The following is a 144179-nucleotide window of genomic DNA, read 5'->3' as shown; positions in this document are numbered from 1 at the left end:
CATAACCAATCACTGTCTGAGTGCCTTGATGGGTTTTGCTTGCTAAAGAAGAATACTGTGTACTTTAAGTAGACTCAAAATCCTGTGAGAGAGCTATGCATGTGTGTGTGTGTGTGTGTGTGTGTGTGTGTGTGTGTGTGTGTGTGTGTACATTTTTAAGATCAAACTCAAATCCCTATCAACATGGGTATTTTTCAACATTTGTATCATTTTCATGTTACCATTCCATGAATTTAATTTGTTTATATAAGAAACATTTACTGCATGCTGATTATTTGCCTGGTTTTTTAAGGGGTATACAATAGTAAGCCTTTGACTTCCTAGAATTCACCTTATGGATCCTAGTTGATTAGACAAATATTGTAAACTTTGAAAATGACCAAAGAAATATATAGGGAATACAAGCAGAATAAACAGAGAAATAAATGAGTGAGGAACTCTTTTATCTGGTGTGATTTACGGAATGCTTCTCAGAAGTGGTGATATTTAAACTGATATAAACTATGAAGCAAGAGTAGACACTTCAGAGGGATAAATATATTCCAGATCTTTTAACTGGGAAAGACTGCTTATTTGTAGCATTCAAAGCAAGTGTGGTTGGATTATGATGAGGTAGGATAAGCAGGGCATGAGATGTTGAAAAAGAATACAAGAGTTAAATCATGAAGGCCACATACATAATTTTTCATTTTATTATTAGTGAAAAGGGAACACCGTGAGTGGGTTTTAAGAATGATAGTGACATTATCCAGCCACTTCTAAATCAACCATTCTGAGTGTTTCAGAGATGTTGGAAGATGGATGAGTAAAAAACAAAAGTCCAGAAAAACAAATACCTCAATATAAAAGGGCAACAAAAAAAGGAAAAAAAGGAAAATTACAGCCTATATTAAAAGCAATAATGATGACATTTTAAATATAGACATTGCTTTAGCAAACTAAAACCAGACTTGAAAAGATCTCCAGATATAAAGAGAAAGAGAATTTAAAATGCATATTTTTAAACAATAAAGGAAATGATAGACTTTGAGGAAAATAACAAAGTCAAGCCAAATAAAAGGCTATCTAATAAGGAATCAGATTAGTTTTTAAAAATGCTATGGAAAAAAAGGTCATTAACATTCTTCAGGTTCTTGACTAAACTATGTATGAGAAGCTTGTAGCAATTTGTATTCATGTCAATAACACTTTTTTTTTTTTTTTGCTAAACCTTAACTACTTTGAGAAGAAAAATGGAATATCATACGTAGGTATTTGATATTATGGTATTTAAAAATACTATAAACATATATTATGGTATTTGAAAATACCATAAATTTTTGTAATTATAGGATTAAAATTTATAGTATTTTAATGTAATAATAGAAATTGGGATAATATCAATATTAGCTGAATGTTTAACATATGCCAAGCACTGCTTTATTTTATCTTTTTTATAAAGCTAAGAATATGCTATGATTATACATATATTATACATGAGCTATTAATATTTCAGAGATTAAATAACTTTTCAGCGGTTAAATGGCAAACATGGAGTAAGTCTGAAATTCAAACTCACTCACTCTTAAATCATAGCTCTGAAATTGTACTTTATACTGTTTCTTGTATAAACTCTTTAAACATTAAGGACTCATCATTTTTCAGTCATGCCTATTAAGAGCTATTATTCAGATTGCGGTATAGAATTTTTGTTTGTTTTTAACTATATCAATTATTTTTTTTCTTGACTATCTACCTAGTATTTATGACTAGAATACCCCTTGCCATCTGATTATGGTAACATCCATGTCATGTTTTAAAAAATGTTTTAATATATTGAGCTCTAAGCTTATCTATGAAAAATCTGACATTTATTTCAATATGTGCTTTCAAGTTGAGATATAAATTATTAATAATGCATTAATTTTTCAGTGCTATTTATATTATCACATACCCATTCTCTATTCATTAGTAATTCTTGCACATAATTTATTAAAGTATTTTCAAAACACTATAATTTTATCTGGGAAACTATATATCATTGATCAAAACACCTATTTATGTACTCTGATAACTGTGTAATATATCTTTTAAATATATTTGAATATCTTGAAGAGCAGGTAGAAATTTATACTTTTTGAAATATTATAAGCTTACTGGCATGGTTTGTTTTTCCAAGATAAATCTGTATTAAATCCCAAAATAGACCCAAACTACAGAACAAGTGCTCGTAAGCACTTTATTATATTGCCATTTTTATGAGATAGATAGATGGATAGATACATAAAGATATATGGATGTAGATAATGTACAAATTTTTGTTGATATACCATGTATATACAGAAAAAATTACAAGCTAAACATATGGCTAAGTGAATTGTTGATCCTTTCCATGAAGCAAATATGAGAATGTATATTATGTATCCAACTCCAATCTTTAATAAATATGGTCTTGTATGTGTCAGACTCATCAAGTGAACTATCTAACCAGCAGATAGATTTTGAAATACTGACTTTTTTTCCTATATGTGTGTCCAGAAAATAAAGACTAGAATATTCTTCTCCTTGACATTGTAATGTAATTTTTATTACTGTACACATGTCTTTGAGAGTAGAAATTTGCATTATTTGTATTGATGCTAAGCCCTAAATAAAGAGATGAAAATATAGTGTAAATAGCATACCCTTATTTAATTTATTTTTAATAACAAGTGAAAACCCCATTAAAAATCAATTCCTTTGTTGTTTTTTTGGTTTTAGTTAGTTTCTACAGTCAGCATATCTGTCTGGATAAAATTTTTGGAATACTAACAAGTAATTTTTAATCTCCATAGTTATAGTTGTTCCTGCTAAGGCTAACATTCCCAATTCATTTAATCACATGTATCCATTTCTCCAAGAAGTTAGATACGGACTGGAACAAAGATACCTGTTGAGCTGTTGAAACTATGAATTGTAAATCTGCTCTAAACCTAAAAAGAAGAACCAGAAACAACTCATTCTTTTCTGCTCTAAGCATAATATATGTGAAAATATCCTTCAGCTTCTACACTGATACCTATTGTAAAACATGACTATTTCTCTTCAAACTGACTTTCAAATCAAAATATCCTCACCTAACCTCAGTGACACAAAGTTTTTTAGAAGTAATTTGTTTTGTTCTTTTTTCTCCAATATTGCAGAATATGATATAGTTATACAGAGCTGTCTGAAAATTATAGTCAGAATTTAACCTACCTTTTGTACCCTGTATTTCAATTGTATTTAAATTTTGGTTTTATATTCCTTGATTTAAAAAATCTATTAAACATGCTTATTAGATTTATTTAATTTGACTAAAAATCTTAAAAACTAAACATACACAGCCAATATACCAAACAATACAAATTTCTTTTCTGTTTTTAGAACTAAACAGTGAACACTGAATCAGCAGTATGCCATGGTCTCTTCGATCATTCTTCATCTTTGATTATATGTCATATTCTCTTTTCTGATTGCTGCAACTAAGATTTTACCATTTGCCTGTCTATTTCCCTCATTCATCATTATGATTTTTATTTTTTTATTCTTTCTAGTTTTGATTCAATTTTGTCCCATGCTAAATGACATTTAACGCTTGAAACAGAAATTGATCCTACAAAACATGTTTCATTTAATTTACTTTCAAATATCCCCAAACTAATGGCTCAAAACAAATTTACAATAAAAGTCACATGTGAAGACTAAGTGTCAAAATACACTCCTTCCTAAACCAATTAAGTTTTTTTAATAAAGTATAAATTTAAAAAATTTAAATTTTTGGAGTTCCCATCGTGGCCCAGTGGTTAACGAATCCGACTAGGAACCATGAGGTTGCAGGTTTGATCCCTGGCCTTGCTCAGTGGGTTGAGGATCCGGCATTGCAGTGCACTGTGGTGTAGGTTGCAGACAAGGCTCGGATTCCAAGTTGCTGTGGCTCTGGCGTAGGCTAGCAGCTATAGCTCCGATTCAACCCCTAGCCTGGAAACCTCCATATGCCACGGGAGCAGCTCAAGAAATGGCAAAAAGACCAAAAAAATAATAATAATAATTAAATAATTAAATTTTCCACACTGTCACTGGCTGGAGAAAATCATTAGCATTCTCTTCTATTTCATTCATTTCCTTTTCTGTATACTGTTCTAATGAATGCTTTCCACAATGTGTTCTCTTAGTTTATCATTTTTATTTGTGTTTTATAAATTCAAGAAGATTTTTAATGTAGCTGTTTCTTATATAGGTTCAAATAATAAAAATTCCATAGGAGCTAAGCTAATATCAAGTTATGAAATATTTTGCTAATCAGAAGTGTGATTAGCATATTGGTTTGCATATATGGAGTTGATAACACCCTTCCATTGGACTGTCTTTCTTAAACACAGCTTCAGCCAGTTGTGATTCCTTTTTCTTTTCTTTCTACTCTCATCCCTGTCTTTGAAATTAATAACAGCTACCTTGAAGCTGTCTGGAATAATATTTGGGAAGACCCTTAATCTGATCTTTCTGCTGAGTCATTTTCTTGCTTTATGCAGCCACTTGGTTTGCCTAGTTTTTGTTTCACAAAACCTTTGAAAACAACATTTCTGTATAATTAGGGTCTGGCAGATGTTGATTTTTCCAACCCTATGATGCTCAAAGTGGCTGTACTCTCTGTGTGTCTTTTGATATCCATTTGCAGACTGGCTAATCCTTTCCCAAGCTCAACTCTTGCCTTTATTAACTTGCCAAATGTAGCCAATAATCATCAACACACACTATTCTGTTTCTTTCTTACCAAGATCAGTACCCTTATAATCTGCCTCCCAAATTACCACAGGCAATAATTTTGCCAATATTTTTTACTGTTTTCTACAATAATAACTGAATACAAATAAAATACAAATTTAAAAAACTAATCTTCTATATTATTGTTTTTGACTGTTAAATGCATTGCCACTATTCTAGAATTATGATAGAGTTCTCAATGTTGTAGGACTATACTACTTCGAAGTGACATTTTTGTCACCAAAATGAATGCCTCCTAAAAATCTCAGTGACTTTCCATAAATACAAGTGTCTGTGCATACACACACCTGTATGTATGTATGTATGCATGGACACACTATACACAATTTTTCTTAACCAAGTCCAACTCCAATGTGATATTTCTGATTGGATAGCTATCTTTCAAAATGTAATTTCAGAGGTCTATGCCCTTTCATCTTTTCCTGCCACCATCCATTAAATAATCACACTCCTGAGCAGGATCCTTTGCATCTGGCCAGACCATGGACAGAGAAAAAGAAACACACAGAGAATTGTGCAGAGGTCTTAGAGACAGAAGAAATAATAATATACATCACTACTAATCACATTGTATTGACTAAAAATATTTTTGACTAGAAATTTTCACCTGATTCACCTGGTAAAATGCAGGAAATGTGGTCTCTATTTGGCTTCAGGAGAAAAATAAAAGAATGCATTAAATACAAAGCATTACATCTGATATATACATTTATATTTATGCAAATACATTTGATAAATCATTTAAACATCCCCTAGTTCTTGCCTCAATACTGTTTTATCTATTTCTGGCTAATTCTACTCCAAAGCTAATCTCTAATTACTACTTTGAATTAGTGTGAATTGCCTTCTGTGTGGGAAAATTGAAAGAAAAAGAGAACATAATCATGATTTCATTGATTTATATAAATTTTACTAGATATTTCAAAGAGCAATTAAAATGTGAAACAAGCAAAACATAAGATGAAATGATAGTTGGAAAATTAAAGTACATCATTTCAAGGACTTGTCCACTTTGAATTTACTCCTTTCTTCACATTTTGCTCTATCTTGATATTGAATCAACCAATTTGTCTCATCTCCTTTTACAGTTCAGTTCCTCCTGTTGATGTTGGTTTCATGAAAACTAATTAGTCTATCTCCATATCAACAGCAACTAATTACCGAAACCTTTGATACAAATAGCTTTCCATCTGTCCTGGGAATGACATAATGTTTTTACTCACATACATATTAGAGATAAGAGAGAGGCTTCAAGAATCCTGGATCATTTTGTTGGTTATATGGAATGAATGAAGCTGATTATTCTATCTGAATACCTTTGGTTCATAGGAAGGAAGGGGATTGTCAGGGAAGGAGCAGGCTATATTAGTTTCTAAAGACTTTATATATTTTTTTTAATTTTTTAAATTTACTTTTATTGTTATTTCCCCCAACACACTTTTTTTTTTCCACTGTACAGTATGGGGACCCAGTTGCACATACACGTATACATAATTTTTTCTCCCATTGTCGTGCTGCGTTGTAAGTATCTAGACATAGTTCTCAGTGATACACAGCAGGATCTCATTGTTCATCCATTCCAAAAGTAATAGTTTGCATCCATAAACCCCAAGCTCCCAATCCCTCCCACTCCCTCCCCCTCCCCCCGGGAAACCACAAGTCTATTCTCTAAGTCCATGATGTTCTTTTCTGTGGAAAGGTTCCTTTGTGCTGTATATTAGATATCAGATATGAGTGATATCTTCTGGTATTTGTCTTTCTCTTTCTGATTTACTTCACTCAGTATGAGAGTCTAGTTCCATCCATGTTGCTGCAAATGGCGTTATTTCATTCTTTTTATGGCTTTGTATTAAACACCTTTGCATGTACTTGCAAATACACTAAAATGTACTAGCAAGCTTCAAAGAGTGTAGAATCAACATGAAATGATATTAAATCAGAACATATGTAATTTTCTAACATTTTGATCTCTTCCATTCTGTCATGGAATAATAGATTCTTTCATGTTTGTGTCTCTTATTTCAAGAAATACCGAAGCCTTTTTAACAGGCTGCAGTGATTTGGTCAGGCTTACCCTTTTGATTAATTCAAAGTCCATCTGATTTGGGACCCTAGGAGGGTTTAGACTAGATTAACAGAGTTAGGACCAGATAGAGAATGAAGTAAAAGCAGAAGAGGAAAAATAGATATGGAAAAAAATGAGACTATCAAAGGATTATAATTACAGTAGATCAGAGGCAGTAGAAAAAATGATGTCCTTTTGAGATCATAAATTTTTTAGTTAGGAGAGAAGGAGGAAGTGGTCCGAAAAATTTATTCAACAATGCATTTATAATATAAATATTTGTTAAATATGACTATGCGACTGACAGTTATTGACACTGGGGAAATAGCAATGAATCGAATAGACCAAACTCCATAGCTATGGAGTTTACATTACAAATATAAGTAAAATATGGGATGCCAGAAGGTAACAATAATAAAGGGCAGAGGTAGAACAAGCTGGGATTTCCTGGTTATATTAAGTTTTCGGTGGGGAGAGGGATATTATAATCTTAAATAGAGTCATCAGGGCAAGTCTCTTTGAAAATATAATATTAGGAGTTCCCGTCATGGCGCAGTGGTTAACGAATCCGATAGGAACCATGAGGTTGCGGGTTCGGTCCCTGGCCTCGCTCAGTGGGTTAAGGATCCGGCGTTGCCTTGAGCTGTGGTGTAGGTTGCAGACGTGGCTCGGATCCCGCGTTGCTGTGGCTCTGGCGTAGGCCAGCGGCTACAGCTCCAATTCGACCCCTAGCCTGGGAACCTCCATATGCTGCGGAAGCGGCCCAAAGAAATAGCAAAAAGACAAAAAAAAAAAAGAAAGAAAGAAAATATAATATTAGATGAATGACTTGAAGAAGATGAAGTAACAAACCATGAGGACAAAATTGGTAAATTTACTCTCAAGATTTAAGCCATTCTAAATAAAATGGAAACCCATTGATGGGCTCTGAGCAAAGAAGTAACGTGGTTTCAATTTATTGTGAAAGGATCAATCAGGCTTCCTATGGAGAATGAGTTCTAAGGGTATTAAATATGTCATGTGTTAAACCAGTGGGAATCCTTTCTCATAATTCAGGCAAGACACAGTGGTTTGAATGAAGAATAATGAGGAAGATGAGCAGTGGTCAAATTTTGGGTGTAACTCAATGATGCATCCAACAGAATGTGTTACTCTTTTGCTCAAAGTCATCCAGGGACAGGCGGCTATAAAAATTGTTCCGAGGTCTCTGGTTAAACAATCAGAAAGATAGATATGTATTTACAGAGATGGGGAACCTGTAGGAGGAGCACATATGGAGAGCTGGGGTGCCACAAAAGGAAGAACTCATATTCGGACATGTTGACTTTAGATTTTTGGTAGACATCCATGTGAAAACATCATGTAGGAGTCCAGGAAGGGGGTTTAAGCTAAAGAAAAACATTTAGAGTCTTCAGCATATAGATGGTAATTGAAGGTAAAGAGGATGATGAAATCATCTAGTTAGAGGACATAGATAAGATAAAAGGGATCTAAGGTCTGGGCTCGGGGCATTTTACTGTTTAGAGATAAGGGATCGGGAGGTGAGGAAGCAGTATAGCAGTATTCTTGAGACTTCCTATAAAGGAGAACAGAAAAATGAACACCAGAAATGGCTGGAAGGTGAGGTTGTGTCAACTGAAGTGTTTCCTTTATTTAATTAGGAAAAAGTAGCATGTGTATGCTGATAGGAATGAACTAATAATGAGAGAAAATGGAGAAGGAAGAAGATAGAGGAAGTGAAGTGATATTTTTAGTAGGCAAGATAAGATTTAGAAGACAAATTAAGTGTTTGGCCTTAAATAATTTAGAAACATGAATATTTCAACATAATAATAGCAGGAGCATATGGAAATAATAATTAATAATATTGGTTGAGCATAGGGGCATCATTTCACCCAAGTGGATAAATCTGGTATAGAGGCTTGTAGAAGTGCCCTTCAGGAAGGTCATTTTTTAGACAAGATTTTCCTGAGGTGGCAAGTATCTAATTAAGGAAGTGCTTCCAGAAGAGGGCTGCTGGGAGTTGGGAAAGGAGGACATAGAAGCAGCAGCCAAACAAATGTGCAACATTAGCTGTGTTCCCAAGAGTAGCTTCAGGATGATTCCACAGGGAAATGCTGGAGGGTAAACTTTATTTCAGGATTCCTGATGGTGAAAGCCAAATGTATCTGCTATTTATACTGCTTTTTTGTTTCTGCTCTTTTCATTTTTCTTGGCAAGCAGTCACATGGACTTTTTAATTTTTTAGAGGTATTAGCAAAATCCAAGAGTTCAGTACTTAACAGCTCTATGGATGTCCAGAGGCAGAGTACAAGGCATCCTGGTGATTGGTGTGGAATACCAACTGTTACAGGAGCAATGCAGCACTGATCTGGTAGAAGCAATGGCAGCTTCCTGGTCACAAAGAAGCAATGGCTCTCATTGCTTCCTCCCTCCCACTTTGGAGCTTTGAGTACCAGTACCAATCCTGAAAGCTCAATCTAGACACTGCTTATCCAGGCCACCCAATGATTCGATAAGACTTTCAATTACTTATTGGGAAAGCTCTGTTGTCTTGGGTAAATTGGATTCAATACTCTAGCAGATACAGATATTTGTATATTAGGATCTGCTCTGGTAATTTTTAGTGGTACTTTTTTCATTCAAAAATATTTTAGTTTGGAGTGGAAATTATATCATTGGCAAAACCCATATTCCTCAGATTCTTCAGTCTATACTTAATTGATAGATTTTAAAAATATATTTTAATTAAATGAAAGCTTTAAATTCTACAGTGCAATTTTAGATAAATTTTATAGTATAATTTTCAAAAGTCTCTTACATAGGACTTCATATAACTCCATAATAACACTTTTTTGTCCTTTCCTCATATATTGTTCCTCCCCACCCCCTTTTCCCCACTGATAACCATTAGTTTGTTTCATCTGTGAGTCTGTTTCTTTTTTTTTTTTTATATTCACTAGTTTGTTGTATTTTTTTGGATTCCACATATAACTGATGTCACACAGTATTTGTCTTTCTCTGTCTGACTTATTTCACCTAGCATAATGCCCTCCAATCCTATTCATGTTGCTGCAAATGGCAAAATTTCATTCTTTTTATGACTGAGTAGTATTCCGTTGTATAGACAGATACCACATCTTCTTTATCCATTCATCTGTTGATGGGCACTTAGGTTGCTTCTGTACCTTGGCAATTATAAATAATGCTGCTATGAACATTGGGGTACATGTATCTTTTCAAAGTAGTGTTTTGAGGTTTTTTGATGCGTAGTCAAGAGTGGAATTGCTGGGTCATGTGATAGTTCTGTTTTTAATTTTTTTGAGAACTCTCCATTCTGTTTTCCACAGTGGCTACACCAATTTACATTCCCATCAAGAGTATACAAGGGTTCTCGGAGTTCCCGTCGTGGTGCAGTGGTTAACGAATCTGACCAGGAACCATGAGGTTGCGGGTTCGATCCCTGCCCTTGCTCAGTGGGTTAGGGATCCGGCGTTGTCATGAACTGTGGTGTAGATCGCAGACACAGCTCGGATCCCACGTTGCTGTGGCTCTGGGGTAGGCCAGTGTCTATAGCTCCGATTTGACCCCTAGCCTGGGAACCTCCATATGCTGCGGGAGTGGCCCAAGAAATGGCAAAAAGACAAAAAGACAAAAAAAAAAGAGTGTTCTCTTTTCTCCACATCCTTGCCAACATTTGTTATTTGTGTTGTGTTTGATGATAGCCATCCTAACAGGTGTGAGTTGTCATCTCATTGTGGTTTTGATTTGCATTTCCCTGATTATTAGCAATATTGAGCATCTTTTCATGTGCCTGTTGTCAATTCAGTACTTCCACCGATTTTTAAATCAAGGTTGTGTGTGGGGGGGTGATATTGAGTTGTATGAGCTATTTAAGTGTGTTGGATATTAACTCTTTATCAATCATATCATTTGCAAATATCTTCTCCCAATTGAAGTTTGTCTTTTCATTTTGTTGTGCAAAAGTTTTCCTTTGCTGTGCAAAAGTTTTTAAGGTTAATTAGTCCCTATTTGTTTTTGGTTTGTTTCCTTAGTTTTAGGTGACAGATCCAAAAAATACACTGTTGAAATTTATGTCAAAGAGTAACCGGTCTATGTTGTACTCTAGGAGTTTTATAGTAATTTTGGTCTTACATGTAGGTCTTTAATCCATTTTGATTTTATTTTTGTACATGGTATTAAAGGATGTTCTAATTTCATTCTTTTACATGTAGATGCCTGGTTTTCCCAGCATTACTCACTGCAGAGACTGTCTTTTCTTCATTGTATATTACTGTCTCCTTTACCATAGATTAATTGTCCATGACTGTGTAGGTTTATTTCTAGTCTCTATATTCTGTTCCATTGCTGTATGCATCTGTTATTGTGCTGGTACCATACATTTTGATTACTGTAACTTTGCATTATTGTCTGAAATCAAGGCATGTGATTCTTCCAGCTCTATTCTTTCTCAAGATTGTTTTGGCTGTTTGGATTAACTGAGTATCTTTATCTTTACTAAACAAATTTTGAGGATTATAACAGAGTAAGACTGGGATTTAGAGCATACTAGAACCTCACAATTTGGATTGGAAGAGCTATTAGATGGATGCTGGGACTTTAATATTAAACTGATAAAAAATCAAGATTAAATTTGAGGAAATGGCTACCCTATTAGAGCAAAATAAGAAGATCAGGGGCAGAGGTGGACACCTCCTCAACTAAATTTAATCTCACCTAAAAAAGGAACAAAATTATAGCACAGGTCACTGAGATGATAGACCAAGAAACCACATCATGAATGCAGCATTCATGCCAAAATGTTTAACTTGAGTCTAATAATGAGGAAACAATCAGATATTTAAATGGAAAGAAGTTTGGAGAAAAGAAAAGAAAAATCTGTCTTGGACCCTATGAAAATGTCCATTTCATGAAATGTTTAGAACAAGAAAAGCCTGGTGAAATCTAGATCAAAAAAACTAATGAAACACAGCAACTGAGAAGATATGGTGCTTATTAGATTCTTTATCATTAAAGACAGTAAAAATAATGCAGTTATAAAAGATATTATTAAGACAAATGCATAAATTTGAGTATGGACTCCTTATTATATAAAATATTGCGTCAGTGTTAAATTTATTGAATATAAAGAATGTATTGCAAGATATTTTCTTTTTAGGCAATATATGCCATAGTATTTAAGAGTGAAAACTCTTGATGTATGAAACTAACTTTCAAGTACATACACATACATACATACAGACACAGATGTACACCTACCCTACACACACACAGAGGAAGTGAGAATGCAAATGAGAGGAAAATTATTAAAAACTGATGGATATAAGAGAAGAGTATATGTCATTTATTATACAATCTATTACAAACTTCCTGAAGAATAAAATTTTTCAAAATAAATTGAAGGGAGTTCCCATTGTGGCTCAGTGGTTAATGAATCTGACTAGGAACCATGAGGTTGCAGGTTCAATCCCTGGCCTCACTCAGTGGGTTAAGGATCTGGTGTTTGCTGTGAGCTGTGGTGTAGTTTGCAGTCGTGGCTCGGATCCAGGGTTGCTGTGGCTGTGGCGTAGGCCAGCAGCTGCAGCTCCAATTAGAGCCCTAGCCTGGGAACCTCCATATGCCACTAATGCAGCCCTAGAAAAAGGCAAAAATATAAAATAAAATATAAAAATAAATTAATTAATTGAAGAGCACAGATAATGTAAAAAGACAGCAACTCTGAAAAAACTAATGTAACTCTAATTGTATTGACATTGGTAAATTAATGATTGGATTAGGAAGATGTGCTATATATACACAATGGAATACTACTCAGCCATAAAAAAGAATGACATAATGCCATTTGCAGCAACATGGATGGAACTAGAGACTCTCATACTGAGTGAAATAAGTCAGAAAGACAAGGACAAATACCATATGATACCACTTATAACCAGAATCTAATATACAGCATAAATAAACATTTCCACAGAAAAGAAGATCATGGTCCTGGAGAACAGACTTGTGGCCTCCAGGGCAGAGAGAGAGGGAGTGGGAGGGATTGGGAGCTTAGGGTTATTGGATACAACTTGGAATGGATTTACAATGAGATCCTGCTGAGTAGCATTGAGAACTCTGTCTAGATACTTATATTGCAACAGAACAAAGGGTGGGAAAAAAATGTATTCATGTAAGTGTACCTTGGCCCCCATGCTGTACAGTGGAAAAATAAATAAATTAAAAAATACACATATATAGAAGAGTCACAAATAATTAGACTATATGTCCACCAGGAAATACAGTCTATCACCTCGTGTTTTATGCAAAGTAACACCTAGAGACCACTGGATCTTTAGTTTTCAATTTTCAACCCAACTGATCAAAGTTATTGTAAGCAAAAGTGGTAATTTCAAAAGTAATTGCTTATATCAATGTTATACCAATGTGAGCTAAATAATAAAACCGAAACAACAAAAAAATTCCCCTGGCATAAATTTACTAAGTGGGTACTATTTCTGTTGATGTATGTAAGCAATGAGAATTCTCTTGTGCTTTGAAAGTTAATATTTTTCAGAAATTTTATTTAAAATCTCTGTGCTTATAACTTGGGTTTTGAGCACACAACTTTTAATATTAATTTTATTCTTAATATACTATGTAAACCCAAATATATTTTAAATAATGATAAATTATTAGTCTTAATAAATTTATATTAATATATAAATAATTAAATATATATTATTGTAATACCATTATGTGAATCATCTATCTTAAATTAGTATTATTTTCATTTTTTCTTAGATTGTAGACAAGGTATGAAAAAATTCAACTTGTTCTTATTCTAGTTTCTCTGAAATTATGTCCTAAATTTCACTATATTTGAAGTTCTTTATTTTTAACAATTACATGCACTTGAAAATCAATTTAAATTGAAGGTTAGACTTTATGAAAAGTTATATAATAGGAGGCACACTGTGCTTATATGTGATATTTTCATTAATTTGTTTAAAAGCTAAAAATGGTATTGGATCATTGCATGTAAAGGTCACTCGTATTTTTTCTTAAACTAAGAGCACAATAGGTTTAAAGTCCTTAAGAAAATCATAAGTCTATGAAGAAACTAGGGATATTTCTATGGAAACAAGCATTAGCTTCAGGGAAAGCTGTAAATCAGTTTCTTGTGTAGAAAGATAGATTTGAATTTTTACAACACACAGCTGTCAGGTTACCTAAGTTGCTGATTTTCTGAAATTTACCATTTGACGGTGTCAATTATTTTACACTTTCCACTTCTCTCAAACTTTTAACATTTTTATCCTTTTTAAAATCATTGTTTTTTTTTTTTTTTTTAACAGTGAACAATTCGATAACACTTTAAAAAGAACTGGCATCAATTGTGTAAAATTAACATTTTTCCTTCAATTTGCCACTGTCATTTATTCTGAATTGTTTCAAGAAAGAACAGTAGGACGTCCCCCTCATTTGAAATGGGTAAATTTTTGATAAGCTTCAGAATATTGGATGTTATAGCTGTTCAAAAAGAAGCAGGAAAAAAGTATTCTCAAAGCTACTTTATTAGTTTGCTTTGTGAAAGAAATGCACTAGTCTATATCAGGTTCACACTTTTGTTTTCAATTGCGCTTTCTATGGAAATGACATTGGTTTGGGGTTTTTGTTTTTGTTGTTTTTTAACTACATTGGATTTTTTTTTTGTCTTTTGTTGTTGTTGTTGTTGTTGTTGCTGTTGCTATTTCTTGGGCCGCTCCCGCGGCATATGGAGGTTCCCAGGCTAGGGGTTGAATCGGAGCTGTAGCCACCGGCCTACGCCAGAGCCACAGCAACGTGGGATCCGAGCCGCGTCTGCAACTACACCACAGCTCAGGGCAACGCCGGATCGTTAACCCACTGAGCAAGAGCAGGGACCGAACCCGCAACCTCATGGTTCCTAGTCGGATTTGTTAACCACTGCGCCACGACGGGAACTCCCTGGATTTTGAAGTAATAATACGGAACCCTCATATATGATTCACTGAATTACATTCTGCTTAAGATGGGGCCGATATTCTTCTGAATCGACCAAGGACTAAAAAAGATTTACACAAACCTAAAATCTGTTTAAAAGGTTTCAGAGAAGGTATAGGAAAGCTACAGTAAAACAAATACTAGGATCTATATTTTATAGTAGTGGGGAGACTACCATGGGTTATAACATAAAATCAGTCACTAGTTAAAACATCTAAAATGCTACATTATCCATATATCCATGCTCAATGATGATTTATATATCAAAAATGACCAAGTAATTATTAAATTTAGAGAATCTGTTTTCCTTATCTCTGAAAAATCTTTCCCATCAACTGATCTGCAGACCACCAAAGCTTTCTCAATTTTTTTTTTATTGTTGTCAACAGAGTAAAAAGAATAAAACAAATACGAAATATCATTAAGGAAAAAACTAGGACATAGAAACAAATTAAAACAATGAAAAAGATAGATAAGAGTAAGTATGAAATAAATGTTTGAGGAAGTTCCTGTTGTGGCTCAGTGGTAAGGAGTCCAACTAGTATCCATGAGAATGTGAGTTGAAACCCTGGTCTCATTCAATGGGTTAAGGATCTGGCATTGCCATGAGCTGTGGTGTAGGTCACAGATGAGGCTCAGATCTCATGTTGCTGTGGCTCTGGTGTAGGCTGGTAGCTATAGCTCCGATTTGACCCCTAAGCAGGGAACTTCCATATGCCGCGGGTGTGGCCTTAAAAAGCAATAGATAAATAAATTAAATAGATAAAAAATTAAAAAGATAAAATAAATGTTTGATTCAAAAATGAGCATTCAGCAGATAGTGATATGGAGGCTAGTGACAGGAAAAGCCAATTTAGGAAAGTATATTTAAATAAAACAACAACAGCAAAACTAAAAGAGCAAGATGGTTAAGGCAGAACAGAGCAAATCAAGACAAAAAGTAAAAGAAGCTCTTGGTCATTTTGCCCCAGTATGCTTGGAATAAATATACTCCCCATGACCCCTTTCCAATAATTACTTACCTGTAAAGCAACTCCTAAAACTACTACTCTTTTTCTTGTATTGTATAATACATACACAGGGACATGCCTTTCTTGATTTTTCTCTTCTCCATTGCTCTTAGAAAAGGACACAAATTATTAGGAAGACCACTATGACTATATGTCACCTAAACTTTACCTGGTCTCGTCTCTCTAGTCTCATCTTCACCCAGGTCCCCCTGTTTCCTGTGCTCTAATAATGATTTAACCTCACCTCCCAGAGCATATCACGTTCTTGTTGATGTATAGATGCTGACTCTGCTTGGCATTCCTTCTGCTCATTCCCTTATGCTCTCTAGTTAAAACCAAATTATGCCTTCATATCTGCTTAAGAATATTTATTCTAGGGAGTTCCCGTCGTGGCGCAGTGGTTAACGAATCCGACTAGGAACCACGAGGTTGCGGGTTCGGTCCCGTGGCGCAGTGGTTAACGAATCTGACTAGGAACCATGAGGTTGCGGGTTCGGTCCCTGCCCTTGCTCAGTGGGTTAACGATCCGGCGTTGCTGTGAGCTCTGGTGTAGGTTGCAGACGCGGCTCGGATCCGGCGTTGCTGTGGCTCTGGCCTAGGCCGGTGGCTACAGCTCTGATTTGACCCCTAGCCTGGGAACCTCCATATGCCGAGGGAGCGGCCCAAGAAATAGCAACAACAACAAAAGACACAAAAAAAAAGAATATTTATTCTAAAAGTACTAGTTTTTGGTCAAACCCATTCCATTAAACATTCTCAGAGCAAACTAAATTCCACTCATATGTTATCAATTGCAATTTTACACTTCATTACGTGATTTTCTATGATTAAAAATCCTCTAAGTTTGAATACATATGTGTGTATATATATATTATTTTATATGCATATGTATTCTTTTCTAAATGGAAGCATGACAACAATCAGGATCATGTCTGATTCTCCTCACCACCACTGTTTTCTTAAAGTCCAGCCCGGTGAGTGTCCACCTCTTGAATCTGATGAATGAATGTCTTCTCCACCAGCATCTCAGATTTTACTAAATAAAATTTGGTCCCTATGTTTAGATCGCTTTCAAATATACCTTCATTGTCTTTATATGAAATGTGCATATGAACTCTTTTATTGAAATATAGTTGAGGTACAATATTATGTTACAGGTGTATGATATAATGATTTATATTTTTAAAGGTTATATTACATTTATAGTTATTATAAAATATTGGCTGTATTTCCCTTGTTACGCAATATATCCTTGTAGCTTATTTTATACATAGTAATTTTACCTCTTAATTCCCTACCCCTATAGTGCCCCTCCCCACCCCCATCTCTCCATTGATAACCATTAGTTTGTTTTGTGAGTCTGCTTCTTTTTGTCATGTTCATTGGTTTCCTGTATTTTTTAGATTCCACACATAAGTGATACCAGGTGCTATTCATCTTTATCTGAGTTATTTCACTTAGCATAGTGCCCTCCAATTTCATTTATGTTGCTGTAAATGCCAAAATTTCATTTTTTAATGACTGAGTAGAGTTTCATTGTATATATCAACACCACATCTTCTTTATCCATTCATCTGTTGATGAACACTTAGGTTGCTTCCACACCACGGTGATTGTAAATAATGCTGCTATGAACATTGAGGTTCATGTATCTTTTGAAATTAGTGTGGGTTTTTTTTGTTTGTGGTTTTTTTTTTTTTTGATATATGCTCAACAGTAGAATTGCTGGGTAATATGGTAATCTATTTTTAATTTTTTGAGAAACCTCTATACTGCTTTCCACAGTGGCTGGACCAATTTACATTCCCACAAACAGTTTGTTATTTGTGTTCTTTTTGATGATAGCCATTCTAAGAGGTGTAAGGTGATACCTCATTATTGTTTTGATTTGCATTTCCCTGATAATTAACAATGTTGAGTACTTTGCATGTACCCTTTGGCCATCAGCAGCATCGGCATTGATGGCATGTTCCTTGGGGAAATGCCTATTCAGTTCCCTGCCCATTTTCTTAATTGGGTTGTTTGTGTTTTTTGTTTTGTTTTGTTTTGTTTTGCTGTTGAGTTGTATACTATGATATAGACATAATAATGTAAACGGATACTGTCCCAACAGGGTTCAGGATTCTGGGTAACAGAAAACACTAGCCATTTTAAGTCTAATCAATTTAGTTTAGGAATCTGGGGTATAAAAATGGCTTGTAGGGATGGAGCAGCAGGTTCCAGGTTTAACTTCCAGATCTTATTCCAGAAGAGGCTCAGATAGGGAACTGTTATCTCTACCAGAGTAAGAAAGGTGCTGACTCTATTTTTAATTCCAGGTTATAATAAATTACCTGATAATCAGATGTTAACCCAGCGACCTTGACTTGCAGTCACTTTGCAACTGCAAGATGGGCTAGATCTGCACCTCTATTCTCATTGAACTCAGATCCTGATTCAGATTTTGTGCAAGGCCTTGGAAGGCTATGACAAGGGATTCTGGGAAATACAGATGTAGCTGAGAATCTCCCAGCCTCTGCTGTACAGTAAAGGCAGCAGAAAATGAGATTTTTAGCAGATGCTGAGTGATCCAAGACATATCTGGCTTTGAGCTTTCTCGGACAGTAAAATAAAGAATTGTCAAATATAGCATTTCTTTTAAAAATAAAGATACAAATTTTAAAATCAGGCAAATTGTTTTATACATTCCAAGAAAATATGTATGTATATTTATCACTTAGTTAATACAGATATACACTTACATTTTCCACTTCAATCACAAACTTGGGCTTATCAAACACAGGAAAGATTACCCTTTTCCTCTGTCACTCACATGCATATGCCTTATCTCAATTATGTGATTGTTGAAAGGGAAGAAATTTTGAACTGAATTACATCAATTCAAATCCACTTTCATTAATATGACATATAATTGTTAGAATAAAATGAATTGTTAGAATTGTTAAATTCTAGAATAGAATTTCCTTCTTCCTTTCTTCTTTCCTCTTTTCTTTCATTCTTTATTTCTTTTTTTTCCTTTGACAAATATTATCTGAATTCTATAAGCCAGCATTCTTGCTAAGGACTGGAAACACAAAAAGGAACTAGACCAACACGATTCTATTTTTCTGCAATTTAGTCTAGCTGGGAGAACAGATTAAATAATTATGTAAAAGTGAGACTGGTATTATAGCTAAGTGCAATATAAATATCAGTCAGATTTTGGCTAGGAAAACAAATCCTTTGTATACCAATTCAAGAGTGGGTCTTCAAAATGGGGAATTAACACAAAGATATTACAAAGGCTAGAAAGACAAAATGGGACTGTGAATCAAAGATAAGTACAGCAGGAAGCTCCTATCACCCTAGAGTTGGAAGGACCAATGGAGCAAGAGCCCACAATTGGGGCCACCTGGTGAGAATTGTGATCTTATAGGAGGCATGCTCACTGGAAGAAACATTTCCCAGAGCAGAGAGAAAGAAGGGGAGAAATACCTCATCTCCTGCTCCAAGATTCCATTAGCAATTCTATCGGAGAAACCCAACTGGGAGATTTTTAAAAAAGGAAAATACATGTTTCAAGAGTGATCTCTTGAAATACACAAGAGAACAAGAGAAGGCCAGGAAGTAGATCTGAGAAGAAAGATACAACCTAATAAACACAGGAGATTATAAAAGCATAGAGTAGGGACTGACATTTAAATTAAGACTTACATTTTGTAATTTAAGTGTATCTAGGGAAGGCTTGCGGAAGAAGTATCTTTGGCAGAGAGAACTGTGTCTCCAGAAACTCAAGAGTAGAGAACTTGTTTTCTTTCTAATTTTTAAATCATATTTCAGAGAATCAAAATATACCTTGAATTAGAAAGCATAAAACAGGAGTTCCCATCGTGGCGCAGTGGTTAACGAATCCGACTAGGAACCATGAGGTTGTGGGTTCCATCCCTGGCCTTGCTCAGTGGGTTAAGGATCTGGCGTTGCCGTGAGCTGTGGTGTAGGTTGCAGACGTGGCTCAGATCCCACATTGCTGTGGCTCTGGTGTAGGCCAGCAGCTACAGCTCTGATTAGACCCCTAGCCTGGGAACCTCCATATGCCGCAGAAGTGGCCCAAGAAATAGCAAAAAGACAAAAAAAAAAAAGCATAAAACAAAACCAGTTAACTTTCTTGCCCATGCATATTTATATCATTTTTATTATTAATGACAAGTAATATTGAGATTATTTTTTAGCCTCTAGTCATTAAAGAGAAGTAAAAAGAGGAGGAAAAAAGAGGATAGAAAAATAAATGGAAAGTGAACCTCTTTTCAGATTTTTTTAGATATATATTTAGCATATATTGGGATATAGAACATACGGATTTCTTTGACCTCTTTTGTGATTTACTGATTCATGATAATCATTTCCAAGTAGTTTGTAATGTTTTCTATATGGCATTAAATTACTCTGAATTTTCATCATTTTTTTTTTATCATTTCTCTCAGGAAATAGAGAAAGACTAATTAAAATGTGATAACTTATTCTATTATTTTTACTACATTTCCTCTTCACATGCCATGACTGAGGCAGTGATAAATATAGGAAAGTGGCTTCCGTAATAAATAGTAAATCCCATCAGAGTAGACAATTTAGAACAGCACCCATGCTCTACTGAAGAACTATAAATCCGTTCCTATAGTTCTCAGGTTGACCGATATTTTAAATACTTGGCTTTATCATTATTCCCAAAGTTTTTCCAACTGTCATTCATGAATTTTATGTTTGCAAGTCCATAGCATAGTACTAAAAATAGGAAATATGCATTAATACGCCATTAGAGAATAAGAATATCTGCTTTATTTCAATATGAGTGTTTATTTTATATAAGCAGCACAAAATAGTTTCTAAACTGGATTCCCTTTAATTAGTCTTAATGTCAAACTTTGACTTCTTCAAAACTGGAACAAGAGATTCAGTAGCATCCACATGCATTTGGCTATGTAGGCAAAAATTGCTCTTTTCATGAACGATATTCTTGTTTGATGCTCAAAGAACAAGGCAATCAGTACATATTCCGAGAACTCTATCGAAGTCAGTTAATCACCCTTTCTCCTCAAAAGAGAAAGGTGCAAAAAGGCATTTAGCCTCTCTCCCACCATAAAAAAAAATGAGAATTTATCTAGATGTCACTTTTATCAGATTTAAAATATGTATCAGAATATAAGTGAATTGAACATCGTTCCCAATACCACTGAAGACGTATTTCTTGTTAGAAATATCCTTGTGACTGGAAAAAACCTATGTGCTAATAAACAGAAATCTTAAACTCCAACTGGAGTACACTAGCTAGAAAAACAGGCTATGTGACCTTTACATTAGGGGAAAACAATAGTATCTGTTGAAACGGATATATAAAAACTAGTATCTAGACATCACTGCTGTCAATTTAAATTAGAAGAAAATCTGTTCTTCTAGTTCAGTAAAAAAGCAAACAAACCAAACGAAAATTGTGGAGGGAACCATAAACATAATTAGTTATAGCCCTTTTCTAAGGAAATTATGAAATATCAAAACAAAATTCACAAAAAATAGCTGGTGTGTTTTTACTTATGTTGTTTTCCTGAAGTATAACAGGTCTACATAAAAATGCATAAATCTTTTTTTTTTTTTTTTGCTTTTTTAGGGCCGCACCTGTCGCATATGGAAGTTCCCAGGCTAGGGGTCAAATCGGAGCTGCAGCTGCCAGCCTATGTATGCCACAGCCACAGCAACACAGTATCTGAGCTGCATCTGCGACCTACACCTCAGCTTATGGCAATATCAGATCCTTAACCCATTGATCAAGGCCAAGGATCAAACAAACCTGCACCCTTATGGATAAAGATTGGGTTTGTTACTGCTGAGCCACAATAGGAACGCCAAAAATCCACAGATCTTAAGGTTACAACTTGATGACTTCTTGCTACATGCACACTTATGGCATCACACATTAAGAAAAAGAGCATTTCGGACACACCAAAGCATCCCTTTTACCAATCAGTAGTATGTCTTCAGAGTTAACTCTTTATCTGATTTTCATCATCAAAGATTAGTTCTTGAACTTCCTATAAATCTCCTTTTTATGTATTATTTCTTCCACTGAACATTATGTCCATCCTCTTCATTCATATTTTCTTTGAATGCAGCAGGTTTGTTCTTTTTTTTTAAATTTTTTATTTTCCCACTGTACAGCAAGGGGATCAAGTTATCCTTACATGTATACATTACAATTACATTTTTTTTTCCCCACCAGGTTTGTTCTTTTCAACTGTATTGAGTATTCCATTTGTGAACTCTACCAGAATTTATACATATCCTCTACTTCTTATGGAAATGTGGGTTTCTTTCCATTGGAGCATGCAGTTATTTGTAACAGATTACAAAATTAAAAATTTAAGTGTTTAAAAATAATCTAATTTTAACATGTGATACAATGAGTTATTGTGAAATTAGAAAAAGAGATAATTGTGAAAACTGTGTAGCAACATGGAAAATGTAAAAAAAAAAGCAATAAGCCAAGTGATAATTGAATCTAATTTATGATAATATATATAAAATTATAGGCTCAAATGAAAATAAACTGGAAGATTACATATCAAAATGAAACCATGTAAGTTGTTAGCATGGTTGGGTTAATGTTATGTCATTAAAGTCATTCTGGGAGTTCCCTGGTTGCACAGTGGGTTAAGGATTCAGCATTTTCACTGCTGTGACTCAGGCAGCTGCTGTGGCACTGGTTCAATCCCTGGCATGGGAACTTCTGCCTACTGTGGGTGTGGCCATTCTAGTAAGTCTAGTAATTTTTTGCAATGAATATGTTTTATATATAAAACATATATATATATAACATATATATATATATAGCCATTCTAGTAAGTCTAGTAATTTTTTGCAATAAATATGTTTTAAGATTTAATCAACTTAGTTGAAGTAAAATTTATGTATAATAAAATTCATCTATTTAGAGTATGTAGTTCAAGACATGTGAAGGGCATACAAACTGGTGTAACCACCACCACAATTAAGATATAAACGTTCCAATCAACTCACAAAGAAATTTCTTCTTTCCCCTTTGCAGCATATCTACCTAACCCCACTCTTGGATTACCTCAAACTCTAATCTGCTTTCTGTCACATTAACCAGCCTGTGTGCTTTAGAGTATCACATAATGTCTGATTTCTATCACTCAGTATGTTTTTGAGATTCACTCATGCTGTTGCCTGTGTTGTTGAAATGTTCCTTTTGTTGTTGACTAGTATCCAACTTCGGTAGATATGCAACAATTTGTCCATTATTTGTTGGTGGATTTTTTTTTAGTTTCAGACTTTTGACAAATAGGAATAAAGATAGTTTGGACAATCATTTAAAACACTTTGTTGAACACATTTTATTTCTCCAAGGAAATTCCTAAGAATGGAGTCTAGTTTAAAGGTAAATAAATAAATTTAAAATAACTTCCAAAATCTCTTCCAAAGTGGCTATAACATTTTATAAATCTGCCAACAATTCATGAGAGTTCTAGGTATTTTACATCCTTGCAAACATTTAGTATTGCTAAACTTTTTTTTTTTTTTTTTGTCTTCTTAGGGCCGTACCTGCAGCATATGGAAATTCCCAAGCTAGGGGTCCAGAGTTGTAGCTGCTTGCCTGCACCACAGCCAGAAGTATAGCTAATCTTTTAATATTAGCCATTTTCATGGGTTCACACCATAAGAAAAATCTCACTTGTGTTTTAATTTATACTTCCCATATTGCCTAATGATTGTAAGCATCTTTTACTGCCCACTTTAAAATTTATTATTTGTTTTATTATTGATTTGTAAAATTTCTTTATATATTCTGAATAAAACTTTGGGTCATATAAATGTGTGGGGAATATTTTCTCCTTCTCTGTAGTTTGCCTATTTATTTTCCTAATGGTGGTGTTTGAAATGCAAAAAAACAAACTTTGATAAAAAGCAGTTCATCATTTTTTTTCATTTGTATCCCAATTAGAAAATCCTTACCTATTCTAAATTTACAAAGATTTTCTTCTATGTATTCTCCTTACTTTTAAATTAATAATCCTACAAAATTCTATTTTATGAATTCATCAAATAAAGGAAAAAGTGTGTTTTAAAAATACAAATACTGGAGTTCCTGTCATGACGCAGCAGTTAACGAATCTGACTAGCATCCATGAGGACACAGGTTTGATCCCTGGCCTCACTCAGTGGATTAAGGATCTGGCATTGCCATGTGCTGTGGTGTGGGCTGCAGACACGGCTGGGATCCTGTGTAGCTGTGGCTTAGGCCAGCAGCTACAGCTCCAATTCAACCCCTAGCCTGGGAAACTCCATATGCTGCGGGTGTGGCCCTAAAAAGCAAAAACAAACAAACAAAAATACAAATATCTACTTAACCACATTTGTTGAAAAGAATCTTTCTATTGTAATATATTCACTTTGGCACCTTTTCAAAAATCAATCGACAATATATATATATGTAGTCTATACCAAACTCTGCCTTTGACACTGCTGCTATATATACCTACCTAAATGATTTTTAAATTACATACATGACTCTAAAAGTATAGAAGCTTTTAGAGAACCCTCAGAAACTTCAAGAAGTTCATGAAGTCTTTATAAAAAGAAGAAATTCCTGTAATATAAGAGCAGTGCTGAGTAAAAATGATCATGTCTTAGCTCACACTGAGAAATTATCATGAAACTGTAGCAATATTCATTGCATCTTCATCATCACACACTTCCAGGGGAAAAAATTAGCCATCTTGAACTAAAACTTTTTCTAATCTATGGCAGAAATGAGAAGTATTCACAAAATAATTTTGCTGCATAAAAAGATGTGATTATTATCTCAAGGAAAAGTACTTGTGTGACATGAAAATTTTTTTTTCCTGAAACATTATTTTTACTTGAGAAGATAATTGACAGACAAACTGAATATTTAGACTTGAATATTTGGTAACTTTTCTCTCCGAGGGCTTGCAAATTTTGTTGTTGTTGTTGTTTAGCTTTCAAAAGTTTAATTAGAGTCTGGCTGGGCATGGATTTCTTTGGGTTTATCTGTGATTTGCTCAGCTTATTGTATCTGTAGATTTATGTATTTCATCAAATTTGGAAAGATTTTAGCCATTATTACTTTGAATACGGTTGAAGCTCTCTTTCATCTGTGCCTGTAATGCTTCTATGATATGATTGTTGGATCTTTTGTATTTCTACCTGAGACTCTATTCTTTTTTTTCAATATATTTACTCTCCTTCATTCAGATTGGTAAATACTATTGATCTGTCCTCAAAGTCATGTAATCTATAACCTGTCATTCTTACTCTAATAATGAGACCATCCAGCAAGTTTTATTTCTTTTATTCTTTAAATGTTATAATCACCATTGTTTTCTTTTTATAATTTCTCTTTCTTTGTTGAGACTTTCAATTTTTTCATTTTCAGAGCATTTTTTTATTTTTATTGAAATATTTTTTTGATAATGGCTGCTTTTAAACTCTTGTCATATAATTCCAGGATCTGATTCTTCTGGTTTTGATGTCTCTTGATTGTCTTTTCTTACTGATATGTTCCTGGTTCTTCTCATGATGGGTGATTTTTGGTGGTTTTAATCATATCTTTAACATTCTATCTATTATGTGAAGAGACTTTGTGTCCTAGTCAAATCTTTTATTTTAGCAAGCTCATACTGGTTTAAATTTACTGTATGTGTCCTGGCCAAATGTTTAAGACTAATTGTTCCAATGTCTGTTTAATTCTCCGAGTCTTTGCAGTGTTATTTTGGTGTTTGGGTTATCTGATGCCGTTGGGGCTTCCACTTATCCCTTCTGGTGTTGCCAGTTGATCAGTTAATAATTATTGAGCAATCGTCCTGGTACAAGTTTATGTTCTAGGCAATAGACATACTGAAGAAAATAAGGCAGCAAGATTCTCCCCCTTTAGATACTTATGCTGAGGTGGAAAAGACAGAATACATATATAAATGAATGAATAAATGAGGCAGTAGTTGAGAGAGGAGGAGCCCATGTTAGAGGATGTTGAATGAATTGATGAAAGCAAATTTGAACTAAAATCTGAGTGAGAAGAAGCCAAATATCCGACAAATTTGGGAAAGAGCATTCTAGGCAGAGACAATAATGATGTGCAAATGCTTTGAGAATAGACAGAGCTTGCATGACTATTATCAGGTTATGGCTATGAACAGATGGGTCTTAATCCTACTGGAGAGCCTCTGAGAAAACATATGAAACTCAAAATTGTCCTTTTAGAGGATAAGGGAGAAGAAACATATGTTGACAAATTACAAATCCCATTGCCTAAGGGTAAGCCCCATTGCATGAACTGCTTGCCAATCTTTGTGTAACTATGGTCAGCTGAGCAAGAATCTATGTTACATAATCAGAAATACAACAAGGGAGGAGAAGGATTGAATTATCTCATGATTTTTCTAACTTTAAAACATTCTTTAATAGTATAAAGTAGAAACATATCATTAAAGAATATTCAGGGACATCTATAGATTCATCCATTTAGAATGGTTCTACTGGTTGAAATATTAAAGTTTCCTACTTTATTGCAAAAGACTTCCCAAAATATACAGAACACATACATTTTATTTCCTATTCATCAGCTAAGTATATAACTCCCAGTAGAGACAGATTTTTATTAAATTATTTTAATCATCTTTACATCAAACACATCTAAATTTTACATAGCATAATTCCAAAACTATTTTAATTATGACTTGACATTCAAATGAAATATGTATATAGCATGATAAATTCTCCTGGCTGCTTGTGGATTCAGTTTTCATAACATTTTTATCTCTTTACAACAGAATTTGTAAAAATATAAATATTTTATTGTTTATTTTTCTTTTTTAATGAAAATGAAAAACACAAGAAGTACCAAGATAAGTGTACATTTCATAAAATTAATGTAACACTGGCATATTATGCCCAAAGTAGCACATCTCTTCAAACTAAGTATTTGTATTTTTTAAAAAAATGCAAATACATAGAAGAGGTAGAGAATAGTGGTTATTGTACATTTCTGGAATTAGAATTTAGGAATTTCAATTCTGAGTGATTCACCAGCTGAGTAAACTTGAGCAAGGTATTTATTTATTTTTTAAATCTAAGTTATACCTCCTATAATAAGAGGACTAATTATATCTAATCATCCCAGTTATTTTAAGGATTAATATAATCCAATTTAAATTACAATGGCTGGTACCATGTAAGTATTAAAAGAATGTTAGCTTATTATTGTTGCTAATTTGGGCATATCATACTTCTTATGTTTCCTAAGTGTGGTTATATACACAGTGTTTGAACATTTTGATACTCAAAAATGTGTGCGATAATAATGGCGTCACCATTTCTAAAGGTTGCTGCCATAGGGGAAGAAAGCAAATATTGCTCTTGGTGTTTTTATGTCAACTAATAAACTTTATTCCTCTGAGGGTAACTGGGACATATAATCTGGTGTCTCAGTTGGTAAAGGTTTTCAGTGACTTTTCAGAAATTGTGCAAAGGTCTGCCATCTATTAGGAAAATTGATCTTTGATCTTAAAGGTCAACAAAGTAAAGACTTGACTTTGGTTCCTACAAATCCCACAAAATAAGCTGTGCGGGGGATAGTTTATCTACTTTATGAGTTAACCCCATCTGGATTTGCACCTGTCATTTCTGGGAGCCTGTACATTTAGAGCATGCACTTAAAATGCTAAGAACATCCCTTCAACTATGAAAAACAGAGTTTTAAAATTACAAATGTACTTGAAGGAAAATCTTCTTTAAGCCACTTCATTCAGCAATAGATGGTAAAATATGCTGCAAGCAGGTGGAAGTGTAGAATTTCCTGGTGCAGATCCATGGTACCATTCTCTTCAGTTAGAGAATACATAAATGTGTTCACATTCTGGCACCTAGCCAACATCAGCCAAAGAGCACTTTGCTGTCATATCCCACTCAGTTCAAGCACATTTCCTAATTCTTTACAAAAATAAAAATTTAATGCAGAGAGTTTCATGAAAGATAGAGTAAATACGTTTTCATAGCCTCCTTGTCTAAAAATCTATGGAAATTAAATAAAAATAATCAGAGATTAAAAAAACTGCCCGGTATGCCTAGGAAATATCACAAACACATACAAACTCTGAAAAAATATCAGTCAGTTAAAAAAAAATTGAATCAAGCTGAGAGACTCTAATTATCATAGACACATCCCCAGTTGAGAAGACTATGTAATGTAAGAAATAAGAAAAGGAGCTCCATGGGCATCTGCTATACACTGTACACTTCCATTCCTAGTTGGGGAGACAAGGCTGGGGAGTAAACATACATAGGAGGAACTAGAAAAGCATCTTGTGAAACTAATTCTACCACCATGAAGTGGCAGGTGGAAGCCAAATATATTTAGTGGGTAGACTTCCTAGGCAAGTCACCTTATTTTGCTTAAGCTGATTTCCTCCCTGCAAGGAAACCTGTGCACTGCAGTTTCTGACCTAAATAACATGAGGAAAGAGAAATGTTTACTTTCTCCACAGATCTAGACTTCTATTTGCATGTTGAACTCCCTACCAATCAAAGGAGTATGAAAAGTGAGAGTCCCCCTAGATCAGCATATTCAATAAACTTAAAGAGAAATTGATTACAAGAGCTACCAATAGCCGAGGCCTCATTTCCGTACTCCTTAATCAAAAAAGTGATGAAGAAGGTTCACTAGCCAACAATTTCTATGCCTAAAATTTGATTCCTAAAGGACTAAATGATAGCAATAATGGAAAAGGGGAATGGAGAAGAGAAATAGTGAAATATCAAGAGTAGAAAAAGTCCACTCACATCACTAACGGGTTTTTTTTTGTTTGTTTTTTGCTTTTGTTTTTGTTTTTGTTTTGCTTTTTAGGGCCACACTCGCAGCATATGGAGGAATTAACATTTTTTTAATTGAAGTATAGTTGGCTTACAAATTATATTAGTTTCAGGTATACAACATAGTGATTATATATTTTTGTAGATTACACACAATGCAAAGTTACAATATCATTGACTATATTTCCTGAGCTGTGTATTACAACTCTGTGATTTATTTTATAAGTGCTAGTTAGTCCCCTTTACCATTTTCACCACTCTTCCCAACCTCCTCCCCTTGGGCAAGCACTGGTTTGTTCTCTGTATCTGTGAGTCTGTCACTGTTTTGTTATTTTCTTTGTTTTGTTTTGTTTTGTTTTGTTTGATATCCACATATAAGAGAAGACATACAGAATTTGTCCTTCTCTGACTTATCTTGCTTACCATAATCCATTTTAAGTCCATCCATGTTGTCACAAATGGCAAGATTTCACTTTTTAATGACTGGGAAATATGTCATCATATATATATACCATATCTTCTTTATCCATTCATCTGTCAGTGGACATTTAAGTTGCTCCCATATCTAGCTATTGTAAATAATGTTGATATCAATATTGTGATGCATATATCTTTTTAATTATATATAATTTACATATAAATTAATATATGTAATTTATTATAATATATATAATACCTAGAAGTGGAATTGCTGGATCACATGGCAGTTCTATTTGTGATCTTTTGAGGAAGTTACATATGGTTTTCCAAAGCTGCTGCATCAATATACATTCCACCAATAGTATACAGGTGTTCCCTTTTCTCCACATCCTCAACAACACTTGTTCCTTCTGGTCTTTTTTTATAGTAGCCATTAACAAAGGTATGAGGTGATATCTCATTGTAGTTTTGATTTACATTTCTCTGATGATTAGCAATGTTGAACATCTTTTCATGGACCTATAACCTATCTGTATGCCTTCTTTGAAAAAATATTTATTCAGGCCCTTTGCCCATGTTTTCAATTAGATTGTTTGGGTTTATTCAAAATTAAGTTGCATGAATTCTTTATATATTATGGTGTTGTTGTTATTATTTTTCTTTTTACAGCCACAACTGCAGCGTATAGAAATTCCTGGGCAAGGAGTCAAATCGGAGATGCAGCCACTGGTGTACACAACAGCCATAGCAATACCAGATCAAAGCTACATCTGTGACCTACACCACAGCTTGTGGCAATGCCCAATCCTTAACCCATTAAATGAGGCAGGGGATGAAATCCAAACTCTCAGACACTATGTCAAGTTCTTAACCTGCTGAGCCACAATGGGAGCTCCTTTTATATATTTTGGATATTAGCTCTTTATTGGACATCATATCATTTGCAAATTTCTTCTCCAATTAAATAGGTTGTTTTTTTTTTTTTCATTTTTCTGATGGGCTTCTTTACTGTGAAAACAATTTTTCTTTGATTTGATCCCATTTTTTAAAATTTTTGCTCTTGTTCTTACTGAGAAGACATATTCAAAAAAATATGCTAAAACCAATGTCAAAGGGTGAGGTTCCTTTGTTTTCTTCTAGATATTTTATGGTTTCAGGCCTTACATTTGAGTCTTCATCTATTTTGTATTTATTTTTTGTGTAAAGTATAGGAAATGACCTGATTTCATTATTTTACATGTCACTGTCCAGCTTACCCCAATGTATATTTTTCTCCAGTGTATATTTTGGAAGGGGCTATCTTTCCCCAATGTATATTTCAGCCTACTTTCTTATAGATTAATTAACCATGGATTTATTTCTGGGCATTTTAGTCTCTTCTATTGCTCTATGTATCTATTTTTGTTCTAGTTAACATACTGTTTTTATTACTGTAGTTTTGTAGTACAGTTTGAAGTCAGAGAGAATGATATCTTCTGTTTTCTTCTGCATTTTCAAGATTGCTTTTGCTAGTTGGAGTCCTTTGTGGTTCCATAAAAAATTTAGGGTTATTTGGTCTAGTTCTATGAATAAAATACCACAGGTATTTTAATAGGGATTGCATTGAATCTGTAAATTGCTTTAGGTAATATGGTTATTTTAACAATATTAATTATTCTATTTTTTTTGTCTTTTTGCCTTTTCTAGGGCCGCTTCTGCAGCATTTGGAGGTTCCCAGGCTAGGGGTCCAATCAGAGCTGTAGCCACCGGCCTACACCAGAGCCACAGCAATGTGGGATCCAAGCCACATCTGCAACCTACACCACAGCTCATGGCAACGCTGGATCCTTAACCCACTGAGCAAGGCCAGGGACCAAACCCGCAACCTCATGGTTCCTAGTCAGATTCGTTAACTCGTTAACCGCTGAGCCACCACGGGAACTCCAATTATTCTAATTTTTGATCATGGAATATCTTTCTATATATATGTGTCATTTTTAAATTTTTCATCAACACTTTATAGTTTTCAGAAAACAAGTCCTTTACCTACTTGTTTATATTTATTCCTAGGCATATTATTCTTTTTAATGCAATTGCAAACCGAATTGTTTTCTCGATTTGCTCTTCTGATAGTTTCTATTAATATATAGAGGTACAATAGACTCTGTGTATTAATTTTACATCCTGAAGTTCACTGAATTCTTTTATTAGTCTAGTAGTTTTTTTTTTGTGTGTGTGTGTGTGTGTGTGTGTGTGTGGAGTCTTTGGGGTTTCTATGTATAGTATCAGGTCATCTGCAAATAGTGACAGTTCTGCTCCTTCCTTCCGATTGAATGCTTTTTTGTTGTTGTATGGGTGCTGCGGATAGGACTTTAATACTGTGTTGAATAAATGTGTCAAGAGTGGGCATCCTGCCTTATTATTGATCTTATTAGAGAAGCTTTCAGCTTTTCACTATTGAGTATGATGTTATCTGTGTGTTTCCCATAAATGACCTTTACAATATTGGGGTGTTTCCTCCACACCCACTTTGTTAAGTTTTTAACCATAAATGGGGTGCTGAATATTGTCAAATGTTTTTTCTGCATCTACTGAGATGATCAAATATTTTTATCTTTTTGAGAAACTGATATAAACTATAGACTTTTCTCCCCTGGAAACTTCAAACACCAAACTTACAGTGTTCTATGGACCCATGATTAAAAACCCATCGCACTAGTATATAACAGTTTGAGATCTAGAATCAGAATTTATGAGTTTGAATCCTGTAGCTCTGTCATTATAGTTCCCTTATCTGTAAAATGTGGACAATCCACCTCATGGGGTGGGTATGAGTGCTTTGTGAGTTAATACACACAAAATGATTAGTAGCCAAAATATAGTAAGTGTTCAATTGTATGTATGGAAATTTTTATTAGTACAGTACCTGGCACATAGTACAAAGTCTCAATAAGTATTTGTTAAAGGAATCAATAACCATTCTTGTCTATTTCTCAAGATGGTGAGCATTAAATTGTTGGCATTACTTTGGCAACAATAATGCAATATAGAAACAAGAGGTTTTCTGGCCTAATTTTGGAGAACCAGAGATGTTCATATGACGTGTATCAGAACTCTTCTGTAAACATAGTGCTTCCTTTGCAAGCTTCATCCTGGTCATTACTCTCATACAACAAAGCTCTCCAGTTATTTGACCTCTTGGTAAGCTCTGTTATGTTAAAGTTTTCATGTGTCCCTATCTCTTTATTCTTTAAGTATTATGTTATTGGGAGTTCTTGTCGTGGCTTAACTAGCAGGTTAAGAACCTGACTAGTAACCATGAGGATGCAATTCAATACCTTGCCTCGCACAGTGGGTTAAGGATCCGGTGTTGCTCCAAGCTGTGGCAAAGGTCATAGATGCAGCTCGGATCTGGCATTGCTGTGGCTGTGGCTTAGGCCTGCAACTGCAGTTCTGATTCAAACTCTAGCCCAGGAACTTTTATATGCCATGGTTGCAGCCATAAAAGGACCAAAAAAAAATCTTATTAATATAATATGCAAGTATTTGATTGCCAAAACTGAGTTGTATCTCAATGCTTTTGAGAATTCTGACATCTGTTTGGAAATTAAAGCAGGATTACATTTGTCCCTTTCTTTCAATATGCGAAGCCAAATAGCAGAACTTCATGTTACTTTCGTAAAATCTCTTCAAGATTTGTTAATTGGAATTCAAATATGAAAAACATTGATTTCTTTATATCATGATGAGTTTTTTTGACATTACAACAATGTGTCTCTAATAATTTCCTCATTAGTTTAAAAATTTTCAAGTATGCATAAGTTTTGAAAAAGTGATAAAGTGAGATCTATATACCTTCCATTTATAATAAACAGTCTGGTATTCTAGGATTTTCTTGTTTTAGGAAGTTGCAGTTTGGGTGAAATTACCCTAAATAATTCAGCATACATAGCCACAATGTTATAGCACATCTAAGAAAATTACAATAATTTCATAACATTATCTAATATCCTAAAACAAACTTTTCCAATTTGAGACCATTTGAGTATCTAAAAGGAAAATTAAAGAATTCATTACACCATGTTGAAAAATAAATAATTTCTTAGTGCACAGAGAGAGGAGGAGGGCTAAGTGTTTCTTTATCAGAATGCCAGGAATCATATGTAGAAACCCTAATAGTATTTTTTAATCAACATATTATAGTTCCTACAATTTAGCTTCCCAAATATGCTAGATCCTAATCACTGGAGTCTTGGAATAAGTTACCTTACAAGGCAAAAGAGACTTTACAGACGTAATTAAATGAAGAACCTAGTGATGGGAAGATTTTCCTGGATCATCTGGATGGGCACAATCTAATCACAAGGGCCCTTTAAAGCAGAGAAACTCTGCCATCTGTGGTTATTGGGAGATGTGACTATGAAGAGTGTCAGAAGGGTGTGATGTGAAAACACTCAGTCTTCGTCACTAGTTTTGAGGATGAAGCAAGAAGGCTATGAGCCACAGAATGAGATTAGTCTCTAGAATTTGGAAAAAAATTAGGAAAACATATTCTCCCATTAAACTTCCTGAAAAGAAAGTTGGCCCAGCTCGTGTATAGACTGTCACCCAGTGAGACCTGTGTCTGACTTCTGGGCTTCAGAAAAATATGATAATAAATTTGTGTTGTTTTATGGCACCAAATTTGTGGTGATTTGTGATAGCAGCAACAGAAAAGTAGTTAAATTCCAATATAGTAATTGATTCAGCAAAGCTCCGCAATAGATGTTAAAAGCTTTGGATAAAAATGTTGAGTAATTAGATGGTCACATGGTGCCAGAGCATCACCCTACCAGTCATTCACTAATTATAAACAAAAGGGTGCACCTTTACAATGGGAGTAGAATTGCATTTGCCATTAAAATAAAGAGCTCAAATTTAGTGTCTTTAGTCAGAGGATGTTCTCAGAGCAAGCGCCTCCTGATGTGATGTTCTAAGGAGTTCAAAACATCCATGTCCAGTGTTCTTGCTAAACGTTTTATCTATGTTTAAATAACACCTATCAACTAAATTCCTATATTAAAGGGAAATACAGAAAAACATTTAAAAAATACAAATAAACACATCTAGAATGTGAGATATACTGTAAAACTGGACTTCAGTCTTCAAAAGTGAATGTAATTGGAAAAAATATAGGAGGCCTGTTCTGAATTAAAAAGTCATACAGAGATATCACAGTCAAATGCAGAGTGTGAATATTGATTGAGTCCTGAAAAGTGAAAAATGAGAGAAAAGGGAAGTAAAAGAAAGAAGAAAGGAAGAATAACTCCAAGGTATTTTAGAGATATATTAACTATTAAAAAGAAAATATATTCCCAATTCCCACTAGCATCATTTTTTTTTCCTTTTCTAATCAAAAATAAGTATATTAGCTGCATACTGGAAAAGAATATTGATTTGGAATCATGGGGTCTGGGTTCCATTCCTGATTATGACTATGAATGATGTAGGAAAAAGGCATTTAATCTGACTGTCAGTTTCCTTAACTGGATTAGGTTAGATGATCTCTTTTGAATCTGAAACGTGTGTGTTCCTTGACATTTCTTGCAGAAAGACATTAGGGACACTTCTGACTCACAATTCTGGTAAACTTCAAATGGCAAATTTCCTGAGTTTTGTAAGTTTTCTATTGTTGTGTAACAAAATACCACAGACAGGGTGGCTTGAGTCAACACAAACGGATTACTTCAAGGTTCCATAGGTCCTACGTCTGATGACGGTGTGGCTGGATTCTCTGTTCAGTGTCTCGTGTGCTGAAATCAAGATATTGACTGGAGCTGCAGTTCTTGGCTCAGGATTCTCTTCCAAGTTCACTGATGTTGGCTGACTTCTTTTCCTTACAACTCTAGGACTGAAGCCCCCATTTATCCTGCTAGCTGCTGGCTGGGTCAGCACTCAGCTCCCAGATGCTGCCCACAGTTCTTTACCACGTGACTAGCATAAACAATTCACAACATGAATGCTTCCTTCCAGGACACCTGGAAGCAATCACTGACTACTCCTGATAACTTGCCTGGAAAAAAAAAAAAAAAAAAAAAAACTCTGCTTTGAAAGGATTTATGTGATTAACTCAGGCCCACTGAAATAATCTCGCTGTCACAAGGTCAACTGATTTAGGATCTTAATTATACCTGCAAAATCTATTTTGGCCTGTAACATATCTTAATCATGGTAGTGAAATTCATCTTCATCATATGCAAAAATCATGGGGGTTACTTAAGGCAAGTTCACCAGGAAGCAGTAAATCCTGAGGTCCATTTTAGAATTCTGCTACTACATGGCTATATCAAATCCATTTGATAAGGAAACATAATTCATTCAATTCTCATAAGTCTATATAAATTATTTTGAAAAGTGCATAATTTTCTGTGGAAGTCATTAAAAATATTGAGTCAAATATATTTCCTATTTTGAAGAAATAAAAATAAATTAACTCAGTTTCTCTAAAAACTTAAAACCTAGGCACATCAGAAGTTATATTTAACATTATGACAAATATGGATTAATATATCAGATCAATAGAGTGATTTATGTGGAAACCCTGCAAAATTATATTCTATCATATATTAAGAGCAATCAAAGTGCCCTAACAGGTGCAAAAAAAAAAATCAAAGAGACAATAAACATTTTTAAAGATTTTAGAAACTATTTAAAAGAATTCATGAATATGAAAGATCAATTTAGGCAAACACATTCTATGTCATTAAAAACAATTTAAAGGATTACAAGACTCTTGTGATTTAAAGACACACCTTCAAAGCATTTGGTGAATATTTTAAATGCTAGAGACAAATAGCAGTTACTCAATGCATTAAGAAGGAGAGGAGTTCTACTGTACTGCTAGGAGATGGGGGGGGGAAAGAGATAGGAACAAACAAAATTAGAGGCAAATTAATATAAGAAACATGAAATATGTATGGATATATGAAATATGTTCAATTAACAAAAAGTGGAAAGAAACTCTGCCAAGAGCTAGGGATACTTTTAAAAAATAGATGATTTACAAGTGTGAAGATAGGCACTGGACAAAAATATCAAGGTGGAATATTATGAATGATAAAACTTAATATGTTATTGTAGCATATAACACTGAGACTTCTTTGAATAAATGACCATTGGAATTGGAATCAGGAAAATTATATTGAAAATTACCTAAGTTCCTTCACTGGTAATTTTTTTTTAATTCTACATCAGGTTCAATGGTGAGGGGGCATGATCATATAGAAATAATTAATTGTTGTTTTGAATTTAAAAACAGTGAAATCTTGTGATGGTTCTGTGTCCTATTTTCAGAGCCAGGTGACAAGTATTGATAGCGTTGTTGAGGAGTACCTGTTGTTACCCAACGGAAACGAACCTGACTGGTATCCATGAGGTTTCTGGTTCGATCCTTGGCCCCACTCGGTGGGTGAAGGATCTGGCATTGCCATGAGCTGCTGTGTGATCATAGATGCAGCTTGGATCCCATATTGCTGTGGCTCCAATTTGGCCCCTAGCCTAGGAACTTGCTTTTAGGGTACAGTCCTAAAAAAAGAAAAAAAATAATAATAACACTGTTGAACATAGGGATCCCATAATTATTTTAAGCATATTTTAAGTGATCATATTAGATTTCAAAAAGAAACAAAAGGAATTAAAGCAGAACACATACCTCTTCCAACTAATTCAAAAATCACTGAACTCAGCAGCTATAAAAGCATAGATGCTCAGGGATAAGGCGTAGTTTAAAGACCATCCATTCCCATTCCTCATTCAGAAAATCCAACTGTCCTCCAACATCTGCAGAGATAACATCAATGTAGGTACACTTTGCACATTCTGAATAAACCTATTCCTTGAAAAATTCTACTTGAATATTCTTTGTATACAGTCCAAGTTGGTCTTTCTATGTACGACATCATTTATTTCACTTCTACCTCTTCTATCTCTGGTATCTCTTTTTCTGCTAAACAGACCCTTGACTATTTTTAATTACCCTTCCTCTACTTGCAAATTATTCCTTTATTCAAGCTAAATATTCCCAGTTTCACTAGCAATCAGACATATTTTTTTGTTCTTACATGTAATCATACTAGCTTTTGATCACCGTTTTAGCATAAAGAAATCTTTTTGAAACTTGATTATAATTGAACATTTCCCTCTTTTCTAAATTTGCTGAGAATTTTTATAATGTCATCCAATAAGTCAAAAGGAGTCGGTCAAGAATGAGTTGGATCCTGGTGCACATCTTTGGATGCCTGCTTTGCAACTGATATCTATTCAATTATTAGCTTGATTTTAGAGCACTGGAATTATTCCAATTTTTCCAAAATTGAATTAATATCAGGTTTAAGAAATATCTCATTGAAGTCTAGATGTGAAATGCCTATTGCACTTCACTAATCTAAATATATAATCGCATTTTGGCTAAAGAAAATGAAGCTACTTCAATATGCTCTGTCATTACTGCAGCACCCCAATGCTCTTTGATTTTCTAAGATCAAATATTCTAAAACTCCCTACAAATAGCTCTCACAAACTCTATCCATTTCGAGCCTAACATTGACTTAATTATTTTATTATGGAAACACAGTTTGGGGTGTGCATTGTGACAGTAAAATAGCAAAATACTGAAGAAGAAGAAGAAGAAAAAAAGCCCCCGAAGTTATGGCTAGCTAATTAACAAGTAGGCAGATAAACTTTATCTTTGCAAAACTCATCCCAGAAGTGTGTCCCTTTAGAAAGCAACTCTGCACAAGGCTGGGGTTTTCTAATGCATAAAGATGTGCTCTAAAAATGCCAGGGAGGTAGAACACTCATTGCAGTTGTCAATGGAATGTCCTGTTAGTAACCCCTGTGGAAATCACAAAGCTACCATGCACATTGAGTCATGAAGGTCACCCTGCATAAATCTGTCTACATTCATGAGTTGCTACTGCTAACTGCCACCAAGCCAAATTCAGTGTATACCCCACACCGATGAAATGGCAGCCTCCACTGGCTGAAATCCCAGCCACTACTTTCACATTTCTTTTTATTTATCTTTAAGGCAGTACAGTATCTCTGCAGAAACATGCCCCTGAGCATTTGCATACCGAAATGGCATTTGTTAATGCTCCTTTGATCTGAGAGAGGAATCTATTATTGGACTGTATACATTTCCAAGGAAAATACGGGTTATAGCTCCTTCCATAGAAATATGACAGAGAACATTCTTGGCCTCTTGCAACAATAAGAAATTGAAAGAGTTAGACAAGGAATTTCAGTTCTTCTAATGCTGACAACTAAAGAGGATAATTTTTATATCAAAATGATAATAATTACAATTTAGAATGGTATATTTTTTATGTATTTCACAACTTAAAATTACTTTAAGCATTGTTTATTTTAAAATATTATTATAGGGAAGATAGCAATTTTTCCATTTTGTAGATAATGAAACACATTCAGAAAGGTTAAGACAGTTGTTCAAAGTCACACTATGAGGATTTATTCTTAAGATCAGATCCAAAAACAGAGTCCTTTCAGTTTTGGATCTCTAATTTCAAAATTAAGGATATGTAATTTTTAATTGATCACACAATTATTTTTTAAAAAAATCATTTCTCCATTATTGAATTTTGTCATTTACTGGTTTAGATATATTAGTTTATTTTTAATTGTGCATCCATCGAATAAATATAACTCATCTGTGAATATCACCAGCATTAATCTATGCTCTAGCTATATTGTATTATATGAAGTGTATTCTATTATTGAAAAATCACTTGTAATATAGTGTTTACCTCTTGATTGAATTTCAAACTCATGTCCTAAGTTAATATGATGTAGGTAGTTCAAACTGAATTCCTGAGTAGTCAAGCCTGAAAAAACAAATTCATAGCTTCAAGAAAAACACAAATAAGAACAAAAGAATCCCAGGAATTTAAGGGAAATAAAACAAGAATGTGAAAGTTAAAGAGAGAAGCAAGGACAAAAACAAATTCAATAGATAAATAACAAGGAGTTCCCTGATGGCTCAGCAGATTAAGGATCTGGCATTTGTCACTGCTATGGCTAAGTTTGCTGTTATGGCATAAGTTTGATCCTTGGCCCAGGAAATTCCACATGCTGTAGGCGTGGCCAAAAAGTTAAAAAAAATGTAAATAACAGATGTCTCTGAACAAAGGAATAAAACAAATAAAACATAATGTTCAAAGACGTAATGAAAATAAAGCCATTGACTGAAAAAGTCTTGAATCTATAGCTCAAAAGGACTTAATATTAGACAGTGGTTAAGAAATAGGATTTTAAGTTAGATGTGTTGGATCTTCTCTCATTTTTATTACTGGTATAGCTTTAGGTAAGTTATTAACATCTTGAAAGCTTCATTTTTCTCATATGTAAACATCAGGTTGTACTGAGAGTTGAATGAAATCATGTTTATATATGGCTTAGCCAAGGTTTTGGCAAATTAAAAGTGTTTAATACATGTTTATGCTTATCATTGTGATGACAGAGGTGATATTTAAATTATTACAGGCTTGTGGAAAGTATTAAGAAAATAATGTCAGAGTTCCCGTCGTGGCGCAGTGGTTAACGAATCCAACTAGGAACCATGAGGTTGTGGGTTCAATCCCTAGCCTTGCTCAGTGGGTTAAGGATCTGGCATTGCCATGACCTGTGGTGTAGGTCGCAGACGCAGCTCAGATCCGGCGTTGCTGTGGCTCTGGCGTAGGCCAGTGGCAACAGGTCCGATTAGACCCCTAGCCTGGGAACCTCCATGTGCTGCAGGAGCAGCCCTAGAAAAGGCAAAAAGACAAAAAAAGAAAAAATAATGTCTATTTTCTATTGAAATTTTTAACATTAAAGAATTTCGCAAACATTTTGTCAGGAAAAACAGAAACAAATATAGAACATCACATAATTGGAATTCCATTGGAAAGGACTTTTAGGGCTGAGAAGTATTTAATGTCTTTTTTTTTTGAGAATCTAGAAAAATTTTACTTTATATAAAATTTAACATTTTAAATCAATGGGAAAAGTTTATTCAATAAATTGTATAAATATTTGGAGAAATCAGGTGAAAAACATAAGATCATATGATAGAAAAATACATAAAATTCCAAATAGATTCAAACCACAAAAGTACTTAAAGAGGATACTGGAGAATATTTATGTAATCTGGATATGAAACAAAAGATATAACAAAACAAAACAAAAAAGCAGCTCTGACTGTGTATTATAACATTTGCGGAAAAAGGTAAACATTGGCAAAATTAAAAGATAACAAAGAGGACAAATATTGGATATACCAAAGGGAATCTATCCTTACTATATGAATATTATATGTCACTGGAATAAAAAAAGGATAAAAGAAACAAATTAGCAATTAACAGGTGAGGTAATACAAATGGCAAATCTTTGTCAACCTAAATAATAATTTTAAAATATGTGAAATAAAAGGAGATTGTTCTAGTAACCTCTCAGATTAGCAAAGTTTAAAAGTTATTTTTAATTACTAATGATTTTATTAAAAAGAGATAGTTTAGATTTAAAATTTTAATAGACATTTTTAAAGAGCAGTTTTAGGTTCATATCAAAATTGAGCAGACTCACAGACATAGAGAAAGGAGTTATGGTTGCTAAGGGGAAAGGGAGCGGAATGGATGGGGTGTTTGTGGTTAGTAGATGCAAGCCATTACATTTAGAATGGATAAGCAATGAGGTCCTACTGCATACCACACAGAACTATATTCTATCTCTTGGAATAAAACACAATGGAAGACAGTATGAGAAAAAGAATGTATATGTATGTATGTATGTATGACTGAGTTACTAGACTGTACAGCAGAAATTGGCACAACATTGTAAATCAACTATACTTTAATAAGTAAACAAAACAAAACAAAAATTGAACAGAAAGTGCTTGTTTTTCATTTATTCCCTGCTCCTAAAATGCATAGCTTCCACCTCTATGACCACCCTACATCAGAGTTAGATTTTGTTGTAATCAAGATCTACTTTGACACACCAATAAAACCTAAATTCAAATTTTACATTAAAGTTCACTCTTGGTGTTATATATTCTGAATTCTAATAAATGTATAATGACATATGTCTATTATTATAGCATCATACATATTGGTTTCTCCACCCTAAAAATCTCCCATGTTGTCTATTCAACCCATCTTCCCTCCTAACTCCTGATATCTTATCCTCTCATTGTTTCTATCATTTTGCACTTTCCAGAATGTTATATAATTAAAATTATACAGTACGTAGGCTTTTCAGTTTGCTTTCTCTCACTTAGAAATATTGTTTCTTCTGTGTCTTTTCATGGCTTGGTGTCTCATTTGTTTTTAGCACTGAATAATGTTCCATTGTCTGTATATACCACAGTTTATTTAACCATTCACATATGAAGGATATTTTGGTTGCTTCCAAGCTGTGGCAATTATGAGTGAAACTGCTATAAATACAAAATTGCCTCTCTCTGTAGATAAATAGATAGATAGATAGATAGATAGATAGATAGATAGATAGATAGATGTATATGTATTTTTACCATTGTATTTACCCTTTGCACCATTGCAAACAACTTGACATTTTATCATTAAATATTTAATTTGTATATCTTAATAACAAGGTCATTTTCTACATAACTAAAACACATAAATGCATTATCCTCTCAAGAGATTAAGTATTATACAATTCAATTCTGTAATATAAATTCCATGTTCAAATATCAAAAATCATTTCCCGATAATTTTATAAGTACTTTTCTGTTTCTGTATACAGGATTCAATCAAAGACTACAAAATTGAATTTACTTGTCATACCTCTTTAAATTGTAACAGTACCCAGTACCCATCTTTTTATTTATTTATTTTCTTTGCAACAGTGAATTTTTAAAAATCTAGGCTAATGGTTTTGCTACATATTCCTTAACTTGTATTTGCTTAATTGTTTCTTCATCATTGCTGTTATTATTAATATGTGAAAATGTGCCTTCTCAGTGCTTTTCATTAGAAGCTTGATGTCATTTTGACATAATATTATTGATCATAAATATAACCACCTGGTGAGTCTGTAGTTTTATCCACTGTAAGGATACTTTTATCTTATCCCCTTATAATTTATAAGAAATTTGATCTGTGGAATAATACTTTGAGGCTATGGAAATAATTACTCAATAATCTTTCATTGAGTTTTAGTGTCCATTGAAGGGCCTTATCTGAATCAATTATTCCAATGATTTGTAGTGATTTCCTATTTCTATCATTCCTTCTAATTTATTGTTTGTATTTTGTATAAAGAGCTTTGTCTTCTGCCTGCCCTTAACAATATTTTTTCATATTATTGAATTATAGATTATTTTATATTCATTGTGTTGTATAAAAGTGTTATTATTCTTTTCAATTCTCAAATTGTCAGTAATTTAGTCAATGAGCATGATTTAATATGGGTTCTTATGTCTTTGTGTTTTGTCTCCCACAGTATTTGAGCACTTATGTTGTTTTTTATTTTTTATTCTTGCACACAAAAAGTATTAGACTTCTCTTGTCCAAGACCCAAAATAAACATTTCTTTAAAAACTCATGATTTCAATACTTTTACTGAGAAATGATTTGCTAGGTACAATTATTGCTCCTGCAGAGAACATTTTTATTATTGGAATTATGACGATAAAATAAATTTAATTTAATATGAATACATTAAGGCAAAAAATCCTTGAGCAGTTTTGTTTGGTTTGGTTTTGCTTTTTAGTTAAGCAAGGGATAAGAAAATACAATTTCACCTAATTATTTAAATTGTTAGGTGTTCCCATTGTGGCGCAGTGATAATGAATCTGACTAGGAGCCATGGGGTTGTGGGTTCAATTCCTGGCCTCACTCAGTGGGTTAAGGATCCGGTGTTGCCATGAACTGAGGTATATGTTGCAGATGAGGCTCTGATCCCGTGTTGCTGTGGCTGTGATGTAGGCCAGCAGCTGTAGCTCAGATTTGACCCCTAGCCTGGGAACTTCCATATGCCGTGAGTTTGGCCCTAAAAAGGCAAAAAACAGGAAAAAAAAATTGTTAGCTTGAGAAATACAGACATAAATGTAGTATGTAGAAATGTAACAATATGTATTGCAGATCTAAATCAGTCTGTATAGCTTCTCAATTCTACAAGAAAAACTAAAACAGATGAAATAACAAAGACAAGTTTTCTTAAAGGAAAAAAAATTAAATGAGAGAGGGAAAACTAAATGTAACCTTATGTAAATACATGTTAAGTGGATCTACTAAAAGATGAAAATTACTGATTTAACTCAGAAAATAAAATTTAACCTAGTCTGTTTTAAAGAAATCACCTAAAAAATGTGACTTTATATAAAGATAAAAAAGTAAATGCATAGAAAAAGATATAATTTACAAATGGAATTTATAAAAATTCTTTACAGAAGAAAATGGGCATAAATTAATTATACACATGGACAAATAAGAATTCATTAAAATTGATCATGTTTTATTAATGAATGGTATAATCCAAAATAATGCTGTATCCATCAGAAATATACAAATAATATAGAAATTAACATGATAACATCATAACCTGGAAATGAAAATAAGAATCTGAAGGGATTATATGTGTTATTTATAGCTAAAAATAAAAACTCCAAATACCAACATATTTTATACACTACATTAAATAAATTTGTATTAAAGGAAAAATCAAAACAGTAATTGAAAGCATATTTAAATATACTCACTAAAATAATAAACATACACAAATGAAATTATTCTACAAAAACATGAGGAAATTAATAAATATGTAAATGTTTATTAATAAGCTAGATGACAAATTAACATGAGAAACTATAAATTCAAGAGCATATTTTTGGAAATAGAATTAAATAGATGAACCAGAAACTGTTCTGTTCAGAAACAAAAATCAGAAAACAATACCAAAGATAAAAAGGTGATAATCCATAATTTAAAATAAAAGGAAAATAACCGTGTGCATGCATTCTGAAACTTCATGCTAGTAAATCTGAAAATCTGGATGAGGTAAAATACTTTCTATGAAAAAAATTAACCAAATGTGTTTATAAGGTAGAAAAGCCAGTTCATTCAATAAGCCATCTGATAAACAAGCAAAGGTAGTTATCTAAAATATGCAACAAGGAAGTTCCCATTGTGGCTCAGTGGTAATGAGCCTAACTAGTATCCAGGACAAGGTGGGTTTCCACGCCTGGCCTCACTCAGTGGGTTAAGGATCGCACGTTGCCATGAGCTGTGGTGTAGGTCGTGTTGGTTGCCGCTAAGATCCGTGTTGCTGCGGTTGTGGCATAGGCTGGCAGCTGTAGCTCCGACTGGACCCCTAGCCTGGGAACTTCTATATGCCGCAGGTGCAGCCCTAAAAAGCAAATAGATAGATAGATAGATAGATAGATAGATAGATAGATAGATAGATAGATAGATAGATAAATAAAATATGCAACAAAACAGCCAAGAGTAGATGAAAAATAAGAGGATGAGGGGAAGGGGTGGAGGGGGAGATTTAAGAGAAATTTCAGAAAAAGATCTTAGACTATTGCAGATGATTTTCCCTTATTAAAGCAATTTCAGGATATTTTATTGACAATAATTAAAGAAAATTATTATAGTGATAGATTTACCTATACTCCCTAAAAACACTCCCTATTCTGCCTTCTTTCCCATTTAGATTGCTGATTCCTTGAGGTTTCACCAAAAGTATTAGATTATATAAAATCACATAAGAAATGCTTCATAATATTTCCGAATATGTTTAAAAAATATATTAGTAAGAAGAGAAGTTCAAAACCATGAATGAGAAGTGCAATTATAAACTATACATATGCAGGCAAGATGGTTAATAGGGTACAAATGGACATTTTTGAAGTTTTACCATATCCAGAATTCTATGCGTAATCTTTACAGTAAGAACTCTTTATTTTATTTTATTTTTTTCTTTTTAGGGCTTCATTCATGGCATATGGAAGTTTCTAGGCTGGGGTCGGATAGGAGCTGCATCTGCGACCTACACCACAGCTCATGGCAACACCAGATCCTAACCACACTGAGCAAGGCCAGGGATCGAACCTGCATCCTCATAGATACTAGTCAGGTTCATTACCGCTGAGCCACAGTGGGAACTCCTACAATAAGAATGTTTTTTACCAAAGGGTAGGAAAAGATGAGCCACAAAGAGATTAATGTTCATATAAAAACAATTTTTTTTTTGTCTTTTTGCTATTTCTTTGGGCCGCTCCCACGGCATATGGAGGTTCCCAAGCTAGGGGTCTAATCCGAGCTGTGGCCGCCAGCCTACGCCAGAGCCACAGCAACGCAGGATCCGAGCCGCGTCTGCAACCTACACCACAGCTCACGGCAACGCCGGATCCTTAACCCACTGAGCAGGGGCAGGGACCAAACCCACAACCTCATGGTTCCTAGTCGGATTCGTTAACCACTGCGCCACGACGGGAACTCCTAAAAACAATTTTTTTATTTTTTAAAAATGATATATAATCTATTCATTTGAATGGTAATCAAAAGTCTATCTTGAGGAAGGGAGGTGAGGGTATAACATTGCTGCTTAACTTGATGTTTGTTTTATCAGGAGTTTGTTAGGGCCAAGCTCCTGAGGAAAAAAAATCATAATAACTGTGAAATGGGTGAATGCATCTTTAGGCTTACTACTTACACTTCCAGTTATAACTTATTATCATAAAGCCCCAGAACAATTATACATATGTTTAAATATGGGTAGAAACAACTTCGCTGTATGATGTACCACACTAAACTCTATGTTGTTTACTCAATCTTATTATAGATACTGAAAATAAAACATGGTCGTTTCGTCACAAAAAAATGTTTCCCATTCACAAGCAAAAAAAAAAAAAATGTTGACAGAACATAACTGTCAACGTATTTCAATTGCCGGGCAAATGTTTTTTCACAAAAGAGTAGATGATAAAAATATTGGCACCTTTCAAGAACAGCAACTAAAAGAGATATCAGTACATTCTAGAAGAGTTACTATGAAGTTATTAGGGTCCTAATTTAATGATTGTAAATTATAATTAGATTTTCCCATCTTCCTACATTTACCAAATGTAGAAAAATTACACAGAAATTTGAAAGACATTTATTTTTATGCATTTCAGTCATAAAGGGAATCCCTTTGCCTACATGTAAAATTTCAGCTGTTTTTTCAACCACCAAAATCCATCCCATATGCCAACAATAACATCTTCAAAATTTCATAGCATAAAGTCATTTTCAAATTCTCCACAATGGAGTATAACAATCTGCTGAACACTGCCAAGTGGTATGAAAACAAAAAAGACTTCTGATTTTCTTGGCTTAAGAGTATGTTACAAAAATATTTTAATATGCTAGATAGATATTAGAAAATATATCCAAAACCATGAATCAAAATGTTACTTTGTGATTATTTATGGGACAAAATATCCTCCACTAGATCATAACAGCTATTATGTACTTCATCTTTTAAGTTCTTTTATTACCATATAATTCAGTATTCCTCAATGTTTCTGATGGTGAACGCTAATAATGAATATCACTGCTATATCTAACGTTCAGCTCAATACATCCAGAACCTTTCATGTATCAGCGGAAATTTTAGGATCAAAGCTACAGAAACAAATGTACTCATATTTAAGTGTATTTCAACATAATATACTATAACACTGTTTCACCTTACAAAGTCTTTATATGCACTAGCACTACAATGAGTTTATCAGATAGATAGTATCTTGTTTTATAGATGAAATTTAAAACTAAGTAATTCAATGGGGACTTCTTTAAGATCACACAGCACAAGTTAGCACTACAAGGATCCAATCAGGTCTCCCGACAATACTAGCTTCTTTCTACCACACCATTCCAGAAACAAATATGTCTCATTCACTACTGGAGTTTTTGTTTCAGTAAAGTCCTTAGTACCTTCTTAAAACTGATTGAGTAAACCAAGTTTACCTGTGATGGTAATTTACAGAAAGATAAAGGGTTATTGCCACCTTGTCATAGACTGTAGCTTGCCAGATTTCTATGTTAATTTCAATCTGATTACACCAACTTTTAATGCTTACCTGCAGATGTGGAGTATACATTAGTACAGCATCATTGTGCACCATCATTTTTGTGTATAGAATAATAAAGAAACAGTACGACTCAGCAGGTTGAGCAATGAGCTGGAAACTTCAGGCTCTGTGCATTCTCATCTCTAGTACCTTGGTGACTCATGAGAGCTTAAACACAAGAATTTAACTGGTTAAACCCCATCTGTAGTTAAATTGAGTCAATTTAGCTCAGGAAAAAGGCTACATTTGGGGTAGTAATTTTGTTTGAATGTTCTTCCTCCCTCTCCTAATCTCCAGACAACAACTAACCTACTGATGACCTAAGAATGCCCTGTTGAGAGACAGATACAGTTAAAATTCCCTAAAAGAAACACCGATATAAATAAGGGTTATGTGTGACAAGCTGTTTCTATCTCCAGCAGATGGCCCATGGTAACAGTGCACTGGTGATCTGATTGATTTCATAGTAAATAATTTTGAAAAACAAATGCTTTCTCTGCAGGCAGTGCATTCTAAAACCATTCCTGTAAGAAAAGTTGGCATAATGTGCTCTTTAGGTTCCAATCCTTCCTCAAGTGTTAGAGCTGCTGCAAAGAAAGCACCCACCCTTTCCACACACACCCCCCAATAAGAAACAATCAAACAAAATTTAATAACTCTTCCCAAACTCTAATTAAAATTACTGACAAAAATATCAGAGAATTCAGATGAGAAAAATAAAAAGGATAGAAGGAAGATTTGGGACAGAAAACAGAGGCAATATTACAAATCTTCATATTTGGGGTGAAGACTGGTGGGAGAGGAGACCAGAGCTAAAATTAAGCATCTAGATGTGAAAACTCAAGAGACCAACAGAGAGGAACAGAAGGAAGAAATTAAAGCTATACTAATAAATATTTAAGGAGTGAGTTGAAAGACTAGGAGAATCTCTATCCCTTTCAACCTCTAACTCCAAGTCAAAACATAGAAGACTATGAGGTTAACAACTCAATAATAATTCACACTGAGACACTGAGGATGGTGGGTGTGATTTTGTGATACTTGTCTCTGTTCAAAGTCTCCATAAAAATTTTAATGAGAAATTTTTTGTAGGAATTTAAATGGGTAGTGGTTTTTATTTTGAACCCGTAAAAACAACATGTAAATAAGTTTTTCTTTCTTTTCAGACTTCCGTTCATCATGCATTTATGTTAAATCAACATTCTTTCTAGAAGATGAGCAGATTGTGTGCATGAGCTACCAAATATTCATTGAGGGTTTGTCAGAGTACTTCAATTCAAGAGAATAACATGGATTTAGTAATTATTATTTCCTATACCTTCCTTCACCCCTTCTTTTTTCCCTTCCTTCATTCCTATCTTCCTTTCTTCCTTCTATTCTCCCAAGAAACATATATTGTGTATGCATGTGCCAGTCTCATGGGTTTAAATAGAGATATTGTTGTTCCTTTATTTTCCTCTGTAGGTAACAGTTTTATCCAAGGAAATTTAGGAACAAATCAAGAACCATGATGAGGCTTTGTGTCTCTACTCACAGTGATGGACCATTAGGACAGAGTAAAGAAGGACATTATCTCTAACAGCTTACTCCATATTGAAAGATAAAGAGAACCCCTCCATCCCACCCCTAAAAAAAGTTGTGCTTGTTGGTGTCTTTCTGGGCTCATAGACCCAGAGCCAAATTCTAAGATATTAGTGTCCATGATAATTCTATATTTTAAAATGGTTTGCTAAATTTTTATATACCCAATTTTTACATAGAAATTGGCCTTAAATCTAGATTATCACAAACTATTATATATAACTATTATATATAACAGGTGCCCTGCCCTTACCATATATAGGAGTCACTTTAATCCTCATCTGAATACTTAAAATTAGTATAACAAATTAACAATCCTTAGACACTACTTCACATCAAACTCACAGTATTTTATCCATAGCCAACATCATCTTGAACCTTTAACAAAGAAGTTATCTCATACGTCGACTTTGACTTATACAAATGATATTTCAATTTTATTTTTGTGCCCAGTGCCTCAAACATATAAAAGTATTTTTGTAGTCCTCCTGAACTAGAAGTATAGGGATCATAAATTTTGTAGGTACTTAAATTGAGGAGAGAAGAGATTTTAAGGATCAATGATAAATCTTCAAATATTTTTCTAACACATTTAACACAGTGATGAACAGTGAATATTCACAAATTCTCCAAACATAGTCCCTACTCATATAACATCTAGTGGGGGAGACACGTATAAGTTTTAAAGATTCCAATTACTAAAAGAAGTAATAGTATCCACTAGTTGCACTATTATCCACTAAGTGCACAATACTGTTGATACTAATAGTATCCAATAAAAAAATGTTATTTTTAAAAAATTGAGTTATCATGTAAAGATTGAGTTAGAAGTATACTACATTTTTTGCCCTCCAGCCAATGTCAAATAACATTTTCTCTATATGAGTATGATACAGAGAAATACAATTACAACCACTTGTTTTTTAAACCAGAAAAATGTGTTACATTTCTCAAAGGAAAGGAATGGAAAAGAAGGAAGGGAGGAAAGAAGGAAGAAAGGAAGGGAGGGAAGGAGGGAGAAAGGAGGAAAGATCCAATCCATACTGTTGTACCAGGAATGCTATACACAGCAGCCAAAGATAAGATCTCTTTTTGTCAACTGGGGAAAAATTTACCAATGTCTAGAGATATTTTGGATTGTCATACTTTGGTTGAAACGGGTTGGTACTGACTCCTGGGTAGAAGCCAAAGACGTTGTTCCACATCTTACAATGCATTTCTCCCTACAACAAAAATTCCTCATCTAAAATATCAGTAGAACTGAGGTTTGCAATTGTGCTGTTGATCATCGGGATCATCACTGGATTATTGGTATCCTGTCACATACTCCCTCTTCTGTAAACTTTTCATGGTCATTAAATGACCAAGAGTGAATTCAGGGTTGAAGACACCTTCCATCTTTCCATGGTGAAGCAGACAGATCTATCATGCAAAGCAATTTTCAGCTTGAATCAATGATACTGTTGGCTGCCAAAATCAAACCCTGATAACCAAAACAGCCAATGTTGAGTCCCAGCATAAAATATGATCAATACCCATGTTTACAGGAAATAAGAATATGAGCTGAATTTCAGGCAGCAAGGAAAATCTTAGGTTAGCTGCACCAGGTTACCTGGTGATTGACTGGGCAAAAGCTGATGAGAGTGAGACACTAAAGAGATAAAATTCGATTTAGCATTCAATGAAAAGTGTTTAGATCTCTCTCTCTCTCCCTCTCTCTTCATCCCTCTTTCTCTGTGTTTTAAATATTTTCAATAAAGCACACCTTGTGAATCACTAATCTAAAATACATTTCTAACCTAGTATGTAAAAAGTAACTTGTTTTCATTTTATAAAGGGCAGTTAAAAAGGCTATATGCTCTTTTGGGTCTCAAGATCTCAACAACTTGAAATGCAAATTCCAGTGTAAAATCCACTGCAGTAGTTAAGAGAAACAATGTCTAAACGAAGTGACCGTGAGGTCTTGTAGTGAACTGAAATGACCATTCAGATCTCAAGGTGATAAAAACTTTTCCACAGACTCTGCTTCAAATTTTCTCTTAGCCACAGTCAAACTAGTTTACAAAGACTTAATTTGAACAAAGAGAAAATACACTTAAACTACTGAATTCAGAGCCAAAAACTTACTATTTGTATAGGAAATACGTTAAAAGAACCAGTTGCAGCACGGTAACAAATGCATACCCCTTAAAGATTATAAAGTTTTCCAGGTGCACTAGAAATCTTTTTTTGAGAATCATTTCTCACCTCTGTACTCAGGGGGGAAAATCAAATTTTTCATTCAATTTCCTCCCCATGAAAAAACTAAACAAACACACAAATGTTGATTTGAAAATTCCAGGGTGAATTCTGAACCTGGCTCCAGTACATGGAGGGCAAGGAGAAACTTAAGAAGGAGGCAGATTCCTCCAGATTGATAGGTGGCAGTTTTAATAAGCAAGGGGATTTACTTACAAGGTTTATCTACATAAGACAAATAGATCGCTATGCCCACCTGCCAGAATCTTAAAAGTTTATTTGGAGGCCTTAACTGGATCCCGTCACCCTTACCACCTTGGTAGTCTTAACAACACATTGCTCTCTCATGGCTTTGTCCTTGAAAATGGATCCCATTATGGGAACCATGTGCAGAACATATGTTCCAAAGACAAGGGAGCAGGTGAGGAACTTCCAGTTGCCCAGGTAAAGCTAGAAAGTCAACTCATGTTCACATTCTCTAGATTATTTTCTCCAATAACAAAGAGTTGCTATTTTATACTAAGGGCAAACATTGAACTGAAACAAGTCATGGAAACTGAAAACACAATAACTGAACAGAGTTGAAAAATAATTCAGTAAAGCTTTTCATATGAAATAATTTAGAACTCCTGTAAAGGTTTTCTTATGAAATTATTTTATAAATTTTAGAATTTATAATAAAATTGTGATCATAATTAAGTTTTTGCTACCATTTAAACTGCTGTGAAACATGATTTTACACACGAATTAGCTATTGTACATTTTAAAAGGCACATTACAAAATATTAAATGTTAAAAATGAAAGTAATGTTACCTATATGTTTATTTATAAAATAATCAGTATTTCTAAATGATTAATGTATGGCACCCATTAGCACTTTTCAAAAATATGTAATGTGAAATGAAAACAAAATTTTAAAGCAGAAACTTCACTAACTTGAAACAATTAATTATTTTTACAGGTATTTCTTGATATCTGAATTTTTTTATTCCACAATATCTTCATTGATATTAGCACTTTTCTAACATCTATCTGTTAATGTTTTTTAATTATTCATTTGCTTTTACTTATGTGAAACAAGAAAATGGTTCTAAAAGTCAGAGGTACACAAAGCTGTACCCTCAGAGACTGTGACTCTCACTTCATTCATTTACCCTGTTTCCATTCCCCCATTTTTTTCCATGTCTGGTATTTTGGCCTCCTCTTAAACATTGTTGCTGTAGTTTCCCCACACATCTAATGGCCATAAGGCAAAGTTCCTGTAAAAGCTCCTGTTGTCAGTTTAGCTTGTTAAATGTTTAATTGTTGTCATGTAATAATACTCTGACTTCTCTTATGCCTATTTCATTAGGTTGATTTTTTTTATGAGGAATGGGTGTCTGTTATTCACTTTGGCTTCCAAAGATCTTCTGATTACAGTGAATGATTAATAGATGTTGGCTAACTTGCCTTCTTATTCTGACAGACACTTCATTTTCCATTCCAAATCCACTATTTGCATCCTGCCACTGTCCAAATGGTGGATATTTATGGACTAAATCTAGAAGCTCCTTTATTCTCTGGATAAAATTTGAGTTTGGAAAATAGGAGACACCAGTAGGAGACAGGAGGGCAGGAGGAGAGTGAGATCAGGGTATTTATTCCTTCCTCTCTCTCCCTGCCTAAAGAACTTTCTCCCACACAGGTGTACCCTTCATACAGCTATTGTTTCTGGGGCATGGTAACCATTTCCTTTCCTTGCCCCTTCAATCATAGGGGCAGCAATGGTTTCCCAGTGTTGCTAGCCACGAGCTTGTGCATTCTCCATGGTGTATACTCTTCTAAAGGAAGCAGAATATGGAGCGCTGTAGATAATTGTCATTTCTGACTAGAACTATAGTACAAATCATCTAGTAACTATGTGAGTTTATGTTTACACAATGACCATTGAGGTAGAGGTTTTATCAACATGTGCTCAACTATTATTGAAAATCAGTGTTAGTTTATAAAGCCATATTGAATTAAATTCTGTCATTTCTACGTTTCTACAGGGAAAAGAGAAATTTCAGATTCTGATTTGGGTATGCTCTGATAGCTTTCAAGTTCCTGCTTTATTTTTTGGTTAAATTTAGTATATACAAATTATTACACTCAGAATGGATAAGCAGTGAGGTCCTACTGTACAGCACAGGGAACTATATCCAGCCTCTTGGGATAGACCATGATTGAAGATAATATATGAAAGAGGATGTGTGTATATGTATACATATGACTGGGTCACTTTTGCTGTACAGAATAAATTGGCACACATTGTAAATCAACTATACCTTAATTAATTTTTTTAAAAAAAGGACAACATACAATATAAAGAGCCCAGTTTATACTCAGTTCAATAATTTAATCTTAACTTTCTATACATGCCTTCATGCAGATAATATTCTGTCCTAATTAGGTGGGAACTAGTCATTTTTTCTCTGATTTTGCACATAGTCTAATAATTTCCCATAATAGAACTTATCGAGAATCCTCCATTAATAAAATAAGACAGCCTTCAGAATACAAGAAAATAGTTGCAAATGATGAAACTGACAGAGCTTAATCTCCAAAGTATACAAAAAATTCATAGAACTCAACAGCAAAAAAGCAAACAATCCAATTGAAAAATGGGCAGAAGACCTAAATAGACATTTCTCCAAATAAAACATACCGATGGCCAACAGGCACATGAAAAAAAAATGCACAGCATCACTAATTATTAGAAAAATGCAAATCAAAACTATAAAAAGATACCTCCTGACACAAGTCAGAATGGCTATCATTAATAAGTCTACAAATAACAAATGCTGGAGAAGATGTGGTGGGAATGTAAGTTGGTATGGCCACTATGGAAAATAGTATGGAGGTTCCTCAGAAAACCAAATGTCGAACTACCATATGATCCAGCAATCCCACTCCTGGCATATATAGGGATAAAATTTTCATTGAAAAAGATACATGCACCACTATTGTCATTACAGTACTATTCACACTAGCCAAAACATGGAAACAACAAAAATGTTCATCAACAGATGAATGGATTAAGAAGAAGTGATACGTAGGCACTATGGAGTACTACTCAGAAACAAAAATAACAAAATAATGCCATTTACAGCAACCATAAATGCAACTAAAGATGCTCATACTAAGTGAAGTAAGTCAGAAAGAGAAAGACAAATACCATATAATATCACTTATATCTGGAATCTAAAATATGGCAAAAAAAATGAACCTATCTACAGAGCAGAAACAGACTCGCAGACATGGGGAACAGATTTATGGTTGCCAAGGGGAAGGAGGAAGTAGTAGGATGGACTGGGAATTTGCAAACTATTACATTTAGAATGGATAAGTAATGAGGTCCTGCTGTATAGCACCATATATTCATTGGAACTATACATTGGGACTATAGACTATATCCAATCTCTTGGGATAGACCATGATGGAAGATAATATAAGAAAGGGAATATATATGTATATATATATATATATATATATATATATATATATATATTCACTTTGCTATGCAACAGATATTGACAGAACATTGTAAATCAACTATAATTAAAACATTTTTTAAATTTTAGATGATGATGATAAATCAAATACACACACATAATATTTCAGACCATAAGCAAGCACCATTTTTAGGCTATGCCTTTATAGCCTAACCAGGTGGGTGGAAGAGGAGCTGTCAGCCCTGATTTGTAACAGTTGAGAACTTCTGCACGATAAAAGGATTGTTACTCTCAGCATGGCCAGTGTCAAGGCACCAACATTATATCACTGAATGATGAGTAGGGAAAAGCACAGTACATGCCATTATGTAGTATTATCACTATATTTATACAATAGACATAAATACCTTCAAAAACATAGCTAATAGAAAAAAAGTAGGACTTGATTTTGAATAATTATTACTTTTCTTTCTAATATAACTCAATGAAATTTAAAATCTTTAACATAATAGCTGTTTTCACAACTGACTCTCAACAAATTTGTTACACATGAGAACTTAACAATCAATTCCCTAAACCAGTATTAGCTGGTTCTAGAACATCATTGTTTATGCCCAGAACTGCAAGGGCTTTCTGGACTTTACATTATCTGTTCTCCTACGTTGTCCAAAATATAGGTCTTAAGCCCTTTAAAAATAGGCTCATGGTTTTCTAAAGGAAAACACTTTTCCACATATAAAAGGTAAATTTTCCTCTAAAGAAACAAACACCCTGAAAATTAGGCAAAATAAAGAGAATTGGAGGAATCACTTTTTTTCACAATAATTTAATTAGTTCAAAAAATAAACAAAAATAACCAAGCTCGATGCATTCAAATCATAAAACAGAATTTTCTCTTCATAGGAAAGCCCATCTTCATATACTTAACCACTCCTATGAATACCTTCAGTACTTCAAAGATAATGAAGTAAATGGTCTTTCTTATTTTGCTATCCAAAGCTAAAATAATACACATTTTTTCAGCTTTTCAAGGTATATATTAACCATATTAATATATTAAATTATCCATTTTAAGAGGCTTTGCTTTTCATTAAACCGTTAAATATTTTCACCTTAAAAGAGATATTTTAAAATGTTAGAATCATGAAAAACCTAGATAATGTTAAAACAAGGTTTTGAATTATGTGGTTTTAAAAAAGAAAATAAACATGAATTTATGGTGAAATACTGCCCAGCTAGTACACCACAATAATATGAAATCTTAACTATCAAATTCTCTGGTTCATAACTGGACTTTAACCACCCAAGTGGAGGTCAGTGGTGAAAAACTATATAATCAGGATAATAAAAAAACAGTAGCAAATAAAGCTGACATTTATTAAATACTATGGCCTAGGTATTGTGTCAAGTGCTAAATATGTATTTTATCATTAAATCTTCCAACTGGACACAGGAAATAAGTCATTTTACTGAAGAATATATTGAGATTCATAAAAGCTGAAAAATTTTCCCAAGATCAGGTAGTTATAACTGGGATTGTTGTTAATCTGACTTCAAGGTCCATCAGTTTTTCTGTCCTCTATGGTTATATTTACTTAATACTCTTCATAATCACAGCTAAACCTTGAATCATTCTAGTTTACAAGGTCTCCCATCTCTTCCTTTTGCAAACTTTATACTTCATCAAGACTCCTTTGATATGTATCTGAAATACACATGGCTTCCAATCACACTGTTCCTTCCTGAAATTTTCATCTTCATCTGTCTCTCCCCTTGTTTCTACAAGTTTAACTTATCTGGGAAATGTCCTTTGATGAACAGAGCAACTAGAATCTCTCCCACTTTTGCACAAACTATATTCATTTATCACATATGATCTTTTGTCTTTTGTCTTTCAGTGATTCTTAAGTGGTAGAACTTGGTCACAAAGTATCGGTATCCCCTAGTTCCTTGTTAGAAATATAAATTTTTAGGTCCCCATCCTGAGCCACTACATTAGAAACTCTGGAGATGAGTCCCAGCAAACAGTCTTAACAAAACCGTCAAGTGATTCCAATGCATAGAAAAGTATAAGAGCCATGGTACAAGGTAACTATATCTTATAAAGTAGTTGTTTTTTCCTATTTGTATAAAACACTAATCTTTTGTGATTACATTGCTAGGTTTTATCCTTGCCATAGGAAAAAGCCTTCCATGAAAGAGCGGAAATTATAGGATTAAGTATCTTGAGAAGGAGGTGATTCTGGTATAAGAAAGGAGACTGGCAGAAAAATTCACCAAAAGGATTCTAAATGAGAGAGATCCTATAGTGTGGGGAGAGGTGACCTCTGTCTGCCTCACTGAGATAGGCCAACACCTATTTACTAAACTACACACCGCTCCCCAAACGTGGCTAACTGTCAAAATATCCTGACATCTTAATGCAATGGGAATTTCTTATTCCGGGAGATATGAATTCAGTAGGACTGTCATCTACCTTTTCAATAGTGCCACAGGTGATTTGGGGGCAATTTGAGTATTCCATGTAAGTTCTGGACAATGAGCTTCAGAGAGAAACTACATCAAATATTACAATCGAGGCTGCAACTTACTGTATATCTCTATTAGGTTATCTTTTAGTTAAAAAAAAAAAAAACTGTTTAGAACAAACAACTTGGTCTGACCTAGAACTAAAGGCATTGTATGTGTCCACATTTAGGACAATTCTGTAGATACCTCTCTGTTAAGTTGCCACACTGGTCATTAGTAGGGAGGTCCAAAGAGAGAGAAAAAAACCTTGGAGTGACGGGAAATCTCACTCTTATCTCAGTAAGAATGCTGGGTGATTTTTTATAAAGGGTGGAAACAAATTATTGTCTTTCTTCCCTTAAACAAGGTATAAGTTTCTCTAAGGTAGAAATTATACTTTTATGTTGTTGTTACAATCCTCATCATCATCACCATCATCTTCATCATCTTCATCATCATCCTTCTACTCCCACTTCCAGTATTTAGTACAAAATCTTTATGCATTAGAGGAAAACCAATGAGAACTAACAAGCATTAAGGACCTACCAGGCACAGGCACTTTGTTGTACCCTTTAAGTACATCATCTTCTTATACCTCAAAGCTCTTCATTTAGATGCACTATACTCTAAGGAAACTGAAGCTCTGAAAAGGAAGCTGTAATAACAGTTAAATTTTTTTTGTGTCTTTTTAGGACCACACCCACAGCATATGGAGATTCCCAGGCTAGGGGTCAAATCGGAGCTGTAGCCGCCGACCTAATAACACTGTAGTAAGCAGCAAATCTGGATAATGAATCTTGTAGCCTGCAGTTTTAAATATTTCAGCCTATGGTTTTTCCATACACTTGCTTAAATCTTATTTATAAATGTATTCATTAAGAATTATTGATATTTGAATAACAGTCATAAATCCTTCATATGGAAAACAATGGCAGAATATAGCATGCATTATTCTTAGAATGTTTTTTTCTCCTATAATAAAGCTATAAGCCCAAATGAGGCTTTCCTCTTCTCCACTTTCCCAACCAATCCTCCTCTACATGTATATTATTAGGTTTGGCTGCTAGTGAATAAATAAATGGATTAAGCAAAATAGAAGTAGTTTGTGTGTGTGTGTGTGTGTGTGTGTGTGTGTGTGTGTGTGTGTGTGTGTGTGTGTATTGCATGTCACAGTCTGAGAAGGTGGTCCAGTGTTATGTCATGGATCCTGCCAGGGACCTAGGCAAATTCCATGTTCACTCAGGGATGGTATTCTTCATAGTTTGAAATGATTCCAAGCTCCAGGCATTTGTTTAGAGAAATCAAGAAAGATGAGAGCAAAGGAAGACTTCTGGCAGCTAATACATGGAGCTTCTACTGACATCCTTTTTGGCTTGAATTTAGTCATATAATCACATCTAGATGCAAGAAAGACTGTGAAATAAAGTCTTCATTTTTATGCAGCCATATTTCTGGCTAAAACTCTGATGATGGAAGGAAATAGAAACAGTTACAGATATAGGAGTTCCTGTCATGGCGCAGCAGAAAAACATCCAAATAGCAACCATGAGTTTCGATCCCTGGCCTTGCTCAGAGGGTTAAGGATCCAGAGTTGCCATGAGCTGTGGTGTGGCTAGCAGACGCAACTCAGATCTGGTGTTGCTGTGGCTGTGGCGTAGGCCGGCAGCTACAACTCTGATTGGACCCCTAGCCTGGGAACCTCCATATGCCACAGGTGCAGCCCTAAAAAGACAAAAAGACCAAAAAAAAAAAGAAAGAAAGAAAGAAAGAAAGAAAGAAAGAAAGAAAGAAAGAAAGAAAGAAAGAAAGAAAGAAAGAAAGAAAGAAACAGATACAGAAGCCATTAGCTGATATGACAAGACCTGAGTGCTGTTAGGAAAAATACTAAAATTAAAAATAAAACCTGATCCCAATATGCTAAAACTGAGTATTGGTATCATTCCCTTCAAATTCTTTTTTAAAATCTGGTTAAAATATTGAAACTAATATTGCTGAAAAAAATCTGAGGCTACATCTAAGGCAGACAACTCAATGAACACAAAGTAGAGGTTTCTCCATGGAGCAAAAACACATAATTTAAGTGACAGTAATCATACCATTTAATTTTTTTTCCCTTAGTAAAATTCAAAGTCTAAGCACTAAAATGTAGAATGATAAATTGCCTGAATTTTTGCCTGAGTGCATATTCTTGTTATAATAAGAAATAGTTATTGGAAGTTTAATGTTGGAAAACAATATTGGGGGGTTTAAATATATCAAGAATCTCCAGCCAAAATAAAGTACATGAAATTCACCCTGATTTGGCACCTTCCTAAGAATAACATGGGACTGTTTCTTTGCACATGTTTAGCACAGCCTTTGGCACTATTACGATTAAGTGCTACAAAATTCATGATGTAACACTACTCTCCAGGAAAGAATCAGGGGGAGAAAGATAAATTCTGTGTGCTTTTCTGTTAACAGGAAAGCAAAAGACATTCCAGTTGAAGCTCTGCTGGAAAATGGAAAAGACAAATGATGAGAATGAAAAAACGTAGCGAAGTACAAGAACATTTCCCAAGGCTCGTTATATGGACTAGGAGTATGCCATGGGGAAAAAAGAAAAGTTTGGAAAATTCTGAAAAAACAAATAATACAAGTTGCCTCAGTGTAGGAAACTTCTTGAATAGACCCACTCTTTTACAATGAGCATTTGCTGATGAGGCATTTCCCAAATTATTTTATTTTAGAACATGCTCCTCAGGAAAACTAGTAAAATTAAGTCTCCTATTCAGAAAACACTGATTTAGAGATTCCATGTATGACCACTGACAACCCATCTCCCTTCAGTTAATCTGAGTACTGAATCACACTTCTCCCAAGAGCCTCCATCTGTATGTCCTCTTCGAGAAAATGTCTATTTAGATCCTCTGCTCATTTTTAAACTGTTTTTTTAATTGATTTTTAAATAAACTGGTTTACCAAGAAGTATCTGAGTGATTAAAATGACCCAATATGAGGTTACATGTTATGGAAAAAGGATGAATAAGTTATAACCACTGTCCACAAAGACTCCTCAATCTAGTGTGTACTGAAAGACAAGGGGATATAATCAAATATAAAGCTAAAAAATAAAATGTGAAAAGCTAGATAAGCTGATGTTTGGTGACTTGATTAGAGGGTTACTGGACTATAGTGTTAGTAGGGAAAAGAATTAATTTTTCTGAGGCTGGAAAGGAAATCTGGAAGATTCCACAAAGAGAGCAATATCTGAACTGTGACCTGAAGTAAAAGTAAAGATTTACTCTGAGAAAGAAATGAGAGGAAATAGTATGAGTAATGACTGTGAGGGAAAAAAGTGAGTGAAATATTTGTAAAGAGCAGGTAGACCAGTATGATCTAGCAAAAAGTCCAAACATGAAAGGGCCTTTGTATTTTCCTTTTATACAATTGAATATGTGAGTAAGTGATTGAATAAATGGGAGGTGGTTAAGAGAGGAAGCTGGCTAATAGAGGTAGGTGAGCAGGTAATACTCAGAATGTGAAGGACTCCACTTGCCATAGTTGCAAAAAAAAAAAAAGGTCTAAAGTTAGTGGAATATCTGTATGCACAAAACCAAAGAACCTATACACCAATCTTACAAACTTATTCCTTAATAAAAAAAAAAAAGACTAAAAATGGAAGAGACCTAAATGTAAAACCCAAAACTGTAAAATTTCTGATGAAAATATAGGGGAAAATCGACATGACCTTGGATTTAGGGATCAATTTTTAGCTACAATACCAAAAGCATAACCAAGGAAAGGAAAAAAGCTGATTAGCTGGACGTTAAAAAAAATTTAAAAACTTCTTCTCTGTAAAAACACAGTTAAGAGAATGAAAAGACAAGTTACAGCGAGGAGAAAAAAAATTGCAAACATATTTATGATAAAAACTTGCATCCAAAATACACAATGAATGATAACCATGTGATGTGATGGATATGTTAATTAGCTTGATTGTGATAAACATTTCACAATGTATATCAAAACATCATCTCATACATCCTAAGAATATACAATTTTTATTTGTCAATTATACCTCAATAAAGCTGAGAAAAAAATAAGAAGAAATATAAAAAGAATACTTAAAACTCAACATTGAGAAAAAAATGTTCAACAACACTTGAAAAATATGTTCAAACACAATTTTAAAAAGTTTAAAGGATCTAAGCATACATCTCACTAAAGAAAATATATATACAGATAGAAAATAAACATAAAAAAATTCAACCTCATTTGTCACTAGGGAAATATAAATTAAAACAATGTGATACCACTGTACACTTGCAGATGGCTAAAGATAAAAAATAAAACTGACAACACCAGTGGCTGGTGAGGATGCAGAGCAACAGGAACTCACTCTCAATCATTGCTGGTGAGATTGCAAAAGAGTTCATCCACTTTAAAAAATAAATTGGAAATTTCTTATATGTCTGAACTAGTCTTCTTTTTTTTTTTTTTTGTCTTTTTGTCTTTGTTGTTGCTATTTCTTGGGCCGCTCCCACGGCATATGGAGGTTCCCAGGCTAGGGGTTGAATCGGAGCTGTAGCCACCGGCCTACGCCAGAGCCACAGCAACGCGGGATCTGAGCCACGTCTGCAACCTACACCACAGCTCACGGCAACGCCGGATCGTTAACCCACTGAGCTAGGGCAGGGACCGAACCTGCAACCTCATGGTTCCTAGTCGGATTCGTTAACCACTGCGCCACGACGGGAACTCCTGAACTAGTCTTAAGAACATCAGGATCCGGGGAAGTAGGCGAAGTGAAATTTGTGAAAAGAATCAAGGTTTCTTGGAAAATCCTGAAAAAGAATCAATATGGGGCATTCCTGTGGTGCCTCGGCAGGTCAAGAATCTGACTGGTATCCATGAGGTTGTGAGTTTGATCCCTGGCCTTGCTCAGTGGGCTAATGATCTGGGTTACCAGGAGCTGTGGTGTGGGTCACAGCTGAAGCTCTGACCCAGCATTGCTGTGGCTGTAGTGTAGGCTAGTAGCTCTAGCTCCAATTCATCTTCTAACCTGGGAACTTCCATATGCTGCAGGCTCAGCCCTAAAAAGGAAAAAAAAAAAATTCATAGTTGACCTTTTTGCTTCTCTCCAACTTTCAGATCCCATAGTGGACACCTAACCAATATGCAGGAAAGGAGAAATTTCTCATGTAGCATTAGGTAGATTCCAGAATCTTAGAATGGCTAGAGAAACCCCTGTACCAAAATAACTCGAAGTCAGAAACTGGTCAGCATCACTTATCAAGCTCACTGCCTCTTGCCACTCCCCAATGTCAGCAAAATAAAGTCTCCATGCTTGCCCTTTACTGTACTATAATTTTGTTGTGGAGCAGTATCTCTGTTTGCATCTGGTGGGAGAATCCAAATCACGCGATTGCATATCTACTCCTTGGGGGAAAGGGAAGCTAGGAAACAGCTACCTTAATTTGTCTATCTATTGTTTCTCTTTGATTAAAGACCTAAAGTGTTTTCTGAGAAACTATCAAAATGTGAGCAAAATTTTGAGTGTCCAAAAATAACCTATGTTCTCAACCAGCTGTAATGTACAAGAATGAGATTCATGTAGGGTTAATAAAAACCTTGAAAAGATAGAATTAGAGTAAAAATTGTTAATTTGTAGATGAGGTAGATGGTAAACATTTACAGTTTTCTCAAGGATACTATAGACACCAGTGGTAGGGATGGAGGAAAGGGATTATTCAGTGCATTCAAGGTAAGATAGTTTAAATTTTAACTTAAAAAATATCCTGTAGGAGTTCCCTTGTGGCACAGCAGTTAAAGGATTTGTCATTGTCACTACATCAGCTTGGGTCACCACTGTGGCTCAGGTTCAATTCCTGGCCAAGGGAATTTACTCATGCTGAGGGCACAGCAAAAACAAAAATATCCTTTGGAGTCTACAGCCCAAACTGGTAGACATATTAGAATTAGTTGAACTAATCTTATTTTAAGCAGGTCACACTCAGCTAGAAAAAGCAAGTCTATACTCTGGTGGTCTCACTACAAACAAAAGCACAGAAATCATATTGGCTGAATAGCCTAAAAATTTTGGCATGGAAATATAGCATAAATAAATCAGTTTTGATGCTGAAAACTAAATCTTATACACTTTGATATACTTATTAGTTAAGGTAATACTGATCTAAACTTTAGACACATCAGTGTGTAACTCCGTCACTAATAAATTTATAGTTTCATATGGCTATATTCCAGCTTCAATTTTTTTTTCAGGTAAGATGGTTGAGCATTTTTTTAATAACCAATATCAACAGAAATATACCCCAATGTGATTGCTGTTCGTTGAAGATTTAAAGAGAATAAGTGTTTAGAAAAATAATGGGATTTATTTCTGATAATTAAAGGCTTTTCTTTTGGTGCATTTCACTTAATATGAGACCTTGAAATGTTAAAATCATTTCTTCCATTTACATCTCTAATCTAACATGGAATATCTTAAAACTTCAATTGGCATTTTTGAGTCAGATACATCCCCTAAAATTCGCCAATGAGTCAAAATGATTAGGCTTGTAAAATACACATAGTGAAGAACATGTTATGAAGATAATGTATAAAACTATGCAATATCAGGATACCCAACTAGAATTATATCATAAAATCTTCAAATTCCATTTTTACGATTATAAATAAAACTACATTTGGGGGGCCTAAACTCACAGGCATTGGTGGCTTTGGGGCCCCAAGCCCAAAAACCGTCATGAATTGTTTGTTTGTTTGTTTGTTTTTGTTCTTTTGCTATTTCTTTGGCCGCTCCCGCGGCATATGGAGGTTCCCCGGCTAAGGGTCTAATCGGAGCTGTAGCCACCGGCCTACGCCAGAGCCACAGCAACGCAGGATCCGAGCCACGTCTGCAACCTACACCACAGCTCACGGCAACGCAGGATCCTTAACCCACTGAGCAAGGGCAGGGACCGAACCCGCAGCCTCATGGTTCCTAGTCGGATTCGTTAACCACTGCGGCACTACGGGAACTCCAACCGTCATGAATTAAGACTGAATCTCTTAGCTTCTTCCATGGCCTTAGGAAATCCTTATCTTTGGATGTGGTTAAATCAAGTCGGACAATCATGTTATTTTAAATTAGATAATTGCATTCCGAATAATAATTTAGGGGAGCCTGACTACAACTTGATTCTCATGCTCAAGTATTTAATGATCAGTGACTTTAAGTTTTAAGCAGCTACCTGATTAGTCAAATTTTATGCTGTGAAACCAACAAAAAACAGTAAGAGAATCAGTAGCTATGTTTCAATAGTGAGTTTGCAATAGCTGATGCTTAAATGGCATTAGGAGGATGTTATCTGTTTTCACTCAGAAGGTTCAGAAATGCTAGAGGGAGCAGTCACATCTTCTAAAACAGTAAATTATAATAGTTTGTTTTCAACTGAGAACATTATCACTTTGTCAAGTGTACTGTTTTTCAAAAGAGAAATCAGCTCCAGGCAGTCTGTTAGTCTACTCTAACAATTAAGCTAATAAAATAAGAAGTAACTAAAGTACTTTTTGTTCTTCTGAATCACTGAAATAGCAAAGTGAAGAAGTCTTCCAGGAAAGCTGAGACTTTTTCCAATAAAACTCTAGGTCGAAGTCCTTATCCAAAATATGAAGGCCAAAGCTGAATATGTGTTCCTTAAGCTTCTCTAAAATATTTTAGTAAAAAGGTTCTTTTTTAATTTGTAGAAAGAAAAAAAAGCTACACATAATGCCATATCTGAAATTTTTTTCAATATTTAAATTGAATACAATAAATAACATTGTTAAAACACAAAATAAATTTTGTGAAGAAAAATTTGAGATTCGGAGCAAGCAAAAACTGCTGGCACTTAATAAATGTTATTTCTTTAAGATGTCAGTAATTTACAATTTAGTATCAAATGTTAGAATTCCACTCTGCCTATTGCTTTATGATATTTTTATTAAAATGTTCTTTTCAGCATGTGGTCATAAAATTAAAGATAGGAAATTTTTGTAATATTGGAATCACACGTCACGTAAAGTTTGAACCAATTTCTTTTTCCATTTTCAATTTTTAGGCAAGTAATAAATGCTCATGATAGAAATAAAATTTTACAGAAAAAATTTATGATATGTCCTATACCTCACAAGCGCAAGGCTTCTTTCCCTGCAGCAACTACTTTCAACTATGCTTTGAGTATCTTTGGGTAGTTAGCTCCTTAACTTTAATAGCCAACATAGATTTTTATTTATTCCTTTGTCATGTTAAGATTTTTTTTTAGAAAAGGATTTGACTCACACAATCTCTTCTCCCTTCCCAAAGTCAGTACTTTAAATTCCAGTGCCTGCTCCATCAACCCTACCCAATCTTTTGTTTAGTTGATTTCTGTTTGATTATAAGTACAGAACCTCATTCTTTTGACGTATTTTACTTATTCTATCCCACTTGTCATATTTTTAGCTAAACCTTTACTTTTAAAGTTCCATAACTGATCAATAACATTTACATTCTCTAATCATATTTTAAGAACGCCATGTTTTGTCTGTAGGTTTATTCTGAACATTGTAAGCAAATAAACAGCACTGTTAGGGGAAATATTTACTCCCAAATTTTCACTGCCCAAAAATATTGACCTGTCTCCATCCCCTCTCTAACTTCTCATCAAAGGAAGAATGACTTATTTGATAAGCAAGTCTGAAAGAGACAACTGAATATTCTGAGCACAGTCCCTCCTGCTTAGTCTGTTCAGGCTGCGAAATAGTATAGACTAAGTGCCTTAAACACACACAGTTATTCTCAAACTTCTGGAGACCAAAAAGTCCAAGATCCAGGCACTGGCAGATTTGTTGTCTGGTGAGGGCCCATTTCCTGATTCACTGAAGCCTGTCTTGCTGTGACCTCATACAGCAGAAGGATCAAGGGAGTTCTCTGGAGTCTCTTTTATGAGAGTACTAATCCTGTTTGTGTGGGTTTCATCCTCAGGACCTAACCATCTCCTAAAGTCCCCATCTCCAAATATCATCATGTGGGGGACTTAGAACTAACACACACACACACACACCTACACACACACACACACACACACACACACACACACACACACACACACGTGCATATAGGTCTTGAGATAGCTTTGTAAATATAATAACTGGGTGATATTTCAAATAACAAAATTGTCATATTCATTATGCATAGTAAGACTTTCACGGCCTGGGGCATTTAAAAGAGGTTGAAGGGATTAGATCTTGCCAGGAGTCGAGGGAGAGAGGGGAGGTCAATGACAAATGGGTTGTACTGGGTTCTCTGAAAATCAGACTTCAAGAATGTGACTGGGAGCAATTAACGCAGTGTGTCTACTAAAAAGGAGCCTTGGGGTCAACACCTGTGGAAGAAAGGGGGGAAAACCATTACTGGGAGAGGAAAGTCAGTCTTCAATGGCAGCTCCACATAAAAAAGCTTACGATTGAAAATGAGCCGTCAGTTTTGCCATACAATGGGTCAAAATGGTCGGCCTTTTGTATCTCCACCTCCATCACTAGATGTGGACCTCCCTAAGGGTGTGACCAGGACGAGGCAGCTTTCTGCAGCAGAAGCAACCCTGCTGCAGGGCTGTCATTGGACTGCAGTCCCTTAAGCCAAAATAAAAGACTCTTTCCTCTAAGGGAGACCTGGAGAGTGCTCTACTATCTATACCCCATACTTCAGTGCTCAAAACTTACTTCTTATAAATGTCTTCTATAAAGAGATCCTTATGTTCAGTTACTGGTATTTTATATGGATCTAATGTTTATGAGAATTCATTGCCTCATTCTATTTAAGCCCTCTTCTTTAAACAATAATCTCTTTTATTAGGCACTTGGGTGGTTATTCGTGGTGGTTTGTCATTATAAATATGTCATGATGAACATCAATGTATCAAGATCTTATTTTATACTCTTCATAGTATGGAGAACATTACTATGCCCTATACTGAAACTCAGTAAATATTTGGAGTTGCTTCAATATACAAGAAATAGCGTGGCTTTAAATTTAGAAGAATTTGGTTGCAAATTGCAGTTTGGTCAATTATCAACACTGTCATTTAAATATTTTCTTCATCTGAAATAAAACAGTGCTAAATAATAATAATTAAAAAGTAATAAAAGAGAGTGCCTGTTCTACCTTCCATTCATAGACTTTTGAGTAATGAAAGACAGGATGTATAATTGCTAACCTTTGTTAAGAGTCCCCTGTGTGTTAGTTAATATTAAAGATGAATGCATTCACTCAATTAATACTTAAAACAAAGATTTTTTTTAACATTATGTTTATAAGGATTAGGAAATTGAGGGGAATGAAATCATTTTCTCAAGGTTATATAACTAATGAGTATTGGAGCAAGGATGTGAACTCAGACCTATTCTTACTACATTATTCTGCCTTCCCATAAATATTGTTCTTTACATTCTGAATGTACCAAAATTGATTACTATTAAATTCAAGTATATATACTTGATCTTACATAATAATTGTACGTATTAAGAAGCAAAAATCACGTATCTCCATTAAACCATTTATTCCCCAAATTCATTGAGATCCTAATGTGTGCTAAGTGCTTACCAAGACACTGGTGGTAGAGTCATGAATAAAATAGTAATCCCTGTATGCATGGAGCTTATACCCTAGTGAGAGAAATAGACAATAAAATAACAAATAAGTAAAATACATAGTATTTTAGATAAGTTATATAGAAATAAATGCTAAGAAGGAAACAGTTAAAGAGGAAAGCCGTCACATGAAATCAGTGCATGAAGTATTTGACAGCACAAAGACAACCTCATTGGGTTGAATTTTGAGTAAAATTTTTGAATAGAATTATTCGGTCAACCAAAACCTAACACAGAACTTTGCATATATTCTCAATAAATGTACATCTTTTTAGTATAAGAGACCAGAGAAAGAAGATAATATTTCAACCATATCCACAGATATAATATCCCTATATAGTGGTGTTTATTGTGATTGCAATTCATGGTAATTCTCTTATGTGGAATAAACTGTTTCACACAGGTGCAAATTGTATCATTTAAGCAAGTTTAAGCAGTAGGAAAAGGATCACTTCAAAATTTTCACAAACATACAATATAGATTTAAATTACACACTTTATCATAATTTGACCCTCAAATTATATTAAATAGATTCTTACATAATCATCTTTCTTTCATTTTAAGTTTAGCAATTTACTCTTCTAATGTTCAAAACTGTAAAGAATTTCTGAGTATACTATCACACCTGTAATTTAAATTTCAGATTATTGTTTTCTCTCTAACTCAGTATGTTCTCCACTTAGTTGCATATTGTAACAGGCCCTGTACACTCATGTACTAAAAATTGCTATAATTTGTATAGTGTTTACTATTTTCTAAGTACTACTCTGTGTTCTTTTAAATTTAATATATTCCTTATAACAATGCTAAAAATTACAAGTATCCAATTTTTATACATATAGAAACTGTAGCATAGAGTGAGTGGTTGTACACATAATCATTGAGTATCAACTAGCCTATTCCAAGTCATCATGATCTTAGCTATTATATTAATCAGCTTCTTTTCAAAAAATAATTCTAGATAGTGTTCAATTTCAGGAAATTAATGTATTGTTTATTGAGTTAAAAGCATACTCACCAAATTCGATGTTCTTTTTCCTCAAGAAAATGTGCCATTTTTATGTGTTATATGTAGTAAAGACTCTTTGCTGAAGCAGCAAAAAATTAATAGTAGGAAAGGATTTCTCTATGAGTCAGAGAAAATAAAGGAAATCTACTTATTTTTCTTTCTCTTCAATACCACCCCAATACCCTGGCAAAAAAGTGGCTCCAGGGAATGCAAAGCCATAGCAGGGATAATAGATACAGTTACCTAAAATTCTAAGAGGCAAAGGACTTTTCTGTCTGACCAGAGAAACTATGTTTCAGAGAACAGGAGGCAAATTCCTGTTGCTTTTCTCTTTGTCTGCCCTTGTACAATAGTAACAAAAAATACAGAGCAGGGCAAGGGAACTCAAAATGTAAAAAGTGAAAAGCTGAAAAAATTTAAATAACATCTTAAAAAGATTGGAAAAGAGAAATAGAAGAAGAACAACAAAAGTGTGGCAAGCGAAAAAATATATACTAAAATATTGGTAATAAGTGAAAGGCATCAAAAACTATGATAAATGTAAACAAAATAAATGTCAATTAAAAGACAGTCTGGTTGGATTTTTAAAAATCCAATAACTCACTATCTACAAAAATACAGCATAAATATAATGATGCAAGCATGTTTAAAGAAAAAGAATGGAAATTGATATTTCATGCAAACACTAATTAAAAGAAAGATGAAATGGCTCCATGAATATAGGCAAAGTAAACTTCAGAGCAAGGAAAATGACCATTAGTAAAGGGAAACTTTGCATAATCATAAAATGACCATTTCACCAAGAATACATAACAATCTAAAGATATATGCACTTAAAAACAGCTTTGAAAATTCTTGAAGCAAAACTGATAAAACTGAAAAAGATATAAAAAATTTACAATTATGCTTGGACACTTTAACACTCAGTTATCAACAGAACAAGTAGACAAATATCAGCAAATATGTAGAACAGAATTAAACAACATCATCAATTATTGGATCAAATGACATTTATAAATACTCCAAAAAATAACAGGAAAAAATGTCCTCCAGTGTACTGGCAACATACAGCAAAATGAACCATATCCCAATTTATAAAACAACTCTTAATAACTGTAAAAAATGAAAAATACAAAGCATGTTCTCTGACCACAAAGTAAATAACAAATCAATAATAGGAAGATGATTGAAACTAAACAATAATTTTAAATAAAATAATTAAACATACTTTTAAATAATTAATGGGTCAATAAGGAAACCTTACAGGAAATTAAAAAACCATTTTGAACTGAAGTAGAAGGAAAATATAAAAACAAAATTTGTAGGATGGAGGTAAGCAGTGCTTAGTGAGAAAATTATATTATTACATGCTCATAAAAGTAAAAAGTTCTCAAATCAGCAATGTAAGTTTCTACCTAAAGAAACTTGAAAAAGAAATACAAAACAAACTCAAAGTAAGCAGAAAGAAGAGGATAAAGAACAGAAATCAATCAGCCAAAACCAGAAAATCAGTAGAGAAAATCAATATAAACAAAAACTGATCTTTTTTTAAATAATTAATAAAATTGATAAGCTTCTAGCCAGACTGACAAATAAAAAATAAGTACATCATCAATATGAAGATAATGCTCATAATATTTAGTTGCAATATATTTTATGATTATTAATCTATATCTTTTGCAAACACGTTCACTGTAAATTAGCCCATATTTCATGTATCCAGTATAAAGAATAAAGATCTATAATGTTCAGGCTAAATATTACAAATTGAGTTCATCAATTTACTCACAAATGATTTACTAGTGTACCTATTGCATCAACACATTCCTCTGTAATGGAGTAAAGGAATGAAAATGATTAATGGAAAATCTTACAAAGCAATAAGCTTATAAAATTCTAAAATTGACAGACATATGAGATATAAAAGGAAGTTTAAAGTCATAATACTGTCACAGCAATGTTTCTAAATTTAAAATTTTAAAATAAAAAAAACCACAATCTTCTCTTCAGACAACAACAAAAATTTGCCCTTCTTAATGCCTTCTTCTAGCTGCTGATATAATTTTTAATTAATAGAGACTCGCAATCAGTCTATCCCATATCATCTGCATCTCAACTTTGAGTTCTATGGTAACACGGTGACTGATGAAAAGTTAACATGGGACCAGTGGTTTAAGCATAATTATAACACATCATTCATTAGATTGTCAAAGTCTCCTTCCAGATATCACTCTGCTGGTTTAATAAAAAGAGGTAAAAAGTCAAGACCCATTATTACCCCTACATGAGAGCCCTCAGGGAGGAGAGAAAATTCCTCAACTTAGTGCACAAGACATTCCATAATGAGCAGCAGCTATACCATGAAGTGGAGTCAGACCTATGGCATCAAATCCTCTGTCACTTTTCTTCACAAACACCCACTAAAAGCCCCAAGACAGCATTTTAAAGCAGGAAAGTGCTCCAGCAATGGTTAATGAAACTAGGATTTTTTTCCCTATGGGGAATACCCTTCAGAATTGAAAAACAGGCAAAACTAGTCCATTAACTCTCCTTTGAGAGGTGTGTGCTATTGTGGCTTCTTAAAAATAGCAATGCAGAGTTGGAAAAACAATAAAAAGTCTCAGACTTTAAACACCAAAATGCATGTATTTGGTAATCAGCTTAATGAATGCTTAGTAAGTAAAGGGACTACACACAAACTCATAGATCCCTGAGAGAACAGTGTAAAACCACATTACGTGAACAAGAAAGAACTTCCCAGAAGCAAAGATGTGTGAGTTATTTACCTTTTCCTATGGCTCCTCTGCATTTATTAAAGACACAGACACATACCCACCAATCTCACTTGCCCTGTGGGCAAGTTTGGGAGCATATTTGTACTGTGTTTTTTTCTGGTCTCGTGTTATTTCCATTTAACTGCGCTTTAGACAGTCTTCTTCCTAACTTTAGATCTCTGAATTCCCCTTTCTTAGACCTTTTACTTTAGAAAATTATAAATTCTTTCTCTGTCCCTTTAAGATGTAAATATTCTCCCATTCTACTGCCAATTTAACACCCGGGAGTGTCTTTCTTAAGGACTTGGAAGCCAAGCCTTTGAAATGTAGTCTTTAAGAAAGATAGAGCCCCTCAACTCCAGTCTTTATTGGGGGGGATAGGAGCCTAACTTTGATAAGCACAAAATACCACCAATTAGTAAACACAAATGGCCTAATCACATTGACGAATTTCCCTTCTTAAGTCCACCAGTACTTCCCGCTAGCTCTGTCCAGTGCATAAGCACTGTTTCAGTGCAGTTGAGTTCAATCTCTTATTGCAATAGTCTTAAGTAAAATCTTTCTTGAGTATTTAACTCTGGCTGATACAATTTTGCTTTGACACTGAGGAGAAAATAAAAATGTGAGGAATTTTCAATGGTGACACAAACCTAAATTAAAACATGTAATAACTGATTATAAATGATTCCATCCTGCAGTGGGCTACAGCACAAGAAAATCTACTGTAATGATTGCTACCCACAACTACCCTTTTTAGTGGTTCTTTGGAGGACAGAAAAAGCAGGTCCGTGTTTAATAGGAATGAACTTTATAGAAGAATGGGAGGAAGAATGAGGTATAACCTGAGTCTTCAGATAAGGGCTACCCAAAAAGTAAGACTGGAGATGAAGTCCTATTTAAGAGAGAGAGAGAGACTCCACAATTTTGGAGTCTGTCAAACATTAAGAATATACTTTATATGCGCAAAGCTTCTGCCTCTGATTACCTATTTCAACATTACCTATCTGCAACTATCTCTATTATTGCTTCCTGCATCTGTGTTCAATTTCTGCATTCATAAATGGGGCATTTCTATATTATTCATTTTAGGATAAGGAAAATAACTTCCAGGTTAGGATCTGAACTAAAGTAGGTCACCTTGTTGGGCAGAAACCAGGACACCACAACTTTTTTGTGACATCTTTTAAATATCCAAAATATCCATTGTATCCCCAAAAGCTCACAGGTTTTCATTGTTTATTTCACAGCTGTTGTAAAATTATTCGTAACTCTGAGGGGAAAAAAAAGTCAAAATAAAATATGGGAAACCAGACAGCCATCAAAGCATGATTGTAAATATGATACTAGTTCACAACAGGGAAGGTGTATCTTTGGGAAAATTCATTTGTTGTTTTTCTTATATTCAATAAAATATATGGCTTGTAGTCCCAAATTTGCATTGGATGATGATACGCCTGCCAATCCAGAAAATGAAATAATTAATCTGGTTGATATCCAAGCTCCCTTACAAGTCTAAGTTTCCTTTCTATCTACATGTCTCATTTCTTTTCTTCTTTTTCTTTCTTCCTTCCTTCCTTCTTTCCTGCCTCTCCCTTTTCTTCCACTTTGCCTCACTCTCTCCTTTCCTGGATTTTAAAGGCAAGTGCAATATTTTCTATACTTCAAAATGATTTATTTATGGTAAGCCACACAATTTTGAGAAAATACAAGGAAATTGTCAACAGTGCAGAACAGTTAAAAAACTCTGGAAGAGGAACATAAGCTTGGTCTCTCTATAGCGGTTGTATGTTATTCCCTAGTGAGAAATAGATTTCCAGCTGGCAGAGGCAAACAGATTATTTTGAATGTACAGTATTAATTTAGTGCAATTACTATGATTAATGTTTTTAGAACAAAATCGTGAGGGTTTCCTAATGAATGAAGCTGAAATGTTTATCTTATAATAATGCCATAGCATTGTATTAATATAAACTGGAACAAAAGGATTAGAGAAACATAGAACAGCCAAATTATAAATCTGAACTAAAAAAAATTGCTTTTAAATGTAATTACCTCACTACTATAAAATTTCCTAAATTGAAATGTAGAAAGTTTATTTGATACTTCCAATTGATACACTATTTCCTGAGGCTTAAATTCAATTTCTAGAAATTAGAATTATGTGAAGGAAAAATAATCCCAGTAAAAAGCATAGTTACAGATCAAGGCTCGCGTCATTGTACCATGAGAGATATAAATGAGACAATGTGATCTTACAAATACTAAAGAGATATGGGCATTTTTTCCTATGTAGAATTTATCTTTTATACAAATAAATGGACTATAGTCCAGTGGTTAAGAAGTTGGTTTCTGAAGTCAGGAAGTTTGAACTACAAGTTAATCTGTGTGGCCTTTTGCAAATTATTGAAATTTTCTAAATCAATTATCTTAAAACTTGGACTCTTGAGTGTACATAGAGACTTTCTAAGGGCATGCCACGGGTGAGTTAAGAAAGTCACTTTCCTGAACCTCAAATATGTGCTGCCTAGCCATGGACTTCCAGTGAAAGTACCACAAAGGAACTCCTTTCCCACCTCCTCTAGCACAATTATCCCTTTTTCTGGTTGACAAATTCGGGGGAAATTCTCATCCAGCTCATATCCTTCTGCAGAAATTTGCCCTGGAGTTTAAAAACTACTGCGGTGCCAAACAATTGGTCAATTCAAAGTTCTTGTGTTGAGAACTCTTTGAATATGGTGCTATAAACCCAGTGTAGGATTTAGAGTATCTATTACAGAACAAGTGTGGCATAGTAAATTTGGGGCTTTGTTGGAAATTTTGCAGTCAGATCTATTATACGATAAGAAGTAGGGAATCAAGACAATTATCATTTTAAAATCTTACTCCTTCCGGAGTTCCCGTAGTAGCATAGAGGAAATGAATCTGACTAGAAACCGTGAGGTTGTGGGTTCAACCCCTGGCCTCCTCAGTGGTTTAGGGATCTGACGTTGCTGTGAACTGTGGTGTAGGTCACAGAAACAGCTTGGATCTGGCATTGCTGTGGCTGTGGCGTAGGCCTGCAGCTACAGCTCCAATTGGACCCCAAGCCTGGGAACCTCCATATGCCGGGAGGGCGGTTCCCCTCACCCCGAAAAAAAAAAAAAAAACTTACCTCTTCCATGTTTGAATTATTTTAAAAGAACATATTCCTCCCAAGAGAGAGAAATCCATCAGAGCAAAGCAAAGAGAGCATCAGTAAGAAACAATGAAGGAAGTAGCACCTCAGCTCACAGAGGTGATAACACAGCAAGGCTCTATGCCTTGTGCGTTTTACACATTTCTGAATCAATCCCCCCCCCCATTCTGTCTTAACCTTAGCAACTGTTTACAATTAGAAGTCCTTCTGAGCCTTTTGAAGTGAACACATGAAGTTAATTTGCAATTAGTAACTTTTATTCATAAGATTAACTTTTTTTAAATGATTTTTTTTCCATTATGGCTGATTTACAGTGTTCTGACAATTTTAAAAATAGTTTATTATGTTGGAGTAGGTTGAAATGAGTCTTTGAAATTTCATTGGCTTTATTAATTATATAATCAAAATTATTCTTCACAGACAGTAAAAGGGAAATACTTCTGTCCCGCTCATCCTAAATTAAATAATCACGTATTTTTTAGCACGCACGTTAAGATTTCATTAGTTTCTTACTGTGAGAACTTGTTATATTTGTTCCTCATTGATCAAATGAATTAAGAAAATATAGGACACCTGGGATTACATTACATTTTTGTATCACTAAATAAAAGGATAAGAAAAGCTTTTTGAAGCTTTTTAACCATGGTTTCTTGTTAAATTTCTCATGTCATGAAGTGACATAATTTCCAGCAAATCTATTAAATAAGAGTAGCAAAATATTGTTCACCTTTGTCTGTGTATTCATCTTGTTTGAGAACCCTGATCTTAAAGTTTATCCTAATGAAAACAAAATATCTTCTACTCTATTCAGTCTGCTTAAAATGAAACCTCTATATTCAAGTCTTTAATTGTTTTGTGGCTTAAAAATTATGCTTAATATCCATATTTCCATTGTGTCATTGCTGTAGAAAACATGGAATAATTTTTAAATTGGTGTTGTAAAAAACTTAGATAGAGAAAAAGTTATCAGAGAGTTATTCTTGAAATTTGCTTTTACTCAATTTTTTTTGCAATAGTGTTGCATACTACAGTGAATGATGTTTCCCATTATTTAATAAGCTTGATGTATGAGACAAAATTCACAGAGAATCAATTATACCTCCTTTTTTCCCCCCCAAAGTCAGACTTAGCCTGGATACAGAAAACAAGAAGAAAGAGGGGACAGAGTATGTGGGCTCTTAATTTTTGAGTACTACATAGAGTTTATCATTAAAATAGCATCATACGGTCTCTAACTGCTTACAACTTGATGAGCATAAACTTAAAGACAACAGTAAAGTAACACATCTTTAAAAAGGGAGTTTTCTGGGAGTTCCTGTCGTGGCTCAGTGGTTAATGACTCTGACTAGGAACCATGAGGTTATGGGTTCGCTCTCTGGCCTCACTGGCTCAGTGGGTTAAGGATCCAGCTTTGCTGTGAGCTGTGGCTTAGGTTGCAGATGTGGCTGGGATCCCACGTTGCTGTGGCTCTGGCATAGGCCGGCGGCTGCAGCTCTGATTAAACCCCTAGCCTGGGAGCCTCCATATGCTGAGTGTGTGGCCCTAGAGAAGCCAAATAAATAAATAAATAAACAAATAAACAAATAAATAACAGAGTTCTCATATCCCCTTCTTTATTTAGATAAATTAAATGAGTCCAATGGCTGGTACTGCCTGGGAGACATTCAATAAGTTGTGGTTACTGTTGGTAATCACTTCTTAATTTGACATCAATACTCCTCATGTGATGGGAAATCTTTTAATGTGCTAGAAAGTAGTAGTGCCCCAAACTAATTCTGCATCCATAGCACTTGTGGAGTGCTTTAAAAGCAAAATTCAGAATTCTAACTGAGATGTAGAAGCAGAAATTCTGAGACTGGGCCTCTAGTTGTTGATACACTAATTATTTTTGTTGGTAGCAGTGGTTCTAGACATTTAAGTGATGACTGATCCCTTTACAACTAAGCCTCCTTTCATAACCCTTAGAATTGTTCAGATTTTAGACTTTTTAATACATGCCCATTATTAAAAATTTTAAAGTATAGAAACACAGAAAGATCTCAACATGAAATTCATAAAAATTTTCTGTACATAATTTTTGTCCTTCTCATTGTTCCTTGAATATGTATGAGGATTATCATAGAAAGGCATGACCACATGGGACACCATCAAATCTAAGGCACCAGTGATTGTAAGGTGCAGAATGTTTTATGAAATACTGAAATAATTTTAAAAGATGAGTATTAAAATTGGGCAAAATGCTTTCTTAATTCACAATTTTTATTAGTTTTATTTATTTATTTATTTTGCTTTTTAGGGCTACACTTGCAGCATGTGGAGGTTCCTAGACTAGGAGACTAATCGGAGCTACAGCTGCCAGCCTATGCCACAGCAACAGCAATGCCAGACCTGAGCCAGGTCTGCGAGCTACACCACAGCTCAGCAATGCTGGATCCTTAACCCACTGAGCGAGGCCAGGGATAGAACCTGCAACCTCATGATTCCTAGTAGGATTTGTTTCTGCTGCACCATGATGGGAACTCCCTAGACTTATTTCTGATGATACTTTAGATTTATTTGGGCACAAACGATGTATGATCCAATCAGCTTAGGCATTTTCAGTGTAATTTTGTTCTATGTCAGAGAGCCAGAAACCTTGGGTTAGCATTCCCTATTTGTCTAAACTTATGGTTTCATTTTTTCATGAATTGAGTCACATGTTGCTGAAGGCTTTGCAACCGCTGTTGAAAGTCAGCAGGAATTTTCTGTCAAATTGATATCTGATGCCTTAATGATAGTTCTACATTATGCATGAATCTTTCACACCAGCAGTTCATTGCTTAGAACTGTCTTCCATTATTAAATAGAAAAGAGGAAATTTCTCCTTTCAGTTCCTATTCTCGTCTGGTAATGAGAAATCCTTTTACAGATAGTCCAGCAACAAACATATCACAGTTTCATCTACTTATTGGGAAATTCTTGGGGCATATGAAGCTCTTTATTGTTGATTTGCTATGAGCATAGAGTGAGGATCTCTTCAATTCAGTACTGATAAATAATCTTCAAAAGGAGGTTCAACTATAAATATATTGATAGTATGTAGAGTTATGGAGTTCCGTGTTTGTCAACACATGGCATTGTTAGTAATGCTATTTTTTTTTTTTTTTGGTCTTTTTGTCCTTTTAGGGCCGCACCTGTGGCATATGGAGGTTCCTAGCTAGGGGTCTAATCAGAGCTGTAGCCGCCAGCCAGCCACACCAGATCCGAGCCGCATCTGCGACGTACATCACAGATCACAGCAACGCCAGATCCTTAACCCACTGAGCGACGCCAGGGATAGAACCCCAAACCGCATGGTTCCTAGTCGAATTTGTTTCCACTGCGCCATGACGGGAACTCCCAGTAATGCTATTTTAAACTATTCTGGTAGTGGTATAATCATATCTTCATCTTGATTAACTTACATTTTTGTAACTATTGTTAATTAGGTATCAATATATTAAGCAACATTTTAAATGCTCCTTGAGCATTTTTATAAACTCTTCTTTGGAGTGCCTGTTTATTTCTCGTAGCCATTTTTCTTTTAAATTTTCTACTTTTTCTTGCTGATTTATAGTTTACAGTTCTAGAAAACAAGTACTTTTTATTACTTATGCAATATATAATTTATAAATAATGTAAATTTATGATTTATCATTGAAAATATCTTCTGCTACATTGTAGCTTGCCTTCTCACTCTCTTATTTGTGTCTTTAATGATTTCTTAACTTCAATATATTCTTACAAATATTTTCTTTTATGGTTAGTTGTCTTTTGTGTTAAAGAAATATTTTTTCAACCCCTCAAAGGGACGCATTTTTCTGTACTATTTACAGAGTACTTATTGATTTCCATTTCATATTTAGCATTTCAATCCATTCAGTGGAGATTGTGAGGTAGGGGTCAAATTGGCTTTTCCTTTTATTCATTTGAATATTTGATGAATCCAACATTATTTATTAAATAGCATATCATATTCCAACTACTCTGAAAATTTGTCTCTATTATATATTGTGTCTGTGTTTGTCTGTTAATGGGCTTTAACATACTTCATTTCTGTCAGCCCTCCCACTAAAAATTCTCTTAACTACACTAGTTTTGTTTAAAAATGTCTTAATATTTCATAGAGTAAGTTCTTCCACTTTTTCTTCTACTTCAAACTATCCTGCTAGCCTTGAATCTTTGTAATTCTATATAAAATTTAGAATAAGCATTTTAAGTTCTAGGGGGAATAATGAGATTTTGGTTAAGATTGCACTGAAGATACTGACTAATTTGAAAACTGGAGTTCCCTGTTGGATCAGCGCAGATTAATAATCCAGCCTTGTCACTACTGTGGCTCTGGTTGCTGCTATGGCCCAGGTTTGATTTCTGGCTCAGGTACTTCTACATGCCCCAGGTGGGGCAGAAAAAAAAAAATTGAAGAAAAAACTGACATGTTACAGTATTGGACTTTTCAATCTATGAAGAGTTTTATCTATTATTAAGGAATTTTAGTTTCCATCAATTATAGTTTATGTGTTCATTTGTAGAGATCTTGCACATTTTAGTGAAATGTATTCATGTTTTGCATTTTAACACTTTTGAAATTAACTGTAAATGATATTTTTAATGTCCGTAAGATTTTTAATAATATTTTGTTTTTCTTTCTTCTTCTTGATTGCTGTTTCATTTTTTTTTTATTCTTCAGTTTATCCAATTTCTTACCAATGTTTTAGTCTTTTCAAAAAATCAGCTTATAATTTTTTTAGGTGTCTATAATGTGTGGTTTGCTTTCTATCTTAATAATTTCAGGTTTTATATTTTTAATTTATTTTATTCTATTTTCTTTAGGTGTCATTTTCCTAAGTTATTTAAAGCAATGATTAACTCATTACTTTTTAGCCATTCACCTTTTCTGATATAAGATTATACATTTTTTTCTAATCAGCCTTCACTGCATTTCAAAGTTTTAATATATAATATTTTGTTGTCACTCAGTTCAAAGTATTTTCTGATTTTCAATTAATTCATTGTTACATATTATTGTAGAATTGTATTTTAAAATATCCAAATATGTGAGATTTTCTAGGAATTTTATTTTACTGATTTGTAGTTTATTTGTATTGATTTTATTTTTTTCTTGGATTGGGAGAAGAATGTAAAGTTAAAGAGAAAGAGACATAAAAGAAATGGATGGCTATTTTGGTGTTACTAAGCTGGTGATGAAATTGGAATTGTATAGAAAATCCAAAACAATGGTTCATTTTTTTAACACACCAATTTATAGTTAAATATGATTATCGATTATTTCATGAGATTACTGATAAAAGTATATTTAAAAAGTAAAAAATATTTTAAAAAGTTTTTTTTAAAGGCTCTAAACCCCTGGAATGTTGAACTTTGGAAGATAAATCTTTCCAAATTCTTTAGAATGGTATATTTATAAACTAAATCATTTATTCAGTTATTTGGCCAGCATTTGTCAGGCACCTAAACTGTTTCATGCATTATGTGATATACAAGTGAAATAACCTTGATCAAGAGAGTCAGAGTCTTTTTCTTCATGGAGCTTACAGTTTAGCAGTTATTAGGAACTGAGTCAAAAATATGCTAGGCTATTATTTTGCTTGAGTCTAATCTGAACAGAATACCTATGTATATGTTTTAAGACTTCCTTAGGAAAACAAATGTGATGGTGCCAAGTGCTTTTCTTTTAACAAGTTCAAATTTTACAATTGTAATTTTTTTCTAGCATGCAAAGAGAACTTAACCATGTGTGGAAGTAATTATTTTTTATGTAGCATTGAATTTGGACTTTGAAAATACATTACTTGAAATAGTCAGAAATTATTACTACTGCAGTTAATTTTGCACAGATTTGCATCATTTAAACAGAAGCTAAAAATATTGTAAGGCAATTCAATAATGCATTATATTCCACTTCTTAATACCAACTTATGAGCATTGCATCTTAAGACGAGTTGTATATGATTGCCTGCCATATCTACTACTCAACTTGTCTTCCTATTCTTTACCAAGAGGGAAATTAAGCCTTCATAATAAGTATCAATGAATATCAATATATCAATATAAAAACAGTAGTTGGACAGCCTGCCAAAATAAGTGGAAAAAAACTTATAAATAAAAAAGAATTTGTTTCCTTTCCATTATAACTTGTAAAAAAAAAAACTAAGTAGAAAATATGACTTGAAATAAATAAGACAAAAGTACAGTTAGTCTCCATTATTACAGATTTCATATTTATGAATTCACCTACTCCCTAAAATGCTTTTGTAACTCTAAAGTCAATACTCAAAGCAATTGCATGCTCATTTGTAGACATGCATAGAGTGTTAGAAAAAAAGAGATATAAAAAAAAGATTCTACAGTGATTAATTGACCAAAAAAATGTGACAGAGATTCCCAGAAACCTAACCCTGTATTTCCCCTAAGAGCAATGGTTCAGTGTTCACTATTTCAGTGTTCACAGCAACTCTGTAAAATATAACTACAGGGAATAATGAGAATAAGTTGCACTTGAATAGGAGAGTGGAAGGGAGAAGTTTGATAAGCATCTGATAAATCTATACGTGACGGTACTTATGAGGACCTAATTTTAGTCCCCATCTTTTCTTGTCGCCGTCAAGGAAAGAAACTGAACCAAAAGTGGCTCAGAGATAGAGAATAAAATGCAGCAAGGATTTGTCTCTAGGGGAACCAGAGGAAGAGAAAATTGAAGCTGAGGCATCTAAATCTTTAAATAACTTTGGAAACTAGTCCAAAAATTTCTACTTCAACAAAGTTCACTAGAAATCTTCAAAGGGGCATTCAGTTCCCATAGGATGCATCATTATCTCACCCCGCGAGGTTTAAGATATTGGTGCTAGAAGTATTTCCTTATGCATAAGCATGCATTTATTTTGTGTTTTTTCTCAATTGGAGTATTTATTTTATTTTTATTTTTTTACTGATTTCACAAGTAGCAACACAACCCTGCCTATTTATTTAGCCAAAAGTCTTCCAATGCCTAATATCACGTACATGTTGTGCATACTAGGTCTTTACAAATATCTGCTGAATTTTTACTAATTAGTGAAAAATGAATTATGCACACTTTGGATTCAGAGGTGAGACAGATGTGCATGGCCATTGATATCCTATTTTTAAAGTCACCATACTATTCATATCATGAGGCAGTTCGTCAGGGAAGTCTTTTCAAGGAAGTGATCTGCTCCAGCCAAAAGTATGATAATTAATTAAAATGTCTGTTATTGCCTGTAAATAAATGATAAATATTTGATAAGAAATATCAACTGTTCAAAGCAAAATTACCTACGTGTTACTTGAATTCTCCCTAAATCAAGTTAAAGGTAAAACCAAATGGTTAAAGAAAAGCATAATTCCCTCTAGGAAAAATAATTTTTGCTTTTGAATAGTAGATCTTGTTGTCTCAACATTTTCATCAGTTTAAAACCACAAGCAGCTTGGCAAATGATTAGATCTGATTTTAAGTCCATTCTCTTTAAATTCTCTAGCTACGAAGAAATTAATAAGCCTTTCAATACTCCAGTCATGACTTTCAAAGGGAGGGCAAAGCTTGGTGTGAAATTAAGACTGGCATGAACCAGAACTGGCAATTATTTGCAAACTGAGACATTAATCAGGATCAGAAGACAGTCTTTGTGCTTGAGAGAGATAGTAAAACATTATGTACTTATTCTAGAACAGAAGTGAACAAACGCTGGCCTTTGGGCCAAATCTAACCAAGAGCCCAGAGTTATAAATAGTTTTATTGAAACACAACCATGCTTATTCATTTTTGCATTATCTTGCACCACTTTCTCACTACAACAGCAGAGTTGAGCGATTTCTTTGTAGACCTTCAAGTGTGCAAATCCTAAAATATTTACTATCTGGACCTTTACAGAAAAAGTTTACCACCACCTGTTCTATACTAGCATTAGCTATATAGAGTTGAGAATAATGCTCAGACATTCTGCTTTAGTTACCTTTTTTTTTTGGCAGATGTTTTTAATATCTTCTTCATAGTGAATGAAACACAACATATAAAATATCAAATTTGATTTCCATTGAATGGCTTCCTTCCGTTTTGCTAAATATATATTCGCTCACTGTACACTTTGTTTTTGTTTTTAGCATCTATCCTATAATAAACAGTATTGTTTTATTAGGCCAAATATTTCTGATACTAACTATGGAAAATTAAATTGAGAAAACAAAGCACTGTATGATATAAATAATATAAAATACAATTATATGATCTGAGTTCCTTTCTTTTTCTATTTTCATTTTTTCCACCTATGGATCTAGGAGCTGATGCTGAAAAATTAAAAATAACATTAGAAATGTTTGCCTCTGACCTAAGCTTATTGTTCACCCTATTGTCCACCTTGTATTGTCCACCATTTTTGCTCGAGTCTCAATTTCTTCTTTCTCATATACTATATATTTTTAATAGTACCTCATTTTCTTCAAATTGATTTGAGAATAGGTATTCCTCTCATTTTTCAGAGGCATTATTTCCTTTGAACCCTGATAGAATTATCATATTAAATATTATTTCAGCATACTAATTTGTACTATACTTACTGCTGAAATATAATACCTTTCTTAGAAAGAAATAAAATTTTTGAAGAAATATAGGTTAAATTATTTAAAACAAGTGGAAAAAAAAAAACTCCAACCTAATATTTACTATTATATCTTGCCAAGTATCATCTTACAATGACACAGGAAAGAACAATACAAAGCATTTAACTAAAGCACAGACGACATAGTATGTGGGTTACCATAGAGTCTGGTAAGCTATGATCCATTTGATAACCTTTATTTATTGAAGGTGTGAATTCAAGGACATAAAGTTATTGAAGGTGTGAATTCAAGGCCAAAAGAAATACTATTTTACATTTAACTGTCTACTGTTGCCTTTTTCAATTAAAATTAAGAAGATGCAAAGAAATACCTGCATTTTCCCAATTTTGGGGTGGGGCATCAAAGGATAATTTTTGCTCCCATTATTCCTTTTAGCCCGAATAAGAAAAAAATCTCAAATTCAATTAATCAGAGGAAAGAATCATCTAAGTGTTCAGTTTCTTTGATTACTAAGAAACATGGTGATACTCTTTGCCCCAAACAAAGCTAATTGGTCTACAAGAAAATCATGCATAAAAATTGAGGAGCCTATTGAAGACAAAGATCACATAACATTTGCCAGAAGAATGGTTGCTGGAGAAACTTGTGTCAAGGTGGACTTAGATGAAAGATTTTGGGGAGGAGACTGGCATGTATCCCCTAGGAGTTTCAAAGTTTATGTGAATGTAGAGGCTAAAAGTTGATTCTTTTCTACATATTTCTGAAAATTAGGTTCCAGATTGAGCAATCACAGAAAATGAGATGGAAACAAGGGTGCCATATATGTCCACTTTTTAGTGTGGTAAGAATTAGGGTTGACATAAAACACAGGATGTTCAGCTAAATTTGAAATTCAGAGAGACAACAAATAAATTTTAATGTAAACGTTTTCCTTAAAACAAGCATGGAATACTTATTTTAAATATGATTCTTTTTTTATCTGAAATTCAAATTTAAGTTGATGCTCTCTATTTTTATTTGCTAAATCAGACAAGCCTAGCTGGAATACATGTGTGAGTTAAAGTATTGCTAGCTGCTACAACAAACTCCAAAGTGTATTATGCTTCCAGTATGATAGAATTTATTTCTTGCTCATGAAAATAACAAAGAAACTCTTCCTGAATTGGATCTAGGTGGGTTTCATCTCCCCGTTCCATCATTTTCAAAGGTGCCTTCCAAGGTCTCTGTGCTCATCTAGGCAGATGTGAAAAGAATATGGATGCTTGTATATGGGAGATTTTAGTTGTCCAGGTCAGGGAGTGGCACTGACACATTTCCTTGGCTAGAACTCAGTCACACATATTCATATCAAATCCAAGGAAAGCCAGGAAAAGCAAAATAACTTTGTTCCCGGGGGCAGGGGGGAAGGAAATGGATTTAGTACACAATTAATCAATTTCTAGCATACTACGTTCCCATGCTCCAGTGGAAATTTTGGAAAGTAGCTTTACTCAAAGTTTCTTTAAGAGGCCTTGTCCAAGTAGGCATTCTCCATGGAGAGGAGATTAGGCAATGAGAGGCTAGAGTGTATGCCCAAGGATGGAGGGAAAATGAGGAGAGCTGAAGAAGGGTTTCTGTAGTTAGACAGAGTATATTTCCCATATAGTAAACTGTTTGATGTAAGGATCCCAATACACAGCCCACAAATGTAATCAAAAAGAAATTTAGTTTTCAAACACTTGTAACAGTATCCCAGACCCCAAATGTTCACTCCTTTCTCCCTAAGGCTTTCTTTGTCCCTGTAGGAGCCAGGAATAGAAAGAAAGAAGATAGCAAGAATGAAAGAACAGATTATACCATCTACACTGTAGGTCAGACCAAGCTCAAAGTTGGGAAAAATGGAAAAAAAATTTCAATTGAAGTAGAATGAATTTTTTTAACTCAGAATTACTGATGCAGAAATCTGCCATTTCTGCTCATATGGCAAGGGCCAAGAATGAAAATCTAAAGTGGAATTGAAGACAAAGGTTGATGAAAAACTAATTAATATCCTGTTTATATCCTATGGCTAACTCTCAGATTTCTCAATAACCTGGTTACATATGAAAAAGAGAACTTATCAAGTGATCTCTTCTAAATTCTGGCTGTTTCTAGCCTCAAATAATACCTCTTAGTAATCAATGAATGTTTCCTCAGAAACAAACTTTTTTTTTTATCAAATTCTATTGAATTTGAAACAGCCATGTGTCTTATAATATAATTGAATTCCAGCCAGGAACAGCTTAAGTATGGAACCAGACGGAAGTTTTGCTTCATATCATCTGGTGGAGATTGATCCCAGGGGCCAAACTCTCTAGTCCAAGACTTGATTGCAGGGAAAAAAAGAAAAAGAAAAGGAAAAAAAGAGAGAGATGAAAAAAAAGAGGAAGCAGAGTTGTGAAAATTGGCAATAAAAGATAGCTACAAATCATAATTGTTAATAAAAGGCAGAGCTGCTCTTCTGACATTATTGGCTCACAGCATATAATGTTTCTCTGGGTTATGCTTAAAATATTTTAAATCTTATACTAGGGTTATTAAAACTTAACAGAGACTACTTATATTTTTAAATGTATAATAAATTTTTTTACTGCTGTTTGGATATAAATGAAAATAATGTGATCCAAAGATCATATATTTGTTGTGTTTCATTACAACTCATTTCTTAAGCAATTTCCAAGTTGTTTAAGTGGCTACATGGAAAACAATACTAAAAAACAAACAAATAAAAACAGTAATCATGCATGCATACCATCAGAATAACTCTGTAATTTAATCACTGATAGATGCTGGTATTTATTTGTGCAAAAAATATGTGTACAAGAAATGTCTTAAATATTGAAAGATGCAGTCTCATCTCAATAAAAATTAATGTGTTGTTGAAGCTACAATTAGCATAAAAGAAATAAAAATTCCAAAGAACTTAGATCAGTTTTTATGTTATGATATTCTTAGTGTTGAATCCACTTATTAAAAAGTAAAAGAAGCCACATTTCTCAACAATTTTTATTAACTCTCACAACGTCTCTTTAAAAATCATCTATTCTGTAAATGTAAACTGGTAAAGCCAGTATGGAAACAATAGGAAGGTTGCTCAAAAACTTAAAAATAGAACTACTATATATGATCCAGCAATCCCACTTCTGGGTATACAGTCTAACGAAACAAAACCATTATCTTAGAAATATCTTTGCTCCCATGCTTATTGCGGTATTTTTCCCAACAGCCAAAATGTGGGAAAAACTTAAGTGTTCATCAACAAAAGAATAGATCAAGAAAAAAATATATACATATATATATATATACATACAATAGAAGACTATTCAACCCTAATCCTGACATTTGCAAGAACATAAATGAAACTTGGGGGGCATTAAACTAAGTGAGTAAGCCAGGTAGAGAAAGATAAATACTGCACAGTATCTAAAAATATGTGGAATATATGTAGATTCTATGTGGAATTTAAAAAAAATGAATTCACAGAATTGGAGAGTGGAAAGTGGTTTCCAGGGACTGGGGAGGTGGGGTGGGAGAAATCGGGAGAGATTGATTAAAGGGAAAAAAAAACTTTCAGTTTTAAGAAGAATAAGACCTGATGATCTAATACATTACTTTGGTGAATATAGTTGGTAACACTGTACTATTTGTATAACTGAAATTTACCAATAGAATTTAATGTTTCCACAAAAAAAATGGGAGGGGTAAGTATGAGGGGTGATAGATGCATTAATTGACTCTATGATTTGATTGGAGGGGTCCTTTTATAACATAACACCTATATCAAATCATCACATTATACTCTTTAAGTAGCTAACAATTTCATTTGTAAATTACATAAAGTTGAAAATATTATGTATTTTAACAAAATAGTTATCGATTGCTAAAAAAAAAATGTGCAAAAGCAAGCATTCAATGACTGTTGGAGGAGAGTCATCATATTCCACCACTTATTCAAAAAAGTCACTTGATAAAACAGTATGCCTACCAAAAGTGCGTATTATTTGTCAATTGGGAATTCAATTTGTCAAGGTTACTGTATTAAGAAACCAGAGTGACCAAAAAACAGACTGACTTCTCTTAGCCTCCTACTTCCTATAGTTCTAGGTTCATTCTCCTCATTTAGCATTTAACAGAACGATGGGGAGAGGAAGTAACACATAATTAAAATGCAAGTATAGTTAAAAGTATAGGTTTAGAGGCAAAGTGCCTGGATTCAAATCTTGGCTCTTCCATCTGCTAGTTATGTGATGCTCACAAATTATTTAAATTTTCTTTGCCTTGTTTTATCATAGATGAGAAAAGAAAAATAGTAATACTGGTGTTGTGAAGATCCAGTGAGTTAACACATATAAAAACACCTGGAAGACTCCAGGATGCAGTAAACACTACGTAATTGTTAGTACTTCTTACCGTTGGGGCTTAACATAGCTTTATTTCCCTGTATCTGTTTAGATTCTTTCTTTCTTTCTTTTTACAATAGTAACCATTTTTAAGCGCACAGTTCAGCGGCATTAATTACACTCATAATGGTATGCAACCAAGATCACTATCTAACTCAAAATCTTTTCATCATCCCATTTAAACTCTGTGAGCATTAAACAATAACTCCCCGTTCATCCTCTCCCTTATTCCCCTGATAAATTATTTATTTCCAAGGGTGGGTTTATTTAAAAATTGTAATGATATACATATTCTTTTCATTACACATAATAAGCAGTATTTAGTTTACAGTTAAAACTTTCACATTTAAAAAAAGATGTTTTTAAAATGTATACATTTTAGAAGAGCCCCCAAAGCTGAATATGTCTTGCAACACAGGTTTATCCTTAAATATTCACATTTTAATTCTGTTTTAAAAAGAATTAAAAAAATGGCTAAAAATAATTTACAATTGGCAATGATTAAAATCCCTTTATCTTTGGATGGGCATGTTAATGACACATAATGAATTTAAAGTTACAAGCGTTTAACAGTTTAATCAAGCATATAGTTGTACCAGAATACAAATAGTCTTAAATTGTTACTGTGCTTATTTTTGGAGTGATTATTGTATCAGGAAAAGCATTCTGCACCAAAACCACAGCATCAACTTTCAAATGCTCTTTTCAAAAAGTTTCTGATTTACAAGTTAGGACGGAAGAATAGCATTTCATGACTGCATCTCTTGCATATGGGATGCATAGTAGACTGTATCCAGTCACTCACAAGGACAGTAATATGGCCATTCCCTTCTTATATCACCAAAAAGAAGCATGCAGGATAAATATGAAACAAAAAGGATAATTAATAATTGTTGCAAACAAAGTTGTTTCAAATGTTTTCTTCAGTAGCTTCCTGGAGCCCATTAAAAACCCCTACAGACTATTGCGGGGTTATTCTCCAAGGTGTAAAATACTGTAAAAAAAGTTTTATTCTATCAGGAAGCCATAGCAATTCAGTTCCAAGGAAAAAACAGAAAATGCCGCATACAAAGCATATGCCAAACCACCTCAGTTTGGTGTCAAAACTAAGGGACAAAGCATCTAGGACCTCTGTGCACAGGCTCACCCTGGCCACTCAGGACCCTCCACTTATCCATGGCCATTTTCCTGGCCTGCACTGATGTCTATTTTTTCACCTGCCCTTCCTGCTCAAAAAGAAACCTTTAACCTACTTTATGTCTCCATGAATTGGCCTATTCTAGGTACACCATTAACTGGAATCATAAAATATGTGTTCTTTTATGTCTGGTTATTTCACTTAAAATAATGTTTTCAAGGTCCGTCTATGTTGTAGCATCAGACATTCATTCATTTTAAAGTTTAATAATAATTTGTTGTATGTATATATACCACAATTTCCTCATTCATTTATCTATTAATGGAAATGTGGGGCTTTGTCAGTTTTGGGGTTTTGTGAACAATGAGCATTTGGATCCCTGTTAATTTGGGGGTGTATAAACCTAGGAGTAGAATGGGTGAGTCATATGGCAATTCTTTATTTAGCTTTTTGAGGAACAACCTAACTGTTTTTCCATTTTACCCTTCCATCATTTTACACATTTACTGGTGATGTACCAAATTTCCAGTTTCTCCACCTCCTCCTCATCGACACATGTTATTTTCATTTTTTAATTTTATTATATCCATCTCAATACTTGTGAAATAATACTGTGGTTTTGACTTGCATTTCCCTAGTGACTAATGGTGTTGAACATATTTTCATGTTCTTTTAGACCATTTGTATGTCTTTGGAGAAATATCTATTTAAGCCCTTTGCCCATTGTTTGTCGTTTTTTGAGATTTAAATATGTTGAATTTCAAATATTTATCAGATCTAGGACTTGAAATTATTTTCTCACATTCTTTGGGTTGTCTTTTTAATTCCTTGATAAATGTCCTTTAATACACAAAAGGTTTACATTTTTATGAAGCTCAACCTATCTTTTTTTTTTCTTTGTCCCTGTGCTTTCAGTGTCATATTTCAAAATCTATTGCCCCCCCCTGCGCTGCCCCACAAAAAAAAGACGTTCCCATCGTGATGCAGCAGAAATGACTCCGACTAGGAACCATGAGGTTGTGGATTTGATCCCTGGCCTTACTCAGTGGGTTAAGGATCTGGCATTGCTGTGAGCTGTGGTGTAAGTCACAGACACAGCTTGGATCCTGCATTGCTGTGGCTGTGGCATAGGCCAGCAGCTGTAGCTCCAATTGGACTCCTAGCCTGGGAACCTCTGTATGCCACAGGTGTGACCCTAAAAAGCAAAAAAAAAAAAAATTAAAAATTAAAAAAATTAAAGGGAGTTCCCGTCAGGGCGCAGTGGAAACAAATCTGACTAGGAACCATGAGGTTGAGGGTTCAGTCCCTGGCCTTGCTCAGTGGGTTAAGGATCTGGCATTGCTGTGTGTGTGAACTGTGGTGTAGGTCGCAGACACAGCTTGGATCCTGCATTGCTGTGGCTGTGGTGCAGACTGGCAGCTGTAGCTTCAATTTGACCCCTAGCCTGGGAACCTCCATATACTGCAGGCCCTAAAAACCAAAAATAAATAAATAAATAAAAATTTTAAAAAAATCCATTGCCAACCCCAAGTCATGAAGATTTATCTCTATGTTTTTTTTCTAAGATTCTTATGGTTTTAGCACTTATATTTACATTGTTGATCTGTTTTTAGTTAATTTTTATATATAAGGTAGGTGTCCAATGAAATTCTTTTGCATGTGGAAATCCAATTGTCCAATTGGTTGAAGAGATTATTTTCCCATGGAGTAGACTTGGCACTCTTATCAGAAAGTAATTGGCCATGGCTGTTATGCTTTCATTTCTTTTCTCTCAATTCTATTTCATTGATCTACACACCTATCCATCTGCTTGTACCATACTGTTTTACCTACTGTAGAGTTGTTTTAAGTTTCAAAAGAGAAAAGTGTGAATTCTCCCTTTGTTCTTTTTTTTCAAGATTATTCTGGCTATGGGGACCCTCTTACTGTTTCATATGAATTTCAGGATTTGTTTTTCCATTTCTTCAAAAAAGTTGCTCAAGCTTTGATAGGAACTGCATTGAATCTGCAGATTGCTTTGAGCAGTACTGACATCTTAAAACTGTTAAATATTCCTACCCAAGAACATGAAATGTCTTTTAATTTATTTAGGTCTTCTGACTTTTGATTTGCTGATTGTGTACCCTGCAACTTTGTGAATTTTTTTATTAGCTCTAGCAGCTTTCTTGTGGTTGATTTAAAAAAAAAAAAGGACTGCTCCCATTTTACCCCTACAATCCCTTCTTTCCCACCTACAATTTTAAAAATAAGGATTCTTGATTTGGGTCCCTAAAATTCAAGTGAGTCCAGGGACCACCACCACCATAAAATATATATGTATTACTATGTGGGTACAGTTTTCTGGCAAGTGTGCTAATTGCTTTAATGGGAATAAAAATGATTAAAATAATCTCTCCTTTCACCCCCAAAAGTTAAATTCTACTATTTTAAAGAAAAACTAACAATGCCATTTAAAAAAAAATTAATCTTGTTAAATATATTGAAAAATAATGGAGGGGAATGTATGATTATGATGAAAAACTCATAGATTATTGATTCACTATCTACCTTCATTATTAAAAAAAGAAATAAAATATATAGATATATTAAATAAAATATATTTCATTCCTCTTGATTTATAAAGGAATGGAATAAATTGTATTCCTTACTAGGGTTGTCTTTATAAATAAAACATTACCAGTTAGATAAGCATTTATTAAATATACATATTTTCTTCTAGCATCCTGATCTTTGTGTTGTTATATAGCAGTAGTTCTTTTTCTTTTCTTTTCTTTAATTTTTTTTTGCCTTTTTTAGGGCCACACTGCAGCATATGGAAGTTCCCAGGCTAGAGGTCAAATCCAAGCTACAGCTGCTGGCCTACACCACAGCCACAGCAACACGGGGTCCAAGGTGCATCTGCAACATATACCTCAGTTCATGGCAACACCAGATCCTTAACCCACTGAGTGAGGCCAGGTATAAAACTTGCATTCTCATGTATCCTAGTCAGGTTCATTTCTGCTGAGCCACAATAGGAACTCCCTAGAGCAGTAGTTCTTAAACTGTTGTCCTTGAGTGGTGGGAGCAGCAAGAGGATGCCAGTTAGAAATGCAAACTTTGTGGCTCCAGGTAGGATCTACTGAATCTTAAACTCTGGGAGGAGGTCACGCAATCCATGTTCTTTTAGAAGAAGATTGAGAAGCAGGGTAAACTTTGAGACCTACTAGTACATAAAGATAATTAAAAAAAGAAGTGAATGACTTCTCTACTTACTTGCTTTAATTTCCCAAAACCAGCATAAGATCAGAGGAAGTGACTATATTAAGTATTTAACAAATGTTTATTTTGAATAGGCAACCATTACCTAATTAAATCCTTGTTCTGGGAACAAGGGAAAGAAGGCAAAGCTTTAGCACTCGGGGTGCCACACAGTTGCATAAAAGCCTTTTGAATCACTGAGAAGCTAAGGATGGCAGTAATTATCCCCACAGAGTGTCACTGGAACCTAGAAGAGTGAGTAGAAGTTTACTCAGAGGAAGAGAATCTAAGTTGAGTGTTGAATAGAACTTTTCCAGAATGATAGTGAGTGAAGGGTATTTCTTGCAGGGATAATTATACATGGAAACATGATACAGTAAGACTCGTGTGAGGATTTGGGAAATAACAAGTCTTTTCCTTTTGGCAAAGGTATGGTGCACACAGAGCTGGCTGTGTTTGGCCAAAATTGAAATTAGAGAGATTATAAAGCCTGATCATATAGGGCCTTGACTACCATGCTTAGGTAGGTGGCATTGATCCAGTAGGCAATGTGCATCATGGAAGCATTTTGAACCAGAAAGTAAAACAAAGATCCTTAAATTTTAGAATAATGATGTTGACAGCTGATTAGATGATGACTAGGAAAGGAGCCAGAGTGAAGAGAGAAAAATGTACTAGATGTACTGCAATATGCTTATTGCAGTAACTTGCTCATACATACAAAGTGAAACAGCAGTTTGGACACATGTCAATATGCATTTATTCATAGCATTATTATTTGTAATTTAAGATATGAATTTCCTATTATTTATTATGTCAGTGATGTCTTCATTGTCTTAATAGGCAAAAACTCTTTTAAACAGTTGTTTTTAAAAATCTCAACAAAAGGAGTTCTCTCATGGCTAATTGTTTGGGACCTATAGATTCCAGGGACCCATGTACCTAGGAGTTATAGAAACCCCTGTGATATGCAGTTATAGTCCATGAAGGGTTAGAAATTATGTGTGTCTACATCAGAGAAGACCAAAAGATATCACCATTAAATTGCAAAATGAACACTCATTTCTGATATAGTATTTCAGGAAATTGAAATTCTCAGGAAAAGATTGTCATTTAGCAGCTAAAGAAGATGAAATATTTAATAAATTGCTCTGAAAACCATAGTTGGAACTAAACCAAAAGGGGATCATAATGAAACATTGCCTAACGGGCCCATGCAAAGATTATTTAATCCTCTATGCCTATGTGCCTTTGTTTGACTTGCTGTTTATTATTAATTTAGGTCTCAGAGTCTATGAAGTTACATCTCTACCTTGTAGATTTTGTCTGGTAGTGGATATAAATTGCCTTCTCTCTGAGAACTGATTGCCCCAAAAGTTATGGTTTCATTGCTTTACTGAACATTAAACAGTTTGTATCTCACCATGTCCTCACTTGGCAGAAGGATCTAGGAATATCTCTGGAGCCTCCTTTATGGGGCATCAATCCCATAGGAGAGTTCTGCCCTCAAGACCCAATCACTTTCCAAAATATTCCACCTCCTAATACCATCATCTTTGGGAGTTTGGATTCAAACGTATGAATTTGGGGAGAACACACTCAGACCTTAGCACAGAGTCGATAAATATTCATCTATGGCTTTTGCGGTATGTCAACTTGCCTAGGATAAACTTCGTTCTCCAGAATTGCCTTTCTCATATGTTTCCAGATATGGTGGGCCACAGAGATATTGTTCATGAGGGTTGGAGGACAAAAAGGAAGTAGCAACCATTTTCTATCATGAACCTGTGTTCTCTCAGTTTTCCAATCAAATCCTATCCCAGGTCCTTCTATAAAGCAGTTTAGCAGATATAAATAAGGTTCCTAATTAGTTTACTTTAATTTAGGGCGATTATTTGGGGTAGCTCTGTCTTATTCTGTAGGAAGTCCTTGAAAAGGATATAAGCTTTCCCTGAAGACACACCCTGGGCTCTGTTGGGTTCCAGACTGCTTCTGGAATGGTTATTCTTTCCTGACTGCCTTTCACAAAAACCTTCAGCTCATACCTGTGGGTGCCTTGTGACCTTCCATTCCTAACTTTCTGACCATGGGAAATCAGATCTGCTTAACCCGTCCTCACAATTTGTAAGCCAATTCCTTGGAATAAAACAATAAACAAATCGGTAAACGTGTTTGGGAGGAAAAGGATTTATCCATATATCTTACTTATTCTGCTTTCTTGGTTGAACCCTGACTGATAAACCTCACTAATAAGTTAAATCAACCTTGCTATGTTTATTCTAAAACTTTTACTTTGAAAAGATAAATAGTGAATATTAGTAATAGTCCTCTGAGCTCTGCTTAACTTAATAAAGTAAAAAAACAAATATTGTGTCTATTTGAAACATGTTTCTCTTCATGATTCCAAAGTAACTAACACTGAGTTGTTATCTTGACACTATTAAGGAACAATCTTAAATAATAATTATTATTATTATCATTACTATGAGTAAACAATATTACTTAGAAAGTAGGTTACCTAATTTTTTATTTAGTATAGGGGATGCAGTTCAATTTAGGAGAGTAACCTTACAAGAATATTTCAAACAAGATACTCTAGAGCTAGAATGCTTACTGACAGTCCCTTATTTTTCTTATAACCTACTCCATCTAACTGCTCTTGCCAGGTTTAACAGACAGGAAAAATACAAAGGATATGATGACCAGGTAAGCGACTCTGGTCAAATGCTGTATCTTATAAGTCAGTTTGAATCAACAAGATGGAATGGCAAGTAAGAAGAAACTCTGGGAAAGGCTGACTATTTATATTAAGTGTTTCTGTCAATTGAGTCAAAAACATGACTCATGATGACTTTTGGCAGCTGGAGGGACAGAAAAGATTATTATTTTTTCCAAATGAGCCCTTGGAGAGTTGCATCTGGTGAACAAGCATCCTTTTAAAATAGCCCTTGAGATTAGAAAAGGATGGGTTAAGAAAGGAACAATAATTAAAAGTTGGAAGAAATAAAAATGAGTAAGAAGCGGGGGGGGAGTAGAGGGAATGATGCAGACAAAAAGAAAAAAAAATGACAGGGAAAAGATTCTCTTTCAGATCACTGCCACATACCACAAAGAGGAAAGCAACCAGTCTGTGGGATTTTCTGTTGGTGACTCAACAGTGGCATGATTAGTTGTAGCTCAGATAGGGACCTGGTTTGTGAGCCAACTAGGGCTCTTTACTAGACAGGGAGGGCGCAATGGGGGAGAGTTGGCAGACCACCACTCCTTGTGACCAAAAGAGGAAGGGTGTAGTCTGTTTGCACTTATCCTGCATTTCATCAATTCAACTTGTGATGTTTTCATTCACTTAAAAAAAAATGACGAAGTGATCCCCAATGGGTGTGTTTCAGTTTCTAAACAATAAAGACGTCTGTTTTTTTGGTGATGCTAGAAGGGTAAATTTTCACCAACCACTTTTTCCACATTACACAGGAAGGGTATTCAATATCCAAGTGGGTGGCTCCTTGAAAGGGGCCAATTTTGGAAACCGCCCCCCCCCGCCAAAAAACATCTTGGATTTTTATGGTTCTTTTCATCCAAAGATCTCAAGGGATTACCAAGCAAAATATGAGATCCCTGACAACCTTTCAAAGTGGTAGGAGACAAGAGTTGCTGACATCCCTTGGCCCATGAAAAAACAGTGGCCAAAATGAGGGTACTACAAGGCAGAAAATAACAATAGAACCAAGAATCCTTAGTAGTTCAAACTGTTGCTGCTGCCTCTGAAACTTTTGTATATTTCCATCATAACATAGTCTTGCCATTATGCACAGCATAACACTCCTTTATTAACGCACTGCCATTACCTATGTGTCAGTTTGTATCATAATTTCCTGAATGAGGCTCACATTTTCAGAGTCGAGGCAATTTCCAAGATGTATGTTGCATAAGTCTGAATATTTAGTAATATTTTTTACCCTTAATAATCACAGTGTTCCTTTGGTCGATATAAATTTCCTTGTGTGATTAATAGACAATTTGGAAGGCTAATTATGCATATGAGAATTATAGGGCTTTATGTCACTATAAACTGAACTTTCCGTAGTATATGCCATTTGGCTTTAATTTGCAAGTGGATTATTTAAGTTTGACGAATGAGAGGGAAAAAAGATTAGCAAATACATTGTTTTTGTACTTGAAATAGCTATGCTTTATTTAAAGAGTGAATTTCCTTCATTTCCACAAAAGCCTTTTTGCATTTCACTCTACTGTTGACTATAATTCAAGTTGACTCTAAGCTTGAGAGTTTTACCAGGAATAGGTTAAATCAATTAGCATTGGTCTTATCCGGTCACTAAAAATGCAAAACCTATATCCAGAATATTAAGTACACCTCCTCTAAGTTCCAGAGCTCATATTCAAAATATACCTCTCATTAACTAAAGAACATGTAATCAAATGAACTGCAAAGAAAGGTCTTTTTTGTAATATTAGTAAAAATCTTTGCCAAATTATTCTGTGTTCCAAGTTTCAGAAAATTCCTCATATACATATTCCAATATATTTAAAATGCTGAATCTAGAATTAGAGACCGTTAAATGGCTCATATTTATTTTCTTGAATGTCAAAATGTAGCCAGTGCCAAAAAGCCTCTGGGTGTATGTACAAAATTTGTAAAAATACATAAAAACCTACTGAACCAAAACCACAGTGGAACTCACAATAACTTTCCAGACAGCATAATTCACCACTTAGTCACTGGGGAATGCCAATCTCAAAAGATAGATTTTATACCAGGCCAAGAAGATCAACAAAAATAAACCCTTCTTGGACTAGGGGCAAAAAGGGTAATTCCAATGGCCTTAAAACAATACTAATATTAATGATAGTAACAAATTAACTGCCCATTTTAGTGTGCCAATCTTTAGTTGAAAGATTTTTCTGAACATTATGCCTTTTGAAATGATACTGAATAATCAACTATTAGAATACGTGGTATTAAACCATTTTCTATTTGTTGTACATTGAGTTCTATATTGTTTCCTGGTTTCCTATTAGAGTAGTAGAGAAACAAAATTAATGTATTTAGTGAGACAATTACAGTGAGTTCCTGACCCCTCTTATCCCTTTGTGGTCTGAACCCAGGTAAGGAGTACAGGAAGTCCCACCCACTCCACCTCTAGCACATACCCCGACTTGGCCACTTCTCTCCATCTCCTTTCCCACTGCCCTTGTTCAGGCTGGAGGGATCTCTTACATGGGCAGCTGTTCCAACTTCTGCTCCCCTTCTTGTTCATCTTCACATTTACCTTCTGCCATTACAACTTCTTTTGCTCTCTCCTCAGCAGTTAAACTTATCTTTTAAGAAATGGTAATTGGAGCACTTCATTCTCTAGATTGTAATTTCCAGCAGCTTCTCACTGCATAAATTGGATAAAATTCAATTCCTACAAGAATCCACAGATACAATGTGGATGTAGCACCTCCTTATTTCTCTATGGCGTATATGTGTATATGACCTGCAATGACTACAGTGTAACAAAGAAATGCTGAAGTTAAGATGGTTTCTTAGTTTGTTAGGCTTCTGATTCTTTAAATATACTGTAGCATATACAAATCTAATAAAATATATTGTGGATGTGGATTTAGGGTGGCTTTTAGGAGAGAGAAACTATCTTGTTTTGAAAGATAAAACATGGAAATTTATGCTAGGCATGTTGTACATAAATCGGAAAGCCTGGATGTTTCCATTTCACTTTCTACATCATTCTGTGCCTTGCCTTTGCCACACCAATTCTAGAAATTTACTACAAATAATTTATAAAGGTCTATTTTTAGGGATTTAGGGCAGCTAACACAAAAATGAAAGAGATAACTGAATGAAGTATATCAGAGGATTTCTGTGACATTAAAGAACCTAGGTTCTAGTTTGTGTCTGCCAGATGTGTGAGCCTAGAGAAAAATAATGTTTTAGACAGTACTCCTTTGTCTCTAAGATGTAGTAAGTAGAAGATTTTTGCATCCTTCACAAATGTGCAGTTGTGTGACTCTACAAATAAAAGAGATGCATAAACGTGTAGAGAATGACAGTTTGACATTAAACTCTCTTTCCCCCCCTCCTTTCCTATTACTCTATCCTTCCGGTAGGCATATCAGCCTTAGGATCTGAGTAGGGCATACAAGTTATCACTTAAAACAAAGAACTCAATTGAGAAGCTAGATGGATTTTGAAATTCATAAACGCAATTGTCTAAAAGCCAAAGAGTTTTTCATATTTAAGACCCCAGGCATTTATTAGAGGGACAGTTTTCAGTTTGTGGTTTTGAATTACAAAAAAGACTTGTCTTGGAAGAACAGGAGTCAGAGCCTGGAGGACTAAATAAAGTCTATGAAACAAGTACAGAGGGAAGGAGAACTGAGGATGGTAACCCAAGAGCTGCTTCCCTGCTACACAGGGAAAAATAGTAAACACATATGTGCTCACACACACCTCTGCACAAGGAAACAGTTTGGAGAATATTAGAAGGCAATATATTTTTTTTAATTAGAGTATAGTTGATTTAGAGTGTTGTGTCAATTTCTGCTGTACAGCATAGTGACCCAGCCATATACATATGTACATTCTTTTTCTCATACTATCTTCCATCATTTCTACCCCATAAGCAATGAGGTCCTACTGGAAGGCAATATTTTAAGGTTTCAGTGCTCTCTGAATTCCTGAGAATTCAAGCCCTAAAAAGACAAAAAAAAAAAAATTGTGGGCAATGAAATTTATACACAACCCATAGTTAAATGCTCAAGAAGTTCTCTTCTCCCTGCTTTAGAATTTATTTTTGTGTGTTAAGGACAAATAGGAAAAAAATATTAATATCTCAAAGGCATTTAGGATATTTTATAGCCACGTGACTCTTTTGAATATATAAACCTCATTCTGAGGTAAATGTATTTCTCAAACTTCCTTCTTTTCAATTGATTAATTTTAAAATGTAAAACGTGATTTTATTTAAAGGAAAATGCCGTTGATAAGAAACTCTTAATCAGGTGTCGTAGCCTTGAAATTCCTCAGGTATTAAAGATGAAAGTAAATGTTTTTACGCAGAAGTCCTTAAACTTGTTCCAAAAATTGACACTAGTAATTGAAAGAGGAAAATTTTTGCTGAAGACTTTTCTTTTAACCTCTAAGAGTACACTTTATTTGGAGAAACTGAAGTCCCAGGTTTTCCTATTTTAGAAAAACAGATAAAATATTAAGAAACTAAGCAAATTGGGAAAAATATAATTAAATATTTAATGTCTGTTGAATGATCTTAAATTAATAGTATTCTCCATCTTTCTAAAATATAAATGAAGAACTGAACAGTTTTGTACAGATTGTTCTGTTTCCATTCATATTAAAGTTATTTTATTTTGATTTATTTGCACTGATGCTGAAATTTGGAGAGAATTATTAGTCTTAAATAACTTGGCTTTGTGAAAAATGATGTCAGCTTATCCATTCAAAGAAAATTCAGATTTGGAGATTATATTTGGTTTTATTAAAAGGAAACTTGGATAACTTTCAATTCTAATTCATTTTTATATTTTCCTTTTTTTTATTTGCAGTGGTGGGCAAATAGGTGTTCAATTCTGTGATTTTCAAAATGGCAGTAAATTAGTTCTAAACCCTATTTTACAGAGAAATTCAGTCTTTTGTACTTTAAATGGGAGCATACATTGATACAACTAGAATTAAATACATCTTTATTTATCTAATCAGAAATGTAAATGCATGTCCTCTCTCCCAGCAATTCAATTTCTAGGAATTTATCTTACAGATATACTTTCACATGAATGGAATAATTCTATGTATAAGGATAGCCTTTGGAGCACTAAAAAATGTACATCAATGAGGACTGTTCAAATAAATTATTGTAAATCCGTCCAATGGAATGTCATGGAAACATTAAAAAGAATAAAGAAGCTTTATTTGCAATGTAATTTAAAAATCTTCCATTTATATCAAGTGAAAGCATTCAAGGCATAAAAAAGGCTCCATATGCTAATATTTATATGTTAAAAAATTCAAGTTAAATACTTATTTGTGTATGAAATATCTATAGACATGTATCCAAGGAACTAATAATAGCAGTTGCCTTTGAAGAGAAAAGCTGGATAAAGTGAAAAGGGTTACTTTTTATTGTATATACATCAATATCATTTGAACTCTGTTCCCTGTACATTCATTACAAATTCAGAAAGATAAATTAATTGGAAAAATAAAAATTAAATTTATTTTTTTCCTTTCTTGTTAACTTAAAAATTATATTTTAAAATATTTGTGGGTTTTGGGGAAGTAAAAAAGTAAAAGGTTAATATTATAACAATCTAGAGTGATACTTATAGGGATTTTTTCCCTTCATCATATAGTCTTTTTTTTTTTTGCCTTTTCTACGGCCACTCCGAGGCATATGGAGTTTCCCTGGCTAGGGGTCTAATCAGAGCTGTAGCTGCCAGCCTACGCCACAGCCACAGCAACGCGGAATCCGAGCCGTGTCTGCGACCTACACCACAGCAACACCGGATCCTTAACCTTCTGAGCAAGGGGAGGGATCAAACCCACAACCTCATGGTTCCTAGTTGGACTCGTTAACCACTGAGCCACGTCTTATGTGAATATAAATGTCAGAGTCAGCCCATTTATTTTAGTGACCTTGGGAATCAATGGAAACCAACTTATGACTGTTTCAGTCATGGTGATTGGGCTTTACTGTGAAGCCATTTAATTGTATATGGAAAATGTCCTGATTTTTGTGATATTTGCATATGCAGAAGCATAGCATAGTTTCACAGTTGGTGAGTGGCCATATGATTTCTTTACATATACTTCTGTAACCTTGAAATTTTGTTTCAAAATAAATGATCAGTATTAACAGAAAAACTCTATCCAACTATGGCATAAGTAGTTCTGCAAATTACTGTATTTTGAATGAGCTGTTATCAGATAAATGAGGTTTTACTGAATATAGCTATTATAAGTATTTTTCAAACTATGGAAAGACTCAATTTTTATAAGACTTGGCAATTGAAACATATGTTGGCAGAATATTTAAAACATACTTCTAGAGCATTGAAAGTTCTCCATGTGCAATTACAATCCTTTAGCTATTGGCATTGTTTCCTGAAGAGTCATTTTATTTAGTTTACATTTCTTATCAGAGTACATTTGGTTAAGGACAACAATATCTCAAACAATTGTAACATAAAAATATGCTTTTTTTTTCTACCTCCCCTCGCCAACTTTTCATAGAATCTTGACAGTTCTACACTTGGCATATAATCAAGTGATATGATTTTTATTTTGATTCCCTGCTGCTTTTCACATGGTTAGAGGGAAGGCGGAATGATTTTTTTTTAGGGCACCTACAGTAAGTCTTAATGAGTCCAAAAATTTGTGAAGTTAAGGGAATAAAGGATTTCCTATCTGTGACTGAGAAGTAGAATGATACTTTGAATTAGCACCAGTGTAGAAGAATAAGTCTCATACATGTATTTATTTATTTATTTATTTGTCTTTTTGCTTTTTCTAGGGCTGCACCGGCAGCATGTGGAGGTTCCCAGGCTAGGGGTCTAATCGGAGCTGTAGCTGCCGGCCTACACCACAGCCACAGCAATGCACGACCCAAGCCGCGTCTGCAACCTACACCACAGCTCACAGCAACACCAGATCCTTAACCCACTGACCAAGGCCAGGGATCGAACCTGAAACCTCATGGTTCCTAGTCGGATTCATTAACCACTGAGCCACAACAGGAACTCCACATACATATATTTAATATCTTATTACAATCTTGAGTGAATGGACTCTGCTGCACAGTTAATGTTTCTGATTCAATGTTTTGTTTTGGTTGGGATTTTTTATAATGATTTTTTTTCCATTATAGCTGATTTATAGTGTTCTGCCAATTTTATGCTGCACAGCAAGGTGACCCAGTCACACATAAATGTATACATTCTTTTTTCCCACATTATCATGCTCCATCACAAGTGTCCAGATATAGTTCCCAGTGCTATACAGCAGGATCCCATTGCTTATCCATTCCAAAGGCTATAGTTTGCATCTATTAACCCCAAATTCCCAGTCCCTTCTACTCCCTCCCCCTCCCTCTTGGCAACCACAAGTCTGTTCTCCATGTCCATGATTTTCTTTTCTGTAGAAAGGTTCATTTGTGCCCTATATTAGATTCCAGATATAAGTGAGATCATTTGCTATTTGTCTTTCTCTTTCTGACTTACTTCACTTAGTATGAGAGTCTCTAGTTCCATCCGTGTTGCTGCAAAATGATTCAATGTCTTATTTTAAATAAATTCACCTCCCTTTGTCCTCTGGGAGTCATTGTGCTCTCATTCCCTCTCCCTACCACTTTTGGTCCCACTGGTCTACTTTTTTTTTCTTTTTTTTTTTTTTTTTAGGGCTGCACCTGCAGCATATAGAATTTCCCAGGCTAGGGTCGAATGAGAGCTACAGCTGCCAGTGTACACCACAACCATAGCAACACCAGATCTGACCCATGTCTGCAAACTACACCAAAGCTCACGGCAAAACCAGATACTTAACACACTGAGCAATGCCAGGGATCAAACCTGTGTCCTCATGGATATTAGTCGGTTCCTTATGGCTGAGCCACAATGGGAACTCCTATCACTGCCCATAATTATGTTTATTTGCTACTTAATTTTATCTAGGTCTGCTAACCTTTAACATTTCATATCAATGCATATTCAAAGTAATATTTGATCTCATACAGCCCTGTTTTTTTATCTGATACTTAGAAGCATGAGGCACCAGAGTTAAGTGAATCTCCTTGGGTATCAAATGTGTTCTCCCAAAGAACTGTCCAAGCAAAGTTTATATTTCAGAGATGCAAGAAAAGCATGCACAGGATGGCTCTCTGAGCCTCCTCAGCTAGAGACAAGTGACTCTGCTGGTAATGAATGATCTGGCAGGGGTACCAGCCTGACCTATCCTTGACCAGTGCTGGGTGAAGGGACTGTCTAGGCATGACTAAAGAATGGAGGCAGAGGCCGGTTCCATTGGAGATTTTGAAAGAGAATCTCAGTAGCAGGAGAAAGATGGGAAGCCTGGGGAAATAGGATAGAAACAAGGATCTGAGGTGTGTCTCAATTCACTTCAGATGCCCAGTTCCAAGGGTCCTTGTCTGAGCAGAACCTGCAAACTTTCCTAAGACACTAAGGTATAATCATAAGTCTTGAGAATCTCATCAAATATTAATATTCTCCATGTAACCCCATTCTTACAGTGAGGTTTCACTATATGGAAATAAATTTTTGGAAATTTCTTGCAATTGGAATTATAAGCTATTGATATTTTGTAATTCATAAAAATATGTTGATGCTATTGGCTTTACCATAGTATATGGGGCTTAGAGCATTTAAAAGTATTTCTCTTAATATTTCCCGCTATGATCCACAATCAGCAAAGGGTGTCAACTCTCTTTGTAAAGTGAGACTTTGTTAAAACTTTCTCCAACATCACCCACATCATTTGGTCGTCACCACCAAGAAGTAAAATCCAAACTCCGAGAATATTTGATATACTCTTCAAAATCCAGTTCTAACTTCTATGTCACACCTCTCTCCTCTCTCCTATATACATTTTGCGTTATAGACATTAAATGCTTCTTAAAGACGCTCAAACATAACAGTTCCTATATATCTCTGTGCAGTTGTTCTTACCAGTCTTCATGGTATGTTCTTTTTATTTCTTTAAGGTTAACCGTAGGTCACCTATTATATGAGGCCTCAAAAATCACTAGAGAAAAATTAGTAACTTCCCCCACTATGCTCCTACAAATCTACTACAGATTCTGTTAACTTGTAATTATTTTTCTACATGTGTTTACCCTGCATTAGACTATTAGTCAGTTTTCAGGAATTGATATTTACATGCCTAATGCCTACCTGAGATTTGATCCATGGTAGAAAAATCAATAAATGAGAGCTGAATGGATGAATACACAATGAATTAAATGCAGAAATGAAGCAAAATCACACAGAAGATCTATACACTTAGATATTATTTCTGATAAAAGGCTGCCTCATTTTTAATACCAAAACCTTATATAATGTGTTTCTTAACACATTTTTCATCCAATGTTTATACAGAAAAAATGTACTTATGTCTCTAAAACTCGATATGAAATTTTTAAACAAATTATGTGGCACAAAGTAATTTTCTAAATAGAATTGATAAAATGTCAAAATCACATACACATTTTGAGACGCAGGCCACATCTCAACAAGGGGTTTAATCTTAGATGTTACTGGCATTAGGAAAGGCCATGCTACTCCAAACAAACTATGTATTTTAAGAAAAAATAAGCGTATCAATTATATTTGATAACCTGGAAGACATTATTAAAGTATTTAATAGAGAGGCATAAAAATTTTACTGTTTTTTGAGAAATTAGGAATATGGGGCTGATGGGTAACTTGCTATATTTTTTCCCATATGAATAACACAAGTAGATTTCTGGTTAGCATTTTCATTCTGATTGTCTGATTTTGAGGAACATGTAATTAATAAACATGTAACATGTAATAAACAGATGTATTTATTTATTTAATTTTTTTTGGAGATAGATTTATTAAATTAGATATTTAATACATTCAAATTGCTATGTTGGGTATTATAAGAAATACAAAAATAAAGATGATTTGTGCCATATTTTCAAGGGGCTTCCACTTAGTTTCAGGTCTGAGGATTATGATAGGACCACAATTAGTTTCCATTCCAAATTTCATTTGTATGAGATTGTAGTGGCTACATAGAGTTCTATGTTCTAATTCCACAGCTCGACTTGGGCATGATATTAATGATATTAATGACGTTTGTAATAAGAACATACTTGCCACCACTGCTCTAGAGATTCACAGGAAAAATAAAGCTCTTTTAGCTGAAGTGACAAATTAAAATCTCCTGCAAGAAGTGACACTTATGCTGGGTAGGGTAATTTTAGGAATAGGAATGGAAAGAAGTGGTCCAAGTGAATTCCAGAAGCAAAGCTTGAAAGAGAAAGAACCAGGAAAATTCAATGAAAGAAAGTAGTCATGTTGGTTGCAGCCAAATATATTGCTCTTGTCCTCAAAAGGGGAACATAGGGTAAGTGCTAAGAATGTCTCCATCAGCTTGACCCTAATGGCCAATAAGAAGCCTTTCAATGGACTAGTAATTTCAGAATAACTTAGAAAATTAAAACTGAGAGCTACCAGTTGCTAATATATTGCTAATGTTAACAAAATAAGCAAAATAAAGGAAAAAAGTGAAGAAAAATCTTGACATCCCTCGATTCAGTTAATGAAACAGAACTGGAAAAAGAAAACATCTAGTGTTGTAGAAAATAATCTAATCAATAGGGAGTAGTAACAAAAAGAGGGAGAAATGTTAGTTGTGCTGAAATTACAAAGTTGCTACCATTCATGAGGTAAGCTCAAAAAGAGAAAGAAATTATTTCTACCTGCTGATAGACTAAAACTTCAAAAACCTCGGAGCTAAATCTTCAACAACATCTTCCCAGGAAACATTATACATCCCACATAATTACTTTAGACTTCTTAGGAGTTATACGTCCTGTGGTATTAGTCCTGATGGAAACACAAACACTTCAGGATCATTCTTAAATTGGTCTCAGAGTCATCTTCATGAAGAGGAAATGAGATCAAGTATATTGGCTTGGAAGAGAAGAGAGGCTTACTAAGAAAACTAAATTTGTTTTGATATCAACCAATTTACCCCTTTTATTTAATCTCTTCTTAGTCTTTTCTATATTAAAAAAAAGTCTTTCCTTCTTATGCTTAGCCCTTTTACCAGTCTTGTCTCAAGCTAATAGTAATTTTTACAGCTCATAAAAAGCTCCTGTGCCTATCAGCTATCTTGAACATCACCTAATAAATAAAATCTGATTATTTTCTATCTTAAATTTTCTTCCTGCTCTCCAGGTTTCAATGCCAGTTGTACAAATATGAGCTCAACCAGATTAATGGAAATAGTAAGAAATATATGCTAAGAGATTTATTGCAATAAAGTGACTTAATATAATCATTGGGACTAGCTAGGCATGTCTAATATCTAAAGGGCAGACCATCAGAAAGGGCAGACTGGACCTTTCCAGCAATGATTGAAACTATGTTCCACAGGCAGAATTCCATCTTCTTTCAGGAAATTTTTATTTTAAGGCTCTGATTTTAAGCCCTTTCAACCTATTAACTTAGCCAACAAAGATATCTCTTTTACTTAAAGTCAACTGATTATTGACTGTAAACATGTTTAAAAATACCTTCATAGCAACACATAAATTAGCTTTTCATTGAATAACTGGGGACTGAAGACTAGACAAATTGATGGTCAAAAAACATATCTTGCCCCACCCCTTGTCAACTTGGCACCAATATGCATTTCATTAAACCATACTTGTCATCCAATTAAGACAACGATAAAGTCATATTTCTATCTAACTCAGTACACCCACCCTTCATACAATGGAAAATATATTAATATTTAACTGCAGGAGAGGATTCAAAGAGCTTCCCTGAATTTCACTATTCTCTTTTGATATTCTGTAACTTAAAAACCATGGTATACAATTAACTATTATTTATATATCTTATATTAGAAAATAAGGAAATGAGAGGGAAGATATAAAAATATTTGTTAAATATATACGCAAATATATTCATAACAAAATATTCAAGAAATTGTCATAATTATTATAGTCCTTGTTTCTGCAAGTAGTAACACAGTCATAGTTGGCATTTATAACTACCTTCTTCCATTGCCCATTTTTTACTTTGCACTCAGAAACCACCTAAACTAATTATGGTTCTTTGCATAGCAAGATGACTCAAACCTTAATTCATGAAGGCTCTGGAATTTTAGCACTGTTTCCTGAATTTGGTTGTTTTAATCTCCTATTGACTTCAATCATAGGACATGGTAGAACTAAAATTTGTACTAAGGGATCTCCTGTGTTCAAGACAAAATCTTCCACATTTCTATTTTGCAGTAGCAACTTTCTCTTGGCAATTAATATTGTCCCAGACAGCACTGTAACTCCCTTCTTTGCCTGTTGATTCAAAGATGTAAAGACCACAAAGTGCCTAGGTGACAGTCTCAACTTCTAATCCTATAGCATCATTGATGTGTTTCCTGGTAGAAGTATTCTTCCCAATGAAATAAGTTTTCTAGACCATCAGAGCCTAATGTTGTGAGGACTCTAAAGTGAAGATTTTTCTAGTGGAACGAACACAGGGAGTTATAACACTTCCATGCTTTAATTCCTGGACTAGTGGATTGTGACTAAGGGAGAAATAATGTCATATATTGGATGCCAATTTGGAGCACATACAGCCTCAGGCAGGGCATTGCCCCAACACTGAAAATATGGCCATAGAGTTAGTATTGCAATCTTTAAAATGTCATTTCACCATTCTATCAAGATAGTTTCTTTGGGGTGACAGGTAACATGATAAAAGCAGTGAATTCCATGAGCATGGGCTCACTGACCCACTTCTTTTTCTGTGAAATGTGTTCCTTGATCTTAAGCAATGCTGTGTAGAATATAGTAATGGAGAGTAAGGCATTCCGTAAGTTCACAAATGGTATTTTTGATAGAAGCATTGTGTGCAGGAAAGGCGGATCCACATCCAGAAAAACGTAATGGAAGTTGTCCCAGTGTTATCAACCTATAGTCAGTTAACTGGTTGATAATCCTAAGAAATGGTACCACGTTGCAGACACAGTATTGGTTTCTGTCATTGGCAGATTGGGAACTCAGCAATGGCTGTAGTTGGTTCAGCTTTAGTGAGCAGTAGTACTACTCACCGAGTAGTAATTATGCATGTCATTAAGCCCATGCATAGCCCCCATCTACCATGGCCCATTGGACATGATGAGAGTGGCTGGGAAAAGAGACTGACATACAAGGGATCTTCCTATCCTCTAACTTATTAAAATTTTCCTCTTCTGAGATCACCCTTTGATGAGAATTAACACGGGACATAAATCTCTTTACAATCTTTGTTCATTCAGAAGATCTATCTGGAAATCTCTTTCCCAGGCTTCCTTGTCATGAATTTTCCAATCATATTTCTTCTGAGTCACATCATTGGACAGAGTCCATAAATAGGCATAGACTCAAAACTTTGGCCATTTATTCTTCCAGACAAAATAAGCAACCAGTTATAATGCTCTAAGATCTGCCCACTATGAGAGCTTTCCTTCACCACTATTCTCCAGAAAGGGGTGTAGTGGTAGAGTGACCACTTTCAGGTCATGCCAGCATATCCTGTAGAACCATCTATAAGCCAGGCTTCAGCCTTGTTCTTCCTCAGTCAATTCATCATAGGGCACTTCCCATGAGATCGTAAATACAAGTTGAGAGAGAGAAGACAGTGCAGCAGGAGTAGTGTCCTCGGATATTTGGGCTACTTCCTCTTATAACTTATTTATTCTTTCAGCACTGCTCAAGCATGATCTCATATATACCACCTTTATTTCATAATGGAATGCTACTGTGCATGCCAACTTTATGGTTTTGCGTGTCAGACAACATCCAGTTCACAATGGAAAGTTCAGTTTGGAAGATAATTTGGTACCCCGTGGTTAAGCATTATCTGCTAGAGCTTAGGACAGATAAATATATGTTTGATAGACAAATAGATCAATACTATAATATCTATTTCCCTAAAGATTCCTGACTAATACAGCCCGTGTCAATAAATTAAACCTGGCTCAACTTTAAGTTTCTTATTCCATTACTCTCTAAATATCCATTTCTGGAGCTTCCATTGTGGCTCAGCGGTAACAAATCCAACTAGTATCCATGAGGATGTGAGTTCGATCCCTGGCCTCACTCATTGGGTTAAAGATCCGGCATTGTCATGAGCTATGGCATAGGTTGCAGATGCAGCTCAGATCCCATGTTGCTGTGGCTGTGGCATAGGCTGGCAGCAGCAGCTCCAATTTCACCCCAGCCTGGGAACTTCCACATGCGACGGGTGCAGCCCTAAAAAGACAAATAAAAATAAAAAATAAAAATAAACATACATTTCCGCACATTTCTACCTATATAAATGGAAAACAATGAGCTTACATAGTTCTTTTGGAATTTAGCACAGTGTACTTTCTGGCAGGTCACTTTCTTTCTCATCTTCTATGGCCTGCTGGAATTTGAGTCTTGTCATAGGCTCAGAAACTAAGACAGGTGATGCAGATAGGTCAGGAGAAGAACCAGCAGTGTTTTGTAAGGCAACTACTACAGAGGAGGCCGTTACAGGTGCTTCAGGCTAAGGAAGACTAACCTCCTTATAAGTGAATATTTTACATAATTTAAAAAATGTGTTAGTCTTAACACACACACAAGTGATTCATCCTCTAATTTAGCATTTTCCACATATTTCTGGTAACATACTCGTCTCCTCTAAAACGTATTGAAATGTATTGGAGATACAAAAATGACTAGATTATTATTAAATGTATTCTATAATTTTTTTCATAAAGCAAGTTATCAGATTCTACTACATATAAGCAAAGAGGAAAAACAGAAGACTCAGATGGAAACTGTGGAAGTTACTATTTTGGTAATTTGGGGTAATTCATCTTTATTTTATACAAATTTATATCTCTTTTATTTCTGTCGGTGGTTCATTTCTTCTATCTCAATCCATCAGCCTCATCACAAAACTCTGTTTCCTTATACTTCAGGAACTTCCAACTGACTTCAAAAGGCATTTTTTTTCTTGGTTTCACAACAAATTTATCTTCACTATCTCTTTGATTGAATTGGGAGATTTATATATGGAGAGAGAGAAAGGTGGGGGAAGAAGGATATAAGAAAAAACAGCATTAAAAGAATTACCATTTATTGAAAAGTCACTAAATAAGGCACTGTACAAGTTATATATAAAAATGATAGAGACAGAGAGCCTTCCTTCCTTCTGTAAAACTCTGTTGTAGAGTCTGTTGTGAAAGCAATTTACTATAATATTGTCCCTGTCTTCAGTGGAAAAGACAAATGCAGCTAGCATAGCAGTTATATGAGGGAAAATGAACTGTCACTATACAGATACGAGTAGTGCCATGACCATATGTGGTAGAAGGAATTCTAAGAAGTCTCCCCAGATTCCCATCCCCTGGGACACATGCCTGTGTAACACCCTCCTCTTGAGTCTTGATTCTGAATCAGTTGACTTTGAGTAAACAAAAAGGGAGATTAATTTAAGTGGGCCTGAGTTAATCAGATGAGCTCCTACAAGCAGTCTACTACCCAAAACAGCAGCAGACACACTCTTCTGAGGGCCTGGAAGAAGCAAACTACCATGTTAGGAGGAGGGCCGCATGGCAGGAAATTGCCGGCCTCCCTCTCTAGAAATTGACAGCCTCAGTCCCACAACCGCAAGGAAATGAATTCTCCCAACAAATGTGGGAGAATTCTAAATGTGCTTAGAAGAGGATCTTAAGCTCCAAATGAGAATGCAGCTTCTCCAGTATTTGATTTTGACCTTGTGAAACCCTGAATGAAAATTCATCTACACTGTGACTGAATTCCAACCCTACAGAAACTAAGATAATTAGTGGGTATTATTTAAACATTTTGTAAGCTAAGTTTGTAATTTTTTCTTTATTATACAGCAATATAAAACTAACGGGAAAGGAAGAGTAAGCTATTCAAAATGAATTTACCAATGTTCCATTTTAAGATAATTTCCAAATGGATTAGAAGTGTTTTCTAAGTGCTTGCTTTCACTCTTGATCCTATCTGTTAGTGTTGATTTTAAGCATTTCCTGTCTTCCTAAAAAGATGTGCTGCTAGGCATACCTACCTGAAATAGGCAGCCAGCCAAGTCATGGAGAAGAGAGTCTCAATTCCAGTGAAATCCACTGAGGGAATTAAAGAGCAAGACAGCCTTGAGTGTTGCCACAGGCTTACTTCTCTGAGATTTCAGAAACCTGAAGTCTCATCAAACTTTGTCTCTTTCATCACTAAGACACAACAATGGCGTTTCCGTTGAGGCACAGCGGGTTAGGAATAAGAGTAGTATCCATGAGGATGCAGGTTTGATCCCTGGCCTTGCTCGTTGGGTTAACGATCTGGCATTGCCATGAGCTGTGGTGTAGATCACAGATACAGCTCAGATCCTGCGTTGCTGTGGCTGTGGCTATGGCCGATAGCTACAATTCTACCCCTAACCCAGGAACTTCAATATGCCACCAGTGCAGCCAAGGAAGGAAGGAAGGAAAGAAGGAAGACTCAGACACAAATACTATGAATTTAATAAGTCAATGGTTTTAAAATGATTTGGGTAGATATGTATATTATTGCAAAAATTTCTCTTTCACAGAATCTCCTCAAGTCTCTTGGTGGGACTCATTTCTCTCTAATAACATTTCCTTCCCATTCTAACCATGGGTGCCTAACTTCCATATGTATGGATTGCAGACTCAAGTGAAATGCATTTGATTATTTACACCTCCTGCTCACTAGTCTAAAAAAGCATTTGTATCCTAGTTAGTGGATAGTTGTCATTGCTCTGCTTGCACACATGAACATAAGTGCAAGCTAATATGTGGTGATACTTAAAGATAATCAATTTTAAAAGCACCATATATCCCAATGGAATCACTAAAATCTATGTTATTTTGTATTAATTTTAAATTGAATAACTAAATTCCACTAATGATGATTTCTCAACAGACGCCATCATTCAACCAGGGCTTTCCAGTACAGTAGCTACTAGTCACATGAGGCAATTAGAGTCTAAATATAAATTAAGCAAAATGAAACATTAATTGCCTCAGTCTCATTAGCTACATTTCAACTGAGCAGTAACATCATGTGTCCATGTTGGAGAAGGCAGATTATAGAACATTTCTATCATTGCAGAAAGTTCTACTGGAGAATGCTAAAGTAAGCCCAGAACCCCATGCATTCTGTTAAAACCTTTCAAATTTTACCCCCTCCATGTTTCTTAATCTAATTTTCCTCTTTCTGCCACATTTAGCCAGTGCTTTAACTGTTCTAAATCACTTACCTTTCACAAATTAGATATTATTTAACTCTTGCAAATGCCTTTTTCATGGTTATTATTATTATTATTTGCTTTTTAGGGCCACACTCTCAGCACATGGAACTTCCCAGGCTGGGTGTCGGAATCTGAGCTACAGCTGTCAGCCTATGCCACAGCCAGAGAAATATGGGATGTGAGCCATGTGTGTGACCTACACCACAGCTCATGGCAAAGCCAGATCCCTGACACACTGAGCAAGGCCAGGGACTGAACCTCATGGATACTAGTCAGATTCGTTTCTGCCATGCCACAATAGGAACTCCCATCATTAATTTTTATTCCCTGTCCACTTGATGAATTTCTGCTAATTCTTTAGCACTTAGGCCAAATAGCACCTCTAGTGAAATACCTTTCTTGAGATCCTCAAACACAGGTAAATATTTTCTCCTCTGTTCTCCGATGATGCCTCATTCACACTTGATGATAGAAGTATTTATATGGGTGTAATTCATCCACATGGGTTTGTCCTATTATTGCTCATGAGCCTCTAGAGGAAAGGGACCTTATTCTTTTCACCTTTATATCCCTCCATACAGATGTGGAATAGGCACTAAATACCTCTTAATTTATCCACTCATATTCTTATTTTCATCATACTGTTTGCTGACTTAGTGACTTGGGGTAAATAACTTTATTCATAGGTTATGGAAAGAAATAAAAAGTAACCCATATGTTATTAATCAAAATTTGACCTTACAAGAAGGAAGTTACTATAAGAAGGGCAGAGCAAGAACCTGCCTTATAAATATGAAGTATGACTTGGCAGATAGTGAAACATGCAAACAACTTACTCAATGAGAAAATACAATTATTCTTGAAACCCTGTAAAATCAGATACTATCATATATAAAAAACAGACTGGATAGATCATAGATAGGTAGATAGATGGATAGACAGACAAAGATAGGTAATTTATAGTTCCATGGTTCTTGGCTCCCAGAGATATGGTAGGTAGTCAGAAAACCCACTGAGGCCACTGAATTTTCCTCTATAATTTGGTGGGGGAGGGGAGAGGGCAGCTTCCCAGGCATTTCATTTCTATCACTATATACATAACCAACCTCAATTTATAATATACTTGCTTGGATTTTTTTCTTAAATTCTAATCACACAATTCTCCTGTCTCATTCTGGAAAGTGGTTAATTAAAAAAAGAGAAACCCTAGGATGTGCCACTAGTAAAAGTTGCACTTAGAGTTATGAATACAAATATTGTTTCACTGTCCCGATGTGAGTCATATTTTTTGTTTGTTTGTTTTGGTAGCCTTTTAAAAAATCAAAATGCTCTAGTAGCTTCCTCTGGCAAAAGCAGAAGAGCGCTACAGATTTGAGTCTAGCTGCCTGCCATCAGTCACAGAGCTGGAAAGGCCCTCTAGCACACAGGGCCATCTGAGTGATGCAGAAGAGTCCTTTTCAAGGGGCTTGGAACATGCAATCACTTGGCTGCCATCAAATATTTCTAAAGGAAAGGAATCCTCAAGTCCAATAGACCAGAGGGTCTTCTGGCTCTGCCAAGAAGAGTGACAGAGGCTATAAAACTGTCTGCTCTCCTCCTCTGCTAAATGGCTTGCCAGAAATCACACAGACTCAGAGCTGTTGAAAATACGGCTGCTTTATTTCAAAATGCGCCCTGAAAAAACATGCTGCTTCCTACTCTCTCGCTCCATCTACTGGAGTTTACTCAAAACACTGATCTAGTTAACACTTAGCTAGGAAAATTACATTCCAGAGTGACTTCCATTCCCTTATTGTTTCCTCTTGAGCATAAGATCCTCAGGGAGCAATGAATCTGACTGCCAGAAACTTGAATTTGTTTGCAGGATATTTTTTTAAAAAAAAAGAAAAAAGAGAAATAGGCACTCTGAATAAAGCAAAAGTTCATTCTAAACACCGTATCTACTTTTGTAGTTCTCCTTCAGAATAATTTTGCCTTTTATTGTTTTCTCTAGAACTCTCCTTCTTTTCTATATTTACCTTGTAATTTCTAGTAATTCTGTCAGTAACTCGAAGCAGAGGAAAGGGTCCTGGATTTGAAATCAGATGATAAAAATACAGCTCTCACTTGCATGCCTTAATCCAAGTGATAGATACCCTGGTATTCTTAAAGTGTTCAGGACAGATGTTTTTACTTATGAGAATTCCATTAAAAACTCTGGTATGAAAAAAAAAAAATGAAGTTCCCGTCGTGGCTCAGCAGAAACGAATCTGACTAGCATCCATGAGTACAAAGGTTTGATCTCTGACCTCGCTTAGTGGGTTAAGGATCCGGCGTTGCCGTGGCTGTGGTGTAGGTCAGCAGCTACAGTTCCAACTGGACCCCTAGCCTTGGAACCTCCATATGACTCGGGTGTGGACCTAAAAAGACAAAATAAAAAAACCTCTGGGTATGACAAAAGAGGTATTCCACAGTATCTTTGATGATGCTAATTATGGAATATCTACCCTCACTTCTGACCCCTACCACTCTCTCCTGTTTGCCTCTTGCACTAGCCCTTGACCTTTTTCAAAATTATTGTTTAAGACTTTGTTTCTTAGAGAAGTTTTAGGTTTACAGAATAATTGAACAAAGTACAGAAAGTTCCCACATACACCATCTCCCTCAAGCCCTTATATTTTCCTTTGCTATAACTTTTTGCATCAGTGTCATACGCTTGCTGTAATTGATGAATCAATATCAATATCATATTATTAACAAAAGTCCATAATTTACATATTTACATTAGGATCTACTACTATATAGTTCTATGGATCTTGTCAAATTCATAATGTCATTTATCCACATTACTGTAGCATACAGAATAGCTTTACTGCCTCCCAAATCTCCTCTGCTCCCCTTATTCATTCCCTCCACCATTTATAATCACTGATCTTTTTACTCTCTTTAGAGGTCGGCCTTTCCCAAAATGTCATATCTGGAATTATAAAGCATGCAGCCTTTGCAGACTGGCTTCCTTCACTTAGCAATTTGCGTTTAAGATTCTTTTATGTCTTTTTGTAACTTGATAGCTCATGTCTTTTCATCGTTGGACAAATATTCCATGGCATGCATACACCACAGTTGCTCACCCATTCATCTGTTGGAGGTCATTGAGTTGCTTCCAAGTTTTGGAGTTATGAGTCGAGGTGCTATAAACACTTGTGTGTAAGTTTTTGTGTGGACATGAGTTTTCAACTCATGTAGGTAAACACTTAGGGGCATATTGCTGGATTTTATAGTGAGACTAGGGTTAGTATTGTAGGAAATTACTAAGTATTCTGCCATGATGGCTCTGACACCAGCAATGAATGAGGGTTCTTTTTTCCTCTATACATACCATTGTTAGCATTTGGTATCATCAGAGTTCGTATTTTACTCATTCTGCAAGTGCGTAGGATGTATTATTTTTACTCCCTCCTCCAATGGCTCTCAGAGTTTCATTGTGATCCGTCCACTGCTGCTTGGCCTTGAGGGCTCTGTAATACTAATAATGTCTTAATGAAAGTATCTGTCTTTCTTTATCCCTGTATTTCCAGTGACTCCAAGTCATGGCACGTAGAAGTTCCCATACATTGAATGCAATCTCCTGACACCAATTTTTATTTTCCCAGTGTCCTTGGAACTGGTCTCTTTCCAACTGTGTCACCTTGAGCATCTCATCTTGTAAGACCTTGGGCAAGTCACAAAATCTTTCCAAATATCTATTTATTTACTTATCTAAAAACAGAATGCTCAATAAACTCCTTGACAGTAAAGATTTGGGAAAAGATGAAATGAGTCAAAATGATTCTGCTTTGTATGATGCACAATACAAAAGTCAGTTATTTCTTTTGCTATGTTCACCTATTAGGAAACCACCTAATCAATAAGTACAAAAAGTAAATCACCTGCTTCAAAATATCTTCCATCTCTCTGTTCTGGAATACATTATATAATAGACACACAGATGCAAAATACACACACACACACAAACATACATAAAACTAGTGTCTTAACTGAATACGTAGGCCAAATCATAACATTTGAGAATGCATCTACATTAATGATATGGCACACCAAATATTTTCTCCTGACTATAACACATAGATAGTAATTGCAAATTCGAAAAGTCAAGTTTATTATTTATTCTTTTAATTGTTGTGTGTAAACAACAGTAGAAGGAGTTTGTGTGGACAGTGGGATATGGGTGTTTGGTAACAATAGCAAGTGGTAATCAACAATGCTAAATATTGTTCATCTCACATAGGAAGCAAATGAAACTATGCTTCCTATATTCCAGAGACTATTGTAATATTGTCCAAAGCCATTAGGATCTGGGGCAAGGATAACCATATGATTGTTTTCTGGACCACAGTCACTTCAAATATGGGGTAACTATGTAACTTTCTAATCTTCAATCTCACAAGTATTATTATCATGAAACAGTTCATTTATGGATCTTAGTAAGAAACAAATTGAACTAGATCTGCAACAGATCCTGCCTCTAAGAATATTAGGAAAAGAGGAGCTATTGAATTGAGGCTTCAAAGAAGCACACTTACCAACAAATATTTACTAAGCACCTACGATGTCTTAGGCATTGCACTTTCTCAGTTTTTGTCTTTAAAAATATCTTTACTTTGCCAACATTATTGAAGGATTTTTTTCAATGGATTATCAACTATTTCATTTCTTTTTTTATTATGTCTTTGACTTCTACACGCCTTTTAAGGAGGTAATATTAATCCACATGCCACTCTTTGAAGGTAATCTGTATTTTTTGTTCTGGTTGACTTTTAAGATTGTTCATTTTGTCTCTGGTACACTGAAGTTTCATTTTAATGTATCTCAGGTTGGGATAATTATTATTTTTAGTCCTCTTTATAATCTACTGGGAATCTTAAATCTGCTTCTCAGTTCAGATATTCAATAAATATTTTATTCATTATATCTTTATGTATTGTCTCTTACCTATTCTCTCCTCCTTTTCCTGGAAAGCAATTAATCATATTTTAGAACTTAGCACTTAATCTTTCTTATCTTCTAACTTGTTCTACATACTTTCCATCTTTACATTTCTCTGTACTAATATATAGGTAATTTTTTCTACCTAATCTTTCTGTTCCTCTTCTCTCTATAATCTGTCTAGTCTTCTTTTAAAATTATCTTTTCAGGTTATACTTTCATTTATAGCATTTTTATTTCTAGAAATCCTCTATTTTTAAAAAAAAATCTTGTGGCCATTTTTGTACTTTTCTTCATGTACACATTTTCAAGTTGATCTTATTTTTTAAACACAGTGAGTATATTTTGTACTCTGTCTCTATATTTATATCTATAATCCTTGTGGATATGCTTTTGTTATCTATTGTTTTTGCTGATTCTGGCAAATAGTACTGTGAATCCTTATACGTTTGATATTTTCAACTGTATGCTGCTCAGAGTATTGAAAAATTACCTATGTGGATATTTTGAAGATTTTTAAAGAGGGATCCTTCTCTGAAGATTCGCATTGGTTTCTTGCAGGCCCCTAGGGTCACTACCACTCTGTAATAAGTTTGAAATGTCTTCACAGTCTGCAGGTTAGTTCATAACTACCCGGTGATATTAATTTAAGCTACAAGTCTGTTGTTCAAGTTGGCAATAATTATCATTTCTTGGGGCTTTCCCCCACTCTGTTCTACACAAGGCAACTTTCCATAAAGGTCAGGGTATGGAAGGCAGATTTACTTCTGATCTACCAATTACTTTAATACTATAGTCCTCTGAAGCCCTAGCTTAATGTAGGAATAATCTCATCTGATTTGTGTGGTTGCAGACCTTGGACTTGAACTTCTATTCCCCTCATCTTTAAGCCACCGCAACTAAAGTGTAAATTAGCCTTGATTGATAATTGTGTGTGAGGCAAAAAAAAATGTCTGTACTTCCTTACTTCTTGGGCTCCAGGTTCTCCTTAGATTTTGCCTTGGTAATTCCTTACTACCTTATCAGATCTTTGGTGGTTTTTAAAAGGTATTTATAAAATATTTTATCCAGCATCTGTTGCTGGTTTCAATGGGAGAACTGGCTTAAATAACCCAACCTGCTATAACCCTGGAAAGAGAACAAGACATGCAACGTTTTCTAAACAAATTGCTTAAATTGAGTTTGAATCTAAGTCTGATTCAAAGTGGAACAAGACCCTTTGTGAAAACAAGCCTGGCCAGAAATTAAATTCATGAACTTACCCTAGGGTCTCAGAAATAGTGATACTATTATTTTGTAATGAGTATGCACTGGCAAGAATTTTGCAGTGTGCCTTTCAAGGAATCAAAGTACAACTGAAAACTGAATTTTAAAAAATCAACTCTGTACTTGAAATTTTCACAATTATAGATAGAAAAATCAACAGTGCCTCTCAAATAATAATAAAAGATCTTACTCGAAGACATGACAAATCAACTTAAACTGCAGTAGCACAAGAATGGGATAGAATGAAGAGAATATCAAAACACTGCTAATGGTTAAAGATAAACTGGAGACATTGAAACCAGTCCTGCCAGAAATTTGTTATTTCATAACTAAAGATTTTACCAATTTTGTAATGATGAAACATTACAATTTCACTCTATATCTTCATAAATTTAATTTTGTTATGTAATTCTACTCTAGTTAATTTCAGGTCAATTTTGTACACCTCCCTTAATATAATCTGAGGGCAGTCATTTTCTTTTAAAAATCCTTTTGCTCTCCATGATAACACCCCAAGTTAGAAGACTGTCTCCAGGAAGTATCACAGGTAGATGCCTGAACCTAGAGAGCTGTACTTTTTTGGAATGTTGCCAGGCCAGGCTTTTTCTTGGCTAGCTATCTACAAAGGTAAGATACAGATATATAAAGGAAAATAATTGTTTGGCATTTATTTTTTGTTTGTTTTGTTTTGTGTTCTGAGCAGGAGTAGGGGAAATTGATTCTCTAGCAGAAATATCAGTACTTTGGAAGTTCTGTAATTATGTACACATTTCCTAATCATCTCTGTTTTTAAAAAAACATTGGGGTTGGTAGATGCAGACTATTACATTTGGAATGGATAAGCAATGGAGTCCTACTTACGACACAGGGAACTATGTCCAATCTCTTGGGTTAGAACATGTTGGAAGATAGTACCAAAAAAAATGTATATGTATTTATGACTGGGTTACTTTGTTGTACAGCAGAAATTGAAGGAACATTTTAAATCAACTATACTTTAATTTAAAAAATTAAGTTCTGTTATCTAAGTTTTTGCCCTATAAAAAACTGCCTATCAAAAAGCTTGATCATAACATTTTAGGTTAAAATGGCCTTTTATGGAAACCTTCATTACTTGCATTACTTGAAAGGCTTTGTCATCCACTTTCTTGATCAAAATAGGTAGTGACCTGTAAAGCAGCCAAGAAATTTATATGTGGAGTGGTTTTCTCCTGATGGATGAAGGAGGAAGCAGAGATTCTTCCTGGTAAAGTGTGGGCAGATAATTTTATGTGACAGCCACATTATGAATGAGGCAATATGAGCATGAAGTAGTTCACAGCACTTACTTCTATCAAGTTCTGCTGATTAAAAAAGCAAGGTGTGGTTCAAAAATTGTCTGAGTCTCCAATAAATTTTGGCTTCCCTATAAGTCAGACCACAGGAGAATACACTAGAGGCTGGAAAGGAAGCCATGTCATCATTGGCAAGAAAGCTTCTGGAATGGGCCCAGTTGGTTTAACTGAGCCTTCCAATGCAGCATGAAGGATGGAACTGGGGCATGTAATGGCATGAAGCCTCACATATTAAAACAGAGTATCACTCAAAGCAATTGTAAGCTTTATCAGAAATCCTAGATACGAACATCTTTGTAAGAGCTCAAGCACTGAAAGGATCTTCTGTACTATTGCATACTGTATAACAAACAGTGTTGTCATCAGCAAGTTTGGATCTTCTGGAAGTCTGCATTCTGTCAAGGCTTTTGGCAGAGATTCAGGTAGAGAAACATTTACTTTAAAATGATTAATGATTCCCAGTTCCACTTTGCCAAGGACCAAGCTTTTTGTCCTCTCTTCTCAGTCATTGATCCTGAAACACTTCTACAACTTACTCAGCTTTCAAATTAACATATATACTTTGAAAAATATACATACTTGATTAGATCTTTCTTTTCCCTGGAAACTGATCATGGCAGACTCTACAGGACAAGCACTGTATAAAGATCTATTTCATTGGTATTATTATTTGAATGGAATAATTTAATTAGTCCATTTCTGAACCATATTCATGGGCCAGCTGGTGAAGCCAGGATTCTGTGATATGACCTTGATTTGATAGGGTTTTAATGATACAGTTACTGTAACAGTGTGTACATAGTACACAGTAATACCATTAAAGCATTGCACAATAAACCATAGAATAACCTGAGACTCTTTTTTTTCCTTCCAGTACATGTGACCTGCAGCTAAAAAGACCAAATTTCAGATGTTTATAAATATAAACTTTGCTCTAATCCATTTATCTTGGTAATGAGGTATACTTAAAAACTTTCAGGCAAATCAAAATTTTTGCTCCATGTGTGTCTTTGTTAGATCTGCTTTGCAGTGAGGGGAAGCTTTTCCTCCCCCTTTAGGTAGACGAAGTTGGGAAACAGAAGCATTGTGTGTTGGAGTGTTTGGAGGGGGGCGATCTCTGTTTCTTAACATGAACAGTTAGTGAAATAATGTCATTCATTAACATAACTTACCACACTTTCTTTTAAATAGTTTGATTTTTGTTTGAGGTGGGAAGAAACAAATGAAACCATAGGAAATTATTTGGGGGGTTAACCTTCTTATCCGTGTTCATTTGTGAGAAAAAATATTGGTCAAGGGATATAATTTATAGGACATCCACAAACTGGCAAAACTCGATGGGAAAACTTCCTTAACACCCCAGGATAGACAATCCATGCTTGGCTCAAATGTGATACCATTTGCAACCCTTGGGTAGGAGAAGGCAACTTATCCAAAAAAAAAAAAAATTTTTTTTTTGTCTTTTTAGGGTCACACCCACAGCATATGGAAGTTTCCAGGCTAGGTAAGGGTCAAAGCGGAGCTGTAGCCCCTGTCCTATGCCATAGCCACAGCAATGCCAGTTGCATCCCATGTCTGCAACCTACACCTACACCCATTTCCACTGACCCATGATGGGAACTCCCGTCCTATTCAAAATTTAAAGCATCTATCAAACTAACAACTTTTCCATGATAGTGATCACATTCTACAATTACGAATTATAAAAACTCAGACTTCCCATCATGGCTCAGAGGTTAATGAACCCGACTAGCATCCATGAGGATGTGGGTTCAATCCCTGGCCTCTCTCAGTGGGTTAAGGATCTGACGTTGCCATGAACTGTAGTGCAGGTCACAGATGCAGCTCCAATCCCGCCTTGCTGTGGCTGTGGCATAGGCCAGCGGCTGCATCTCTGATTGGACCCCTAGCCTAGGAACTTCCATATGCCATGGGTGTCGCCCTAAGAAGACAAAAAGAAAAAGAATTATAAAACTCTCCACCTTTATTGTCTTTTGACTTGTAATTATAAAAAGGGATTTTTAAAATCAAAAATTGTTGAAAATAAAAGCTTCTTGACATCCTCACCTCTACAAAACGATTCTTCTATCTATGCATGAATGCAAGTATTCTCACCAATCAACCACTACTGGATTTCTCTTTTAGGCTGTAGTGTGTTTTCGTTTTCTAGATCATTCAACAAGTATGTATTAAGTACCTCTGTGTGCCAAACCCTGTTCTAGATGTGAGAATTTGACAATGAACAAGCACACAAAAACTTCTATGTCAAGATTTATGGCAGAGACCCAAACTTTGGTTCCTCAGTGAAACCCAAGCCACTGTTCTTTTTTAAATAGCTTTATTAAGGCATAATTAATATACAAAGGAGAGCACATAATTAAAATGTATAATTGAATGAGTTTGAATAAATGCAAACATCCGTGATAACATCACCTCAATCAAGGGAACAGATATATCAGACTCCACTCAAACTTTCCTTGCACCCCCTTCTTTTTGTTTGTTTGGGTTTTTCGTTGTTGGAAGAACACTTAATATGAATTCTACCTTCTTAACAAATATTGAAGTTCACGACGATGTATTGTTTTGTTTTGTTTTTGTCTTTTTGCTATTTCTAGGGCCACTCCCATGTGGCATATGGAGGTTCCCAGGCTAGGGGTCCAATCGGAGCTGTAGCCACCGGCCTACGCCAGAGCCACAGCAACGCGGGATCCGAGCCGCGTCTGCAACCTACACCACAGCTCACGGCAACACCGGATTCTTAACCCACTGAGCAAGGGCAGGGACCGAACCCGCAACCTCATGGTTCCTAGTCGGATTCGTTAACCACTGCGCCACGACGGGAACTCCGACGACGATGTATTGTTAACTGTAGGCACTATGATGTACAGCAGATGTCTAGCACCTATTCTTCTAGGCCAACTGAAACTATAGCCATCGAATGACTCATTTCCTCTTCCCCTCAGCCCTCAGCAACCACTATTGTTTTTCTCTATTATTATGAGTTTGATTATTTTATATACCTCACATAAGTGGAATCTCACAGTATTTGTCCTTCTGAGACTGGCTTATTTAATTTATTATGTTCTTGCAAATTTTAGAGTCCCTTCTTTTCTAAGGCTGAATAATATTCCGCATTTTCTTTATCCATGTATGTGTCACTGTTCATTTGGGTCATTTCCAAATCTTAGCTATTGTAAATAATGCTGCAGCCCACATGGGAGTGAAGATATCTCTTCAAGATCCTGATTTCAATTATTTTGGATATATATCCAGAAGTAGGATTGCAGGGTTTTATGTTAGCTTTATTTTTCATTTTTTAAGGAATCCCTATTTTCCATAGATGCTACAGTATTTGACATTCCCACCAACAGTATACAGGACTAAAATTTCTCCACATGCTCACCAATACTTATCTTTTTTTGGGGGGGGTAATAGCCATCCCAATAGGTATGAGGTAGTATCTTATTGTAGTTTTATATTTCCCTTTTAATTAATAATATAGCATATATTTCATACACCTGTTGGCCATTTGTATGTCTTCTTCAAAAAAACATCTGTTCAAGTCCATTGCTCATTTTTTGATAAAGTCAATGAAATTTATTGAAAATACATGTTTATTTGCTAATTACCAAGATTCTGATTGTTTATTTTTATTATTTATTTTATATTTAAAAAATTTATTGAGGTATAATTGATCTATAACATTGTATAAATTTCTGCTCTATAGCAAGGTTATTGGATATATATATATCCAGTATATATATATCCATTCCCATATAGGTTATCACAGAATATTGAGTGTATTTCTCTGAGCTATACAGCCATTCCTAGTTGACCATCCATTCCATATATAATAGTGTGCATATGCTAATCCCAAGCTCCCATTTTTAACGAAGTTGTTTCTATTTTGCTATTGAGTTGTAAGAGTTACATATGTATATTTTCAGATATATGATCTGCAAATATTTTCTCCCATTCTGTAGGTTGAATTTTCACTCTTTGGGTTGTTTCCTTTGCTTTGCAGAAGAACTTTTATTTGGATATAGTCCCACTTGTGTATTTTTGCTTTTGTCATCTGTGTTTTTGGTATGATATCCAAAAATCACTGCCAAAATCCATGTGAAAGGCTTTTTCCTATGGTCTCGTCTAGGAGTTTTAGGCTCAGGTGTTATGCTTCAGTCTTTAATGTTTTTTTGTTTTCTTTTCTTTTTTTTTTTTTTTTTTGTCTTTTTGCCATTTCTTGGGCCGCAACCATGGCATATGGAGGTTCCCAGGCTAGGGGTCTAATCGGAGCTACAGCTGCCGGCCTATGCCAGAGCCACAGCAACGCAGGATCCGAGCCGCATCTGTGACCCACATCACAGCTCATGGCAACACCGTATCCTTAACCCGCTGAGCAAGGGCAGGGATCGAACCCGCAACCTCATGGTTCCTAGTCGGATTCGTTAACCACTGCGCCACGACAGGAACTCCATCTTTAATGTTTTGAGCTAATTTTTGTGTATGGTATAAGAGCCTGATTCCTTTCTTTTTATTTATTAATTTTTTTTGCATGTAGATATTTAGTTTTATCATCATCATTTGTTGAGAACATCCTTTCCCATTATGAGTTCTTGGTACACTTGACAAAAAGCAGTAGACCTTATATATACATAAGTTTGGGTTCTCTATTTTGTTCCATTGGTCTTTATACCAGCCTTCATGCCAATACCAGACTATTTTAATTAGTATAGCTTTGGAATATATTTTAAAACCAGGATACATGATGCCTCAAGCTTTGTTCCTCTTTCTCAATAATGCTCTGACTGTTCGAGGTCTTTTGTAGTTCCATATTGAATTTTAGATTTTTTTTTTCCCATTTCTATGTATAGTGCCACTGGGATTTTGTGTGGACCCCATTGAATCTGTAGATTGTTTTGGGTTGTATGGACATTTTAACAATATTAATTTTCTAATCCATTAAACATGGATGTCTTTCCACTTGTTTGTTAGGCCTTTAATTATTTTTATTAGTGTTTTTCAGTTTTCAGTGTATACGTTTTTACAAGTTATTACAATTGAGTATGATGTTAGCTGTGGATTTGTTATACGTGGTCTTTATTATGTTGAGGTTCATTGCTTCTATGCTTAGCATTTTTTCATGAAAAGATGTTGAATATTATTGTCAAATTATTTTTTTGCAACTATTGAGATCATCTTGTGATTTTTAACCTTCATTTTGTTAATGTAGCATGTCACATTTATTAACTTGTGTATGTTGAAACACTTGCATTTCAAGGATAAATATCACTTGATCACAATGTACGATCCTTTTAATAGGCTGTTGATTTTGTTGAAGATTTTTACATCTATGCTCATCAGGAATATTAGCATGTGATTTTCTTCTTTTGTGTGCTAGTGGTTTTGTCTGGCCTTGGTATCAGTGTAGTTCTGGGCTAATAAAATAAGTTTGGAAGTATTCCCTCTCTTCAGTTTTTTGGAAGAATTTGAAAAGAATTGGGATTCATTCTTCTTTAAATGTTTGGTAGAATTTAGTGCAGCCATCTGGCCCAGGGTATTCTTTGTTGGAAGAATTTTATTACTGATTAAATCTCCTTACTCATTACTCATCTATTTAGACTTTCTTTTTCTTCATGATTCAGACTTGGTAGGTTGTGTATATGTAGCAATTTATCTTTTCCTCTAGATTATCCACTTTGCTGGTAAAAAATTGTTCTTAATAGCCATCTATAATTCTTTTTATTTCTGTGGCCTCAGTTGTAATGTTTGTTCTCTCATTTCTGATTTTGTTAATTTGAGTCTTTCTTTTTTCTTTGTTAGTTTGGCTAAAGATTTGTCAAATTCATTTATTTTTTCAAAACCAGCTCTAGGTTTCATTTATCTTTTCTACTGTATTCATAGACATTATTTCATTTATTTCTTCTTTAATATGTACACATATTGTTTGATTTCTTTCTCTTTTTGGTGTATATTTGTATATATTTTTTGTACCATGAAGTACATTTTTTATTTTCCTGTAAGGATTACATAAAACATCTGTTAGTTATAGCAGTTTAAGTCAATAACAACTTGATTTCATTTGCATACAACTCTATTCTTTTACTTCTCCCACCCAGCATATTTTCTATTATTATTGTCACAATTGCATCTCTTTATATTGCAAATCCATTGACAAAATTTTGTAATAATATTCATTCTAAATAGTTTTGTATTTTATGTTTATCCTAACATTAAAAGCTATTTACATACCACCATTACAGAATTACAGTACTTTTTTTCTTTTTATGGCTACACCCACAGCATATGGAAGTTCCCTGGCCAGGGGTCAAATCAGAGTTGCAGCTGCCGGCCTATGCCACAGCCATGGCAATGCGGGATCTGAACTGCATTTGTGAACTATGCTGCAGCTTGCAGCAGTGCTAGATCCTTAACCCCTGAATGTGGCCAGGGATTAAACTAACATCCTCACAGAGACAACATCGGGTCCTTAACACCCTTAACCCGCTGATCCACAGTGAAAACTCCCAGAATTACCGTATTTTATGTTTGTTTTTATATTTATCATTAGCAGGGTTTTACCCTTTTATGTACTTCCGTTTTGCTCTTTATCATCTTTTTGTTTCAATTTGAAGAACTCCCTTTAGTATTTCTTGTCAAGCAGATGAGTAGTGATGAAGTTTCTCAGCTTTCATTGGTCTGGCAAAGTCTTTATCTCTCCTTCATTTTTAGAGAATTGTTTGGATATGTGCAGTATTCTTGTTTGGCAGGGGTTTTTTCTTTTTCTTTTTTTTTTTTTTTTCCTTTCAGCACTTTGACTATATCATCCTACTCCTTTCCAGCCCACAAGGTTTCTGCTGAGAAATCTACTGATAGTTTTATAGGGGATCCCTTGTATGTGATGAGTTTTTTTTCTCTTACTGTTTTCAAATTTTATTCTTTGGTTTTGACTTTTGTCAATTAGATTATAATATGTCTTGACATAAACTTACTTATTTGATGTACCTCGTGCTTCATGAATCTGAAGTACATGAGTCTATTTCCTTCCCCCCATTTTGGAAGCTTGGGCCATTATCTCTTTAAATAAGCTTTCTGGTAACAGTGGTGTTCAAGGGGTAGCAAACAGATTCTTATGAAATGCAAAACTGATCTTATCACCTCTCTAATTAAAATTCCACAGTCCTTAAAATGACCTACAGCTCTTCGAGATCTGAGTTCGGCCCACCTTTTCAATCTTATTTTCTGAAGCATAAGTACTGGCCATCCTGGAAAATTTTTATCTTAAGACCTAAAATAGTGTCAGCTTCTTCAAAATTGCTTAAAAAGGCTTTGCTCAGCTGATTAATTGACACATTAGCAGATGCCCCAAGGAATCATCTCTGTGCTGCTATGAAACCAGCATTTTCCTCTATCAATTATTACAATGTGTTCATTCATTCACCTGGCAATATTGAGTACTAGATAGTACTAGTACAAGCAAACATTACTCTAGTTGATGTATAGATATTATTCCTATCTCATCCTTGGAAACTTCAGTATCTAGTAGAATATCAGAAATGTCAGTGGGCTTCCCATCTTTCAGTCTTCTCTGTGACTGTGATTCAGAAAGAGCTTTTTATTTTCTTTTTATAATGATTTTTATTTTTACTATTATAGCTGATTTACAGTGTTCTGTCAGTGTTCTGCTGCACAGAGAGGTGACCCAGTCACACATACATGTATACATTCTTTTTTCTCCCAACAGAAAGAGCCTTTTATAATATAAGCACAATTTAAAAGACAATAATGATTAAGAGTTTTATAATTATTAATTGAACAAGGTGATCATTATTTTCTTAGTTTGGTGCTTTAGAAAGCACTTAACTAATCTCTAAGCACAGAGTTAGTTAAAAGAAAAATGATTTCTGAATGAATACTGAAATAGGTGGTCACCAAAATACCCCCTTGCACCTGAGTTGTCCATTTTGTATTTTTTTCTTCTTTCGATAGTCTATCCTTGTTGGTAAAGAGACACCTCTAAGAAGCCATTGCCCTTCTAAAGTTTTAAGGCTACAATTCAGCAGTGCAATAAGACATTTGTATATCACACATTCAATTAATATATCTGACATCCTCCACCGTAGGAGACACAAATTCCTCAGAGACTCTGCTCCTCCAGGAAATAATGCTTGATCTGTTTTTTCTAAAGGCTACCTGCATTTTAGCAATTTTCTTTCTCTCATTATCTGGGTTTTTTTTTTTTTGGCAGGAGAAAAGAAACTGTTGTGTACTTACAAAGCAGAATGTCTAAAGATAATGACCATCAAACTCTGTAAAAAGATATTCTGGAGGCCATCATCAAAACTAGTCCTTCTGTTAAATTGCTGATATTACATAACAGATTCCAAGCAAACATGATATTTTGGCCATGTACAAATAAAGCAAGAATAGGGAAAATGTATAGAAAAATATTTTCCTTTTCATAGTAACTGGAATCTTTGAATGCATTGATTTGTAACATACTGATTTAACATTAGCTTCTTATTAGACACTTTATGAAGCAGAAAGCAGGACCAATTCTGTGACCTCACACACAGCATCCTTTTAAAATCATGGAGCAATGAGAGAGGTCTCAAAGTAGATCTGAAAAATGAAACCATATGCAAACTGCATCACCTCTGTGTAAGCCATCTATCTTCCTGTATTTTTATGTCTGCTTTGTTACCAGTTCTATTTCAATTACAGAACCGCTGGGTGGAGGCCACATCTGTCTCTGTCTTGTGGAGAGTTCTTCACACATTATGAGTACTTAGGAAATATTTTCCAATAGTAATGATTCAAAAAAAAACAAATCACAAGTAGTACATTCTGTTGCATTACCCATTGATTTATTAGTTCTCTCCAAAATATAGATTATTCTTTTGCAAACTCTACCTATTTACTTATTTAATGCATAGTCCTAGCCAACAAGCAATTTCACACCTTTCTGAATTCTCTGTACTGGCTACTTGGGTGCTATTCAGTGCCCCATGAGTTTTTACCTTAACTCTTCATGATATTTCCTCAAACTTTAATAAATGTCTATCCAGATAGGGTCCTTCTTCTTCATAGTCTTTTTGGGCCCTGCTTGGGTTTCACATTTTGCATCAAAAATAATTTCTACTTAGCATAAGCTATATTCCTAAACTTGTGAATAATGCACTTTTATAGACTTTTTAAAGGAAGGTCATATTTCACTGCCTGACTGACAAAGCTTTATGGAAATTGTGGCTTAGAAATCTGTAGTCACTTTTACCAGAAGCTTGACACTGATATCTTGGCTCGACCTCTTCATACGGTTCATTAAACTTTAGTTCCTACAAAATATCCTGACATTTATTAGTCCATTTGGGTCCCTTGCATTTCTTCATTAATTAAATAGATTTTTTGAGCCAATATGTTATTATATTACTTAGTTTTGATGAAAAAATTAAAACAGTTACTCAAGAAATATTCTAATTTGTAAATAGGGTACTTATTTCCTTGTTAAAAATCCAGGTTCTCATTAGGTAAATATTCCATAAAAGACTACATAAAGGGGGCAAATTTTAATGCAGCTTCTGAAAGTTATGTAGAATAAATGTGAAGTTAATGGAGAAGACAAGTGTAAGTGTGAGAGTGCAAGGCTGTCATAAGCAAGATGGTTAAGGTACTGCGCTATGAGCAAATCTTTCAAGGAAAGACAGCACAGGAAATATCCAAAGAAAAAAGGAAAGCATAGAATGCATGAGGTAGATCACAGGAGATGGGATCAGAAAGGTAGCTTTTAGTCAGAACTTGGTATCAACTTAAGATGTCATGGAGAGAGAGAAGCAAGATGGTCTGGTGACTAAATCTTGAGGCTCAGGTTGCCTTACAACGGACTGAGAGAGACCAGTCACTCCCTGGTCTGGGGGACAGGGACTGCACCTGAGCTCAGCTAACCATGGGCCCAAGATCACTCCCTTCCCCAAGCAGCTGGCATTTTCCAGACAGCTCTCTGAAGAGCTGGCTTGGATGTTTTTAGCGAACTTTGACTCTTATTCTCTCAAAGGCATGTTCCTCATGCACAACAAAGACATAGTCTAACAGAGGGACCTTACCCATACCTGGAACAAAAAACTCATGTTGTGTCTAGAAACTTCCTGTCCTCAAAGAATCTCTCTAGGAGGCAATGAGATATCAGGGGTTGACTCTCTTCTCTTGCTTCACCTTGCTTTATGGTTCCCTATTAAAGCCTATTCTTTATACACCTACCCTCACAGCATTATGGAATTCTCTCTAATATACTTCCCTATGTGCTGGCATCTTCAATCACTCTAAATCACTGTCAATTTTTGAGCATTGAAATTTCATTGTAGAGGCATTCACTACCCTGAAAGGAGTGTGCAGGAGAAAGAAGCACCTGGAATCAAAGAGATAAGTCAAGAGCTGACTAAGATCAAAAGATCTTAGAAGACCTAAAGTTTGAACATTTTATGCTATTACTTCCCCTAACTGGGGATCAAAATAAAACCAATGCTTAACTCTTAAGAGTGAAACATGTACAGCAAAATTTTGGTTTTCTTACAGAAAAACCCTGGAAAGGTTCATCAAAACCGAACGTTATCATCTGCCCATTTTGCAAGGCTCTAAGGCTATGCTTGACTACCTACTGGGTAATCCACCCTAGGTTTGGGACTGGTGATTTCTAGAGGAAAAGTAATATGAATATCAAACATGTGAATGGCAGTGAGCATGAAATGGTGGAGAGAACTAAAGAGTGTGGGAGTAAAATTAATCTTAGGAGGAAGGTAATAGGAAATATAAAAAGACAAGGAAGAAAATGAATCACGACTCTGGTTTTGAATGTGGAAGCCTGGGAATCCGGAGCGTAGTTATAACGGCATTATCAGAGAAGCAATGGATATGAGGAGGAAGAAAGGGCAGAGGAGCATGAAGAGGAATAGAAACAGAAGGAAAAGAATAACAATAATATTATTACAGCAGTTAACATTTATTGAGCACTTACAAAGTGCCAAGAACACTTCTGAGCACTTTATTTGCATTTCCTCAAATGTCTTGGCATGTGATTACTAACAGGAGGACTGGACTTCTTTACATGAACATATTTATGGCTGAACATATGTTCCTCACATCTCGCTTGTACATATATGGAATTTTCACAGCAATGCACGGCTATATTTCTCTCCTATACATTTCATCTCTTTAGGAACCAGAGTCAATTGCTCTGGCCATATAAAATATATCTCCTATCCCTGAGGAGTTTCTATTATATGAGTTAAAAAGGGAAGATTTTGTAAAAGACTGTTATGACCAGGAGCAATCTGTCCTCAATTTCTGCCTTCAAAGGAGTGAATATTAGGTAGGATCTGTATAGACTAAGTGAGTTCATCAGTAAATTTGAAGCTGGACCTCCTGGGCCATGATATGTGTGTAATTTCTGCTCATGATTTTTTCTGTTGATCTGAACAAAACTGATGAACTGAAAGGGATTTCCAGTAGTTTTTGAAGGATTGTATATATAACCCTAAGCAATTGCCTACTTGTCTTCTCTACCTATGAGTGAAAACACCAGACAACCAGCATATCCAAAAGAAACTCACTACTTTCCACCCACTTGCACACATTATTCCTCATTCCCCCACCCACCTTGCACACACCTGTGGTAACCCAATAGAGCAATCCCCTTCCTCTGGATTACCCCACTATAGAAATTGGAAAACCTGAATGCAGGCATCTCCCACTTAATATCAGTAATTCATTTCTAAAGAATCTGATATTTTGGGGAAGAAACCCCAAACAGGGGTTTATTTCCCATTATTTAAAGTGGGAAAATTGTAATACATGGGAACACTAAAACCTCTATCAGTTTCCTAAAACATAAATAAAACACACATACAGAAAACACCCACCTATATACAACTAATTAACATGTTATGATATAAAACGTCAATTACTAGGCTCTGAACAAATATGATGCTATTAAGAAGCATGTACAGAAACATGACATTTATACGACAGCATGACAGACACAAAATAAATAAGTTGCTTGAAAAAAATGCAACATTTTCAGGAAAAAACAAAGTAATTTCTTATGGCCTATTATTCATCAAGTCTAGTGGATATTTAAAACGTAAAGAAAGTTGAGAAGGGAGGATGGGGGGGAAATGGAAAAGTCACTATTTGCTCTTAGTTGTGGAAGATGATGGTTCTCAAATGAGTAGGAAAGAGGCAATTTAAGGTGTTCCGTCATTTTTCACTATGTAACAAACTTAGAGGTTTAAAACACCAACTCATGGAGTTCCTTTCCTGGTTCAGCCGTTAACAAAACCAACTAGGATCCATGAGGATGCGGGTTTGATCCCTGGCCTTGCTCAGTGGGTTAAGGATTTGGAGTTGCCTTGAGCCGTGGTGTAGGTCACAGACATGGCTCGGATCCTGAGTTGCTATGACTCTGGTTAGGCTGGCAGCTATAGCTCTGGCCTAGGAACTTCCATATGCCTCAGATGCAGCCCTAAAAAGCAAAATTTAAAATTAATTACTTAAATTAAAAAATGAAACACTAACTCATAATTCTCCCAGCTCAGCTCAACATCTACTTACCTACCTAGGAGAAATTCAGTCTGAAGGTTTTGGAAATCCTTTCCTCCAATGTATGTGGTACAAAATTATAGGAAAGAGATCTACTTTGACCACACTGGCCTGCTGACATCCTTCCTCCTTGCTGACTTTCATACAGTCTTTTAAGAAAGGCAGCACCAGGAGTTCCTACTGTGGCTCAGCGGGTCACAAACCCAACTAGTATCTAACTAGTACCAACCAGTATGAGGATGCTGGTTCAATCCCTGGTCTCGCTCAGCTGGTTAAGGATCTGCTGTTGCGGTGAGCCATGGTATAGCAGTTCCAACTTCACCCCCAGCCCGAGAACTTCCATGTGCCGCAGGTGTGGCCCTAAAAAAATTTTTTTTAAAGTAAAAGGAAGGCAGTAGCACCCCCTCACATGATAACCTGGTGCTCCCAAGGCTGGTGCCTCACTGATCAAGAACAACCAAAACAGACTCACACTCCTGAGCTCTAACAGCCGAGGTCCGGCCATCACTCATGAGGTTCTTTATTAGGACCCATGGCAACCTCAGGACTGGCAAACTCTCATCTTCTCCCCATTATCAGGAAAAACTCTCCTAACTGCCCTTTGGTATGACTCTGTCCACCTTTCATCAAGTTCATAGCTCCCTTCTCTTCCTTTTACCTCCTCTTTACCTGAGTTGAAAAACACAGGACGGGTTCCTTGATCCTGTAGCTGACAGCAGAATCAAGAAGGGCTGTTTGCCTTTGGTTTGCTTCCTTTCTAACTCATTCTGTACCATGCAATCTATTGTTTATATTATGGAAAGACATGTTTTAAAATTGTACCTAATGCAGGAGTTCTGCAGTGGAAACAGATTCGTTGTGCAGTGGAAACCAATCTGACTAGTATCCGTGAGGATGCAGGTTCGATCCCTGGCCTTGCTCAGTGGGTCGGGTATCAGGGCTTGCCGTGAGCTGTAGTATAGGTCAAAGATGTGGCTCAGATCCCATATTGCTGTGACTGTGGTGTAGGTAGGCAGCTACAGACCCCTAGCCTGGGAATTTCCACATGCTGTGGGTGTGGCCCTAGAAAGATTTAATTAATTAATTAATTAAAAGTGTACATAATGCCATCCTCTTTAGTGACTTCCCATTAGAATCAAGGCCAAATTACTAAACAGGACCCATAAAGTCCTGGGGCATCTGCCCCCAAACTTCCCCTTCCTCCTTCCTCCTTGGTTCCAGCCAAACTGGCCAGCTCCCTGAGCCACACAACACCAAGGTTTGGCACGGGAGGGGCTGTCCACATCTCTTCACCCCTCACCACCTTCTTCCTTGCCAGTGCAGATCTGTCTTAATGCCTGCTCATCCTTAAGATGTCAGATTGAAAGGCACTTTTTTAGTAAGATTCCCTACTCTTCCATCTTCCATTAGTCACTTTGTTAAAACTCTAATCATTCCCTCTCCCCTGTACTTTTTCTTCATAGCACTTAAAATATTTTATGGTTATATTTGTTTGAATTTTTTTTTTTTTTGGCTTTTGGCTTTTGGCTTTTGGCTTTTGGTTGCGCCCACAGCATGCAGAAGTTCCCAGGCCAGGGATCAAACCTGTGCCAGAGTAGTGACCTGAGCCCCAGCAGTGACGAAACTAGATCCTTAACCTGCTAAGCAACACAGGAATTCCTGCACCACAGCCACAGCAACATGGGATCCGAGCCACATCTGTGACCTACACCACAACTCATGGCAACGCCGGATCCTTAACCCAGTAAGCGACACCAGGGATCAAACCTGCATCCTCATGGATACTAGTTGGGTTCATTACCCCTGAGCCATGCCAGGAACTCCTGTTTTGATGATTCTTAATGTCTTCCTGAATAATCCATAAACTCCATGAGAGTGGGGAGTCATATCTGTTTACTTTCCCCTGATTTTTCCGTATCTATCTAGCATGTGTCCGGCACATAACACCTGCCTAATTAATAATGATGAGCCAGTGGTAAGTGTGAACCAATGCGGCTCATAGAAGGTACCCTATAATGGTGAAGTCTGGCCTTGCTTTTGTGTTCCTCATTTTTCTTCTCTGGCCAGAGACTACTGCTGGCTTCAGGTTCATAGCACCAAGACTTGGACTTTGCTTACATAAACACCCAGTGGAGGGGTTTTGAAAACCAAATTTTTCTTTGCTAACCCCTCAAGTACCTAGGTACCTCATTATTTCACTGTTCTGAATCTGTGCCTCTCATCTCTCTCCTGGTCTGTCTGTGGGAAGGAATGCCATTTCCTGCTCCAGTGATGTGCTCTCTCCACCTAAGTGTGAAAGGGGTTCTAAGGGCCCACTGGTGGGAAAAGTCTATTCCTGCTCAGAGACGGAAGGAGGCACAGAGTCTCCATTTGGGCAACAACCATGACACTTAGTGCAGAGCATCATTAAAACTTCCCAAGGCAACGGTAGCTGGGAGACTCTGTTTAATCACTTTATGCCCAATAAAGTGTGGATTACACAATATTTTCATGATGCCATGGTAACCTAATGAGTCATCCTCCGTTATAGGCAAGCATACTTGTGTCTATGACCAGGGCAGTGTCATCAAAGCCAGAAGGGAGGCATACTGACAGATTCTTACCAGCTTTCCTTTTTTTAGGCTTCCTTATAACCACCCCAAAACATTTACCAGAGTCCCTAAAGCAACAGTCTTAATCCTTGCAAAATACTTTCATTATGTATTGTGATTTTCACATCTTGAAATTATTTTAGCTTGATCGCATTTAAAGAGACAAGGCCTCTAAGGAAATTGTGAAAGATCTTAATCTTAAAATGAAATATTTCCCATTGATGCTGAAGAGTGGTGACTTCTGGGTCATTTTCCTGCCCATGGTCACTGGATTAGCTGAGATCACAGAGGTGCCTGCCCTTTCCTATTGACACAGATTTCCTATTGACTTCCTGATCTGTTGTCAGTCATTTCTTGTTTTGCAACTGGCATTTTCCAGAAATTAATATTTTCATTCCCTATTTCACTGACAGCAGTAAAAAGCAGGTTTTACCACATTACTCACCAGACCTTCTAGGATAGATTAATGTGTTTGATATACTAATCCACTCAATCTCTGGTTAGTTTGTTCTCTACCATGCATTAACATCCTGATTTATTGTTCTGTCTGTCTGACAGTTTGGTAGAAATACTAACAAAGATATAATTATTTATTTTAAAATGTCAACATATAATTGAGAATGAGTAAATAAGGCATGACAACACAATACATGATTTAATACTCAGTTTGGTAGAACAATAGACAGAACTAGAGAAGTTCAGAGAAAAGGGCGCTCCGTGAGATTGGAAGACAGGCTTTTGGGGAGAAATAAGTGAGTTTTCACTGAATCTAAAAAGAGATACAGAGTATAAGATTTGGCTTCAGGAGTGAGGGGAAGAACCGTGAAGATCCAATAGAAATAAATTAGGTAAATACAAGGACAAAGACAAAGAGAGAAAAAAGTATGGTCGTGGACAATGAGAGGGAATAAGAGGAACAAATGACACTTGCTTTAGGGGTAGAATTTACAAATACAGTATTTGAATTTTACTAAAAGGCCATTAAGCATTAAATGCCAGTTCCATTAACATTTTCTGAGTGTTAGCATAGGAAGAAATGGACAATGAAGCCAAGCCAGAAAAATCTGATTTTAAATCCTAGATCCACTACTTCCTCACTATGAAGCCTTGGTTAATTATTTAACTTCTCTCAGCATCAGTTTTGATATCTGCAGCATATAGGAAAGAGGTTGTCTCGTGAGTTTATTGTGATTATTAGATACAACAATGCATGTGAAGGACTTAAACACTCATTATTTGTTAGCTGCTCTTATACCTTACTGAGGAATTCCCAGCACCTAGAATAGTGTCTAGTGTATATTAAGTTCGCAGTTTGTTTTCATAATGGAGTGAATCATCGTTTTTAAAAATTCTAAAATATCTCAAGTTTTTTCAAGCAAGTCATACTGTTGTGGTTTAAAGAACAAGTGAAAGAATTGAAACAGTTCAAACAATCTTATTGAGTCATAAAGTAAACACAAAATCAAAGGATGTCAGTTAACAGTATCAACCTCATGTATGAACCGCACATGGTGAATCAAGCAAGAATAAACAGAGTAAACAACAAAATCAGCTATGAAATAAGAATTTGTGATCATATGCGCTACTAGTAGGCATTCGTAGCTCTAAGATATACCTGCCAAACTCTTTGTAATTTCCATAGAGCTATCTGAAAACTAAGAACAAAGCCCCATCATACCCCATCTAGCACATAAACCAATTAAGTTAAGTATTAGTTAAACATCCAGCATACATTTCCAAATGGTTCTTCAGTTTCTATGATTAGTATGTTTGTTTTTTTTTGGGGGGGTGTCTTTTTTTTTCTGAGGCCACGCCCACAGCACATGGATTTTCCCACGCCAGGGGTCTAATCAGAGCTATAGTCACTAGCCTATGCCAAAGACACAGCAATGCGGGATCCAAGCCACATCTGCAACCTACACCAAAGCTCATGGCAACGCTGGATCCTTAACCCACTGAGCAAGGCCAGGGATTGAACCCTCAACGTCATGGTTCCTAGTTGGATTTGTTAACCACTGAGCCACAGATGGAACTCCACGTATTTTTAACAAAGACAGTCAAGTTAATTCTTGCTAAATAGTAAACCAAAACCATATTTTAGCAAGATTTTGCAATTTGGATTCAAAAAAAGATAAAACATAGAAAGCCTGTTACACTGCCTTCATTTACATTATCTAGAATGGTAAAAAGGTAGTCTATAAATATATGACAAATTGATGAAGAAATCTGGTAACTAAATCAGCTTCCTGCATTTCAAATATCAGTGCAACAAGGGCCAGATGGTGAATTAAAAATCTGCATGAGTATTGACTTTTAATGAAAACACTTACATGCTCTTCATGGCCACAATTAGTATAGCTTCTCTGCTCTCCTCCCTTGATGCTAGGACCTTGTTAAACTGACCTCTTATGTCAATAAAACCAGCTTGAAGTTCACATGCAAACACATTCATAGTAAGCAGCCTCCCCAGTTAGTTAGGAAGGTTAATCATGGTAAAGCCCTTGGTGGAGGCAGGATATTTATTTCTAAATTGAAAAGTCCTCTCGATATTAAAGTTTGGAGAGAAAAATATTTGCTAACTCTATAAAATTGAATTACCATCAAGCAAGGAAAGTGGTTCTGCATATTTCATACATGAAAAGGAAATATCTGATATCCCTTCAATTTTTTGCTCGTAAGTCCTGTCTCAGAGACGTTGCACACATGTGAATGGAGAAAAAGCAAGAAATTAGCGCAATATCGTTTCAATAATTTGACTGACTTTCTTCTTGAAGCCCATTTTGTTTTTAGTGTTGTGAAAAAATAAAAAGAATATATAGGACACAGAACAGCAGTGCTCAGACTTTATGCTTCATGAAAACCTCATCTGAACAGCTGGTGTTCAGAGCTGTTGGAGAAAGATGGACATCTGCTATACAGATATCTTGCTTTAACCAATATTAGTTTTCTTAAAATTGTAAGGAATATGGATTGGGATATCCATCTGTCCATGTTCTTGGTGTGAACACTAGCATTGTAGCTTTCAGATTTTTCTTCCTCGATATTACTTTCAGAAAAACAAAATGAGGAAGAACTGCAAAGCCAGCAGCAGGTCGAATGTACCATGGAGAGGAACAGGGAAACATGCATTTAATGTAGAAGATACTGTTTCCCTGGCAATGGCACTGAACCCCATCAATTATCTTTCTCATTTCTAGAACACGAAGGAGCTCATGAATGTTAAGTGTATACAGTATAATCCTGTTCCTGACTGCATGATTGGACTCATCGCATGTGTCTTCTAATACTACCCTTTCCAGAAATTTACTTTCTTGTATACTTTTTTTTCCCTTCCACCTACATCACTAGCTGTTAAAGCTAGCTGTAAATATTTCATAAAGAGGACTAAACCCTAACCAATGCCACCTAAGGAGCTCAATACTGATTGCTGCTTTGTCAATTCACGTCAGAAATTTTTGTATTAAAACTATAACAGGAGTTCCTGTTGCCACACAGCGGAAATGAATCCAACTAGTATCCATGAGGATGAAAGTTTGATCCCTGGCCTTGCTCAGTGGGTTAAGGATCTGGTGTTGCTGTGAGTTATGGTATAGGTTGCAGAAGCAGCTCAGATCCTATGTTGCTGTGGCTGTGGTGTAGGTCAGCAGCTGTACCTCCAATGTGACCCCTAGCTTGGGAACCTCCATATGCTGCAGGTGCAGCCCTAAAAAGAAAAATGAAACAAGACAAAAAAACCCACTATAACAGAACAATCAAATGAATTTGATTGTTCTGCTATCAAGTCAGAGAGGAAAGGATTCACTCCAGTGGGAAGAGTCTTTAAAACTTTATCTGGAGAGTAGAAGTAAAAAATATCCCTATGACTCCAAGTGGTTTGGTGGGTAATTGGAGCGAAATTTTTAAAAATCTATTTATGGACACACACAGATTAAATGAATGGTATAAATGTTGGGTGATGTGGTCTATGCTAAGAAACATGTGAAGGGGAGTTTTAGCTTGATCTTTAAAACATTTTTGGATTTTGATGTGTAGAGGAAAAAGACGGTCATTTTAAATGGAGGAGATATACGTGGGGAAAATGTATTACGTCCTATGTGGCCCAGATAATACAGGTGTTAAGATCATGGGCCCTGTTAACAAGTCTAGCTTGAACGCCAGCTTCTCAACCTACCAGCATGTGACTTATGTTATATTACTTGTTATCCCCGTTCCTCAGTTTAATCATGTAAGGAAAAATGGAAATAATAATGGTACCTGCCTCTATATGTTGTTCTGCAAAATTCGTTACTATATAAAGGATTCAAAACAATTCTGGCACAAGTCCTCAATAAAGATGAATTACTATTATCATCATCATTATCATTAATGGCTCATAAGATATGTTTGTTAAAGAAATAAAAGAATTCAAGAATGTGTGAATCAATGATAATAAAGGGACAGTAAGAAAATTATCTCCAATTGAGTATAGGAGATGAAAACAATACTTGTGAGGAGGCTTCTAGAGCCTAGATTGTTTTGCTTCAGGTTCTTATTTTACTATTTAGGCTCTGTGAAACCAGAAAGAGCTTAGAGTCAACTAGGGAGTAGTAAAAACCTATGGCCTCTGGACTTAGACAGACTTGTGTTTGCATTCTAGTTTCAGCCCTTAGGGGTGCTTGACCTTGGAAATTTGTTTAAACTTCAGCTTCCTCAATGGTCACATCAGGAAAATAATAGAAACCATGTAAAAGAGTTGTTGCAAATGTTCAAAATGATAATGCACAGATAGTTTTTTTTTTACCAGTAAATAGTGATTTGATATTATCTTTATTATTAGACTTCCTTTTTCTCCTGAGAGGAGCATTTATAATAAATATAAATCCTTATTTAGGTGTGTTTGTGGAGTTGCAGGTAGGGTAGGTTTTGGCCTCCAGGCAGAAAACTGCATTTAATCAGACTTGAAATAATGAAACTGAGGATATTGATGCAATCAGAGAAAAGAAAGGAACAGGATAGTTAAAAGATATGTGAGAGGAAGAATCAATTAATCACCTGAGCTTGCCTGAATAACAATGGAGAATAAAGACCATAGGATTCCAATTAGTAGCAAAATAAGACACCACTAACTCAATTACTAGTCCATAATGACCTCTGATATTTGGAAGACCTGCATTCTAACCTGTAAAGAATTATCCTATATACTACTTCAGGTGATTCCCTTAATACTTTTATAATGTGAATTACATTAGGGTTTTTTTTTTAATTTTATAGGAAAGGGAAAAAAATTATCCCCAAAAAGGAAGTAAATACTCCCAAGGTACCATAGCCAGTAAGTGGCAAAATCAAAACTCTCATCTTGGTTTCTAATTTGGAATTCCATGGTCTTTCCATTGTAGTATTGCCTTTCTGGAAATTAGGTTGTCTCTAAGGACTTGTCTGTGTAAATCAATTATGATGAAACAGTTGATGAGTTTTCCAATATCGAAAATTGAATTTGACCAATTGACTTTTTCAGTCATTCCTGACTCTGATTCACTAAGCATGTATATCCCTTGGGGTCAGCCTGGGTTTTCTCAAGGAAAAACCAAATCCAGGAATTGTTCTCGGTCCACAGGCATTGTTCTGGAGGTGAATTGAGGACTGTTTGTTTGGTTATCTATTTCTACCTGGCACAATTTGCCTGACTTTGATCTAGCCATGAATCAAGTGAGACGTAGGTATGATTTGGGATGGAAATGCTGTGATGATCATTGTACAACTATAAATGTACTACATTCATTGACTGATTAAAAAAAGAGAGAGAGAGAAAAAGAGTATTGTCCAGCAGCGTGGTTCTCAAAGTATAGTCCCCAGACCAGCAGTAAGGGCATTCCCTGGTAGTATGTTTCACATGCAAATCCTCAAATCCCCTCCCAGATTTGAATGAATCACAAACACTTGGGTTAAGATAAGCTGCCTGTGTTTTAGTAAGCCTTCCAGTGATTCTGCCCCACACTGAGCTTGAGAACCACTGATACAGCATTATAAAAGCTAGTGATATACATGTTGGAGGTAGCTTACAAAAGCACTCATTTCATGGCAGAAGCCACGTTGTATGCACTTGGCACTTAGTTTTTCCAGAATATTATAGCTATCTAATAACTGTTCAATACGGCAATAAATGGGGATCAATTATGATAGGCAGTGTCACTATCTGCAGCTCTAAAACTTACATATGTCTTTACTTTCATAGCTGCAGATTGAAAAATTTTCTTTTCATGCCTTGACAGAAATTTTAAAGTGTTACACTGGTTGTCAGTGGAAGGCTACTGGAAATCAGTAACTGGCACATTTGTGTACTGAGAGTGGTTAAGGAGAAAAAAGATCATCTGGACGTGGTGCTTCAAGAAAAGACAAAGATTGGAGTTCCCTTTGTGGCTCAGTGGTTAATGAACCTGACTAGGAACCATGAGGGTTCGGGTTTGATTCCTGACCTCGCTCAGTGGGTTAAGGATCTGGCATTGCCGTGAGCTGTGGTATAGGTCACAGATGTGGCTCGATTCCCACGTTGCGGTGGCTCTGGTGTAGGCAGGCAGCTACAGCTCCAATTAGACCCGTTAGCCCAGGAACATCCGTATGCCACAGGTGCAGCCCTAAAAAAGGCAAAAAAAAAAAAGATAAAGATCAAAGAAATATTAAAATAAGAATTCACATAAAATATGTAAAAATGAAAAATAATTTCTTAATTTTATACATTTTTCCACTTACACAGTATTCCTGATCTATTATAACCTAATACACTTCAAAGAGGGCTGTGAAAGTGACGAAGACAGTGAAAGCAGGTTATCTAAACAAATTAAGATAACGAGTCTCTTAAAAGAAGTTTTTGAAATGAACCATATTACCTGCAATTTATGTCCTTTTGTAAAGGCTTCCCACAATGAATTTGATCTGACCCGTGTAAACAATAGAATTTCTTGGTTTCTGAAGCTAGGTCACAAGCTTCGACTTTGGTGTCTTGAAACGCCCTGGGGAGAATTAGGCACCGTACATACAGTCCAGTTCTCTTGAGAGTGCCATTTTGTGAGGAAAGCCAAACTGGTCATGTAGGGAGCATGTAGAGAGAGAGTGTGCCACCCAGGAACCTTCCAAGTGCTCTGAGCCAGCTTGTCTGGGGCACCAGCCATGAGGATACAGCATCTTTCTTAGATGTCCCGCTACACCCTCAGATAACCTGCCTCAGCCATGGAAAAGCAATCTAGTGAGAAGTGCCCAGTTGAAACTAATCAGTCCACAGAAGAGAATAATAAATTGCTGTTTTAAGCTGCTAAGCTTTGAGGTGGCCCTCAATACATCAAAAGATAACAGATATTCTAATGTTCACTTTAAATAGTCTTTATGGTAATAATCACAATGACAAAATACATACATGAGTGAATATTTGCCTCATCTTGCTATTTGTTAGTATTTCTATCATTTCCTTTTAAAGTCACAGGAATTTGGAGTTACCACTTAAATATTCTAGAAATATCCACCAAATTCTTTCCTTTTATGCCCATGCAAGTTGATCGCCAAAATTGGGAGAAAGCTGAATTTCAAACCAGAGAATTTATGCAGCTTTGTGTACACAATATCACTCATCGAATCACGCTCCATCGAGCTCTGAGCCATAAGTGGGGAAAAATAAGAGCACAGCGGGTAACAAAGCTTAGAATACAAATGAAGGGGGTTGAAAGACAACTCTAAATGATATTTTTGAGGAGGTTAATATGCTTAATAAGATATAAGCACATTTATACATTTCTTCATACATTGATAAATTATGGATAAAAAGAAGCTACTTCTCTTTATTATTTGCTACTAAAGATCTTCAGCCACTGCTTTTGTCAACTTCACACTGTTGATAGGGAGCAAACGTGCAGCAAATAGATGATAATGCATAGTTAATGTATAGTCTTGTTCTATACATTAAACTATAAATCACAGCAGGGAACCAGATTGCTGCTAACATATTATTAGCATGGCTCACCAAATTCACATAAATTATTTGTCCATCATGTACAGGTGAATTCCAAGAAACAAGTTTCACATAGTAATTTTTTATGTAGTTTGATTATTTGGGTCATCAGTATGAGTCTGACTGATAACATAATTGACTTCAGCATATGGAATTTGCTGTTGAGAAGTTGCTTGATTTATCATCTTCGAAGATTTTCGTTAAGACATTTACCCTGGCTCAAAGAAGATTATTCTTTTTTGAACCCATGGGTAACTTTTATCTTCAAACAATCTGTTGACTTCATCACAGAGAGACCATTTGGTGAAATTGAATGAGCTGTGGACCAGAAATAGAGAAGCATCACTCATTCAACCAACATTGTATAGTTCTCACCAAATGCCAAGCACCCCGTGTTAGATGTTGGGAAGCACAACCCCTGTCCATGTGGGTTTTAATACTACCATGTTTTAGTGCTGACCTGTCACAAAGTATCTATGTGAACTAGAAGTCATGTGGCCTTACACACATCGGTTAAAGTCTGGCATTAACTGTGAAATGAAATTGATTAGGGGCCCACCAATATATCATTATTCTAATATATTGAGGATAACTTCTTCCATAAGTTCTGAACACACTACCTTGTCATCAAAATATGATGCTTTATGATTCAACACAAGAAAAATGACCATACTCCTCTTTTTATATGAATAATAAAATTTATTAAAATTTTGAATCCTATTGCTCTTTCTAATACACTTTACATTTCTTGTCCTTTTAAAATCTTATTGTCTAAAAGCCTTCCTGGATGCCCCACGAGTTTATTACACTAAAAATCTTTGCACTGAGTTCCCACCTTAAAATGAACATGGACGAGCCATATGCTACAAGAGCTCAAAATTACCTGTGGGAGATAGTCACAGAATGGCATTTTTTTTTTTTAATTTGGAATAGCGTGATAAATATACGTGAAAGCTTCTATGGGAATACTGCATCGCCACACTTAACATGACCTAGCTGGGAATTACAGAAGACCACAGGTTTCTCTCATATTAAAGTTGAAACTAACTGGTTCTCTACAAAGCCCTATTGGTTCATTGTGGGGAACTGCACCTGTATTGCAGGTCATTTAGCGCCCCCTGGCCAATATCTAAGAAATGGCAGGGGAAATCCCCAGGTCTGTGCTAATCAAAATCATTCTCAAATATTTCCCAGTGTTCCCAGCTAGAGGGGTGATACCACCGGGTTAAAGGATTCAGTTATCTCCTGTCCGCTGAGACGACTTAGGCAAGTTCAGAGAATGAATCTGTTTACCAGGGAATAATAGGAGAGATG

The sequence above is a fragment of the Phacochoerus africanus genome, chromosome 6, assembly GCF_016906955.1.
Source record: "Phacochoerus africanus isolate WHEZ1 chromosome 6, ROS_Pafr_v1, whole genome shotgun sequence".
Taxonomy (NCBI): Eukaryota; Metazoa; Chordata; class Mammalia; order Artiodactyla; family Suidae; genus Phacochoerus; species Phacochoerus africanus.
Note: the sequence above shows the minus strand (reverse complement) of the source record.